The sequence below is a fragment of the Amyelois transitella genome, chromosome 5 (assembly GCF_032362555.1).
Source record: "Amyelois transitella isolate CPQ chromosome 5, ilAmyTran1.1, whole genome shotgun sequence".
Taxonomy (NCBI): Eukaryota; Metazoa; Arthropoda; class Insecta; order Lepidoptera; family Pyralidae; genus Amyelois; species Amyelois transitella.
The window spans coordinates 5592652-5706396 of record NC_083508.1 but is presented as its reverse complement, the minus strand read 5'-3'; the positions used below and the strand labels follow the sequence as shown (position 1 = coordinate 5706396).

At 34.0% G+C, this 113745-nt stretch overlaps 11 protein-coding genes across 14 annotated transcripts; 5 read left to right on the top strand and 6 right to left on the bottom strand.

The window, feature by feature from the left end:
- Positions 1-1247: 1247 nt before the first annotated feature.
- On the bottom strand, positions 1248-7469 carry LOC106139043 (RNA-binding protein cabeza). Its single transcript, XM_013340377.2, has 9 exons — positions 7296-7469; positions 7044-7214; positions 6542-6911; positions 5089-5120; positions 3540-3691; positions 3225-3444; positions 2932-3135; positions 1961-2183; positions 1248-1461 (listed from the first exon to the last, which is right to left on the bottom strand). Exons 1-9 carry the CDS (start codon positions 7303-7305, stop codon positions 1434-1436), a joined length of 1410 nt encoding a protein of 469 aa, XP_013195831.2. The 5' UTR covers positions 7306-7469; the 3' UTR covers positions 1248-1433.
- A 2676-nt stretch (positions 7470-10145) lies between these two features.
- LOC106139126 (polymerase delta-interacting protein 3) lies at positions 10146-17346 on the bottom strand. Of its 2 annotated transcripts, none has more exons than XM_013340503.2 (8): positions 17053-17346; positions 16520-16721; positions 16195-16321; positions 15513-15635; positions 13213-13393; positions 12187-12355; positions 11608-11792; positions 10146-10927 (listed from the first exon to the last, which is right to left on the bottom strand). In XM_013340503.2, the coding sequence occupies exons 1-8, from the start codon at positions 17115-17117 to the stop codon at positions 10831-10833; spliced, it is 1149 nt and encodes a 382-aa protein (XP_013195957.2). In that variant the 5' UTR covers positions 17118-17346; the 3' UTR covers positions 10146-10830. The 2 variants fall into 2 exon arrangements, with proteins under 2 accessions (XP_013195957.2, XP_013195959.2); XM_013340505.2 differs by having other exon boundaries at positions 15513-15626.
- Positions 17347-20823: 3477 nt separating this feature from the next.
- On the top strand, positions 20824-25934 carry LOC106139116 (nuclear cap-binding protein subunit 3). The gene is made up of 3 exons (XM_013340486.2): positions 20824-21016; positions 21212-21506; positions 23580-25934. The coding sequence occupies exons 1-3, from the start codon at positions 20915-20917 to the stop codon at positions 24581-24583; spliced, it is 1401 nt and encodes a 466-aa protein (XP_013195940.2). The 5' UTR covers positions 20824-20914; the 3' UTR covers positions 24584-25934.
- An 841-nt stretch (positions 25935-26775) lies between these two features.
- On the bottom strand, positions 26776-39365 carry LOC106139115 (MICAL-like protein 1). Of its 2 annotated transcripts, none has more exons than XM_060954864.1 (14): positions 38144-39365; positions 37651-37835; positions 37113-37180; positions 36648-36993; positions 35646-36370; positions 35098-35231; positions 34856-34936; positions 34373-34565; positions 34108-34252; positions 32528-32704; positions 30604-30718; positions 29620-29719; positions 29141-29279; positions 26776-28643 (listed from the first exon to the last, which is right to left on the bottom strand). In XM_060954864.1, exons 1-14 carry the CDS (start codon positions 38293-38295, stop codon positions 28459-28461), a joined length of 2745 nt encoding a protein of 914 aa, XP_060810847.1. In that variant the 5' UTR covers positions 38296-39365; the 3' UTR covers positions 26776-28458. The 2 variants fall into 2 exon arrangements, with proteins under 2 accessions (XP_060810847.1, XP_060810848.1); XM_060954865.1 differs by having other exon boundaries at positions 32534-32704.
- Positions 39366-39497: 132 nt separating this feature from the next.
- On the bottom strand, positions 39498-44746 carry LOC106139121 (uncharacterized). 2 transcript variants are annotated; one of them, XM_013340493.2, is made up of 8 exons: positions 44546-44744; positions 44277-44399; positions 43309-43431; positions 42909-43028; positions 42287-42349; positions 41591-41647; positions 40644-40808; positions 39498-39607 (listed from the first exon to the last, which is right to left on the bottom strand). In XM_013340493.2, the coding sequence occupies exons 1-8, from the start codon at positions 44659-44661 to the stop codon at positions 39589-39591; spliced, it is 786 nt and encodes a 261-aa protein (XP_013195947.2). In that variant the 5' UTR covers positions 44662-44744; the 3' UTR covers positions 39498-39588. The 2 variants fall into 2 exon arrangements, with proteins under 2 accessions (XP_013195947.2, XP_013195948.2); XM_013340494.2 differs by lacking the exon at positions 44277-44399 and having other exon boundaries at positions 44546-44746.
- A 1403-nt stretch (positions 44747-46149) lies between these two features.
- LOC106139105 (hornerin-like) lies at positions 46150-48756 on the top strand. The gene has a single exon (XM_013340475.2). The coding sequence runs from the start codon at positions 46515-46517 to the stop codon at positions 48072-48074; it is 1560 nt and encodes a 519-aa protein (XP_013195929.2). The 5' UTR covers positions 46150-46514; the 3' UTR covers positions 48075-48756.
- A 1706-nt stretch (positions 48757-50462) lies between these two features.
- LOC106139106 (G-protein coupled receptor 143) lies at positions 50463-54889 on the top strand. Its single transcript, XM_060954866.1, has 7 exons — positions 50463-51005; positions 51365-51476; positions 51965-52059; positions 52441-52619; positions 53249-53408; positions 54297-54464; positions 54546-54889. The coding sequence occupies exons 1-7, from the start codon at positions 50853-50855 to the stop codon at positions 54756-54758; spliced, it is 1080 nt and encodes a 359-aa protein (XP_060810849.1). The 5' UTR covers positions 50463-50852; the 3' UTR covers positions 54759-54889.
- A 377-nt stretch (positions 54890-55266) lies between these two features.
- Positions 55267-57394, bottom strand: LOC106139056 (A-kinase anchor protein 10, mitochondrial). The gene is made up of 3 exons (XM_013340395.2): positions 57197-57394; positions 56963-57073; positions 55267-56883 (listed from the first exon to the last, which is right to left on the bottom strand). Exons 1-3 carry the CDS (start codon positions 57219-57221, stop codon positions 55355-55357), a joined length of 1665 nt encoding a protein of 554 aa, XP_013195849.2. The 5' UTR covers positions 57222-57394; the 3' UTR covers positions 55267-55354.
- Positions 57395-59538: 2144 nt separating this feature from the next.
- LOC106139042 (uncharacterized) lies at positions 59539-61820 on the top strand. The gene is made up of 3 exons (XM_013340376.2): positions 59539-59775; positions 60704-61269; positions 61745-61820. The coding sequence occupies exons 1-3, from the start codon at positions 59617-59619 to the stop codon at positions 61818-61820; spliced, it is 801 nt and encodes a 266-aa protein (XP_013195830.2). The 5' UTR covers positions 59539-59616.
- Positions 61821-64058: 2238 nt separating this feature from the next.
- On the bottom strand, positions 64059-65358 carry LOC106139064 (malectin-A). The gene has a single exon (XM_013340403.2). The coding sequence runs from the start codon at positions 65123-65125 to the stop codon at positions 64334-64336; it is 792 nt and encodes a 263-aa protein (XP_013195857.1). The 5' UTR covers positions 65126-65358; the 3' UTR covers positions 64059-64333.
- A 16716-nt stretch (positions 65359-82074) lies between these two features.
- Positions 82075-105804, top strand: LOC106139051 (G-protein coupled receptor dmsr-1). Its single transcript, XM_013340389.2, has 4 exons — positions 82075-82376; positions 91630-92480; positions 93113-93305; positions 103531-105804. The coding sequence occupies exons 2-4, from the start codon at positions 91701-91703 to the stop codon at positions 103692-103694; spliced, it is 1137 nt and encodes a 378-aa protein (XP_013195843.2). The 5' UTR covers positions 82075-82376; positions 91630-91700; the 3' UTR covers positions 103695-105804.
- Positions 105805-113745: the final 7941 nt, after the last annotated feature.

Below are 113745 nucleotides of genomic sequence, written 5' to 3'. Positions count from 1 at the left end.
ATTTATATTAGTTTTTAAATTCATAGGTATATTTTAAATTAACATTTTGAATCATATTGTAAAAGTAAAAACATTGATTTTCAAAATAAATAGGTATTTTATTATATAAATTTCGGTATTTTATTTCAACGACAGCATCTCGAAAACTAGACGTGGTAGCATACATCTGTAAACAGATTTGCATACTGCTAACCAAAGCCATTAAAAATTGCATACTACTCTTTTTGCACCTGGAATAGGCTATTTGACTGTATTAAAAATATACATTTCTTTTATGTCATCAGTCATGTTATTTTTTTGGGGCGATTTGTATTAACGCGAGATAAAAATATTGCATTATTTTAACAAAATCCATCTCAGAAAATTAGGGTTTTTTATGCAGCTGTCACGTGACTAAAAACGAACGTGATTGGCTATTTCTATTATGACGTCAATTATCCATAAACAGACTGTGGATCGTACCGTTCCTTAGTGTTCGCTATTATTTTTCAAGATTTTATAAGTGTTAGATCGCTCAGGATTACTCAGATAACATAGGTATTTAATAATGGAAACCACTTCCGCGAAAGCTGACAGTCGAAACCTACCAAAAGTGGACGCAATAATGGTTGGCGTCTTCTTCAAAAACAATCCAGATTTCTATGCTGCCGAACTGAGGAATGTGAAAACATCAATGTAAGTATATCTTGGTGGTTACCACTGATCTTAGATCTTGATCTGAAACCACTTCTTGCGAATATTCAAATCCATCGGCATAGAAAAAAACAGTTTCGTAGGAGATTTTATTGTTGTATTAGTGCATTGAGGCACTGCACAACATTTATAGGAACTCATTTTAATAATTTTCACACATTTGACGTGGCACAAGTTTAATAAAACAAGAGAAAATATAAACTTTTCGGAACACCAACAAGCTTTGTATGATATTTACACGAAATTTACGTCACTGCATAAACAAAAGCATAAACAAATAAATACCCTAAGATAGTTTTTAGAACTTTGTCAAATAGCCTTTGCCGACCAGTGTTATCAACCATGTGCCGGCGCAAAAATCTTTTTGGTGTTTGTGTGTATGAAAGTGCCTTTTCCCCCTTTCAGACTTTCGAATAATGTAAGGTTCTCATGGTGAAAGAATTTTTGAAATTTGTTTAGTAGGTTTTAAGTAAATGTAAAATCTTTTCTTAAGTAGATACTCTAAGGAATTAACAGATTAAGGAAGACATTTTTGGTTTATGAAATTACAGAACAACTTTTACTCAGATATTTATTAAACCTCAGTCACTTAACATAAAATGCGTAGCCTAATTTATATTAGTATGAAACTTTACAGTTTTTGATTGAGAGACTATAAAAAGGAAATAAAATTTTCAAAACCATTTTATTAACCTTAAGTCAGTCATAGTTTCATTTGACTAAGGTAAAAGTTAAACTATTTAATATGGTCTCTGCCGGTCTCGGCCCCTGTAACAAAAAAATACTTATTAATTTCATGATGTAACTGTAAGATTGATCTTTGGTGTGGTGATATCTGTGGTAGACCGTAGTAACATTGTTACATATATAGCTCAGTACTAAATAAATAAGTCAAAAGATATTGTTTACTTATTCTCCTTTATTCTAAATAAAAATTAAAAAAACAATTATTATTTTTATTCAAGCACAAATTAACTCCACATTGATTACACGAAATTGTGGAATAGCCTTTACATTTGGGAAATTTACACCGAAGTGACCTTTCTTTTTATTTCTTTTCTAGTAGAGTGGTACTAGGGTTTTGTTGAACGCAATAGTCATTTATAAAGTTGCCAGCAACAACAAATTTAAAGTTTACAGTTTTTAAATACGTTTTTTTCTTCACTAAATGTTATGATTGAAATTTCCATCATCATGCAAAGAAGGGTTAAACAAAAAACCATCGACTGTTGTACTTCCGCGGTATATTATGGATATCAACGCTCACCCATCACTGCGCATAGCCCCGCCGCCGCTGCGATCGCCGCCGCCGCCGCCGCCGAACCCGCGCCTGTCTCCGCTGCGGTCGCCGCCACGATCGCCGCCGCGGTCGCCACGGCCGCCCCAGCCGCCGCCGCCACGACCCCCGCCTCCGCGACCCCCGCCGCGTCCGCCACCGCCGCCTCGGCCGCCACGGTCAGGCGGGCCGCCGCCGCCGCCACCACCACCACCTAAACAAAATTATAATTATTATAAATATAAGCACTCTTTTCTCTTTTCTCCCGTCGCCTCCAGGCGCTCAATAGGAGGAATTACTTCTCGTAACTAGTATTAGATGGAAAGTGATAGTGATACTGAAAGAAGAGTGAATGCCGGGAACATAGTTAATGGGGCGTTGCATGCCTTATTGAGCAGTCAGAAGTTGCTGAAAAAGGCTCGCTTAGCGGCTTGAAAATGAGAGCGCTTAGGAGTATGATGGTTGTAAAATTGAGTGACAGGATAAGGAACAGCGTGATAAGGAAATGTTGTAATGTAAAAGAAGATATAGTGACAGGAATAGAAAAGGGAATGCTTAGATGGTTTGGTCATGTCGAGAGGGTGAATGAAAGCAGGTTGACTAAGCAAATATAAAAAGGAAGTGTGAATGGAAATGTTGGTGTGGGAAGGCCCAGACGAACATACTTTCATCAAATCGTAGACGTTCTAGCAAAAGGTCTGGGCAAGAGTACCAGAAAGCGATGAGCTATCATGAAGAGAGTTATGGATGTGTATGCGGTGAAAGAAATATGCAGGGATCATGGCAAGTGGCAAGATGTAGTCTCTGCCTACCCCTCCGGGAAAAAGGCGTGATTTATGTAGGCATTGAACTAGTATTGAAGAGATAAAAACAATCAAAATACTGAATCATATTTAATGGCCAAAAAAACGTCTTCGCTCGGTCATTTTTTAATTATATTATGCATGGATAAACCCACTCACCGCCGCCAGGCTTCTCTTCATTGCATCTATTGCAGGCTTTTCTCCAAGAGAAGTTAGTGTTCCCACAGCTGGGGTTGGGGCAACGCCAATCACCCTCACGGTTGCCGGAGGGCGGTCCTCCTCCGCCTCCTCCCCCACCACCACCGCGACCGCCACCGCCGCCTCCTCCCCGACCGCCGCCGCCGCCGCGACCCCCGCGAAATCCTACCGAAATAAAACAAAATCAATGTGATTAAGTACAAACATGGTTGTAGATCAATATATCATCATATGCTATAAAATCATATCCTCACCTCCCCCGCCACCGCCTCCTTTACCTCCTCCCCACGTATTTTGCCGCTGCGCGAGGGAAACTTTGATAGTGGATCCATTGAAATCTTTCCCGTCAAACCACTGAATGGCAGAGCTGGCGGCATTAGAGTCCTCGTAGGTCACGGTAGCCTCTCCTTTGGGCTGACCCGTTGATTTATCTTTATACATCCAAACTTTTGGCCTTTGCGTCTTTTTGTCAGTCTAAAGAACAAAAAGAACAATTAAACATGGTGAAACTGCTTCTTCCATACATTTTAAGTTTATTACTAGTAATAAATATGGTGAGACTATTATACCTTGATAATACCGATGGACCCAAAGTGTTGGCACAACTCATCTTCAGTTGTACCTGGGTTCATTCCTTGAATGAAAATTGTATCTTCTTGTGTTACCATGTCACCCCCACCCCCGCCCCCACCACGATCTCCTCCATAACCGCCGCCGCCACCTAAACATATAACATAATTTAGAATAAAGTGAAATGAAAGATATAATGGGGATCTAGTTATAATGTCTGATTCAAGGGTTTTTTTTTGTTGTTTGTATATCGCACGCCTAATTTCAATTTCAATAGAAGAATAAAGAGCTTTCACTTTCATAGGTGTGCGACACAGAATTTTTAATAAATTACAATCTGAACTCTACCCTAAAATTTTCGGAAGTATATCTTTCGGCAATAAGACGAAATTCCGCCAGCTGGCAAGTAAAAGAAATACTGTGAGTATTTTTACTTAACAATTGTAGGGCAGAGTTTGTTTTGTGGAATATCTTAAATCAACCGATTTAAAGTTACATTACCGATAGTGTATATTTATAAGCGCAATAAGACTTTTTACACTTGAAAACGTAACGCTTTATTCTTTCTGAACCACATGTTACTAGAAACACTTCAATACCTTTGAATGTGACATGCTTAAATAAACCTTGTCTGTTGTAAACTTCATATTATGTGCTAATAAATTGCGTCAATTGAACCAATATATGCATCTGAAATATTGATGCAAATATATACCTTCTAGCTTGTGCATATAAGAATTAAACCCTATTTGATAGGGACTACCATACTCTCTTGTATAAATATTCTTTTATTCCTTGAGAGAATCGCGGCCAGAACACGCATCCAACTGTGATAAGTGTGTAAATAGTACCTCAATAGGACATAAATTGTTGCGACCTTACATATACATTTTTCCAATGACATTTAAACTCAAACCACAGGGCTGCCAAACCGATATACAGTGTTTCTGGTAAGTGTCTTTATTCAAGAAGTTTATAGTCATGAAGTTACATAATAAATTATGGAAAGCTTATATGTTTGGAAACAATTTCTCTGGTCACTACTTAAAATCATATGAACATCATGAGTACACGCAACCTGAGAATGAAAAGTAGACTAATACCAGTCACTCTGTATATTTATCTAATTGTCATATTAATTTACTGACAATCCTTTACCGACGACCACTTGACGGGACTGCTGACAACGGAAATGAACACGAACGAAACCTTAAATCTAACAATAAACCCTTGAAGTCTTATAAAAATAATAATAACCAGAAGTTCCCTTGTTGTCGATTTTCTTCATTTCTTTTCCAATATTAAAGTCCTGTCCTTGTAGTCTTCACAATTATCCTCTTGTAATACACAATAAATGGCAGGCCATTGCGATTTACCCATAATATAAATACCATTAAATATAAACCTCAACTGTTTTTAAATAAAATAATTAAACCTTTTGTCAACAGCCAACAAGTTTTGTGTCAAAGTACACCTAATTTTGGCAGCCCTTAAGTAAGTACAAATTAAAAATATGACAGCACCACTCGCTATTGCGAGGAGCTTTACCTTTATTAAAACCACCCCCCCTGCCGCCGCCACTAAAACAATAAGAACAGCGTTTAGTACACTGGGCAGGCTGGGGACACGACACAGTACGCAGCACGATGATTGTTTCACACCTAGGTACACTTTATTACAAAGTGACCTTATTCCAATGAGGATCCTTTTCTTTCTTTACCATAACTTTATACCTTGAAAATCTTAGAACAATATTGGTTGACAATTATTATTTAACATTTTCATACATATACATACATGCACGATTTATTAATTTATTAATATATAATAAAAACAATACAATGATTCAATTTTTATGATACTTGAAAATGTGCAAGTGAAACTGGGAATAAATATTCAGATATTTGTTATATTTGGTTTTCAAAAATGGAACCTGGTATGACATTTTTGAATTTACTACACATTTTCAAATATTTCCGAAAGACTGAAGTACTTGGTGTTCTTCTTTATTTTTTTCCGTTCTTACACCATTTCTCATTTAAATACCTGGGTGAGATATGAAAAACTGAGTATATGCATATATTGCATCATCGCATTTCTTTCATACCTATTTCTCAACAATAATATATTATTAATCACACTCCAGAATTTGTTCTAAAGATTTTGACCCTAAACATGTTTCAAAAAATCCAACTCTGGTCAGTAAAAACCTCCCTCTTTGTATATAGGTATAAAACATAGATAACTTGGAAGTGTTTTTAAATAATATTTAAAACATCCAGAGGAAATCAGATGAAACCTTCAATAGCCCTTGCCAAAATTTTAAATCATGCATCAATAGTTCTCCTAACATAAAAACAAACTGAAGACGACAAACGTAAAAAGGATGTTTCATCCCCAAAGCATAGTTAACCATTATGGTAAGTAGGTTTAAAAACAATTGTTATGATCTTTAAATATTACCCTAAAACAGCACATCAGGAGACTGAACTTTGAAAGCCTGATTCTTCCTAATAACTTGTCATTCCTGAATCAAGCAAACTGTAATTGATATTATTGTAATCATGGGGAAACATCATTGTTTCCTCTTAGTTACAATTTGATCAACTACAGTCTATGTGACTGATTTTTAACACTACCTGAAAAATATATCTATCACCAACACAATATTACATGAAATCATTTTCATTACACCTATACACTAAATAGCACCTTTTTTTAAGAAATATGTAACTTAATGTGTAATGTTTACATGTGTTATGTGCTGTATTGTAGGTAGGTAGTATCACAAGTCTTGTCCAGAAACCAATTATAATACCAAAGGAATATACCCAACAGTAAATTTTCCTCTCAAACACACAACAGTTGAATACTTTTTATAAATTAAGACTGGCTTTATATGTATTTGTATTACAAAAAATCAAAGGTGATCTCAATGATTATCACATTCAAGAATAAATATGTATAACTGTAAAAAACAAATTAAAAAATATGATCTCACCTGTATCCTCCATCTCTGTTCCCACCATCTCTATTGTAGCCACCTCGATCTCCCCCATAGGAGCCACCACGGTCACCTCCATAGTTAGAGCCTCCCCGGTCACCTCCATAGTTGGAACCTCCCCGGTCACTCCCATAGTTTGATCCTCCTCGATCACTGCCATAGTTGGATCCCCCACGATCACTGCCATAATCAGAACCTCCACGGCTGTTCCCACCATAGCCACTGCTACCACGGTCACCTCCACTGCTTACATTATAGTTGCTACTGCTGTCAGTACGTTCATAACCTCCCCCACTTCCATAATTGGAGCCATAATTCTGACTATAATTGTTTCCTGAAGACGGGGCGCTGCCATAGGAGCCATTTCCTAAGACAAAATAGTATGTTATAGGTAGCTTCAATGAACACATGAATATTAGCGATGATAAAATCTATCTTTTCGATTTCAATACTTATTTTCGTATGATTCATGAATGCAATACGTATCTAGAACACTTACCAGTACTCTGTTGATTCCATTCTTGTGCATTATTTTGGCCTGAATAATTACTTTGACCATAACTTCCTTGAGAAGACCCATAATTATTGTCTCCAGATGCTAACTGTGGAGGTGGCATTGAATACGGAGGCTGGGAGTAGCCGGCGCTGGCATAATCGCCAGAGGCGTAAGCTGAAAGAACACACACATGAATTGTTTGATTCTTTAGGTATTTAAAACATTTGATGGACAAATTAAGTAACCGAAACTTACGATCGCCCATAATTTTATTGCAGATGATATTACAATTCTTAACCCATAAATAGCGGGTTGGGTGTCAAACACGAAGACACGCTTTCCGAAATGGCGGAACGAAGATAGATTGGCTTTGGGAAATCAAGTGTCAAATCAATCAAAGAAATCTGCCAAGCCAAGCCACAAACGGAAGAAAACCAAAAACTAAACAAAAACCATAGTCAAAATCACGCATTGCAGCCAACCATGCAAAGTTGCCACAACTATGGTGTACACTGCATACCTATCCACTCGAGATGTTGAACAATAAGTTACAATATACAATGTCTATCGCGTCCGTATCGCGTCAACCGTTCTTTTTACTCGTCTACGACAGAAAGAGGGTAATGTGTTTCGAGTGCATTTTTCGTTTCTATGTATTTTGTTCAATTAAAAAAAAGCTAAGATATAAACGTTTTAATTTCATGTCAACATACTTCTATTATATTATTCATATATTTTTTGTTTTATCAATAGTTTTGAACTGTAGCGAGAGCGATGATTCGGCGCGACCGCGACCAAAGGGAAGATCTTCCCTCAGGCTAGGTGTTATGCCACGGTATCGTCGATGTTTTATCGGAGGTTGTATATCTCAATTCTATCATTAAGCCAAATCGCTAAACGTGGCCATACAGCCTTTTCAAGCCTGTTGGCTTTGTCTACCCCGCAAGGGATATAGACGTGACCATATTTATGTATTGTATATATGCTCCAATCCGTGAAATCTTTGCTTGCGCTATTTAGGCTTTTCGCTGTTTTTGATTGATACCGTCGCGTGATTTGTTGTTGTGACTTGTGGCGTAGAGATGTCACTACAGAACTAAGGGCACGTACATGCAGTGCAGCGTGGCGCCGACTTCGTTCGACCTAGGTCTGACCAACTGGATTAAATTTCGCCCGTCCGGAAAAATTCAATCCAGAAAAACTATTCCCGTAAGATTTGCAATGCGTTAATGTGCGTGATCGATGCCACGGGGTACACAGCTTCGACGCTCTGATAAAGTGCACTTTTTTTTTCTAATAAAGTCTACTATATCCGGAGACCGACTACTGCTGTTATTGAATGAGATTTCAATATAGGACCACTCTACGACTCGCTACTAAGGGACAGGCTATGAATTTAGGATTGTTTTTGTAGACAATGGACTAGCAACCTATTGAATTTTTATGAACGTCAAGATGACGGAGCCACCTCGCAAAACACAAATATTGTCGAACCAGCCCTTAGTACCTGGTTTGTACCTTTTAGTACCTATATCAAAAAAATTTGTACCTCAAAGAATTGAAAAATATCGATTGTGATATGTGGTTCCTCCATCTTGACGTCAAAATGGAGGAACCACCTTCGTTTCTTATAAAAATATAATGTATACCGTCGAGATGACCACACGGACACTTAGTACCAGATTAGTACCTCCCAAGATCTTATCGCTATAATCGTTTTTTAAAGCAGTTTTTTAAGAAAATAATTAACAAAAAGAAAATGACAAAAGTGCCTGTGATTAATTATAGCAAAATGTATTAAACGAAAACTTTACTTCAAAATAGTTCTAGGCGTTTAGGATATAGTACAAAAAAATATATTTATTAATTATTTAAAAGCATAATGCTAATGTTATGTTATTAAATTATACGAGGATACAAATTGTAGAACAGCCCATCAAATAAATTTAATCGACTTTGAGATAATTTTATTAAAATATAAGAAATAGTTTTATTTAAATATCAGAACTATTATTTATAACTTATTGAAATAAATTTAGTTATATACAACTCGTTTAAATAACATAACATTGGAATTGTGCTTTTAAATAATTAATAAATATAATTTTTTGTACTAAATCCTAAACGCCTAGAACTATTTTGAAGTAAAGTTTTCGTTTAATACATTTTGCTATAATTAATCACAGGCACTTTTGTCATTTTCTTTTTGTTAATTATTTTCTTAAAAAACTGCTTTAAAAAACGATTATAGCGATAAGATCTTGGGAGGTACTAATCTGGTACTAAGTGTCCGTGTGGTCATCTCGACGGTATACATTATATTTTTATAAGAAATAAGAAACGAAGGTGGTTCCTCCATTTTGACGTCAAGATGGAGGAACCACATATCACAATCGATATTTTTCAATTCTTTGAGGTACAAAATTTTTTGATATAGGTACCAAAAGGTACAAACCAGGTACTAAGGGCTGGTTCGACAATATTTGTGTTTTGCGAGGTGGTTCCGTCATCTTGACGTTCATGAATTTTTGCCTTTATTAACGTTATTAAATTTCCCAATTAAATACATATATTTACATACAGATGATCACGTATTTATCTTGAAAAGACTGCAAGGCATCAATTCTATTATTTTTAATTGGTTCTTAGCTGGACTACTCTTAAGTTTACTTTCGATCCATTCTGATATTTTTTACTAATAAATGATTGTTTTAGGTTGCAGTAAAGAGTTATTCATATCTTACTATGTGGCTGGTTTTGTTTTTAAAATATTAAGAATAAACAATTCGATTCTTATCAATATAGTCCGGACAAAAAAAGGCTCTGCCTACCAAGATGAAAAAATAATGTAGCGTGAGCGATGATTCAGCTCGACCGCCACCAAAGCGAAGATCTTCCGCCAGGTGTAGTATAGGTGTTATGCCTGAGGAACCGCGACTCCGACAGTGTTGAGTCGGAGGTTGTATTCATGCTCCAAACCGTGAAATCTTTGTAATCGCAATTTATACTCTTCGCTGCTATTGGCTGAGCGCGTATTCTTCGCTATGATTAACAGTTGGTGTGTGACATTATTGATGTCGCCACAAGATAAATAAAACACAAAAATTCAAATTTATGTATGTAATTAAACAAATGAATACTGTGCCTATTCCATACCTGTACCATAGTGAGAAACCGGCAAAAAAGAAGTCTGTGAATGAAAAATAGATGTACTAGGTATAGTGGCTTACAAAGAAAATTGGGAGCCGATTTTCGTAGTGATGCGACCTGTGATGTTATTAGTTATAAAGGTACCTTTAATAGTTCAATTCAAATCTCGTGACGTCGAATAATGCAGTCTTATGACGTCTTGGCATCAATTAGCAAACTAGGTCCACTTTGGTTATTAATGAATGAGGAAAAGTTATTGAATACTTTCTTAAATCAGTTCACGGGGCAAAACAAATGCTCTTACCAAACCTTTGTAAATACAGTCTAGTTAAAAAAAGTGACTATAATCCATAAAATATTGATTGCTAGGCGGCAATCATTATTTATATAAGTAACATGACTACAATCAAAAGAACTACAGTAATAATTTTGGTCAAACAAAATATAAAATCAAAATCAATGAGCCCACGAGTAACGTTACCACTAGCATTTTCAATTACAAGAATTGAAGATGGAAATAAAAAAAAATATCATGGCCCAGACTTTGACAAGTTTGACTTTAAGATGCTTTATTATTGGAAATAATTTATTGTTGATTAGGTACAATAAAAAATAACTTTTTTTATCCTGTTTCAAAAAGTTACAAATTACTAAATAGTACTTTGTGAAAAGTCGAAATGTCAGGTTCCACATTAGAATTGGTGCTGAATAATGCCGGTTTGGTACCGCTGTTGCTCCTGTAATCAAAAATTGTCGTAAGTTAGAAACCACACTTCGTAATCGGACTTCGGTTTCATTGACGGCCAAAAGGAGTTCAAAAAACAATAAACAAGGTTTTGTCTCGCATCTAGCTATTACGAACAGTTATGAAATAACTTTTGGACGGGGTAAGTTTGCTTTCAATTGTTTTTTTTTTCAAACTTACTATTTTTATTTATTATTAAGGGACATTTTAAATAATTGTCATATCTTTTAGTTTCACATTTGTTGACATCAAATAAATAACTAAAATCAAAATTACATAACGCTTTAGAAGCGCAGAAGAAGCGATAGCAAACTGCACGGCAGCATTTTCTTCAATAAAGTAAACTTCACAATATCTAAACTTAGAATAGAAATGTGGACGAGAGAATATTTCCTTATGATCTAAAGGTTATGATTAATTAATTCAATTGAAATTTAAATTATAAAAAACGTAATTTTATATGGAATGTCAAATTTAAATAAATTAATTGAATAGTTATGTCAAAATTATTACGGTCGGCTTGTCACAATTTCTCTATTCTTCTCATTGACTCATAAAGCTGGAACATGGCCTTAGTCTTAAAAAAATTGACATTTATAACCTTAGGGTTAACCTCAAGTTTTAATTAAGTTAAGGATAAAGTCGTGATAGTATGTGTATGTATAATATTACCTAGACATTGTTGAAGATGCGCGTGGAGTTACAAGGAGACAGTTCATAGGCTGCCCGTCCAATTGCCGGTTGTGATACAAGTCAACTGCTCTTTGGGCATCCTCTTGTGTTTTGTAGATAACTTCAGCTGTACCAGGCCGCACTAAGCGAAACTCTACCATACCTCCAACATCGCCAAAAAGTTCCTTAAAGAGGAGAAATTCTATAATTTTTTTAATTTAACACCGCCCCGGGCTTCCCTTTCGTGGGAATTGTGACATAAAGGTACCCTATGTGTTATTACAGAACATATTTAACCAGTGTAAGTTTCACCAAAATCTGTCTAGTAGAGTTACACATAATCCTTACAATTTTTTTCATTTATAATATTAGTAGGATTTCATGAATCACTTTATAAATCACAGAACAGGAACCAATGTCTCCCTAAATACTTATATATTTACGGAGAAATTACCACGATTGAGTTGGCCCCAATTTAGTTCGTCATTTGTTTTAAGCATACTGATTAAAAGAACCATCCAAAACATCCCTATAACGGAATAAGGAAACAGAGAATCCAGTGATAAACATGATAAATACCTCGATATCCCCACCAGTCACAGTATTTCCCAAATTACTGACAATAATTCTAAACTCTAAATTTGGTTTCTCCATTTTTTCTGATGTCTTCTCAGTCCTTAATGCGGCCATTGGTCGTTTTTTGAGGATAGACGGAGGCCGGGGAGGACTCTTTTCTTTTTCTGCAATTCTGTAATACAATTTTTATAAACATATATGAATTTTATAACATACATACATACAGTTAGAATAATGATTGTTATACCAAAATTAAGTCGTTCAGACAATGACTTGAGAGCGTTTTTATTTAAAATAATGACAAGTTGAAATAAGGTATGGTAGACACTGTATCTCTATCAACTCAAAAAATGTGGCCAAATCAAGATGCCATGACTCTTAGGTTCGGCGCAGACGGACCATCGCATCGTCACCGGTGGCGGTCGGGCGCTGCCGCTACATCTCTATTCTTTGTGTACAGCGGGTCAGAAGCACGGAACAGGCACTGCTGTTCGGCAGTGACCACTTTCAATTCTTGTTCTGCTACGCAGTCTTATGATATTGGCGTCTTGAGTTACCCGTAGCGACCACAAGCAGCGAGTCGTGGAAACTACTGTAAACGAGTGGCCGCCTCCGGCCACTCGTGTGCGCCGCGGTGTAATAAAATTTAGAATAAGTTGTATTAGATGCTTATCGTCGGTTACCGGTAGCGATGGTCGGTGACCCGTTTCGCAGTGAGACGCAGAACTTTAACTAAACTTGCGTACCAGTACTTTTGATTGCTTTTCGATGTTGAAGAAACTTCGTGAAGAAACGTTAAAAAACCTGCATTTGCAACTGCAACTGGATTTGTAACTACGATTAAAGCTACGATGGCTTTCCCTTAGGTTTGTGGAGTTCAGACGGGAGTCACTCAGGTCAGGCAGACCGTGGGCTCTACACCAGAAGTAGGATGCAACCAACCACAACAGACAGGATGATCATGGTGATAAAAACATTATTTTCTTTCCTCTCCCTTAGGTTCCACATAGGTTTTTAAACTTAACACACCTGTGTATTATGGAACTTCGACTTGCCCTGCCTTCACTATTATGAGCAATAATTTTAAGTTGAAGGCTAGCTTTCCTGTCTGATGACATATTAATGGACTCATATTCACCCATTGGATCATCAGTGATTTCTATATCATTTTCAACAGTCCTGACTATTGGCTTGAGTCTAGGCATTCTGTCTGAAATAATAAAACATTGGCATTGAATATCCATAAATCAATATTATAATGCAATGTAGTTCCCATACTCTTGATTAGGACCACTCGTCTCATTCTCATGGATGTCATTGAAGACGACTAAACATATCCCATAGTACTAATGAACTTGGGATTTTTATTTTGGGCGGTGGGCTAGCAACCTGTCCCTATTTAAATCTCAATTCAATGTTGAATGTTGCCTTGACTTTGCGAGATCTGTTGGCTCCGCCTTCCCCGAAAGGGATAAAGACGTGATTTTATGTATTTGAAATGTATTGGTTACATATAATGGTTATTGTTCTCTTAACCGATTCATTGTGTACCACACTTTTTAAGACTTTCCCACATGGCGGCTAACAAATCTTCTGTGACGCCCCCGTGCGTCAGCCGCCACCCATTGAAGTGACGCCTTTACGCGTCTACAGCCATGAGCGAACACATTTTGCTTCATGGTACGATTTTGGCTTGTTTACTCGTGATTACATTCAGTTGGCATCGAATGTCAAACGTGAGCGGCCTATTAAATTGTTTGGTGTGTTTTAAAGTGACTTCGCTACGAGATTTAGCTGGAATGGCTGGTAAGTGATTTATTTAGATTAGTTGTTTGAAACCTTTTTTGTATATTAAGTAGAGATTTCTGAAAAAAATATCTTAATATAGGTTATTGGATTTGTGTACACTGACAGATATATTGATCGGAATATATATATTTCATATACTTTCATATGCATAATTAAGTTTTAATATTTCTGGTATCCGAAAAAACCTAATACAGGTATATACCTACATATAAATAAGAATACATCTACTTGAGTATGTTCGTGTAGTTAACTTTAAATCCCGTACCTATTGTAAATTTAGACATTTGCAACACCAGAGGCCTTTAAGAAGGGGATACGCCAGGTCGTATCTAGTCGGAATACGATAAAGTATCTGTAGTCTGTAACTGGCGGATTCCATGCTGGCACCAAAAGAAATTCCAATATCGTTGTGGAAAGGTCTCACATTTTGTGGCGTCTCCTCTCTTTCTTTTTAATTTATTTTAAAGTTATATCGAAATTTAAATAACATGTGTAGGGGCACGTGGATGGCGATAACTTTATTTTAAAGCGCGTGTAAGTATATCAGCTATTCAAGCTGTTTCATTCTATTAATAATAAAAAAGGTTTGCAACTTCTGAAGTTTTGAAACTGCCACTATTTCCTAAAACTATTGATACGGACACAACCTACGTGACAAATAATAGCAGTTCCATTAGGTAGGACTTTAGAAATTGCCATTTCACAGAGTTTCGGATAAATTTATTTTGACGCCATTTGGCGTCAAACGCCATTGGTAAAAGAAATCAATGACGCTCAATGGCGTCATCCGCAATGAATCGGTTAAGGACTTATCCATTCTCATAACAAGAAAATAATAGTTTTTTCATAGTAACGAATTAACTCATAAATTTTGGATCAGTTTTGATGATATTTTCTACAGCAATAAATAAACTTTCAGGAGTAACATCAATATAAATGTGAAATATATGTTATGTTATATGCAATATCTATATCTATATGTACAAATTTTATAAAGCTGAAGAGTTTGTTTTTTTGAACACGCTAATCTCAGGAACTACTGGTTCAAATTAAAAAAATATTGTATATATTTCTGTTGAATAGACCATTTTTCGAGGAAGGCTTTAGGAGCGACAAAATAATGGAAAATGATAAAAAAACGGGGAAAATCATTCATCCTTGAGAGCTTCAATGATGCCCAAAATAACTATACCACGCGGACGAAGACGCGGGCACAGCTAGTGCATTATAAAATTTAACCAAAACTGAATAGTATATGTATAGTAAAGTAATGCCTAACGTTACAAATCGAGGATGACATCATTTGACACTAATTCCACTGTTAGCTGCAGTTGACTACAATGACAATTACCTCCCAAAAGTTGCTCTATTCACACTTATAATAATGAGAAAAGATTTGTACTTGATTTTCACGAAATTTAGCACTGATATGGAAGTAGCATAGGCTACTTTTTTTCTGAAATTTCCCACAGGGGTGAGGCCACGCACATGGTAAGAAATTTTTTACTTCAAATAGTTACCTGAATGCTTCGAACCAATGGAACGATTCTCCAAGAATCTTTTTGCGTTTAATTGCCTTCTCATGCTGATTTTGGTTGTGCTCAGTGGTTGTGATACAACCTGTCTCGATGAGTCTACAAACACTAAAGACATAAAAAATACAAATAAAGCTACTGATTTGTTGATGAAAATCTTTAGAGCTCAGTATTTTTGATTGTGCCCATGACAGATATGTAAGTAATCTATTAATTTTGTTTTTATAACAATTTCATCATTATCGATACAATTAAATAGGCTCTGTCGTCTCCACAAAAGTTATAGACATGATTATATGTATGTATGTTCTTATGACCAGATAACACTTTAATAAATGTATATGCATACTTATATAATTTAAAGAGTAAATATTTGTAGTTTATTTTAGGCAAAGGGCTAGCAACTCACCCTATCTGAATCTCATTTCCATCATTAAGCCATCCATCAAGTGGAACATGGCCTTTCAGTCACAATATTAAAAATATTGTTGGCTCAGTCTACCTAGTATAAGATTTGTAACAAAAATTGTTTAAAGAAGACAGACTAACCCTTGAAGAACAAAGTAGACTATGTTTTTTGGGAACGGAAGTAAAACCTCATGTAAAACCTAGTCATTACATTTGTAATTTATTTACACATATAAATAATAAACCAAATCATCCTTACCACGATCTCTACTCACTGTTGGATGATCTCTGCCAACTGTGGGACCAATGAGATGGGTCAACTTTCCCTTATTAATAAATTTGTTCTGCCTTTGATAAGTAATGCGCCCTTGGATTTGATTCATTCCCTGGAGATTTATGTAAAACAATTATGACATTGAAAACACATTAGTAACCAAACATGTTAACAATTGCTAAAGTAGTTTGTTGTCAGACAATATAATTAGAATCAGATGCCACTAGTAAATCACAATAAGACTGACTGAGAAGTCAGGTCAGCCATTATCACTATGTAGCATTCAATGGGAATCTTAAAAAATACAAACCCTCATTTTCCTTAATTGTTCCAATTTGAATCGAGCATCTCTCTGTTTTGCCAGTTCCTCCAGCTTTTCTCTTGCATCCACGATTTGTGTTCTTTTTTTTGATATTATTTTATTTCTAGCATCTGTGATTGCAAGCTTATGATGCCTTGTTTTATTAGAATTATTTGATTTTGCTGTATCCATATTCAAAGGTCTTTTATTTCTGAAACAATATGTTTTATAATAAATAAACAACCAAGACCATGGTTAACTGGACCACCAGACACCAGTATTGTGGTCAAACGGCGTGTCAATATCTCAATCACAATTCCATTCCAATCACTAGATGTCCAGCTGGTGATTCAAACTAAACATTTTTAGTTGTTTGACTATGTTTCCCACAGAATGGATGTCACCGGCACAAACTTAATATCTTCAGTAGGTAGTTAATTAATGCGAGAACTAAGCCATCACTGTCTACTTTGAGGGATACTCCAAACTTAATTTCAAACTGAAAGTAAGATACATAGAGTACTTAGAATCCTAATTCATACCTTGGCTTCTCCTTTTTCTTCTTTTGGATAATATCTTCCAAACTCATGTCGATGTAAGAAGACATTGTAAACAGTACCTGTCGTAGGTGAGGTTGAAATTACGGTTATATAAAATTCTTATAAATGACTAAGATCTGATGAACCTTTCTTCTCAAAAATATTTAAATTTTTTCTGTTTATAAGAAGGCCAAATGCTACAATAGCTAAATGATATCAATTCATTGAATCGTTTAGACAAGCAACAACCAAGAAAAGATGAGATGAAAAGAATGAATGGAATGGAAAGATATTTCGGCTTTTTGCTACTTAGTTGGCATTGGCATTTGACGACGTACCTAAAACGTCAACGAGACATAAGCTAGACATAGACAAGAAGAGAACAGAAAAAATCAGGCCCGGGTTCTGATGTGTGCGCAAAGCGCTAGTGTCGCACGTCGCTATTGACCACTTCCGCCGCCATATATTGTGCAGCTATGTCTGTGGCTCATAATAAATATGGCGATTCCAAGTCAACAACACCGGATTCACAAAAGTTTCGCAAATCTTCAAAAGATATATACCATGGCGTGCTTCTTGTAAGTAAAATACAGCATGCTACTATTGGCATGCTGTATTTTACTCCCCGTATGTATAATTTACTTCGTCATGTAATCACGTATATATCCCTTGCAGGGTAGACAGAGTCAACAGTCTCAAAAAGAAATACTGTAAGGCTGTATGACTCAATGATGGAATCGAGATTCAAATATATCGAGATACAAGAAGGATGTCGACACTTACAAAATCCATGGGAAAGATATGGAATGGGCCTTTTCTAAAGTGCCAGGAACCACATGGCTAGTAGTAACCAAATTACTTAAGTGACGAAGTGACAAAATATATGAAATTTAACTATCGGAATTAGGTAAATATAATTTTATAGATGTAAATTCAAGAGCTCAAGACATTTTAATGACCACAATTACGTCTTGCAAATTGGAACACTTTGGAAGCAAAAGTAGTAAATGTAAGAGAAACGCCCATGTTAGTACGACCATGTGTTGCGGACGCTTGCTGACTATCTGGAACAAGGAAAAAATGGCGGAAAGCGGACCATAGGCCAGGAAAACACGCAGGGGCGAGAGGGAGAAAGGTAGCTGTAGTAGATACATAGTTATGTTCATGTTTAAAGGCGTTACCTTGCATCCCATTTAGAAAATGTTATGTTTATGTACGATCGCGTTCATATCTGCAGTCATAGTTTTCAAATTCTTACGGGTTAAAATAGCGTGCACTGTGGTTCCACTAGATATACACACACATGCATATTTAAAAAGAATATATTCCTTTAAATTAATACGGTCTTTAATACCAATGATTACTAAGTAAAACAGTTTATTATTCTATGACATATAACATAACAAGACAGAAAGAGACGGTAATCAACGATGGCCGAACTGGCCCCGATAATTGTTGATCGAGATATCGTCGTCTCTCATTATTTGCATAAGATTTGCCTATAGAGGGAAGCCTGCGACTGCCAGACTTATGTCATTTCAATAAGGTTGAAAGTTTTTCTGCACACGACGTTAACATAGGTAGTGGTTCCTTTGAAAGTTATTGGGTAGCAATTTTATTACTTCGTGTGAGCAAGTGAGATCTAAGATATATTAGATAATCTCGCTTGCTCACACTCGCTTGTTCTAGTTACTAGCGTTACTTGGATTCCGAAGTTATTCAATGATTTTTTTTTGTCAATTTTAGTGTTACTGACAATTTTTAATGTTTCAAGGTGCCATTTGAACTAAGTAACTGACTAACTGATATCTAAGAATAACAATACCCGTGTCTTCAAACACGGAAATCAGCAAGAAATATTAAAGAAGAGGGAGGAAAATAAAACATTCAATAATTAAAATTAGTCAATTTTATTGAAACAGTTTACCTATAGTTTTATTTACATATTGATGATTATATAAAGCTATGCATATATAGTATATTACACTAATTGTATCATCCACTTATCTCCTGTTATTAAGGTTACAGCTTAATTATTCGTTTTCATAAAGAAAAGATATTGAAGCTGTCCTTAAAATACTATATAAGTAATTAGTACTTTTTATATAAATTGGTAGAACCTTTCACGCACTTTATGGACTCAATGCACAGGGCAGTTGTCTTGCACAAATGATATTGTTGGCATATCATCAATCGGATAAATACACCGCACAGTTGGTAACATGGTTTCTTCCAGCACTTGCACATAATGAGCAGCTGCAGCGCGTCCTGCTATCCACACCTGTTCCCCAGGTCCAGCAGCACTCATCCAGCCCCACATATTTACAGATATGTGTCCAGACTCCATATTTGGCACAATATTTTTTTCTTCATATCGAGTTGCATTTCTTCGCCATAAAAGAAGCCTACCGTGTTGTGATGACATAAACGAACTTTTCGTCCGTAAATATCGCTTTTTTCCCAGTCAAAATCCAAATACTGCCGAGCAAATTAAACAAAACGTTTTTGCTTATTTATTTCGGATAAATACGGCTTTCTTGCTGGCTGTCTGTGGTGCAGTCCCTCACGGTGCAAACTCGACGAACAGTAACCACTGATGTGTCGAATTGTTCCGCAAATATTCTGGTCGGTATGAAGCCATTATTTTCGTACTGTTCCACCATGGATCTCCGCTGTGTGGCGTGTCGCTGTGTTGATTAGCGGACGACTTTTTTTTTTCACTACCCTCTTCTTGATGGCGCGTTACCCAACGCTTCACCGCTTGTTGTTTATTGTGTTATTTATGTGAATGTGTGAGTGATAGCAGCGGTGCAAGCTATAAAGTTTTGCGAACTAGGACTGCAATTATGAACGCGACCGTACGTACATAAATAATGCAACTTTGTTTTATTTTAAGAAATTAATAAAATTAACGATCAATGAAAAACCCCAGCAGCATTTTTCGATATCTAGTAGGCATGTGCCTAATGTCGACAAGCGAGTGACATCATTTATCTTGCAAATCACTAGCGACAGATGCGACACCAGCGCTATGCGCATACAAAGAGACTAAAGGGAGAACCAATGAGCGTCTGTCTTGACATTATATATTCTATGCTCCAAAGATAACCACTATGCTACGTTTGTAACCACTACTATGTCTATTAAGTTTGTGACCACCTAACCTAGGGATGTGACATTGCTGATAAAAGATCGATTTTTATTAAATCGGACTTTTTATTAAGTATGAAAAATCGATTAATAAATAATCAATTTTTCTTAAGAAAATTATCGATATTATTATATTGATGAACGCCGTTTAAATTATATCAATAAATTTATTAATTTAAAATAAACAACAGAAGCAGTAAGTTCTTATAAAATCAACACAAAATTTTAAAACAAACAAGTTTGAAAAATGAAGTTCCAAAAACGAATAACGAATTACATATCGACCGAATGTCGGTAAAATACAGATCATCGACTATCCATCTAGTGAATGTTTGATTAAATGAAACATTTAAACCAACTGTTTTAAAAGCACAGAAAGAATGCACAGATGGTTTTAATGTAATATTATGGAGCTATGATAGTATTCTTTGGCAGTTCGCGTTCCGGGCTCCAAGCCAGAAGACCAAACGTAATGTCGGAGTACATTTATTGCATGATTATAAAAAATCGATTATTAATTTGAAAAAAATCACGTATTAAAATCGATTTTTACTTTAAAAAAATCGATTTTAATCAATTATTTCCATAATCGATAATTTTTTCACATTCCTAGTGACCACTTAGCTGGACCAATATCAAACAAGACTCAAGAGCATCAAAATAACACGCTGTTCTCAATCTAACGTGTTTTTTATCAGTCGTTATTAAATCTATTATGGATCAAGAACGAGAGGAAGGTGAAATGAGCGATGACACTGAAATGTTTGTCGATAATCTTGAAAAATCAATAGCTGAATCTAATGTTGATTGTACCGTGGTGAGTATGATATTCAATATCTCTTACTTTTACTTTTGATTCCTGGAAAAACCTCAATTCGCAGTACTGCCGTGGATTCATCTCAATTAGTATCTTTATGTTATATAAGAAATTGTTTTTGTTAATTATATGTAAATTGTAGATCTATTTCATAACCTTTTGTATACAAAGTCATGAATTTGTCATCTTTTGCAGTTGTACAAAGCAGAGAAGTCTGGCTTGATAGTGCAGAAACTGGAAAAGATAGATGCAGCCAAAATTGAGGAGAGAGCTAAAAGATTTGGTCTTAATTTGACTGGCAGCAGAGTGGTTACCCAAAGGCAAATTGATGAACTATATGCCAACTGTGGAATTGAAAGTGGCAATGAAAGGCATTTCCGTTTTGATACTATCCATTTGAGTGGAGTAAATGGATTGAGTACAAAGGATGTATTTGAATATTTAGAAGATTTTAAGCCAGTGTCCTTAGAGAAGTTGGATGAAAATTCATGTAAGTTTTGTTATTTAAATAATTTATCATAAGTTATTATAAAAGGGGGTTATTAGTTTAAGGAAAAACAGGGAGCAAATGTGAGTGTTTAGTCTCTAATTATATGATCATGGTGCCAGGGCTTGTAAACGTTATTTAAAAATAATGTTTTAATATGGTTTTAAATTGTTCAGTTTGCAAAATTTCCTTCGAATGAAAACGCAACTCAGTTAATCAAGGTCAGAGGATGGCACACAGCAACATGTATGAATATGTATATACCTACTCCTTAGAACTAGGACAACAAGTATTTTTTTTTCATTTCACCTTTCATAGTTGAACTGGCTATAGAAGAGGCTTATATGATAATGATCATATATGTAAGCATTTCCTATAGTCAGTTCTTCCTTCCCTTTCATTCCAGTTGGTGATGGTCTTTTGCCCGTGTCATCCAATCATGGCTTCTGTGGCTTCTGATGTCATCAGCCCATTTTGTGGTGGTCAGCCTTTTCGCGCGCGCGCCGCGGGTATCAGCTCTTGGTCTCCATTCAAGGACTAGGCTGCAAGGCCTGCTCCAACGGCTGGATTCCATCTGAGCAATGTGCTCAGCTCTTGTCCACTCAAACTCAACACCACTTATCATGGCTGTATTACGCACAACGTTGGTCACTTTCATTCTGCTGCAAATCCAATCAATGCCCTTCAGGCCGTGGAGTGTAATGCTGAACATCGTCCTCTATTGAGTCAAATGGCTTTTCATAGTCAATAAAAATGTGCATTAATGGTTTACTGTGTTTATTGCACTTGTTTTAAGAGTGTGAGTGGTCATTAGCGATTAATCATGACCAAAAATCTGCCATCACATGTTCTGTATAGACGAAACAGAAGGCTTTTTGGTCTGTAGTTGTCTAGCTTCTTAATGTCCCCTTTTTTTGTGTATAAGGGTTATGACAACATTGTTCCACGATGCTGCGACTTAGGTTTCTAGTATGCACTTAGTAAAGAGCATAGCCAAAGTCTCCAGTAGAAGTTTAGAATCTGCCTTGAACATCTCTTGTAGGACGCCATCTTCACCGAGACCGCGTCGATTCTTCATATGTCGAAGTGCAACCGCTATCTCCTTTGAAGGAACATCAGGTATATCCTCTGAGCCTACATTTTGGACTTTATCGTCTCCCGTGTCGTTCTTCGCCAGAATTCAGGTCAGGTCTAGTTTTGCTGGTGTAAAGTCTTTTCTAGAACTCTTTCGTAATATGATGTAATTAGTCTCTATTGATAACAACCTCATCTTTATCATCCAGCAGTTTAAAGTTTTCGACCTTGACTAACGTTACGGCTATTGTTTCTTTCAGTTGTCTTATCGATTATATTTCTCTTGTAGCACTCCAATTCTTTAGGAATATTTCTCCTAATAAGCTTGTGGAGGTGTTTTTCTCAGTGTTAGCAATTTTACCTTCGCTGCACATTTCTCGCTTTTGTTATTTTAGGCAAAGATAATATCACTCGTGTAGTTACCATAAAATGCAAGGACAAATTTTTGAAATGTTTTTTAATTAAAGTTTGTTTTCTGCCTTAGTGATTCACTCGTTGTTTCTATATAACTGAATACGTATGTAAATATTCCTTAGGTTATTTCTTTAGATATTTCTTTTTGATTTGAGTGAATTTAAGTTCTTGTAGACTGTTTTTTAAAGGACAAGTCCTTGGTGGGCGGGATGTTGAAATTTATGTAAACAATCGCTTCATTTCATGCTTTATGTCATTCAATTAAGCCCACACATTAAATAGTACCTACCAACCACTTTTCACATGTAGTACTGGCCAGTTGTAAAACGTTACATGTTTTGTTTTTCAAAATTACTACTCAATGTTTAAAGAAACAAATTGTTCTGTAGGTAAAAAGTTGATAACGTTTCGAATAAATGTACAGTTTTCCAAGCCCTGCATTGTGCATTTATAGTGGCATTGTCAGCTTTTGTTTCAAGAACAAGACTCACTCAAAATAGCATGATTCTGCTGAGTGTATCATCACTCGCGCTATCACTGAAATTAATAGATTAATTACTATTTTTAACCTGAACCTTTCCATTACAGGTAATGTTGTATGCCAGGATCATATATCAGCAGCATTAGCAATATTAGTCCATTCTAGAGAAATTAAAAATGAAGAAATAAAAGATATGCTTGCTAAAAAATCACCTCACCATTGGAGGGAAGGAGTTCCACATCCAAAGCAAGACTTCATTTTAATTAGATTTGCAACAAATGGTGATAAAAAAGTAACAAAACAAAAACCTGAAATCAAGCAGTCTGATATTTACTGTGATCAAACTATGGATTCTGTTTGTAAAAATCCCTGGGGTGACCTCTGTAAATCTTGGGGTGTATATGACCACCAAGAAATTTTCCACAGAAAATTGCCACCTAAGCATGCTTATGAAGATGATTCGGAAGAACATAGTGAAAGTATTCAAATAAAGAATAGGCAGCTCGCTATGCGACTTGGGAAACGAACACACAATGTTGAAGAATGTGAAAATAGTGATTCAGATTCAGAATGGAAGAGTAAATCTAAAACACCCAGAATGAGAATGCATGCTGACGACGAAGAATCCAAAATAAAAAAAAAACAACATGTACAACTCTCTAGAGAAGCATCAGAAGACAGGGAGACGTTTGCTCCTCTGTCTATTGAAGTGATAAATTGTCGTAGTAATTATGTGCCTCGGGAATCAACAATTTTATCAGATAAATTTAGGAACCAAGTAGCAAGTAAGAGACAGATGCAAAAAGAAAGTGTACAATCTAGGCTAGGGATTAAAGTCCCAGTTGCAGATGATAACTACAGTGAAGATTCTTCATCAGACAGTGTTGATCATAATATTATGAGCAGAGTACAAAAAGTAACTAGTAAAACAAGAAGTGAAAGTGTGTGGTCAAGATTAGAAACTAAGCAGAATAGTGGCGGTGCGAGGAGTGATTTGAGACAGATTTTGAAGTCAAAGAAGCACAAGTCCTCAGATGACTTAAGAGGCAGACTTGCCAAATCAAAACACTCGAACCTCAGAATCGAGATAGATAATACTTACGCTTCTTAATAGTATTTTATTTACTTTTTACTTAGATAGTATAATTATATTTAGTTAAGTATAGAGATCTATAATAGCTTAAGTTTCATCTCAAAAGTTGTTGCTTTAGTTATAAATACAAACATTTTTGACAATAAATAAGCAACTTACTAAGCATATTAAGTTTGTGAGAGAGTTTGTAGCTATAATTATTTTATATTCAGGAATAACATCTTTTTTTTTACTTTATCTTTTACAAACGTATCTATCTCATTATTATGTTGGCTTTTGGTATTACAATTTTTGTTGGTTTACATTTTGTGGAATAAAGTCGAAACAATAATATTGGCCTCACTAGGATAATAAGTAGGTAGGTATATTGATAGAATAATTGAAAATACTACAACATTTTTATTGTATAATTTTGAAAATCCTAAAAAAACTACAAATTACTAAATAATAAGATAATTAAAAACGTGATAAATGTATTAAATAAATAGCATGAAAATCTATTTATTCATAGTGATGTTTTGGCAATTATTATTGTACTTATTGGGTACAAGTGTGTCTATAAAAAATATTTAAAAATTAATAACAATAAAATTAGTGCAGGTAAAATGCAGTTGTTGTTGTATCATACATAAGTTATTGGTAAAAATTATCCGTAAATAACTTTTCAGAAAACCAATTTTTGCCGGGTCTTTCGTAAAATTGCGAAAACTCATCCCATGAAAGAAAAACCAAATTAAAATGGGTTGTAAATATGTGTGATAATGTGATATAGAGCACTTTATTTCACTGCACAATTAATACTATCAATAGTCAGTTCACACCGAGACAAGACGCGATATACACACACATTCACCCAAAATTTAACTTATTTTTTTTCATAAAGCAAATAGCTTTATGAAAAAAAAATGTGTCGTATTTCATATTTTTGTGTTTAAAAAGTTGTGTTCAAGTTAATGAGATAAATCATAAGTCGAGATGAAGTACGGAATAAAACGACAGTCGACGACTATCAAGTCATAGTATGTTTAATATAAATTTGTGCTGGTTTGTGTTAAGTGCACTTAATTAGTACATATATAATCATATTTTATAAATAATCATCAGTAAATCGACTTTTGGAAAAAAAAACTATGTTTAACATTTATTCATTAGTACATAATACAAAAACGTGTAAGTAAAATTAAATTCGAAAGACGAGAGTATTATTGTTTTTCTAAAATATAAGTATATTTAAATCGATAAGTACCTATATATTTTACAATTGATTTATTATAATGGCCGACGATCTTATAATTTACTGAAAATGTCTGTTACCTATATAGGTAACATTTTTTTATTAAGACTCCAAATAAAATAATATTTAACCACTGTAGTTCCTTTTTATTTGAAAGCTACATTAATATTGTATTTACTTGACTTTTTGCTATATAAATACTATAAATTACGCAATAAATGGTCAATATAGCTATAAAAAAGGTTTTTAGAGTATGACATACACACATGTAACATTATGTAATCACAAATAATAAGTCTTATGAGTCACCTCCGCCGTCTAATCTTCATAAGATGTAAATTCGCATTCAGTTCGAAAGGGTACTTACATTCGATTTCATTAAAAAATTTTACGTAGTAAAGGAATCATTATCATATTTTTTTTTAAATACATTTCTCAAATAATTTTATTGATAACAGCAAAAGTAATTCTTAAGACATTTTTAGTTTCTCATGTGCACTCACGACTATAGCGTATACATGTAGGTAGGTATGTATTTTCCAAGAAAAAGACATCAACTTTTATTTAGGTTACCCAAACAATAGATTTTTTTTGCTGAATTTCGTATTCATTAGTTATTTAATTGTTGTAATCAATCATAATCCTTGATATTATACTTATTATTAAAAACTGCGTTATATGAAAATTTTGGCGATTGGTGAAATAAGAACATACCCATTTTTCGACATACAGTTGTGATCATACAATTTTTAAAAACATTTTAATAAAGAAAATTGAAAACTGAATTCTTCAATTACCTTATAAAACTATTCATTCTAACATTAAACAAATTAAAAATAATAATAATGATCAATTAATACTCTGTTGAAGATCACGGTCGGCTACAATCTCTCTTTTGAAATCATAAAACTGAAATATCATAAGACTCTCGTGTAATTTATAGGATTAAACCAAACAAAATCTTTCTTAAGCTTAAAATAAAAAGTAAAGCCCAAAATACAAATAAAATAAGATTTTTTTATAATATATTTAAAATATATTTTACCTATCAATAAAAAATGGCGTATAAAATGTATTTGATCCGAAATTATAATTAAAAATATCTAGTTGTTCTGGATATCATCCATACTTAAATAGATATAGATAGATAAAACTCTTTATTGCACCATAAAAGTAAAACATACAAAACAGATAGAGATGGTACAAAGGCGGACTTATCGCTAATGCAATCTCTTCCAGTCAACCTTTGAGTGGAAGGAAACCAAACAGGAGATTAGCGTTGGCGCAGAGCAAGATAAATAAATGTTTAAACATAATATAATGCACGCAGAATATATATCTAATACATAAAAATATGCATAAATACACATAAATACATGTAGAGTAGAAAGATAATGAAACCTAACGAGATTTTTGAAACTATCAATAGTCTGGGCTTTCCTGATATCGACAGGGAGAGCATTCTATAGACTGACAGCTTGTACAGTAAAAGAGTGGAAGTAAAAATTGGTGTTGGATGTGCTACGCAGACTGCGGGTGGCGCCGGTGGCGCATAACACAATGGAATGAAAAATAGTATGACTAAAACAATAATGCGCAATGGTGGACTTAACCCTAAGAGGGATTTCTTCGAGTCAACCTCAAGGAGAGCGCTTTATTTATTACAGTGACGTGACAAACATCACTGCCATGCTTTTTTCGTTACACTTTAGCTAATGTAAAATTCTTAAAATATAAAAATAATCGCGAAATAAAATAAATCTATTAATAATAAATGGTTTCAGGCATGTATTAGCATAACATTGTGCATTTCTATTATCATGTATAAACAGCGTGCACATATTAATTTGTTATTTATTAAATGTAAATGACCCTTCTGTATACATTTTTTCTACATAAAATTTTCCAATAAACAACCATAATAAAATAACACTGAAAATAAAAATTAAAAAGGGTTTTAAGCGTAAAGAGATTATATTATACAATTATTTTATTCTTTTTGACATAAAATCAATAAAACTTCGCGTATATTCTAATCGCACTGATTAATCAAACCTGTCAGTAATACGACAAGGTTTGTACACTCATATATTATGTGAACAAAGTACGTGCTTTTGTAATGTTTACCATAAGATTTTAATGTAACGCAACAAGCGTGAGATTCATGTGGTACATTTAAAAAATATGATACTAAATTTTCTGGCACGTTTCCTTCATATTTTTATTATAAATACTAATTATAATTGCAGTCACTTAAGAAAGAGACACCTTTTAAAGGTTTTCAGAATAACATTAAAATAAACTTTTAACCAACCTGACATTATAATCTACACTCATTAAGAAATAATATTTTTATTAGTGGAATGTTTCAGTCTTTGTTAAGTACTTTCAGTACCACAACTCGCAGCCGATTAGCTTAATTTATACGTTTGATTAGATATTGGAGAGCAAAAAGAGAGACAGACAGAGGCAGACCTCCGGTGTAAATTATTTCTTTACGTGAATTTCAATAACTAACTAGTGAACAATATATTTTAAAACAAAATAAATTCTCTGATCAAACGATTAGGTTCTTCTCTCTCCATATAAATAAATTTTAGCGATATTAGCAAAAAAAAAGACTGAAGATAAAATCCATCATTTTCCATTTATGTCAAAGTCACTTAGGAGATTTTTTTTCTTTTTCCTCCTTTCGATCAGCGTCTTCCTTTTTCTTCGAAATTAATGTATGTTTTGCTTTCTTCAACTGTTTTTTTACTTTGTCTTTTACCTTACTCTTCTTTGGCGAAACAACAGCGTCTGCAGACTTTATTGATGAGCTGTTGGATTCACTATTTCTTTGTGCTGTAATTAAAGAGATGAATTGAAACTTTATAAATTACTCGATTGAACGCAATGCTTGAGATTTTTTTTTTATCGGTTAAGCCGCCTTTCTGCGTCTATTAGCTGAACTAACTCATCACCACGCGCATGATGGCCGCCAGTAGAGATAGACCCTAATTCTGTATCATAATGAAGCCATATTGCCGTGTGGTTCCCGGCACCAATACAAAAAAGAATAGGACCACTCCATCTCTTTCCCAAGGATGTCGTAAAAGGCGACTATGGGATAGGCTTGCAAACTTGAGATTATTTATTTTAGGCGATGGGCTAGCAACCTGTCACTATTTGAATCTCAATTCTATCATTTAGCCAAATAACTGAACGTGGCCTATCAGTCTTTTCAAGACTGTTGGCTCTGTCTAACCCGCAAGGGATATAGACGTGATAATATGTATGTATGTATGTATGAAGCCATACACAATAACTACCTACATACTAAGACATGGTACAATACAAACCTCTCTTGCTGGCGATAGAGGCAGCTATGGCGAGGTCTTCTTGTCGTTCGCGGCGCCTCTCTGCGTCGATCTGCTGTACTAACTCGTCTCTCAAGCGCACGATCTCCACCAGTCGCGATACCAATTGTTCCTCGCGAGCCTAAACAAAGTAAATATGTATTCGGTATTAAATGCAATCGGTATAAAAGTTCTTATATCGTGATAAAATATTTTTTTGAAGTCTGTATCATTCTGTACCATTCTACCAGTTACGTTACTACAGGAATATGAGAAAGACTATCAAAGACTCTTTCTTTGCTGTGGGTAAAGCTAGTATAAAAAATGCAATATTATTTCTGTAAGAGACAATCTTAAAATAAATAAATAAATGTATGAAGTCTTATCTATTAATTAGCACTTCAGTTTGGACAAAATTGGCAATCATTAAAAGTCCATTGGGGTATCGCATGGTATTAATCAAATAACGTAAATACAGATACCTTATCAGCATCGATACGATTAACAGCTGGCCGCGACTGTATCACTCTGATTTCGTGCTCGATATCGGCTTGTTCTTGTTCTAATCTTTGTTGTCGCCGTCTGAAAAGTCAACAAATCTAAACCAGATAAATCATACCGATTGAGCTAGCCCCAAAGTAAGTTCGAGCCTTACGTTATGGGATACTGACTTAACAATATTACATTGGGCAATGAATCATGAACATTAAACACCCAGGATAATGATAAAAAGTTAGTTTTTCAGCATGCCATGGGCGGGATTCAAACCCTGGGTTTTTTTTCTCAGAGACAAGCACACTACCGCTGCGCCTCAGGAGCTGTCAATAGCAAAATATTTTAACACTTGCGTTGACCTGAAATGTCGCGCCTAAATGCGCCTGGAACAAAGCCAGTACAAAAATATGACTATAGAAAGTAAATGGCTCGTACAGCGGAAACTGTTTTAAATTAAAAAATTAGATTTTTTAAACTTCTACCCGGGCCCGGCGATGCCGGCGGACACTTGTTCTCCAGATAGCCTGCAGGCTTCCGCAAAACGTGACCAGAAGGCTCTCTTGTATTTTGTCTGCTATGTCATGGACATAAAGGTTGTCACGAATGCAGGAGTTCTCACACGGTCTCTCTGTGAAACTCCGCACAGCTAGCGCAGCATTACCATAAAACTAATTTCCAATAAAATTACTTGAGTAGGACTATGAGTTAGGTCTCCTTACTTAAGTTGCAGAGGTCAGACGTACGGGGAACACGTTTAAAGATGCACTGCGGGTTTATCTCCAGAGAGTTGAGGATGTAACCAAGACTAAGTCCAGTAAAAAAGAAGGTCACGTTTTTTACTACATGCTTCGCTACATGACCAGCAGTAAGTAAGTAAGTAAATGATCTTCGTCACACAATATAAATAAATTTAAAGGCGTTCTTATTCTATTTGGGGAGTGGAATAGGATTTCATTAAACAAATGACTCACATATACATGAGTTCCGTCTGTTTTCTGAAGAGGTCGTTCTTCTCGTTGACCAATTCGCACAGTTGTATCACTAAATCTTCCACTTCCTCTTGAGGCACCGGAGCCGCGTCGTCGCCTGTCGTAAACAAAATTATTTCATCACTATTATTCAATTGTTGTCCGAGGTGTGATTTACGCGTGAAGAATTTATGATCGTTATTGTTACAAGGTGATATTGTAAAGCTTGTCCTTATTCTACATAGGCATTTGTCGCTTCTCAAACGTTCTTGAAGCAAAATATTTGTGCCAACATTGAAGTGAAGTAGATTCCATAATATTATGAGATAAAATAAAACCAATTATTCGAAAACACTGTCGGTTTTGATATTATATAAATTTCTAGAAAAACATTATTAAAGACTAATTTTTAATTGTACTATGTCCTCTACATTTATTTTTTAAATCAAAACATTTTATAAAAATCCTTACCACTAATTTTAGCCCGTCACCAGAGCCAGAGATGACCAAACCAAAATTAAATAACATAGAATACTAAAATTTTCGCGTGAGTTTTTACACGCGATTCAATTATGCGCATACAAACATATAGACATGAAATATCAATCAATAATCTTAAATTAGTTTTGGTGTAAAATTAGCCCTATGACAACCTCATATACGTCTACATTAATTCCCAAATATTCTACATTATTGACAAACGACTCTTACGACACACACAGTCGCTAATCTTTGTGTTTCTTTTAATTTTATTTTATTTTCCCATGGAAGTAATAAAATGCGACTAAGAGATAGGCCAATAAACTTCCAAGTGATGGGCTAGCAACCTGTAACTATTTAAATCTCAATTCCATCATGAAGCCATACAGCTGAACGTGACCTTTCAGTCTTTTCAAGACTGTGGGTTTTGTCTACCCCGCAAGGAATATGGACGTAACTATATGTATGTATGTAAGTCATCTTAAGCTTATTTTTTGTTATAGAAGTAAAATAACACTATCGAACTAGATCCATAGCCTCTAAAAAAATAAACATGCAGTGTTTACATTGCAATATTAAATTGTTGTTTAATACTGATTTTTGCTTCTAGATTTCTAAAATTGTACAAATACAAAACGATATAAATTTAATTATAATATGGTTTTCCGTTTATTTCTAGATTGTTAAAACATTGTGTTGGGCACAAGTCAAACAGGTTATGCTTGACTGGATTGCCACTGAGATAATGATCAGATATCATTGCAATCATCAGGCAAAAATCATTAAGATTATCACTACCTCTTATGATAATGATTGATATTAAATTAATAACTTCATGATTAACATATTTGTATCCTGACTATACAGTCACTTATACAAGTATATGTTTTGGCTGACGTAACGATCAACTCCCGATATAGTTCCAAGACAAAAGCAATTTGCGCGGATTATATCTTTATCCTAAATGTGAACCAATATGTATGATAAGCGGTGAAAACATGTGATTAAATACAAGGTGCGATTAAATGTAGTGCAAATATATTGAATTGAAATATTAATCCCTTGTATTGTTCCGTATATATTTTTTATTTATTTAATGCTTATAGCATTAAGTCCACTTATTGAGCATATGAGCTATAGTAGGCTGTTGACTGGTAAACTTCTAGCAACCCACGTTAGCTGGCCATGGCTTTGTCCTTGGTACATACAAAGCCTATAACGCCCGCAGATAATAAACCTTTTTAACGGTGAAATAATTTTCGTAGTCGGTTCAGTAACGTTTTCTGAAAAGAAGCCCTGCCAAACAAACAATGAATCAAAGGAACAAAGTTTAGCTCTTTATTATAATGTGAGTAAAGGTTACTATACAAATGTACTTTGTTATGAGAGAACTTAAAATAGTGTTAGTTACAGTGTATATATAGAATGTGCAGATAGGAATGTTTACCCTCACACTTATCCCGTATCATCTGTTCGATCAGCACGCCCTGCCTCTCCAAGCCCAACTGTTGCGTCTCCAACATGTCCAGTTGCACTTGAAGGTCTTCGGAGGACATCTGAAGCTTCACTTCCCTTCGTTCGGGCAGCGGCAAGCCAGGAGCTGGTCCTTTCGTTTTACGTGCACCTACATGGCAAATGTTATGAGTAAAAATGTGTTTTATAATTAGAGTACTCTCTTGAACTATCCTATAAAACTCATCTATTTTATAAGAACCCGCAACAAAATATGTTGGGTAATTTTAAAGATTTAAGCAAACATTTCCTATACTTATAGCTATGATCCCAGACAGAGTAAAGCGACTTCGTTTTGTTATGTAGTGAAAGTGAAGTGACACACGTAGCTAGTTAAACTGTCGTCAAGCGTCGTCTTTGTTGTTATATTCTTCATATAATAGATTTTTTTCTGGCCTTGCCTATTCCTGATCTTTATTAAGATGGAGGGAGCTAAAAGATAGGTAGATACATTCTTTAATGCACCATAAGAAAAAGAAAAACAAAAAATCACGGGTAATGAGGAACAAAGGCGGACTTATCGCTAACGAAATCTCCTCCAGTCAACCTTAGGGTGGGAGGAAACTAAAAAATAAAAAGGTACTCAAAAATAAATAAAAATACAAAGCATAAATATACCTAAACCTAATATAAATAACTTACAATATTTATCTCTACAAATTAAATATATAATTCAACCTACAAATATGTGTGTGAAGAAAGATAGTGAGACTTAACCAGATCTTTGAAACTGCTTATAGTCTGGGCTTTTCGTATGTAAACAGGAAGAGCATTCCACAGACGGATACAGACAGCTGCTCTTAACTTAAACACATTATATGAGTAATATTAAGTCGTCTTTTATGAATAGGCAAAAGAGAAGTTCTCTAATTCTCTGTCATAATTTGACTGATGATATTTTTGAAGCAGGTGCAAATTAATAATATATTTGTACAAATTCCCATCACCGGAGATTTTTTGTATCAACTTATATACTTGATAATATGACAACTGTTAAAATTTAAGGATGATTCATTTGTATCTTCATGATTATCAGATTAATGCGATAAAATGGTTATTATTAACCACTGTATTATTATCAAGTTATAAAGCACGCAATAACACCACTCAAAGAATCTGGTATTTCCAGTTTGTATTTTTCGTCGGTATTGTTAGCGAATACCTAAGACAATTGTTTGTTGGAAAGTATTATAGAATATGTAGAGTATTGCATCATTGACGCAGTACTTCTATTAGTCATCTTATAAAACAGGGGAAGATTTGGAGTGATCTTTTCTAAATTATCAGGAACAACAAAGGACACTGATATAAATCCAACCTGGAACACCAACTTAAAACAAAAAATGTTTCAATGAAAAAATTATTTCCTTCTGAATCGTTTTAAAAGAGAAAGAAGAAAATATTGACATTTTTATTTTTTCATTAGTTCATTCATTTATTTATTTATAGATAATTGTTGTTACAATGATTGGTTTTTGGAGGTGTTTTAGGTTTTAATGATAAGGTACTACTTACTTTCTATTGACGTATTTCGAGTGCCCGAAGTGTCCACACCTTTCTCCATAGACCCTTCGTAACCAGAGCCTGTAGACACACTGTCAGCGGGAGTAGGAGCTAATCTTTTTTTCTTCAGCAATGGTGTTGATTTACCAAAGGATTTCTGAAACAATTTTATAAGATAACTCAATCAGGTTTTAGGAAAACAAAGTAAAACTACACTGGCATAAAATTAGCTCATGGAGAAGTTATATTGCCACAATAAAGAAAGAAAGTGAAGAACCTGATCGGAATGCGCCGTAGAGTTGTAGGAGCTGAGCGAGGAGATGCTGGCGACGTCGTCGTTGGAGGCGGCGGGCGCCGCGCGCGGCTGCAGCGGCGCGGGCGGCGGCGGCGCGCGCTGTTTCTTCCGCCGCAAGCCGCTGCCAGGCAAGTTGGGAGTGCTTGTTGTCATCGCGGATTTGTACATTTTGCCGCTGCAGTTGAGTAATAGTACATATAATTTCACCTCTTTATTTTAAAGTTGATAAGTTAAAAATGTTGTATGTATGGAGGGGTGAGTGTACTCCTTTTTTTTTTCAAATGTTCCTTGCATACTACTTTAGCTTATGTTATTATTACATTTTTCATGCAAGCTTCTCGAATTAAGGTACTCTCGACAGGATTTTTCAACTTACGGTTAAAATACAAAGATTAGGTTGAAATTGATTGATTTCCGAGAAGGTTTGATATGAATTCGTTTAATTAAAAAAAATAAAGTAAGTACTTTTTGATGTGAGTATCTTCTTCGTCCGATGAAGGTTCTTCACCATCAGACCAAAATGGATTTACTGCAATAAGGCGTTTCCTGTAAACAATGATCAGAACAATGAAAGTATTTAGTTGTAGGTATGTGATGTACTTAAACATTACCACTTCAAAGGAAAAGTTTGCAAGTGGGTTATTGGCCTCGTCATAATCTTGCCTCTGTATGTTATCTTTATATACGTGTACTCTGATAATACCTACATAGGTGTACTAGATTCTTGCTGGGATTTCGTCGGAATAGGCGGGACATCGTCATCTTCTTCATCGGAGCTCCCAAAGGGATTGGTGCTTGCACTTTTAGGTGGCTCTTTTGGAGGCTTACTGGGTGGCTCCTCCTATAATATCAAAATAAGATATTATTTATTTATTCTTTATTGTAACAACTACAATTTGTAAAGTACAATAGGCAGACATCCCAGGGAATATTTGATGGATAAAAAAGTAACAGTAATATATGCGACGATTGTAGTCACGTAAATTTTACCAGTCAAAACATGAACTTGATTTGTAATACCTGACAGACAACAAGCCATCTCTTCTGTGAATAGCCATCAGGGCTGATTAAAAGATAAAAAAATATATATATTTAAATACTGAACAATTAGGCCAAATTTAAGAACTTTTGTTGAAAAAATATTATTTCTCATTATTATAATAAGATCCAGGCTGACAACTATATGCATAAGTAAAACTACTAAATTAAAACCCAGAACCCATAGTGATCTACAATTAATCATGAATATATTTACCTCGTCCTCATCATCAGAAAAAGGGTTTAAATGTTTGGGATAATTTTTGTCATTCAAGCTTTTGATTTTCATATCTTCTTTACCAATAGTGTGTTTAGATTTTTCAGGAGTGACATTCTTTTTTCTTCTTGGTGGAACACATATACTCATTCCTTCTGGTTGATTTGATTCAGCTGCTGCTATATCAGTCTGTTCTATATGTGTTGCAGCATTTCCTTGTGCTATCCTATTATCATCTGTGACATTACTTTCTTCTTTGAGTATACTATCAGTATTTTCTTTTACGATTTTGTCATGATTATCGTCACCATTCTCAGATTTATTACTACTACAGTCTTCTTTGTTTGATTTGTCATATCCTAATTGCTCACTATCTACTGTGCTATTTACATCCGAAACAACACTTGACAATTGAGTTTGCAGAAAATTAAACTTTTGAAGATTGCTCTTATATACTTTCTCTGGCATGTTAAGGTCAAAAGAGTTTTCAATTTTTAATTCTTTATTTGGGCTATTGTGATCAGAGGGCATATATGCTTCGTCAATTGTGTGTGACGTATTGTATGCATCAGTTGGTGCACTGCTATTACTTGTAATTGAAGTGGTTGTATCATTATGTTTATTATTTACATTAGTGGTGTGTGCATCTTTGAAAGATAGATTAGTCATTTTCTCTTCAATTGGTGAACCTTTTTCTGAGCTATTTTCAAACAAACTTATTTTGTCTGAAAGAAAAAAAAAAATGTTTTATAAAACCTGTTCAGCTCGGCATAATGAAATAATTATAATTTTTACATTTTTTAAAATAATTAATTTCAAAAGCTCTGCCTTGAGCTATGTATATTGAACAGTAGTATAGATATACTAGTGTTCAAATTTGTTTCTTTATTAATGAAAATAACGAAACAAATATGTAACAACAAAAGCAGTATAAATAGTAGAGGAAATTTAAAAATAATTTATAACATAAACTTAAAGATTGAAATAAGGCATTTCACTTACCTAATATAGACTGTGGCCGTGGTCTTATTTTTGGGCTAATTGGTTCATCTTTTAAAATATCATCATCCTTTTCAACAACATTGCTGTCAAATGCCAGCATACCCATTTGATCATTATTGTTAATATATTTAGATAAAATATTTTCATTTTTACAACTATCACAGGCAAATTCAGATCCTTCAGTCAACTCATAATTCTTAGGGTTTATATGGCCTGAGCACTTAGAACAGCGGAAGCATCTTCTGTGGTAGAGTTTGTGAGAAACGAGAAGGCGTTGTGCGAGGTAGACAGGAAGACCACATGCAGCACATTTATCAAGTCCTGTCTTGCCAAATTTTATTGGTGCCTACAAAGTATAGGAGAAAAGTCAAGAGAAGACAACATTCTGACAGTAGGATTAAGTAATGCAAACACAACAGAAACAATGGAGATGCCCAAAATTTAAGTAGTGATGTAAATACTTACAGTTGCAGATGGTTGGCTTGATGATGGTGAAGATAACTTTGTTTCACTATCAGAAGGCTTGGTGTTTACTGAAAAGTTTTCAGAGTAAATAAATTTAATTAAAAAAGCAGTGGACTTTTAATACCTACATAAGTATCTACTTATCAAAATTGAATACAGGTACCTAATTAAAAACCAGTAGTGATTTATATTGTCCTACAAAAATTGTGTAAAACAATCTTGAAATATTAAGCTGTTTGTTAATAAACAAGATTATTAGTAGATAAATTTTGAAAGATAAAAGATGACACTATATTACTTTTTTCTTAACTTAAAAAGTCAGTAGCTACGGTTAGTATTTCAATAAATTAATATCTAATGATTTTACAATTTACTGATTCTGTCATTTTATTAAAGTTTAAGCAATAAAAAAAGACTGCAATTAGCCAATTTATCATTTTCAGCTACATTCATATGCAAGAGCCCATTTTTACACTTAAAATATGTGATATCAATTTAAGTTATTCATATTTTTTACTTCAGCAAGTTAATTATTTACCTGTATGTGCAAGTCTTTGGTAGAACTGAGACAAGTAGGTCAAAATCGAGAGTCTGTCAGGAATTTCATTATCCACCATGTCCTCAGGATCTAACAGTGATGGGATTCCCAAATGTTTTTCAGCAATACTGTATGCCAGTTGGTTATTCTCATAAATATTTTCAGATTTTAATGCAGATAAGTCACTGAAATAGGTAAGGTAAATACAATTGTTCAGCTCATTTAATTCTGTGGAAAACAATTTGAGTACACTTTGTGGTTTTGTTTAAAATGAAGTGTCAATATGATTTTAGATTTGAGGTGGATTCCATTGGTAATCATATAATTAAGCTTATTAAGAATTACGAATATAATGTAGATCCATAATTATTAAGAATCTTTTCTGGAGGGGTAGGCAGAGACGACGTCTTTCCATTTGTTACGATACCAGTAAGTATACTTATTTCGCTTCGTCAACTCTCTCCATTAATAACTATTACGCTCTAAAACTTACATTAGATCTGGTCGGAAGTGGTGGACCAAAGCACAAAAAGCTATGCCATCTCGCCAAGAAGTCGTCATATTTTCAATGTGAACATTAGGACAATCTTTTACAAGTCGTTTACACCAGAGCTCTAAAGCTTTGGTACCCTTTCTCTCAGACATTTTGGTTATTTTTATTTCTTGAGCTCAGGAACATACAAAAGTAACATCATAACGAGATGTATGACTCACAACAAACTTGTTAAACTAATGTTTTTAGTGCCCATTACAGATTTAATTTGGAAAAAATGAAAAATAACCGTTTTGTTACACTTTTTAGGTATTAAATTAACTATTTAATTAAAATTGTTTTGGTTTACAAAAGTTTTATTAAATTCTTCTTTCTTTTCTTGGTTATTTTTGTTGGCATTTGATGTCAGCATTACAGTAGGTATCCGTATCCGTTTTCGTTGACATTGACAACTGTCGATTGTTTATACTAGTTTTACATTGTACAATGTATGGGCTAAAGCATGTTTGACTTATAGGTAATTCAATGAAAAGAAGGCTAAACAATTTTTAATGACCTTTATTTCCCGTTCCCCCGATGAAGCTAGTTCACGTATGTGAGTGTCTTTTCCTTATTGGGTATAACTTCACACTTTCACCTATTGAATCTCAATTTTATCATTAAGCTTAACAGCTGAACGCCTGTCAGTCTTTCAACTGTTGGCTCTGTCTACCCCGCAAGGGATATAGACGTGATTATATGTATGTATGTATGATTACAAAATTATTTTCTTAAGAGTATTTATCCTACTACTATTATAAAGGCGAAAGTTTGTATGGATGTTTGTTACTCTTTCACGCAAAAACTACTGAACCGATTACCATGAAATTTGGTATGTAGGTAGCTGAAGACCCAGAATAACACATAGGCTACTTTTTATCCCAGAGTTCCCGCGGGATTGATAGGGTTTCCATGCGGACGAAGTCGCGGGCGGCCTCTAGTCTAAAATATAAAAAAGATAAGATTCCACCCATTACACAGTTCCACCTGTAATAGGGTTATATTAAATAGATAAATATATATGGGACAAATTACACTAATTGAGTTAGCCTCGAAGTAAGTTTGAAATTTGTGTTACGAGATACTAACTCAACGATACTATATTTTATAATAAATACCTACACTTATATACCTAGATAAACATCCAAGTCCCAGGCCAATCAGAAAAAAGTTCTTTTCTCATCATGCACTGGCCGGGATTCGAACCCGACCTCCGATGTCACAAATAAGACTACCGCTGCGCCACAGAGGCCGGCTACGTATATTGTACGTCCATACATACTAATTGTATCTAAAGATTGAAAAATTAAACGAATTTAATTTCATATGGTTATTTATTATTTAAGTAATTATTTCTGTTCATCATTCATTCGAACTTGACGAATTTTGAAGAGAACCTTTTCTGTTTAACGTGTTTCAGGAGATCTGTAATAAAATAAAAGAAACTCGTTAGAAGTATTGATCAGCGGTGCTAGTATAGCACGCGCGACGACTTTTTTTAGCGAGTGATAAACTATCGCTGTCCCGTTTAACTTCGTAATACAAAGCGAAATAGCGATAGCTAGCGCGCGATAAAAACGGCGTTAAATACATCCATTTTATCTTCTGTCAGGCATTGAATCATCTTAATTTTTTGCCTTGAAGGAAAAAGGATGGTTATGATTTAGACAATGATATACCTATGTATGGATGGGAGTATGGATGTTCATCTCCCTACCTAATAACTTCTAAATTATTTATAATGAGGTGTCGTTAGAAGCTTCTTGATCGTAAACTTTTTATCGGCTACGGTGACGTCAGGTTAAATTGACTACAGCGCCTTCTAGGAACTTACTAAAACTAAAATCTTAATAGGGTCGTGTGGTTTACCAAATAAGATTTGTTAGCACATTTCAATTAGGTACATACCTACCTATATAAAAAAAATGTTTGTTCACTAGAACCTAATAAACTCTTAAAAATCTTTAAGACTATTAATACATACATACATATTGTCACGTCCTCATCCCCCGCGAGTAGACAGAGCCAACAGTCCCGAAAAGACCGATAGGCCACGTTCAGCTTTTGGCTTGATGATAGAATTGAGATTTAAAAAGTGATAGGTTGCCATCGCCTAAAAGAAGAATCCCAAGTTTATAAGCCTATCCCTTAGTCGCCTTTTACGACATCCATGGGAACAAGAAGTGGTCCTATTCTTTGTTTTTATTGGTGCCGAGAACCACACGGCAAGACCTTTGATTATTTGAGAAATTGGAACATTGAAACATTAAGAAATCCATCAAACTAAGCTTAGTACCACGACTTTTTACAACATAACGTATTTTTATATGTCATACTGATACTGATGTTTAAAGGTAGCCGAGGTTTTGATGTGTTTGTTATGATTTAAAAAAAATATCAAAGTAAGTATAGCTGCTTAGTAATGAATATTGATAAACGTATTCAAGAATTTCAAACTTACACTTTTACATCTAGTGCTCTCCAAACATCACGACATGCTCCATTGAACCAAACTTGGCCTTCTGGACAATTATTGGGAACCGTAATTACGTTTCTTCGTTGGTCTATACACAAGCCAGCTATCAATGCATAGCCTAATGGACATTCCAGTTTAAATGTTGGAAACCTAAAAAAACAAGGTCTATCTCAAGCATTAAAAATAATAAACTCTAGTAAATTTTGAAATAACCTATCCTTATTTTTATCTCTAATGGGGTAGGTTGGGCAAACAGTTTTGAAAGACTGAATGGTCACTGACATAATATATTACTTAATATCTTTGACTGAATGCTACATTCAGCAAGCAAGGTTTAATACTTAGAAGCATACAACAAGAAATACAAAAATATATTTTTTTTAATATTAGAATGGTTCTTAGATCAACAATATGATCTAAGGTACCTATAGAAAACATGGATATAGGATAAAAGTACCTAGGTAGGTGTTTATGGATACTGTGATTAACTAAAAGTAAAAACTATTATCACTATTGAAATAAGAATCACTTTAAGCATTGCCGACATTGGTCAAAGATGTTTGATAATTAGTTAAAATAAACAAAAATATTAGTTCCGTGTGGTTCCCGGCACCAATACAAAAAAGAATAGGACTATTCCATCTATTTCCCATGGATGTCGTAAAAGGCATCCAATAAAAACAAAGAATAGAACCACTCCTTCTTGTTCCCATGGATGTCGTAAAAGGCGATTAAGGGATAGGCCTACAAACTTCTTTATTAGGCGTTGGGCCAGCAACCTGTTACTATTTGAATATTAATTCTATCATTTAGCCAAATAGCTGAACGTGGCCATTCAGTCTTTTCAAGACTATTGGCTCTGTCTACTCCGCAAGGGATATAGACGTGACCATATGTATGTATGTATGTAAACAAAAATATTAGGTATCTACTTGATATCCAACGCAAAGTTCCATTCTTCACGGCACACCCCATTGACTAGTACATAGGGATGTGACATTGCTGATAAAAAATCGATTTTTATCTAATCGATTTATTTTTTAAGTATGAAAAATCGATTTATAAATAATCGATTTTTCTTAAAAAAATAATCGATTTTATTACATTGATAGATTTTTTTCCAAATTTTTCAATTAATGTCAAAATAAACGCTATATTCATTATATCAATAGATGTATTCATTAAAAATAAACAACAGAAACAGTAAGTTAACACAAATAAAAGTTTTTAACAATCAAGTTTGAAAAATGGAATTTCAGCAACGAATAATGAATAACAACCGAATGTCGGTAAAATACTGTTCATCGACTAACTCCATCTAGAGAATGTTTGATTAAATGAATGATCTTAACTGTTTTAAAAGCACAGAAAGAATGAACAGATGGCGTTAATGTAATATTATGGAGCTATGATAGTATTCTTTGGCAGTTCGCGTTCCGGGCTCCAAGCCAGAAGACAAAAACGTAATGTCGGAGTGCATTTATTGCATGATTGTAAAAATCGATTTTTAATCGATTATTAATTTTTAAAAAATCACTTATTAAAATCGATTTTTACTTTTAAAAAAATCGATTTTTAATCGATTTTTTCCATAATCGATTTTTTTTCACATTCCTACTAGTACATAGCCAGGCGGACAGTTGGGTGGTACGACGACTACATTTTTGTTGTCAGCATATTCACTGAAATGCCTTAAACAAAATTCGTACTGTTTAAATGTAATAAATTAACCAGTGGGGTATTATGGGTATATATAGGGGGTACGTAAAATCAACTCGGAGCCTTATGTTTATCCCTATATGTAGGTATTCCGACTTTAAATACATAATAAAATCTTAAATTCTGACATTTTATGGTGGCGGCCATCTTGAACCAATTTCCATCAAATGATCTTAAGAACACCCCCAACACGACAATTCTAGATCTCAACAAAAAATTAACAACATAAAAATCGGTTTAAAGTTCATTAGTTTGGGTGCTAATAAAATTAAGCGGATAGTTACTCTAAGGGGTGCTACGATATGTTATGACAGATAGACACACACAGCTAGTAAGAGAGACGAGATAGACGTCAGGCACGTCAATCTTATGAAACTGACGATTTTCGTCGGGTGATTTAAAGGCATACGACCAACTAGGTATATCTTGAATTCGGATATATCCGGCAAGTACTTGTACCTAAAAATATTATAACCCCCCTCTTTTTCCATTGGCGGTTAAAAAGGGAACATTAACGGATGAGAGACTTACGTCGTCTTGCTTTCTCTGTTCCATTCTTCACGGCACACCCCATTGACTAGCACATAGCCAGGCGGACAGTTAGGTGGTACGACGACTACGTTTTGGTTATCAACATATTCACTGAAATACCTAAAAAAAATGTAGTTTAATAAATAATTAGGTATATAAATGTATATAAATCTCTTGTGGTAGGTACATGTGTTCAGTATTTTGACGTTTGGATACTATTTACGTTAGTTCTTTAATATCTCATGTGTTTGCAAGGATAAGTGGATACAATTGTGGAGGCAGACTTTTATAGGCCAGTATAGTTTTATTTCTCCAACAAAGTGTGGAGCCTATTAAGATGATAAGTAGGAACTAAGTATTAAGATACCTAGTTTAAGTTAGGCATGTTATCCAGACTTACATTTGCGGCTTTATTCCTGCGCTCCATATGTCACGGCAAACCCCATTGACTAATGTTTGGCCAGGAGGACAGTTAGGTGGTACTACAACTACGTTGTGGCTCTCAGGATTCCCATTGACATACCTAAAATATATCTAATATATCAATATTAAGTTATTACATTTTCATAATTATTTTTACTTCCCTAACTTTTGAAGTGTACTCGTACCTATGTATAACATGAAAAATAAATAGAGAACCGCCTTCAATAGATATTTTCCTTTTTTGGAGTCGATTAAATTTCTAAAACCTTCTCCTAAGTGTTCAATTAAAAATAAAATATAAAAATTGTTGGTGGCAACACTTCCTTCCGCTTTGTAAATTCATTTGGTGTGCATCACTCACCTTGCTAAAATTATGAAATAAAAAATTATATTAGATTTAAGTTTTTATGTTCTTTCCCCGAACACTAAGTGTAAAAAACATTTTCCTGAAAACCGCATCAAAATCAGTTCAGCGAAACGCTATATAATCGCGGACAAATACCTATACAATGCATACAAACATCAGGTCAAATTGAAAGCTAACTTTTTTATTTGAAGGCGGTTAAAACACATTTTACTGTATTACTAGCTGTCCCGGCAAACGTTGTTTTGCCATATAAATAATTTTTAAGTAATTTCAAGTTAAAAAAAATAAGTTAAGGGTGGACAACCCTTAACACTTAGGGGTATGAAAAATAGATGTTACCTAGCCGATTCTTAGACCTAAATATTTCCTTAACGAGTAGCCTCTTTAGTTAAGAGAATTTACAGGGTATGCATGCAAAATTTGGTTAAAATCGGTAAAGCCGTTTCGGAGGAGTACTGAGACAAACATTGTGACACGAGAATTTTATATATAAAGAAGAAGAAGAAGATGTATCGCTTCAATTCATCTCCCTGTAAATTCTCTTAACTAAAGAGGCTACTCGTTAAGGAAATATTTACGTTTGGAAGTTGACTCTCGTCCTCCATATATCACGGCAAACCCCATTTACTAGAACTTGGCCCTCTGGACAGTTTGGTGGTACGGTTACAACGTTCTGCGTATCGGCATTATCTTTGTGCTTCCTGCGAATTCGAGGGTTATTATGGGCCTTTGTTTGGTTAAAACATAAAAAAGTGATCAACTTCACCAGACAATTATTAGTCGTTACGAAACTTAATAGGATAAACACTTGTTTATTGTGAACTTTAAAAATTAACAACACTGAAACCTTATTGAGGCTGCGATGGTATCAATAAATGAAGTGTCCAATGCTCCTCCTCTGTTGCCATTAGGTAATGCACTAGAATAAACTAACAATATTGATAATGATAAAATTAAAATCATTTTTGAGCCTCTTGGCTTGTATTGTTAGGAGTCTATGTCACCACGGATAGATTGCGACTGTACGGTCAATAAATTATCTCTGATAAATAATAATTAACATACCTATTTATGTGCGTATATGATTTTAATTGATAAAATATACTTAATTGATAAGATATATTTACCTATAGCTAATTAGCAGTGCTTGATTCTATTTATCGAGGATAAGATAAGTATTTAATTGAAAAGCTCTTTTCTTCGAATTTTCTCTTTACGATTATAATTTTGATATCATAAGTAGGTATACGTCCCTTTTATAATTATAAAACTAGACCCCATGGTAAAAAATGACAATCGTATCCTATTTGCATGATTTATTTTCCTCCCTTGTACCTATTTAAAAGGAAGTGACTGATGCTTTTGTGACGAGGGAAAACGTTGTGAGAAAATCTGCACATTCAGGCACCAGTATGTGTAACCTTGATCGAATATGAGTTAAGTTCCCCTGCAAAGGTTGCGGAGGTCAGATGGGTAGAGAACCCACTGTCCAGAAACCTGAGGAAGAACCGCGACAAGGCCAGGACGAAACATGTATGGCAATGTTTTAACAGTTCCCTGTGTCGTTTTTCAGAAAAATTTTATGTGGGTATAATATCGCAGTCTTTGAAAAACTACTTATGTCGTAAATGCACGTGACTGTACCTATTAAAAATGTGAACTATATAAAATTCGCATAACATACACATAGACTATATATACTAATAATTAGTGTGCGAAGACCCGTGTATAACTAAATCGAGTAGTTAGGTATGTAGCGATAGATCCAAAGCTTACTTGATAGAAGGTGAAGCGCAGTCAGAGTAAGAGAATAGGGAAATGGATATAGGATGAAATAAAAGAATTAAATTAATATTCAAGCGTATAGCAACAAACGGGCCAAGAAATACAATAAAAATTGACTCTTGTCAAACTGACATTTTTTCATTTTTCTTGTTCGCCGAATTTATGGCAGGACGAAAGAGTTCCGCGTATGAGTTTTTATACCTATCATACGTCATACGTTTTTATATTATAGGTTGTCCGTTTATTACTAAAATATAATTTTATTTATTATTTTATGTATTTACAATTAAAACTATTAAAATTAATAAATTGTGAAAATCCCTACAGGTACTATGTAGCTATTTTGCTTAGAGGTAGGTACTTGTCTAGTCTATCCCTCTACGGTCATGTTATTAAGAGGATATGCGATTATTCAATTGAAAGGTCCTCAGCAAGTACTTAGGTATGTCGTGAAGATGTTATTGTTTAAAACGTTATAAGTGACTTGTAGTTTCAAACAATTTTGACCTTTGAATTATTATAAAATAATAATTGAGTGTACAAAGATTGTAAATATTTTTAATTACATGAAAAAAATAACACCTTTACCTAAAACAAATGAAGAGGAAAATACTAAATTGGTAGCGAAAAACAACCTTGGTAAGTGTGTGGCAGTGATGTTTGTACCTAGGTAAAAAGCTTTGTTGTTACTTAGTAACCCTTACTGACGGCGTGTTTTCTAATAAGGTAGGTATACTTATGTTGCTTATCGACCGCACGAAAGTAGGTAGTTGGTTTAATTTTTGTCGAGGTCGGTCATTGTAATCCTATAGGTATATATAACAATGAATGTAGCCAGTACTTACGACGTTAGGTGCGCAGTGCGGGGTGGGCAACCAACAATCGACCTCATCATAACCACGCCATTCGAGAAGCTGATCTTTCCAGACGATTACGGCACAAAGGCGAGCTATTTCAATCACAAAGTTAAGTGTTAGTTGCTTCAGTCAGTGAAACTACGTTCGATGTGAAGTGAAAATATCTGAATAACTATGAATACAAAAATATTATTTTGGTCTGTATTTGTGCTGTGTGCCTTAATTTACGTAGAGGGCAGAAAAACATCAAAAAGTCGGTCATCCGGTTCGGGCCGCGGAACAAGTAGAAAAACTAGCAATCCACAACCGGCACCAACCTCGTTCAGTTATCCACAACCATCAGCTCAAAAGCCATCTTTATCTGGATGGCAACAAAAAACACAACCGGCTCAAAAAAGTTTGTCTACATGGCAACAGAAGACGCAAACTGGACAAAGTCATTCGTACCCTTCAAGTCAGACAGGGTTATCTGGAAGTAAGGCCAAACCTTCAGCACCAAATCAAGAGAGTATTCAGAGAAGTCAGGCTTCTCAACAGTCCCATAGTAATACCCAAGCCCAAGGTTCACATTCGTATCCGTCATCTAATGGTTTATCTGGTACTTCAGGAGCAGGATATCCACAAGGAAGTGGGCTTTCAGGTTCCGCTGCTTCGCGACCTGGCAACTCTGGTGCTGGATATCCTCAAAGTGGCAGTGTGTCAGGCTCTGGAGCAGTAAATTCACCTGGAGCAGGATATCCCCATGGCAGTGGCTTATCTGGGTCCAACGGCGCAGTTTCTGGAACAGGATACTCTTATGGTACTCAAGGGAATTCGTATGCAGGGGCAGCGCCACCTCCATATCCTGGCAATAACAAACCTTATAACGGTGCTAACTATCCTTCACAAAATTATGGGAATAATTATCATCATCCACCTCCGCCTTATCCAAATCATGGGTCAAATTATGGTGGGTATGGAGGACATGGTTTTTATAACCCAGGGCCTCAAAGTCCAGGCTACTTTGGTAATTATGGAAATAATGGGTTTGGAGGAGTAAGTCGTACAAGCAGCGCCTTAAAAGGTGTCGGAATTGCAGGTGCCGGTGTCGGCACATTATTGACGGGACTAGCATTATGGAATCTAGCTCGTTCCACCGGACATCACCACCATACAGTTATTTACGACAACAGAGGGCAACCGGTGGCTGTAGCGCCTGCAAACAATACGGAGCCTGTAGAAGATTCATTTTTAAAAGATTTGGTAAATTGTAGTCTTACAATTTCAAGTGACAATGTAACAGAAGTGTTAGCAATACCTTGTGCAATTGCTTCATCTTTTTCACCTGATGCCGATGTTAAGGAAGTCCAAACAAGTGACGGTAAGTCAGACAATACTAAATGTATCGTAACGGTTCTTACTAAGACCGGTAAAGAATATATGACAACAATTCCTTGTGCCACTCTCTTAAATACGGCAGCTGAGAATAATGTTACCGAGCCTCCAATATCAAGTATTGGAAAAGATGTTATTAACGGCACAATAGTTAGCCCTGATGGAACGTTGACTGCAAATCAACCCCCAGCTATGGCTTTCTCTAGCATTACGCCTGATATTAGTACTCCTTCTGCAATAAACTGTACTTCCGAACCTGGTGATGTTCGTGATCCAATTAACCCATGTTTTGCTGTAACAACCGATTTAACAGTAATGCCACTACAAACAACTGATAATCCTAAAGAAAGTAAACAGTAAATTTTCTTTACAATTGTAAAAGAAATGACGTGGGACAAGTGTGGAAAAATGTAGTTTTACTCTTACAACTCTAAGGTGTGGAAATTTGTAACACATTGTTTTATACTGGTTGTTACCTAGATTATTGTGTTTATTTTTTAATATCAAATGATTATCAACATATCGTTTTAGAAATTATATGTATGAATCTAATATCTAAGTACTCATTGTTTTTTTGCCCTTTTGATTGCGCCCATCTTAGTATATTATGTTTTAGGTAAGAAAGAAAACATTTTTTTACGTAAGTATTAATATAATAATATAAAACAAGTCAAGATAAGTTTAAAATACAAAAGTGGGAAGTAGATGTTTATTCTGATTTCGAAAAACTACTTGACTATTTTGATTGGTTATGTGTTTGTGTACCGATGTAAAATTGGGGATAGGTGCGTAATGTGTAAATGTATGATCAAACCTTACTTACAAACCTATATTGAAAAGTACCAAAAAATCTTTTGTTAAAATTATTATCTTTAAGTAAGTAAAGATAATATTTTTCTATATTTTATATTATTTTAATAAATGCAATCCCACCTAAGTACATATTTGTTTTATTTATTGACAATATAAATAAAAAATATTATTATTCCATTTAATTTTCCATGTCATTTGAGACTGGTCCTCCATTTCATTCATTGGCATACTATCCATATGTCCATACAGAGCCGGATTAACCTTAAGGCAGAGTAGGCAACTGCCTAGGGGCTTAGCATCGACAGGGGCCCCGCCCACTGCACTGCATTCCGAAAATATTTTTTTTTTAATTGAACGAAAATGATAATTAACAAAACTTTTCTTTCTTTTTCAACACCTGTAACACTTTATACATACAGAACCATCTAGTATCTAATATAAGAACTAATATAATCCTTCGAATCGCAACTAACTGGACTTCATGTACGTTGGGGGAATCCCCGATTTGTTGGGTGCGTTCTGTAAGCTTCCGTAGGGTGATAATAATTTGTAGCGTAATAGTTCCGAAACTTTCAAAATACCTATAACCTACGTATCTTTAATTACAATATGTGATATGAGTTCTGCGATTGCAAGGTAAATTTTAAAAGTTTATGTGTTCTCCGTATTTGAAGACTTACGATTTTCACATACACAAAACCAAAAGTATTTAAAACAAAAGTGTTCCCGCTATTTCGGCATTCATAGAAAGGATTATGAATTCTAAATGGTGTGAAGAAAGAAACAGAGCACATATATCTTTTATACCTACTAAAAATGAGCTTTTGATTTATAGTTATTTAAAAATTTACTGCGATAAACCTTCTGCCAGTTATATTGGAGAGAAAAAATTGTTAAAAAGTGCAAAAAAATATAGTTTTTGGCCAGTAAAAAATAAAAAATAAATTAGTAAAATGTAACTTAGGTAATGTTTTATTGTTCCCTACTAAAATACTATATTTATGTGCAAGGTACTATATTTTTAAAAGCTTTTCTTAAAAAATACTATATTTTGACACTAAAATGTTGGCAACCCTAGTAGAAGGCAAAAAAAATACATCACATGATTATCAGTCAGAATAGGTAAAGAAAAGGGGCCCGAAAATGGTAGTGCCTACAGGCCCATGACAGGGTTAATCCGGCTCTGTGTCCATATGTCTGTACATTGAAGATATTTAAGAAAAAAAAATTATAAGTGGTCTTTTTAGGGTCAATAGAAGCCAAAACAATTTTTTTTAGAAATTTGTCTGTCTGTCTGTCCGTCCGTCTGTCTGTATGTTTGTACGCGCATCACGCAAAATCTACCGAACGGATCTGAAAGAAATTCGGCACAGATATAGTTAGTAACCTGGATTAGAATATACTTTTTATCCTGAAATTCTATCCCAAGGGGATGAAATTGGGGGTGCAAGTTTGTATGGAACTTCGTCATTTTTGAATCGATATAAAAATATCACAGAAAAAAAATGACGCTGACAAAGTCATGGGTAACAACAGCTATAATTTATAAAGCTGAGGAGGCTACTCGCAAAAATAAATGATGCCCAAAATAACAATTCCACGCAGACGAAGTCGTGGGTACAGCTAGTTTAAATTATAAAGGAAGATGTGATTAAATAAACGTAAAGGAAATACCGACATTGTTATGAACTTTCGTTCGATCACTTTCAAAACCAAATTTCGAAATCCGTTTCTACACAAGATATTTTTTTCTTAATAAATATAAAATTATTATAAAAGAATAATATTTTTTTTTCGAAATTCGTTGAAACAACTGATCGTAAAATTGGAAGAGGCCTATTTGCACGTTCTTTAGATGATTAATTAGGCTGTAAAAGAAGAAGAATCGTAACATATTATTACATTTATACTATAAATGTTTAAAATATTTTTGATTTCCCGTCGTCCCAATTTGCATTCAATCATTTTAAAGAGTTTTTGTTAGTGTAATAAGACCCTTTTCGTTCGGATACTTTGCTTAGTTGAGGCTTGTGAGTCTTAATTTTGGCATTCCAGGCTACGGCTCATGTAATGACATTTCGACAATTATTTATATGACGCAAAGCATACAACGAACGAAGGGCCGACTTATTTTCCATGGTCGTGAAATTAAAAATACATTTCATTTGGCATAACGAAAAAAAAATATTGTTTATTTTCATATTTTGAACTGGTGTTTTTTTTGTGGTTGCAGTTGTCTAAAATATGTAATCTAAAACTTGATTTTTTTAAACTTTATTAAAACAATATCTTTATTTTTATTTGTGTAAGTAAAATAAGCTAAAAATGTCTGATCCGACGATTCAAACATTTTGCTGCCATCATACTGGAAATACGGAAGATATTGCAGTAAAAATTATGAATGAATTTAATACCGATTCTTACAACATTGTCTGTCTTGTTTCTTCTATTATTGGTATTTTTGGATCACTCTACCAGGTAATTAACTTGATTAGTAACTACATTACTTTTTAAATTAAAATTTAAATCTTTAAACACCAATCCAAGTAGGTATATCACATCACACATTTTTTAAAAGGCCTACGTAAATAATTTCTTATTTTATTAAATTCTAACTTTTGCCTGCAATTTTATCCGCGTGGTTTCTTTTTTCGCAATATGAAGTAGCTTTTGTTCTTTCTCCGGGTCAACTTAGTCTCTGTACCAAATTTCATCAAAATCGGTTCAGGGGCTTAGCTGTGAAAGCGTAACGAAAGGCAAGTGGAATGAGGTGGTCTCTGCAGCTCTCCGGGAAAGAGGCGTTTATGTATGTTTGTTAACTGAACATATAATTCCAGATTTATCCTCGAAACAAACAAAAAGAATTTCAAAGTGGGCCAACTTCAGCATCAACTCATGGCCAATGGATAATATTTTGGCTGGCTGTAGCAGATTTATTTGCTTCTTCTGGTAATCATCTATGAAAACAATATATTTTTTATTTCATTGTTTGTTTACTTTCATAGACTACTATATAGGTGTGTCTGTGACTTTGTTCACCATTAAAGTTTGTCTTTCATCCCCTCCTACTCCTTTTTTTAGCTCTGGTTTAAGATTCCTCACATTACTCTTGTACATTTTTACCTTACCAATATTCTTGTTTCTCAAGGTACCATGTTTGATATCAGTTTAAAATGAAAATTTTTATTATTCTCTATTTATGTTAGATGATTATAAAGCATAAAATTTCCAGACAGAAAAACCTTATGTTATTCCTAAGGGTTTATTCTATTTGTTTATCAAATATCATCAAAATCGGTTTAGTAGTTTTAAAGCTTATTTGTTACAAACATACAAAAATACATATCTTTTTATTATTAGTAACTATGGGTAACTATCAATATCAAAACATAGTTTTGTTGACACAAGAAAAAATTTAAATTATAAATTTGTTTCAGGTGTATTGATTCGTTCTTCGCTCTGGTTAAGATATAAAAACATAATGCCTATGCCAGATGATGATGTTAGTGTATTATTTTGCAGCTTAATATCTGTAAGTATTTGTTCTCTAATACATACATAAATTATGCATACATAACTCTCTTCATGCAAACTCAGCAGTTTCGGGTACTCTTGACCTGACATTTTGGCAGGATGTCTTTAATTTAATCAAGGTATGTTTGTCTAGGCCTTCCTACTCCTACCTTTCTGTTCACACTCTCCTTATCACTCTTAGATGTTCTCTAATTACATTTGAAAAAGGTTACATAAGTACATACTGTATGTCCATTAATTCAATTTAAAGTTTTGGACAAGGACACATTTTGTAGTTTGTACCAAGGCATAATGTAAATCAAATCTATAACCTAATTTTGAGAAGATTTCTTCTGGAGACCATTTTTGAGATAATACATGCACCAAACATTGATTTTAGGCATGGACTCAATACTTTTACACCGCTACTTGGTTTTGGACTCTTTTCTATGCAATCGACACCAGGCACACTATTCAAGGACGTGATTCACATCCTTTACTTTATCATTCCTTTGCATGGGGACTGCCTGCAGCAACAACAAGTTTTGGCCTATCAATATTATACATCCCAAATGCTACGTAAGTAAATTGTCTTTCTAACTGCCTTCAAAAAAGATGGTTCTCAGTTTATCCTGTATGTTTGTGTGTATGAATGTTTGTCCGCGATTATCTCGTGTTTCGCTGAACCGATTTTGATGCGGTTTTTAGGAAAGTGTTTGTTACACTTAGGAAAAATTTTTAGTAATTGAACAAACATAAAGTTATATAATTATAATTATTTTTATCTTTTAATACATTTAGAACTTGCTACTAGTGCACAGTGTGTATGAAGCCAACATTCAAATTTCATAGATCTTAAATCTATCTAACCTAGCTAATGAAATAACTGAATCATATGTATCTGCCATACGGGTGATCCAAGTTCAAATCCTACCACGGCCATGTGTCAGTGATTTTTTCAGAGAGATATATATGTAAGTAGCTATATATATATATATATCTCTCTCTGATGATATATATATATAATTTCATTGCTTACTGATGCATTCAGATGAGGGAAAACATTTTGAGTAAACTTGCACATCCAAGCAACTTAATGCGATATTTTGAGCTGTTGGGATACATAATATAGAAAAAAGGTAAATTTTTAGAACACTTGGAATTTTGAAATGAAATGATAAAAAACCTGCCTACTTTGTTTGTTTCAGTTGCCATAATTTGTCATCAGTATCAAGTGCTCTGTACAGAATCTTACCTAATTATTGTGCCACTTATGTACCAATAGCAATTGTGATGATAGTCAATCCTGTCATTTATATTTTAGCAAGTAAGGACATAGAAATGGCTGTAGCTTTTCCTCTCGCTCAGGTAAATAATTGCGATACATACATATAAATATATAAACTCCTCTCTCTCTGTGGCGCAGCGGTAAGTAGTGCTTGTCTGTGATCCTGTGTTCGAATCCCGGACAGGGCATGAAAAATGAAACTTTCTCTGATAGGCTTGGGTCTTGTATATTTATCTATAATAAGTATTTAATATACAATATAATATTGTTGAGTCAGTACCTCGTAGCACAAGTTTCGAACTTACTTCTTCTATCTATCTTTAATCACGTCTACATTTCTTGTGGATTAGATGGAGCCAACAGTGAAAGGCCACGTTCATCTGCTATGAATTCAAACAATAGAATTAAAATGCAAATAGTGACTCAGGTTGCAAGCCCATCGCCTTAAACAAGAATCCCAAGTATATAGCCTATCCCTTAGTCGTCTTTTACGACATCTATGTTAGAGATGGAGTAGTCCTTTTTTTTTTTTTTTGTGTCGGTAACCATACGGCACAATTATTGTAATTTTACAACTTATTTTGTAAAATAAAAATGACAAGTAACAATATCAATATTTTATGTCATAAATTGTGTCTTCTTAAAGTTAACATTTAAATGAATTTTTCAAGACCAATAAGTAGGTACCCGTAAAAATAGGTAGATATCTATACTAATATTATAAAGCTAAAGAGTTTGTTTGTTTGAACGCGCGTATCTCAGGAACTACTGGTTCGAATTGAAAAATTATTTTTGTATTGAATAGACCATTTATCGAGGAAGGCTTTAGGCTATATAACATCACGCTTCAACTTATTCACGTATCGCAAAAAAGTACTCCATATTTTATGGATATTCAGTTTAGAGCCAGCTTGATTCAGTGTGATTTGTCCTATAATATTATTTTCAAATTCACTTTCATTTTTCAGTTCACAAGCCGAGAAAGAAGGGTCATAGATACATTAAGACTGAAGTTTTTGCTTATAAACGTCGTATTCTATGTTTGCTGGTTACCAAATTTGATAAATGGTATCTTGATATGGACTATGTGGTTCAATATACCAGTGAAAGCGATTATAACTACATGGTATATAATGGTAAGTATTTTCCATGTAAGGTTCATTAAGAGTTAAAAAAATATTATATATAATTTACTTATATTTTTGTTTTGTTGACAGGCTCTACTGAATCCAATGCAAGCTTTGCTTAATGCATTAGTGTATAGAAAATGGAATTCAAACAACAAAATTTTTACGCGGTCTTCGTCTGTAAAAGAAAACATAAAGGATTTTAATTTTTTTCACGAGCAATCGCCTTTGCTTGGTTCGGAGCCCTCTCGTCTACAACTATCTCCTATACCACCTAGCATTAATACTTATGCAACATTGTGATACCGTTGCTAAAGTTACTAAAATATTGAAATCGTTACCACGATTTTTGTAAATATTAGTGTGCACGTTTGTGTGATATGTCAAAAATAATATTTATATGACTAGTAAAGACTTTATTTTTATAAATCATAGTTTTTGTGTTTGTTTTACATATCCAATTTCAAACATTGCTCACATACGATATTCTGCGATGTTTTAAAACATGATTGTGAATTTTCTGTCATTTACAGTGATGCAATAAAAAGTTATTGTATTGTATTGCATAATAATAGACTGGTGTGATGTGGTTCACGTAAAGTATCCCTTGATTCCGTCCATTCAATATTTATGTTCTGAACGTACTATAAGCCATACTTCCAACTTAGAAAAATGTCCAATTTTTTACAATACCATTTCATTTCCCCTCAGGCCCTCAGGTGCCTCTACATAAAGGGGTCTCAACCCCTGTGTGACTGCATTTCTACATGCACTTACATAACTCTTGCTTTTAAAATAAAAATACGGCGGATAATTTTATCGACGATTTTATATTTTAGAAGTATATATTACATTTATAGATCTTATACAAAATATATATTTATATATAAAACAAACTATCACATGCTGTCTGCAACTCCATCATGATCATTTTCCGGTGGGGCCATAGTTAAATCTGTGACATCTTTTACAATCATATGTGCGATTTGCCATGCCATTTCTTCTTCAACTTTGGATGAAGATGTTGGCACAAATTTACTTACCATTTTTTTAAGAACTGATTTGTCTTTCTTATCTGGATCAGGTTCAAATTTAGACTCAAATCTGCCTAAACTGTTTACTCTGCCTAGACTTAAACCATCTTGCTTTTTTCTTTGCCATAATGCATCAGCATTATAGAGTTGGTTTGAGTCTATTGTCATATCAGGTACAGAGTGATTACGCTTTTTTTTCCCAAACCCTGGATCCCCCATTGCCAACAATGTGTTTTGAGTACTAATGCTAAACTCACTGCTACAATCTGATTGTGATCTGTGACTGGAAGACCACATCTGATCTACTGAATGTATCATTTCTGAAAGATATTTGTAATATATTTCAGAATCTAAAAATGTTTTTACATATTTTGAAAGGGTCTTGAATACTATTTTATAAGGTAAGTCAAAGCAGGTTGCAAGTGGACCACCTTCTCGACATATTTCACTTTCTACTAGTAATCTAATGTCAGTGCTGAACCCAACTGGACTTGTTGCTTGAAGTGAAAAGTATTTATCATACAGAACAATGGCATCAGATTGTGCTTGTTCAGCGTTCACATTTCTGTCATTTTGCAAATTATTCCTGAAATGTGTTATTGCCATTAAAAATTCTAACAGAATTCTACAAGATTCTTGCTCCAAATATTCAGTAAAATAAAATAGAATTGTGTCATAATACAAAATGTCTTGGAGGTTAAGAGAGCCACTAGTCAATATATCAATTTGAGCTTTCATATAGTAAGGACTGTTCGTAAAATCACTAAAATAATTATTGTTTATTTGTTTAAATAAGATTTCTTGCACTGGAGCAAAGCAATCTTCCTTGATCATTCCATCTGGATTGCATATATTAGAAATAACCGATTTCCTTAATTCATCAGGTAAGTCAAGGTGGCATGGAGCTTCTAAAGCCACATACTTTTTAAATAAATCTATTGCCACGTCTGTTATGTTTGTGAGTCTCTGTTTTTTTTCACATTCCTGGCAACTTCTAATAGAATTAGCATATTCAGACAAGTTCAAGCATGAACTAGTTGAATTTTTTTCACTTCGTATCTTTATATTACTGTTACTACTAAACTGATTTTTATCATCATTTGGACTTTGTCTTAGAATTTCTTTTTTTTCTTGCAGTTCACATTTACACTGGTAGTCAAAACTTTTGGTTCTGATAATTTTTGAATGATTTTCTAGATTGCATATACTTGTAAAATTAATTGTGTTAGCCACCAAGCCTTTGAAATTATCCAGTTCCAACCAACATTTGATCAGTATATGCTTTCCAATGGATTCCATGTATTGGATAAAATGTTTTACAGCATGTTTCTCAATCAGAATATCATGTAAACTTAATGATAATTTCGTTTTTTCCTCAAATATATGCTTGTAATCTTAAACAAAAAATCAGTTAATAATTTCTACTAATACTCTCGACTAGAGTCATAAAAAAGGAATCGTATAATTAGCTACCTGCATTTTCCTCTTCTGATGGAGTATCTAATAGAGGCCTTATAATTTCGTTGCTAGTAGAGCTTGTACAAGCTTCCGGTGGTCGAACTGGGCATCCTGATTTACCTTTTGCTGAAAAAAAAAATCATACTTATATGTTTTATGTTTTTATTAGCAATGGCGTTATGTTTGTTAATTAGACTCATAACAAGTTCGCGATACTTTCGTGCAATGTTACAAGTTTCCACATCTTACCTGCACTTTTCCAAAACTTCATCATTTTCCGGCAATTGACAAACGATTAGGATTCATAAGAATGTTCGATATCATCAGAAGTAACCTCCGTGTATACCTCATAAGTGTGATTTGTAATCATAAATGTAAACAATAAATAAAAACAATATATTTCACTCACATTACAAAGTACATGTTTTTCATACTAGTGTAGTGTGTCAAACTGTCAACTCGAACAAATAGGAACAACGTCAAAAAACTCTTGACGAGGTTGACGTTGACACTTGGTTTTGAGTCTCAGTTACCCAAAGAAATCTGAGCAATTACCACAGATTATTCATCGCTGCCGAAAGAAATAACCTAAAAACCTATGTACATTACGGATTCAATTATACCCACCACAGACAGAATCTAGTTTTTTAAGGAGCTCTTGATTTTCTTACATGAATAAGTCGGCTTGAAAGATTTTATTATTATCTAAGTACTTATCTACGATCATATTTTCTGTTGTTAATGTGCGTGCAGTCCTATATAAACTTATATAGGACTGCACGCTAAATAAATCTACATTAGAAAAACCTGTATCCTTCGCAACTAGTTTATAACAGTAATCATCCCTTTGGAACTAAAATGTTATACAAAGAAGAAGCATCTTTTTATACCCAACGTTCCGCCTTCAATGTTATGTTGTTTGCTCGTTGTAGTAAATTAAATTTATAGATATAAATAGCGGTACAAACCGTTTGTCGGTGTCGGGATTCAAATTTTAATCACATCCTAGGTAGTACCTAAGAGTTCTCTTTATTGTACAAATTACAAATACTTAAATATGGATATATCACAAAGCAAGAAACATGATGTAGACCGAACGAACTGGAAAGAGAAAAGCAAGTGATTATATCTCCTTCGGAGAAAAATAGGAAAACGGACCCTAGACCCCGAAACATAGTGGCGGAGGGTGCAAGTAGGAGTGACCTGCAAGCAAGAGAAACAACGGGTTGTATAGCACTCCGACAGTTTCGGCAGAATTGAAAACTTGAATATTAAAGTTGGGCATTTTTGATACGTAGTTAGATACTTATTTTGAAATGGTAAGGAAATAATTTTGCAAGAATGCGGAATTTTAACGGATGCGTGTACCGTAGATATGTAGAATGCTGTATTTGTAACCTAACACAAACACACACACACATTATTCGCGTAACCGCCCTGCTGCGCCGGCTAATGAATTTCGATTAGGTCCTCATGCGAGTTAACATTTTTACTCTTCATACAAAGCGCACAAAACTGCTGGAGAAGTCTTCACTTTAAAAAAAAATATTTTTTTTTATTTTATTTTATTTGGAAAACATACAGTCATATATCTTGTACAAAATCTTACTTAGTTACTCTAGACCATTTAGGTACATGTTTTCGCATAAGTTAAAGGCAATAATAGCCTTCTGAATTAAAAAGGCACCTAAGTTAGTAAGAACATTTTTTTTATCGTTGTGATGTTCTTACGGTGACAGACAAATCGTCCTTGGTGTGCAGGTTTACTGACTATTTAACTAGGTAGGTACTTAAAATCCCAACTGGGTTTTTCAGTCAAGGGTCGCTCCGCGTCCGGTAATAACCTGTCTATACCAACGCTGGACCATATTAGTCGTAGGTGTTTCTATATTTTATCGCTTGGGGTTCATCGGCGGACGAGAAAAAAAAGGTATGAAAGGATGGATAAAGGCTTTTTGAACAATATCGTATCGGAATTTTGTGATGTGTAAGAAGATATAGTAACAGGTATAGAAAAGGAATGCTAAGATGGTTTGGTCATGTCGAGAGGATGAATGAAAGAAGGTTGACTAAACAAATATACAAAGGAAGTGTGAATGGAGTTGTAGTGGAATGGCCTAGACGAACGTATTAGATCAAATCAGACGTTCTAGCAAAAGGTGGATCAAGAGTACCTGAAACCGACGACCATGCAAGAGAGTTATGAATGTGGATGAAGAGAAAGAAGTATGCAGGGGTCGTGGCAAGTGGAAAGATGTGGTCTCTGCCTACCCCTACGGGAGAGAGCGTGATGTATTTATTTTATGTTCGTACAGACAATCGAGTGAGGGTTCTACGTCGCGGGCACACATTGTTTACCAGGTACCAAGTTTGAAAATACAAAACTTTGCGTGTACTGCGCTTGATTAAAACCCCATCACAGATTTAACGGTTATTCAGGCAAATTGTCCACGGTCCTTACGTAATCTTAGGACGCACTGCACTGACTGGAGGTCTGGGGCTATCGACCTGTCCGCGGTTACTTGAAATAACTGTTTAGTTGTTGGAAATAACTTGCTAGTATGAAGCGCGCAGGGCAGTCAGCAGATTAGTTGCGCAAACGCACGAGATCAGCACTCAGGAACAGAGTCCGGTTCCCGATTTTTGCGTATTCAGTCAAAAAATTTAACATGTATCCGAAACTCGTTTTTTTGTTTTGTTTATTATCAGTGGACGCAGCTCCTCATGTGTATGATCAGTCACAGACCGGAGAATTAAATGTACAGGTGGATTTAAAAGATCTTCAAATTTTCGCATTATTAAGTGGGAAGCATGAAGAGTATTATGAGGTGTGTATCATAGTTTTATTAGAACATTTCAAACATTCAACGTAGAATTTTATATTGTCATTTCTATATTATTGTCATACCTACCTATAAGAAGAGGTTTCATTGTGATTTATACAACAATCACAAACCTAGGTGTTCCGGGCATACAGCATACGGTTGCGATGACTTACCACCTAATTAGTATTACGGTGGGCCGTATGCCTGAATAGACGCGATAGTAAGTTTTTTTTTGTTTAATAAAATCTCTTTTAGTTAGCATAGTACTTATTAGTATTTTTTTTTAATTATACTTATTCGAAAGAAAACAAGATACACTATTGTTCCAGTGCCTTCTTCAATTTGTGAGACATGTTGTATATTCTTAGGATAGGACTAGTAGTTTGATATCTAATTCCACAAAATTTTACCTATCTTACATGCTAGATACCTATAGGTATTGAGACACAGAGGCGCTTCGTGTAAAAATCTTACTTATCCAATCTAGGATCAAAGTCAAGAGGTGCACCCTTTGCTTCTCTCGAGAGGTAAGGTAAGGATGCGCCATGAAGAATAACTTGTCGACATTTGTATCATTAGTTTCAAAGCACAGTTTTGTAAAAAACAACAGCTTTATTAGCCTTATTGGGTAGGTAATTTAATATAACATTTCGTCGGTTGAACTTGGGTTACATCTCATCTAATTAGTTAATGAGAAATCGAGTTTCGGTAAATCAATAGTCAAACTTTTATCCCCACATAGAAAGTTCAGAAGAGGTTTTAGTACGTACTTAAAGTGACTTACTTAATAGTAAGTACCTAGGTATCGAAAATAAAAATCAATCCAGGTAATGGTATGTAAGTATGCCCGTGTATACATTACAAGGTACTTATAAACTTTCATCCAATATTTATATAAGTTATAATAAGTCATCCAATTGGTATATTACAGGACATTGATTACGCCTACGACTACTCTGAAATGACCATCAAGCCTCAGACAGGTACGTCGAAGAAACCGTTGAATATAACCATGGGCACCGCGACCACGTCTGACAACGTAACTGTAGCAACTACCGTGATTGACTTTACTACAGAACCATTCAAGAATAATACTCAAGAAACTGAGACAACGACTTTTGCTACTAAAGATTCTTCTACCTCGACGGCAAAGAGTGACCCAATCTCCTCTCTAAATAAAATATCAGTAGAAACAAACGCAACAGCAGGGTTACATTTACGAAAAGAAGATGGGGTTAACTCGAGTTTCGATAGTTTGGAGACCATGGAAGCTGCAACGATAAATATAAACGTATCAGATCCTGTTACATTAAAACCGCAGGTTTTGATCAATAATATTACATCAACAAAAATTGAAATAGAGACCACTACAAAAAGCGAAAATGCTGTGGTATCAAACGTGACTACTCTCACAACATCTAACGCTAAATGTAAGAAAGGTTTTGTGCTGAATCAAAGAGGAGGTTGCGAGTTGAAGATACAGAGCATGTCAAACGCGTAAGTAGGTTTGTTTTATTAACCTGTAGTTCCCTAGCAAAATGCCAAAAACGCGTAGGTACCTATGCCCATATAGTCGTCGTGTTCGTCCGTATGTTCATCCATTTTGTTCGGGAACGTAGTGTTTTAACGCAAAATGCGTAGCTATATGGAAAATTAAAATTAGGTACTTAAGTACCTACTTAAGGTAGCATTCCAAAGTACATGAATTGTTAAATTATACAAATGGAAAATTATGATAAATACTTTAAAAAAAAAATAAATGAAAATTAACTACATAAATATTGATTGATTTCTTTAAAGGTTTTTTGATTAGGGTTTTAAAGATTAGGTATAATGATTGAGTTACCTACAAAGTTCATAATACCCACGGGATTTCAAAATAATGGTTTCTTTATTGGCCGGTTTATGTAACGCGATAGTAACATGATCGCTTAATCAAAGTTCTGAAATCAAATATTGAAAATTGTTACAGATTGCTGAAAATAGTGAAACTGTCACAAAAATTGAAATCTAGAAGACACAGAATAAATAACCGAGATTCTCCTTGATAAGTTGAATAAACAAATTATAATTTAAGCCATCTAAGCTAAGCAAGCAAGGACGTTCACTAAGGTAAAGCGGTAATTTGCGTCCAATGCCTATTTTTTTATTGTCATGTCCGTTTATATTGTATAAGACTGCATTTAAAATAAAGTAATATTATTTAAAGCGATATGGAATTTTCTTAAGAACTCATGTCTAATATTTCGATGAACTATGATTATATTTATTCTACTACTAGCTGTGCCCGCAGCTTCGTCCGCGTGGAATAGTTATTTTGGGCATCATTGAAGTCCTCAAGAGGAATAATTTTCCCCGTTTTTTGTTCATTACTTCTTCGCTCCTAAAAGTTGCAGCGTGATGTTATATAGCCTAAAGCCTTCCTCGATAAATGGTCTATTGAACATAAAAATAATTTTTCAATTCGAACCAGTAGTTCCTGAGATAAGCGCGTTCAAACAAACGAACAAACTCTTCAGCTCTATGATATTAGTAAAGACTAGGCTGCTTATCACTTGACCCTAATGCCTCCTGTTTGACGTCTGCAACCTTTAATGGGTAAAGTATTTACTTAAGATCATTGATCGAACATGGTTTTACACATGCAGTTGCCTAAAGGAGTAAGCTCACGATCTTTTCTCCCACTGTAAAATAATAGGTATAAAAATAAAAATTGTTAAAAACAGGTTAACATGATACATATCTCATTACTATGATTCTTTTCTTCCGTGAACTAATGGGAAACAAGGTTTCTAGCTCATCTATTTTTCACATGGATGTAGAAAAGACGACTATAAAAATGGGCACACTCATTAAGCGCAAGCTTCCTTTCCACCCTGTTCACAGTCACAGAGCGTGTCAGCTTCTTCTCTGTCCGTGCAAGTTGTTAAAGCTAGCGAAGGGAAATGCTAGGTAATCTATCTATCTACGTATAAAGATAGATTACCTAGCTATTTATCTATCTACTATCAGATAAACGTGTTCTTTCACTCTTTACGAAAGTGTTGACTTTGTGGCATATACATATGTATGCATATTGAATGCAATTATTTACGAAGCTTTTATTGGAATTAATATTGGAGTGGCGGGGAGGAGTTTGGGTTTCTCTGAAAATCTCCGTCGAGTTGCTGACGGCTCGGACACAAAATGATTCAATGACAATTCGGACACCATCAAATTATCCAAGCTGGGGTAGTAGTCAGATAAAAAGTTATAAATTCAAGGTGATCATGAGTAGTGCCGTGTGGTTCCCGGCACCAATACAAAAAAGAATAGGACCACTCCATCTCTTTCTCATGGATGTCGTAAAAGGCGACTTAGGGATAGGCTTACAAACTTGGGATCCTTTTTAAGGCGATGGGCTAGCAACCTGTCACTATTTGAATCTCAATTCTATCATTAAGCCAAATAGCTGAACGTGGCCATTCAGTCTTTTCAAGATTGTTGGCTCTGTCTACCCCGCAAGGGAAATAGACGTGACGATATGTATGTATGTATGTATGATCATGAGTAGTTCGTGCAATAAAACAGAAATAAGAAAAAATATTATAGGATTAGGATAGCTTTATATGACACTATCATCACTTTTTGCTAACAGCTTCTTACTAGCTATGTATACATTGTCACAGTAAAAAGTAGAACACATTAACCCATGAAGGCTTAATGTTCAAATCAATGTGGCTTTTCTGTCTTTTCGTGTCTGTTGGCTCTGTCTACCCCGTAAAATTAAAGGCGTGATTATATGTATGTATATCTGAAGAAAAGAATGGGAGAAAGTTTTATTAAAGCAATTTAAATGTAAAGTATATATGGCGACATCTATACACAAGTCACGAAAAACCGCAATCGCGTAAGTAAAGATTTCACGGATTGGAGCATATATACAACCTCCGACACAACATCGTCGGAGCCGCGGTTCGCCAGGCATAACACTGCCTAGCCTGGCGGAAGATCTTTTGGTGGCGGTCGAGCCTTATCATACTCCCGCTACATATACTATACTTATGTCATACTTTTTTTGCTGAGGACAGGAATAAATATTTTATCGAATTGCATCAATAGGTAAAATTTATGCTGTATATGTGACTTGCTGTGTTTAATAGTTATGTTCTACACGAAGACATTTTTGCGAAACTGTAGGCAAATATTGATATTCTTATTATTACTTCTTTCTTGTTTGATTGAGAACTACTTCAATGAACTTTTTACAAACATTTATTTAATTAAATAAAAAAGTTTATTTAGCTATAATTATTTATTTACAGCAACAAATTTAAGAGTGTCCTAAACAGAGTAGGTCTAATGTTCAAAATATGTATTTAATGAAGGACGGGTTTCAGTTATACCTAATTTTTAACTTTGTACTATTTGACAGTGGTAAATTATAAGGTTTATTTCAATTTATGCAAGATATTTATTATTAATCTACAGTAAAATTTGTCAAATTAAAAACCCACAATAAATAATATACTATTCAGCATACAAACACACATTTGCAAATCATGTTATGCAATCTCTCACATTATAGTTTACAAAGACAAAAAAGTAGAGGTATAAAAGCACCAATAGTAATAAATACTGGAATAAGAACGGACAAGTCATCCATAGAGTATGGATCAGGCTGCTTAGGTCCACTGGCTCTTCTAGACTTTGTGCTTTTTTCTTCTATTTCTTCTTTTTGTTCCTCCGTGTCGTTTTCTGGCCAAACCAAAGGTGGAAGTTTAGGCACTTCATCAATAGTACCTCTCATGACATACAAAGCATTAATTTTAGGATTATCTCTGTAACCTTTGATAAATTCCACCTTAATTTTACCTCCCCTGATGTCCGATTCTTCTTCATTATAATAAAGTTTTCCATTTTTAATAGAATATGGTATGTATTCATCATGAGCTACACCCCGGCCAACCTTATCATAAATATCTAAATCTGCAACAATGGTGTGATCTCCATTCAAGACTACGTCGAAAACTTTCATGTTAGGCGCATTGAAGTACACCTCACTAAATTTCAACACCAAAACATAATCCCCGTCATGATTTGCTGGAATGTCATAACCAAAGGTGCTATGGTGGTACCTTTCAGTTTGGTAGAGTATTTCGTCTTTGGGGTTGACACGTCCGATCATAACCAACTGTTTCCCATAATTTGATGCGGTGCCGATTCTTCCTTGCAATGGATCTTTTTCATAGTGAATTCCGTATATATCCGTATGAGCAGGACCTCCTGCATTAATAGCGTAAATAATTTCGCCTAAACCAGTTGTATTTTTAAATAAAAAAGTCAAGAAAAGTGCATAAATTACGAGAGCCATTTTATGCTGTTGCAGAGGTGCTGTTCACTATTTTCACGTTAAATAAAACATTGACTATAACCACAAAAGACCACTTGAGTCAATAAATTCGATTCTGTTTATAAGTTTTGTAAAATGCGGTGGTTAATATGAATTTTATTTAATAAAAACCGGCTAGCGAGTGAGCGAAATCAAATAATCAATTCGATGAAGCATCATCGCGTCACGACGATGTCCATGAGAACATCTGTCATTGTCAAGTGTCAACTATGTAATCAATTCTTCTGTCAAAATTTGTATTGCCAGTATCCTCGAGATGTAAGTTACAGTTTCCTCGTATATATTTACCAACAATAAAATAAAAAAAAGCCAATGATAACAAATGAATGACATGTCTGTCATAACATGTCATATACATTATCCTAAAATTATTTTCCTTTATTGTTCTGAATTTACAGCTAAAAGATAAAATTATAGTGAATTGAGCACAGCCAAGAATATATTATAAAATTTTCAATTGATTACCACCGAGGAAGCCCAATGAAAGAAATTTCCGAAGTCCGTACCGACATATTGATTATAACTATTGTCAGCTGCTATTTACCTGGATTTTGATTTGGATTGGATTTACCTTTGGAAATACAAAGTTTTATTAATAACTTACATATTATAGTGCTCACATAAATGTTGTTTCAAGGAAAAATACCTAGATCATGTATGCACGCCAGCAAGTTCAATGTCATCCAAGGATTTTCGATTTTCTATTTTTTCTGATGTACTCACAAACTTTCGCATTTACGCCTAATATTAGTAGGATTTAGTTTTCTTTTTTATTGAGTCTTTTTATACTTTGTAATTTTATTACCTCTTTCCTGAACTGCGCCTGCTGTCCCCCCATGCAGTGTTGTGTCTGTGCTAGAACTTTCACAACACTAAGAGGTTTACATATTCATCAGTCCCGCATCCATCAAGTACGTATTATCCAATCCACTCCATTACCTTATTCTGCCAATTGTAGCAACACACCCTCAGATAATACAGTTCCCCTACAGACCCTTCTATGCCAACTCAAACATAACACACCAATCATCAAACGAGTGCCCCGGGGTGCGAGAGCCCCCGTAGCCGACGCTCTATCGGAAATCATAAACACCTGCGTTAATTCAAATAATCTAGAGTCGTGGCAGAAACTTCTTACATTTTCATTTAAAATTTTACACGTTTCTGAAAACAATGACAATCTCACTCTTACGAGAAAAATAAAAAATAATATTGCCTCACAAAATCTTCCGTCAAATCAAAAGTTCAAGATCACCACAACATATAGTAATGATATCTCGAAAAAAGTTGAACAAAAAATACACGACGGGGATCTTAGAGGTGCTACCCGTCTGTTGTTTTCTAACGACAAAATTGCACCAGATACACCAGAGACCTCAGCTGCGCTTCTATCCAAACACCCCCCAGGTCCTTCCACTCCTCTGTTTGTAGACCCTCCAACAGATTCATCCGCTTGTCTTCATGCTTCTGAGAAAGACGTAAAAGAAGCCCTTGCCTCATTTCCCAAAGGATCGGCGTCTGGCCTTGACGGTATCTCCCCGCAGCATTTGATAGATTTGACCAGTTACGGCACTGGAGTAGCGGGTAATAATGTCCTAACAAGCATTACCAAACTAATTAATCTTATGCTGCTGGGAGATGTCTGTCAGGACGTGTCAGCGGTGATCTATGGGGCGAATCTTATTGCCCTGACCAAAAAGGACGGTGGTATACGCCCCATTGCTGTAGGGTCTACGTTCAGACGGTTAGCTGCTAAAGTGTGCGTTCGGCTCACTCGCCATAAATTACAAAATCTTTTTGAGCCTGTACAGGTTGGTTTCGGCACACGTGGAGGGTGTGAAGCTGCAGTGCATGCCGTGCGCACCTTTACTCATTCCAATATGTGCGAAGTTCTTTTAAAACTAGATGTCAAAAACGCCTTTGCATGATGATGGAAATTTCAATCATAACATTTAGTGAAGAAAAAAAGGTACTCAAAAAATGTAAACTTTAAATTTGTTGTTGCTGGCAACTTTATAAATGACTATTGCGTACAACAAAACCCTAGTACCAGTCTACTAGAAGAAGAATTACAATAAAAAATAAGAAAGGTCACTTCGGTGTAAATTTCCCAAATGTAAAGGCTATTCCACAATTTCGTGTAATCAATGTGGAGTTAATTTGTGCTTGAATAAATTAATAATTGTTTTTTAAATTATCATTTAGAATAAAGGAGAATAAGTTAACAATATATTTTGACTTATTTAGTACTGAGCTATATATGTAACAATGCATAATGATGTAAATTTTCATCACTGTTTTTTAAATAATTCAAATTCTTATTTATACTAGGATTTTTTTAAATATTTTTCCTTTAATCTAGAGCATTAATTACATCAACCTGATTTATTTTAAGAAAATAGGAAAAATCATGCAATGAAGGGTTAATTCGGTCAACAGGGATACCTTGCTGAATGAAATTAAATTGCATGTTCCGGAATTGTACAACTTTTTACTACAATGCTACCATACTCCTTCAAAATTAGTACACAAATATAATGAGATTGATTCGGCCACGGGTTGTCAGCAGGGTGATCCCCTCGGTCCAGCTATTTTCAGTTTGGCAATTAACTCAATAATTCACGGTTTAAATTCAAAATTAAACGTATGGTACCTTGATGACGGAACCCTAGGTGGAGACTTTAAAACAGTTTTGAAAGATTTAATTGATATAAAAAACAAGTTCTCTAATATTGGTCTGGAATTAAATTTTGATAAATGTGAATTATATATTTCTGAAACTTTAAATACATCTTTGGCATCTCAAATTATTCAAAATTTTAATAACATAGCCCCTAATATTAAAATTTTGACAAAAGATAGTCTCTACCTACTTGGTTCACCGATATTTGATGAGGCCATACCTTCCCTTCTTAGTAAATCAATTTCAAAATTCACTGACTATTCGGACCGCCTCACCAAAATTAGCAGTCACTCTGCGTTATTCGTTCTAAAATTCTGTTTATTCATACCAAAATTAACTTACCTGCTCCGTTGTTGCCCTATTTGGAAATACCCCATTTTGGTCCAACCTATTGATCAACTTTTAAAAAATAAAATTGAATTAATACTCAACATAAGTTTTGGCGAAGAGGCATGGACCCAAGCCTCCCTTCCAATTAGGAATGGAGGCTTAGGAATCCGAAAAATTTCTTGTGTAGCCCTGCCGGCTTTCTTGTCCTCTATCCACAGCACATCTAATCTTGTAGGTAATATTCTTAAGGTCCCTGCGACTACAAACTACGAGATTGCGTGCTTGGATGAGGCCACAAATGCCTGGCTAACCGGACCGAGTCCAAATCTTCCCTCCAAGCTACAAAGCCAAAGGGCCTGGGATTCCATTTCTTCTAATTTTATTTTCAGTTCTCTTTTAGAAAATTCCTTTAGCAGAGATAGGGCTAGACTATTAGCCGTGTCCAGACCAGAGTCCGGACATTGGCTTCATGCCTATCCATCTCCTGCTTTAGGAACTTTTCTAAATCCCCTAACTCTTCGCGTGGCTGTCGGTCTCAGAGTTGGGGCAGAAGTCTGTGTGGACCACAGCTGTGCCTCTTGTGGGGTTTCTGTTGATCGCCTAGGTCACCATGGTCTTGCCTGCTCCTCGGGTGCCGGCCGCCAATCCCGCCATGCTGCTCTCAATGACATCCTGAGACGGGCGCTTGTCAGCGCCGACGTCCCCGTGGCCCTTGAGCCCCAGATCGTGCGAGACGATGGCAAGCGCCCCGACGGGATGTCATTGATACCCTGGCGCATGGGTCGCGCGCTGGTCTGGGACGCCACTTGCGCAGATACGCTGGCGGCGTCCTACCTCCCTGCGACCAGTAAACAGGCTGGTGCGGCGGCGGACGCCCGGGAGCGCTTCAAGACCAATAAATACAGTTGTCTTGGCACCCAGTACGAGTTCGTACCGTTTGGTGTCGAGACACTTGGTCCTTGGGGCAAGGGCGCGCGGGAGCTCCACAAGGCGCTCAGCAAACGCCTGAGGGAGGCAACAGGAGACCCTCGCGCGGGCAGCTTTCTTGCGCAGCGTATTGCTATTGCAATACAGCGCGGGAATGCTGCCTGCGTGATGGGAACCCTTCCTAGGGGTCAAAATTTAAACAATAATGTTTTTGGCTTGTAATTTAGAATAGTTTTTTTTTATTATTATAAAATAATTAATATTAGTTTAAATTATTTAATTAGGTATATTTATTATTAGTACTTTTCTGATTAATTATAAACAATTGTATGTAATATTTATAAACAAATAAACTTATTTTAATATAAATAAAAAAAGCTGTAAATTTTTAAAAGAAACGTTTTATAGTTGTTGTTAACGTTTTGTTGTTGTTGTGAAACTTTACTAGTACTTACCTACTAATACTAACTTTGTAGTATCCCATGTATGTACCATTGTACGGAAAAGAAAAATCATTCATTAATATAATGTGCATTCATAAAATCGGAACACGATTGAGTTGAATATATTATTTGGAAAAATAGCAATAAATTTTCATTAGTCACATCTATTAACAGTTCCTAGACTTGCCGGATCAATTCTATTAATCAGCATTAATTTTAATTCCTTGCCTTCTTTATCTGTGCATCTGAATTATTTTCAAAGCTTTCCTTTCTAAGAGTTTTTGTACGTATATCTAGTTAAGAATTCGTTTAAATATAGTTTAGCCCTTGGAGAAGAATTTGGACTACCTACTTTTTGATACCAACATAATTTCTACGGGAACCAAAAATACAACGATTCTAATTAAATGCGAGCGGGGTAGGGGGCTTAGGCTACTAACACTATTAATTAAGCTGCTTCCGTTAGAATTTCGGGATAAAAAGTAACTGATGTGTCATTCCAGGTTATATTCTATATATCTCTTGTTAGTACGAAGTGGGATTAGGTATAGGTACCTAAATTACAACAAAAAGTGAAAAATAAAAATGTTTCTTCGCCCATACAAATTGATGGAATAGCTGATCGGTCTTACTATAAGAAAGAACATTTTGATTAACTCTTTTTGCTCTAGGCATGTTCTTAAGGAAACCCACAAAAGAAACTATGTAGCGATCGTGGCATGTGGAAAGATGTAGTCCCTGAAAACCCCTTCGGGAAAGAGGCGTGATTTTTGTAGGTAACTATGTACTTATATAATTAGTATAGCTTATCTTAGAAGGGCACATGAAGCTTGCAATAACGTCTTTAGCCATGCTCATAACATATTTATTTTGATAATCTCTGGTGTACCTAAGTTAGTGGACAACAAAATGTAGAGGACAGGCGAAATAGTTGCCTCATAATTACGAAATGCCGGATATGTCCGGCTTAATTCTGACGAATGGTAATTCGGAGAACAAAAGACGGTATCCCGGGATGTCGTGTGTACCTACAATTGTCATAATAAATTGAAATAAAAGTAGAGTTTCAGGTGATATGAAATAATAGGTGAATTACGGAAAGTAAAATACAAAAAAAGAAGGAAATAGAATATAATTGAAAATATTGCGATCTTTTTTATTTTTATCAATATTTTTTTTTACGAAATCCGCGACCATGTCATTTATAAAGTAGTTTAAATACTATTTTTTAACTTAAAAACTTTCCTCTATCGGGCTCGTGCGAAAGAGAAGTGGCTCTCATTATTGTTAATTTGTACTGAAATTATGCTTATTTTAGTGATATTTCGGCGAAATCTAACTTATCGGATGTAAATTAAAATGAAACTACTATTGTTTGGAACTCCGATATAAAGTTCCGGGCTAAGTTCTGGCCATATTCTGGCACAGGGGATGATAACATGGGATCGATTGCCAGTCAGCCATAGCACTCACTAACCTAGTTTACATTAATTACTTTACCATTCTAATACAAACGCTGCATATACTTAGACACATAGTGATATTAGATTAGATGAGCGAATTGGCAAATTAAGCCGATAATTTTGATTAATTTCAGGAATTAGGTAATTAGTAAAATTCTAATTTGCTTGTTGTACTTACTTAATTAGTAATTAAAGTTTGTTTCTAAGTGCCAAATATTTATTACACAAATGAATAAATACGAATATCTACTTACGTGGCGTAGGTATTATTTATACAATATTAAGAAAACTTTCGGAAGCTTTTCTCTCTTGGATCTTGAAGTACTTAGATCCACTAAATTTTTTATAACCGTACCTTAATTGTGAGGATTGTGTGTCCGCCCCAAAAAGTTCCTTATTACTATATTATTTCTTTTTGATATATAATTCTATATGTCATTTTGACTGTATTCTCATTTTAAAGTCTCGGGCGGTTCTCTAAAAGAAGTATAAAACTGATGTTTAAAATGCAATGACAAGTTTTGGCAAATACAAATGTTATAGCTACGTAATAAATAGTTCTGTTCTGACTAAACCTGGTCAGTTCATTAAAGTTAAAGAACCCCTTGGTAGTCCCCGTGCACTGCAATTTACATTCAGAGCGCAAAGGCAAGTAAATTTAGAAATCTTTTCACAAACGGAAGTCCATTATGCTAAGACCTTTAGTGCTAAGAATGTTCAGGATTCTCTTTCTTAGAGCTTCTTATGAAACGAAACTCTTAAAGACTGAACCTTTGCTTAATAGGTTTCGGCATTCAATAGGGTTTGCTTCCTGTTACCAACGCCACTCACCAAATAATACTGGAATTATAAGATGGGAGTAATACGAAACGATATAGGAAATATGCCAAAAAGAGTGGCACCCCACAACGAATATAAGTATCACGTGTTTTCGTGATTTGATTTTAATAATCAAACATTTAGTCTTAACGATCAACTTTATAGGTTGTTCTGGGATTTTATAGAAACGTCATTTATCTTGACCGATTCTTATAGAAAATCATCAAAGGCAGGTGAAGTAATAAAAATACGGAACCAGATACTGAATTAAAGTTTAAGACTGGTAAGGTAAAAGTATTTATATATTGTTCTACTTTTATTTTAACTAGCATTTTACCCTTGCCTTTGCTTAGGTTTCACCTGTCTTAAATTACTAAAAAGCATCTATGCTAAGTATTTGACAATTTAACACTTTTTAAATTCCGTTCAATAGTTAATAATATTAATGTTATATTAAATAACATTAATGTTAATGTTATGTTATGTTAATGTTATATATAAACAAATTATTAATTAATGTTAAAACAGTCATCCGTCGTCTCCTCTCAAACTTTCGCGTCTATAATATTAGGATAGAAAATTATGTAGGTATGTAATCAAGCCTTGCCGGGCTGGCTAGCTGTGAAGTTTAACCGCTCGCCGCACGCATACGTCAACTTGATTGCTTCTATCTTGGCTCACATCCCCCTTGGGTGGTGCCACCTTATTTCCTTCTTCCGATGCTGTTGATGTCAGGGGCTTTTAAACAGTTGTAGTATTGTAGCGCTCACATTTTGTAACTTACTCGACAGAAATAAGATATTGATTCTTAAACTTTAATTGTAAATGAACTGTTTTTAAAGAGAGTCCCCATTTCTATACAAATTTACTAAGTTTAGAAAATTGAAAAGTTGACGTTGTTAAGGAAAATGCTGCAGTGCAGTTTGTGAAAAAAATTACTTAAAACTAAGAGGCTTCCTCTTAGTTTTAAGTAATTTTTTTGACGTCAACTAATGTTGTATAATCAAAAGAAGTGACAATATTTGAGTGATGTTGAAATGTCCCTTAATAATAAATAAAAATTTTGAATTTTGAGTCATCCTAAAAAATTTATGTAATAACTTGAGATTAAAGATTTCATACAATCACAGACACAATCAAGGCTCCTTATAACGTAAGGTTTGCGACATCCGAAAGGGTAAATATGAAGATCTGGTATAGGTACATTTACATTTAAGACATTTTTGTTCTCATATTATGCAAATAAAAAAATTTAATTTATCTTTATCTATTACATTATTATATAAATACTTCTACCCTTCTTGTAGACTTTTCAGGAAAACTTTAAACTAAGTTTTTTAAAAGGTTAATACTAATAAAAAAGGGTCGGTTGGTTGAGGATTAAGAAGTGCTATATCGGGTTCGAGCTAGGAAAGGACCCAATGCTATTTTTGTCGGGTTGGGTGTAATTTCTACTACTTACCGATAAATAAGATTACGGAAAAGTGTCACTAAGATAGACGACAGTTACCTACTTTCCTTTTGCCGTTTCTCATTGTTGTTTAAATTTTAAATAAATCAATCTATATTTAAAAAAATATAATAAAACAGTAAGGAAAGAGTGACTCTACGGATCGTTAGTCGTTTCGGACCACCGCTTCTGCTACTGCGGTGTGTACTGTATTTGAAATAGGCTCTTGGGCTATTCAGATTGCGGTTCGAATCCCATGCGGTGTGAAACGAATACGGACCCCTACATTGATAATCAATACATATAAATTAACATTAAAAAAAAATTGTCTGTACATTGGGTATATTTAAAAATAATAATTTATTACGATGAAGAAATAGTAGACGAGCTCGAATTTGAAAAAAAAGTGGCTGTATGTTTGTTTGTACACGCTAATCTCCGGAACAGTAGTTCAGTAGAACGGATTTAAATGAAACTTTTTTTTGTTGTATAGCTCTTATGCCTGGCTACATATAGGGTATAATTTATTTTGGAATCTGGAACAGGTCGAACTTTAACAGTTAAGCTTAACTATAGGAAATATCGAAAACACGTTTTAACAAAAGTTGTTCAACCTGATGTGCAATTTCTGTTGGCGTGTAGGTATAAAGATCGAAGATCTGGAACACGTGATGCAGAACCATTATAGACCAGCTAAATATTCCGTACAATGGAAAAGACATCTTAACAAAGTTGTTCAACCTGATGAGCATTTTCTTTTGGCGAATAAAGAAGCTCTGTATCATGTGATGTGGAAGCCAAAGGGACCATCTATTCTGTTATATGTTCGGAAATTTGAGTAAATTTAATAATCCTTACCTTCGTATTTCCAATAACACGCAAACGGAGTTGCGGGCAACAGCTAGTGAAAAATAAATAAGTCAATCATGGGAAAGGCTAAAAAACTTGATATTCGATTCTTCTTTTAGGCAATAGGCTGGCAGCCTAAAATATCAATTTCTTCATGAAGCCATACAGCTGAACGTTGCCTTTCTTAAAAGGACTGCTCTGTTTTTTCAGAAAGGTATAAAGATGTAATTGTACGACGTATGTTTGATAATTATGGCGATGTAGGATTAGCCACCACTCTCCAAAACCACCGCTTTGGCTAAAGAAATAATTGACATTGGTACCTTTTCAATTCCGCAGTGTCCATTGATTTTACGATCATAATTGGGAAATAAGTTTATTATGGCTATAATTTATCTCTTAAACTAAATTAATTGGGCTTGATCTAGAAACATTAGGTAATGCATGTAGTAATGTAGGTATACTGTAATTTACTACATGCATTATGTACTTACAGACATATTTCTAAATATTTTTTTCATAATAGTTATTGATATTGGGTAGGTATAGGTACATAAAAAAATATATTAGTATGTAAGCGTAGATGTCTACATTGTCATTTTGCTAGTTGAAGTGCTTATTCTGACGAGCGGAATTGAATGATAACTCCCGAAATTCAGGTAGTTCAATTGAAATTCAGCAGTACAGTTACAAAACTACAGTTACACAGACTCATTCCTAACATTATCGAGTAGATTTCGAAACGAAAATGTCCGTTTTAATAAAAAGCAGACGCTCTACCTACGTAGAATCTATCTAAGTATATCTATGTATGTATGTGTATCGCAGATTTACGTATCTTGCAAAAAGTAATAGGATTTGCATGATAACAAGCCCCGTGTGCCCGAACGAGAAATTGCTGTTATGTTTAAATCTAAATTAAAAATCTCATACGTAGATCTACGTATTTATCACTTTTAATATATTATTTGGTAGGAATTTATTAACTTTTTCCGTTTTTCCAAAATCTTACAATTTTTATGAAAAAAAATTTAAAGTGTATAATTTAGTACTCGTATTATACCTATACAATATAGGTGCTAATAAACTCGTACTCGTAAACTCAAGTAAATAATACGTTTTGTATGTACAGAACTAATTTTATTTCATAAATTTTTAGTTACTCTCTGTACGGCAAAGATAATGATTTTTATGATTAGGGCTAAATTCATTAAAAAATTAAATCTGATTGCGCTAAAAAATACAAGAAATCGGATTTTTTAAACGAAATTTTGAATTCGAAAATAGACACGTTCGTTAAATACCACAGAGACGATACCCTTATAATATTCGTTGGCGTTCCGTAATGAAAGATCTGATAAAGTTCCTAAGGGAACGGTAATAGAGAGGGTAAAAATAAAAATAGAAATTCAGTTCAGAAACGTTACATAATAAATTGAATTTGCTTGAATTTTACTCTGGTCAGTAAAGATATCTTTAAAAATAAAACAGTATCGCAGGTGTGACGGGTCTCGGGGTGGACATATAAATGGGTGGCGTCTGTATTCCCGATTGAGTGCTCCAGTCGCCACGACGGATATTGAGCAACATATTTCACGTTTTACAGCGGCAGGAACCTGGGTGCGCGACTGGCGGGAGTCACTTGAAGAGAATTAACTTTATCTGATTTAAAGAACCTTTAAAAGGAAATTAGCTCATAAAATACTCGGCGAATTCTAACATACGTTACATTTTATTTTCACGATTTGGATCGGTGTTCGAGAGAGATTACCCTCATAAGCCTCACCTGATGACCGGACCATACAAATGTTATATACTGAATTAATTCACTGAAATAACAAACTGAATTGTGGGAAATCGTTACAAAACGAGGCTCGAATATTAAATGTGGCCCAATTTTATTGCCTTCATTTATCAAAACGTGACTGTCAAAGCTGCTCCGGTTATAAGTATGAAGTACTTACTTCACATTTTACGCCTGACGTAATTAACAAAATTATAATTTAAGGGCTTATGTTTAAGCAACTTATTTATTAATGTTACTTATAACTAATATTGTAATAAAACTGAATACAATATATAGTAATAGTACAGCAAAACGTTCAGTTACCCCGTGGCCGTATAATTTACAGTAGAGCTTAATTTAAATATTTTTTTATATTCATAAGTACATAAAACTCTTCAGTTACTGACTGATTGACACATAATGCACATCCCGAACCACTGGAATCAAAATTAAAATTTTTGTATTTAGATTTATGTGGTCTAGGGTGCACAAAGAAAGAATTTCAAGAAATTCTTGAGGATTTTCGTTTTACGCAGGCGGAGTCGTGGGCAAAGGCTAGTTTATATAGTATAAAGTCATATACAGTATATATTCATAATAAAAAAAAATATTTTAAATAACTACTTATGTATGTGTGTCATAGAATTAATAAAACCATGTAAGAACAGTGTTACAAAATATCTCAATATGAATCATTTTCCTTGTAAATGTATCATTGAATGCTATCTTTAAATTTCCATTCAGAATGAATTTGGGATTTCGTCTAATAGAAAAATAAATGCCCTGTGTTTTATTTGTCTCACCTCGGCTAATTGACAATATATAGTTATCGATACAACCTACCGGTTTAGTTCGCTGTCCACAGTCAACAAGACAATTCAATTTGACAAGCATTATAACCAAGAAATGGGCACATTGCGCATAATTAAAGGTAAGGTCTACGTTCAGCAGTTCAGCAGTATTACAATACACGTACTTCATTTTTAGATGAGGATGATCTTAATCATGATACGATATTATTTGGCGAGTTTACTCGTTGACAATGTTATTTCTATTAATTTACAGCACTTTAAATATCTATTCGAACCTAAGCACATCCTTGTTCCGAGCAGCTATCTCGAGAGTGCAGGAAGGCTCCATAAGAAGAAGAAGAAGCTTCTTTTAAAAGGTTGTAAATATGCCAACATTAAAAGGAACTTGTTTCTTTTGACGAAATTTTATGGACATATATTTTTCATGATGATAAATAAAAAAAAAATAATTCAAGGTCCTGACAAGGTTCAAGGTCGAATTTTAAAGATATTTTTGTAGTTATTTAATCAAAGAGGAAATTCTCTATAAATATTTGGGAAGATATTTCCTTGATCTTAACGAGTGGTAAAGCGCGGTAACAACAAAAGTTTAAGAAATATTTTGAGTTTACAATATTTCCGAAATCGGAGATTTGGCGAAGAATTGGGTTGGTATAAAGTTTCATACTTTCAGAATAAACTAAGTTTTGCCTGTTGGGTTTGCTATTCACTTATCATCTATTTATACTAAGTTATCATCGTCGTTATCATCTAAAGTTATACTGCTGATATTTGACTAAAATAAACTGATGAAATTGTGTAACAAGTATAATAATCAATTCGGTTCCCGACCGAGGCATAATTAAAAGCGTTCTTTTTCTAATTTGCATGATGTGGGATGTTTGTCTGAATATGTAGGTACATATTATCAAAATATAAAATACAGTAATTAGTGGTTGAATTAGAATCCTAGTCTCGATAACTTCGTTAGGAGCTAAATCAATCTTTGTGATTTATTACCTACTTATTTATTTCTAAATAAACGTCAAGTAAGTAATATAAAAATGTGTTTTATTAATGTCCGACAAAATATAAATAGAAATTTTTAAGGAATTGATACAATTATTCTGAACGTTTTCCTCAATATTATTGATTAAAAACATAACGTACGTTGACGTATCAAATACCCAATCATTTATTATTGTTATGGTAAATGTCCGAAGACTCAGGGCTGCGGTCACGTCGAAAGACAACAATATTAATTTATACAACACGCCTTTGTTTGTAAACAAACGAACCCACCTTGAATGGTTTTAATTGGTTAGTTTGTAAAGATATTCGGCGCCTAAACTTTAGAATATTCTTATATTGAAAGGCGAAGTTTTCGGTGGAGAATACTGAACCTGTCAGTTCTATTTGTGTCAAGAAAAGGCAAATTTAAAACTTTGTTATTTTCTGAACAATTATTAATTTTTTATAGTATATAATTCACGCTGCTGAGGAAAAGCGTCTCCATTTGGCTTTATAAACTTCAATAGGTTAAATATGAAAGATGGGTTTACGTTCGAGACTTGTGTTAGAGATACTAACTCAACGGTACTATATTTTATAAAAAATACTTGTATAATATATGTATATAAACATCCAAGACCCAGGCCAATCAGAAAATGTCAGAAAATCAGAAAAGCATTGCGGCAGCGGACGTAACTGGGAACCAGCAAAGATGAGATAGAGATTCATAAAGTAGATGCACTGTACCCTTAAGTACTTAGTATAATAGTACGTGGTAGTAGGGACATAGGTTATGTATTTGTGCTACGTCTTCGATTTGGGAACTAAATTTAACAGATGCAAGCTGATTCCTCATACATATTCAATAGATGTCGAAGTAAATGAGTTCCAGTGGAATTGGGAATCGGAATCGAGCGATCAAAGCAGACAACAAACTAAGTAGTTAGTAGCCATTTAGTAGCAGGGATTTTGTGTTTTCGAACTAGCTTCATATGGAGACAAAATAAGGTAGGTAAGTATTTAATATGGTTACATAGTAATTACTAGATTTCAAAGCAGCAATTCAATGAAAAAATCCAATGGAATTTTTATATCTAAATGATTCTCCTCGTGACTAAATTTGTGATTCCTATCAATACAAATACGAGTAGCATGTTCGATCGGTAAAGAAAATCTAATATCTAAGAAAATAAGAGGTAGGAATATAACGTTAACAAACAATAAAGTCATCCATCTACTTTATATAATAATTGCGAAAGTAACTATATGTCTGTCCGTCTGTCTGTAAGGCTTTCACACTAAAACCACTGAACCGATTTTGATTACACTTAGTACAGAGGTAGAGTTGACCCTGAGAAAGAATATAAGCACTTTATTGCGGGCAAAAGCTAGTAAAAATATTGGAAAAGATTTATATATAAAAAGCAATTTAAATTAACACCATGTTACCAGGTGGGCGTTCAGGGATTTCCTATAAATTTATATTATTCTTATTGATGCTAGTTGCAATTCCTCGAATTCAAAGCTTCGTTAGTCTAATTGCATTGCACGTTATCATTTTTATTACTTGTACCTTTTATAAAAAGTGTCATACTTTAGATGGGACTGTATTAAGATCTGTGTGTATATGCTCATTTTTAAACGAATCAGTTAATTTGTGATATTGATATCGATATTTATGGGCTTTATATCAGTAGGTTATGATGTAATCTTAAGGCACCGAGCCTACGCTACGGTTGAGTAATAATAAATAAATTTAGTTTTGAGTACACTCTAAGTCAATAATTCAATTTTTCTTCCTTTCATGAATTTATTTAAGTTTCTTGGTAATTAAATCAAATTACGCACCGCCCTTCATACTCATTCGAATTTTTCGGAAGAAATTCCTCTGTTACTCCCGAACATTGGTAGAAAAATACAAATCTCTATATAATATAAAAACTGAAGCATGGATTAATAAATTTACCACAATACGAAAATCAGAAATCACAATATACAAACAGACAAACACACTATGCCGGGGGATTTTCTCAATAGTCATTGTTGTTGCAGTCCGTGATGGAAGCTTCGTTAGCAATTCATTGCTCGTTATCACTGTTATAGATTGTCACGCTGTTTTCTCGTATACACTGCTAGCGTTTTAGGTGACCTGAATGCATTCTGTAAATATTGCCATACAGAAAATCATAGATTTTCAGTTATGTAGATATGTCACCGGAGATAAGTATGTAACTGAGGAGGCCGAAAACTGGACAAAGTGGAGAGATAAAAGCCGGCCCCGAAGCATTGCTGTGCAAGCAGAACCACGCAAAGATGATAGAGAGGAATGGTGTAAAGGGGTGCGCCGGTATGGTATCTATTTTACCTATAAAAATGCCATACTATTTATATGATAATGATGATATATTACATTACCTATTTTTGAAAGTTGATTATATTTTTTTCAATTTCTAAGGAGCCTCGGAACAGAATACATTTCCTAACATAAGTCAACTGTTTTCGGGTCAAGAATAGTTTTTACACTGCCGTCCAAATGGAATAGTATGTTTATGATAAATGTAAATAATCCGTATTTTTCAGTCACAGGCACGACGAAGCTCATATTCTCGAACGGTTCCTCGATGGTAGGTATAGTAAATAAATAGATTACTTTAAGCTATGATTTGAAAATAGGCGGTGATAGAGAGAGAAAAGGAAAGGCTGCCTAATGTAAAAATATCAGAAACTACATTTGAATCCGATACTTCGGGATATATGATATTCTTATGGGATATTCCCATAATAAATATAAGTAATGTTCTTCTCCTGAAGTGCCTCTGTGCTGGAATTTAAAAAAATCAGTTCCCTAGTTTTTGAGTTTATTCCTTCTGATCAAAATCTTCTATTTTAATAATACATGTATGTATGATGTCTATATATTTTATGTCCACAAATAAATGTTGTGTTGTTTGAAATGCATATGTGTATTTGAATGCTTTGTTATGCTACAGCTGTCCTAATAGTTTCGATATCTGAGAAAAGTATTTTCTTGATGGAGTAAGTACATATTGCGAGGAATGAGATACAAAATAAACAACATGTCAAACTGAGCAATTGTGATAAAAAGACTGGAGCAACCCGTATTACAAACGGGCACATTTCTTTGAGATCACGACTTTATTTTATCATAGAACTGGCTTTTAATTTTTTTATCAATGATCATTCGTTTTTGAGAAAATTGAACTTATCATGCCAAACTTTTTGGTCCTATCCTTGTGTCGTTGACCATCCTAGGGCAACGAGAAAAACATTAAGCTTTTTAATATGGAAATGGGTTTAGTTAGGTCGATCTAATCATTCAAGTTTTGGGTTACAAATTAACTTGAACATAGCTCGTTAGTCTGAGGACACTCTGGGAACAATTGATTTCATGGCAATACAATCACAGCATACCCCTTCTTCCAAATAGATCCATTCAAACTACAAGTACTTTTGGCTTCGAAAACATCTACAAGTAGGTCATACGATTTCAATTTACTAAATTGTTGAGGGTGTATAGAAATATATGTATAATTTCCTTTAGGACGTACTATAGAATTCCACATTGATATAACTATAGCAATTGGAATAATTTGTCTTTAATTACTCTTATTTCTATGGCTATAAGTATAATTCTACGTATTCACCAACGCGAAGTCTTCGTGTTCAAGTAATTATAACTAATCATAATGAATGACTTTTGACTTTTGGAATTGGATTTTCATAATTTAATTAAAATGTGTCTGAAAGTTAACGTGTGTGTCGATGCGTGTGTATTTAGCAATTCAGAAATAATGTTTTACAGATCTGAAGAGTTTGAAACGTGATTTTATAATTAATGATGTGTTATTTGAATAAAGCCATTGTTGGGGTTTACCAAAATTTCCTTAGATTTCTATAGTTACAAAATATTAAATCGGAAGTTTCAACAAACCAAGCAATGATGTAGAGAGCTAATAGAGAAGCTGACCACTATCTGTAAGTATAAAATTATTCTGGCATTTCTTTATTCGAGTTTATTGAGCTGTATTATCTTAGAAAACTAAGTACCAAGTACCACTATCTTCAAACGTACGTTATTCATTTCTTAAAGTTAACAGTAAACTAAGTCATTATTGTAGATATCTTTTTTTGTAATATCTACTTCATCACATCATCATTATCACAAATTATTGACTTTCCAGGAAATTTACATTCGTTTTACATATTGCAAAACCCGTTATCTATTTGACAGTTGATAGCTTACTTTAAAAATACGTGTTCTTGTTGTTCCTATGCCTTTAGGCAGGCAGGTAAGTTAGGATAAAATCCTATAAGTTATCGTCTGCACGCTTCGGGGCCTTTAGACTCAGCTCAGATCATCTGGCAGTCACGATGACGCCGGCAGGGCTGACGCACGCTCCGCGCTCCCATCCGAACTCTCTCCGCGTAAATTATTTCAGCTACCACACTTTACTGAAATTATAATGAAGAATTGTTCTCATGCATTTTGTTAACCCAGTGTCACGCGTCGCTTTAGATTAAATAATATTAGACGAGGTGGACAAAATTTTTTGTTTATTATTTTAAGATAGTTTGATGTGATTTAGACTTATAAAAGTGATGTTGAAAATGTTTTTAGGCAGGCTTTGGATTATCTTGAGTGAGTATAGTATTAATTACTTATTTTTTCTAATTAGTTTACATAATGAAGATTTTATCCTGCCACTTAAAAGTTAAAATATTATTAAAAAAATACAAAAATATGAAAATCCTTTTCGAAAATAATTGGACAATTTTTTATTGACGGTAAGAGCAAGACTAAGTACTTAATTACCTATTACTAAGTCTACACTCTATAATATTAAGTTTAACTGATCTGAGTATTGATCTTAACTTTGTATTCAGCTGGTATTATTCCACCAAACTATGTGGGAAGACCCTTTCCCTACCTATCCTTATTTCTTAGAAATAGGTCTCCATAGGCACAAATTACAAACTCAGTATTCAGTGTTATAGGCGTATTTTTCTTAAGTAATACGCCAATTTATTAAATGTGTGGAGAGAGACATTTTCAATTTTGCAATACTAACTGCTCCTTAGAGACTTGCAAATTAAACGTACCTACTTGCGTGAAAAACGATATAGCTTTTATTTTATTTTTAAGTAGATGAGATAACTTAATGGTACCTATACTAAAATGAGTAGTAAAATTTAGTTTCATGATTAATTAAACATTATAAAACTGTGGATAAATTGGAGTCCCATCTTATTTCTTATTATGAATGTTTTATAAAAACTGAACCATAAACTTGCTCCTCCCTCTTCCTGGCTTTAGTCCCGGTTGCATCCTCATCACTCTAGAGAGGTTAATATTCAAACTAATGTTCACATCTTAAAATAATCATTGGTACCTACATGGCCGGGGTGGGATTCCAACCTGTGCCTTTCAACGCCACACGCATTTTAACCGGGCACCGTACCGATTCGACCACTGACGCTCTAGACGTAAACTAGCATTTAATTTTATTAAACAAACTTTCGCATTTAAGTATCTATAATATTAGTAGGATGTAGGATACGGGACAAAAACACAAAAAATTGTAGCAGTTACAAAATATTTCCGTTTTCGTTGGGTCTTAAAAATTATTACTTAGTCGAGATTTTCTTTAAGTCTGAGCTTTTGTAACCAAATAAAATTTTTCACCACAATGCCTTTACGCTTGAGATTTGTCTATTGATTTGAAATTAAAATAGTCGAGACCGATGATTGTGACTTTTGTTAAAGCTATACTTGAATTACATTTTTTTACATGAATCAAGATGGGAGACACTTTCTTTGGTTTTTAATGGTTTAACACTATTGGTCAGATTTTGATTAGGTAAATGAAATTTTTCAGGTTATATCCTGGCAATTTTCATAGAAATTAAGGACTTTATAAGTCTAGTTTTAAATAATGATCTATTCATAATGAAGTTGTCCTTCTATTTAACAAAAGGTAAAGGTATAATATTCCCTACTATTTCAATTTAGTCTTCTCTCGCTTTTGCTATTCCTTGGGGCCTGGGGTACGTTTTAGACATTAAAGGTATGTTTCAACCTCGTCCGGTCTTCGGCGTCTTCAGCTTTAAGATATCATTATGCATATAATTTTTTGCAACATCAAGTCAGGGTGCATTCATCCTGCCCCTTCTACCTGGCTAGGCTAAAAGGGGCCATACATTTGTTCTCCACTTTTCCTACTTTTGGTCACTTACGTGTATCTGTTGGTAGGCAAATTACGTAACTTCATAAAATCAGACTTGTTTTTGTTTGGGAAGTAATAATTTGAGCAGGCTTTGAGCTTTGACCCTCCTCTATTTATTCAAAATTATTATGTAAGCGGCGAATGGGTCGTCGGCTCGAATTATAATGTGCCACGACATGATTACAAAGGTAAGCAAAGAACGTGCTGAACTTGAAAAATAACTAGCACTTGGGCTTAGGCCCAAGTTAGAAGTTAGCTTCTAACAAGCATTAATCAAGATAAAAACCACTCAGATTCCTTTGAAAAGAATCAATTTTCTTAAAAAAAAGTAGGCTAGGACATTTTCTGACGTCAAACCTTAGTTTCTACTGAATTAGTGTAAAAAAAGCTAGTTGCTGTTTTTTTTAAGGTTGGTCCATAATAGTAAAATTTATTATTATTACATTTTTTAAATACCTTTAAAATCAATTTTTTTTATTATTGTAAAAAATAAAAGAACGACCGCAATCGCTGTCCACCATATACGAGGTAAGACTATTTGTTATCTGTGCTCTGCAAATAAAACAAACATTTGACAATACATATAGGTAAACCTGGATATTCTTTCAAAGTTTGAAGATAAAATTATGATTTCTAATATTTTACATGAAAAATATGGTAATTATCGTTACTGCGTCGGTCAAGAATGCAAAAAAGAATCGATAAAGATACCAGGAAAGTTGTGGATTAAAGTGAAACAAATGCATACAAAACATGGTTATGATTTGATAAGGGGGGTCCTAAATTGTTATCGCCTGTAAATACATATGTATCTCTTATGTATTTATGCGCAGATCACTTTAATGTGTCACGTCTATATCTCTTGCAGGGTAGACAGATCAAACCAATAGGTAATCTACGCAATGTACATAAACTATACCTACTATATAGACATTTAGAAGAGTGTGAATATATTTTAATTTCCTAAGCTTCATACAATAGGAAATATTTATTATATTTTAGATATTCACTACGTCTCATGTAACCTATTTGGAAGGGCCCAGTGTATTTTTAACCACGACCTAAGAGTTGTGAGGCTACATATTAAACTATCAAATTTCAGTAAGTATACAAAAGATATAGAGAAATTTGTAGTTTGATTTGTAACAACTAAACCGAAAAACTCGTTAGACCTTTAGGATAGAACTAAGAATCCACCAAGAGAAATCAGGCTACATTTCATGGCAATTTTTATCCAAATCGAAACCCAGGGTAAAAATCTAATCAAATATATATCGGTTGTCATATTTTTAAAGTTGGCTGTGACTAGATTTATGACCTTGATGGAAGATGAATTATGCAAGAAGTTTGCTATTGTTAGCTCGTTACTATAACATAAAATATTTCATGACGTACGACATACATACATGCATGAAAGAACAAGTACAGACGCTTACGTATAAAACATGTCAAAACATTGTCAAAAATCTTGCTACTATACATTAGTGTAATATAACTTACAGTTAGTTATATTACCTAGCCTTACTTACCTAGCCTTCTGGGCACACTCCCGCAAGTTGATGCTATGCAGGGACTGTACAGTTTGTAAATTAAATTTTAGTTTGTAATCATCTATTTTTCTTTCTTTTTTATAAGTAGTTTTAACTTTAGTTTTAATTTGAGTTCATTTTGATTTAGATTTCTATTTATAATAAAAATGTAACTTATTTACCTATAATGATATATACAAATGCTGACAAGAATTACGAGGCCAAAATTTAAAATAAGGAAACACCTTCAATTATTTAATTGTTAACTTTTTATTGGTTATTGAGATTGCTCATTGATAAGTGCCTGTAATTACGCCAGCATTTGCAAACAGCGTTGCAAGCGCGCGCTTGTAATTTATCAGTGGTTTAGTTAAAAGAACATTGAACGAGAAAATTCGAACGACAAAATGAAATCTAAGTGTTTTAACAGTACATTTGAAAAAAAACATGTAAAATATAAAATAAACTCTATTCACATACATAATTCTTCTTCTTTCTTTTTGTTGTTCTATCTCTTTACAAACTATAAGTGCTAAAAATAAGTATATATAAATATGTATATGTCTAGAGGTAGTTCTGTAATAAAATAAAAAGTTCTATTTTACTTCATAAAATATTAAAAATTTCAACAGAAATGTATTTTCCAGTCGTGGAGTTTGTTTTCCTTATTTGTACAATTTACTGAGCCCTCCAATTCCACGAGATTTTACCTGGAAACATTGAAATAATAATTGAAAATATAACTGATTTGAACCTTTTAAATATTTGAAGTTTTGCTTTTCGGCACAAATCTTTTGGAGGCCTAGTATATTGCCAGGTTGTGTTATGGTTTCCAACACGGCACATCTTCTCCATATTTCTTTTGTAGCCTTTGGAAAAATTAAGGATAAGTGGATAACATATTATTATGTACATAAATCTTAATAAATATGTTACTTAAGTAAAAAAATATTGCGTGTCATAATGTTTGGCCTGTTTAACGGCGTACTAATAATAAATAGTTTGAAAATATCTATAAACAATACGAATCGTGCTGTGTGGTGCCGTAAGACCAGTTCAATGTGTCTGAATGTAGTTAGCTGCAAACGTGTTCGGAATACATTTAAGGTCTTTAGTTCGAGTGATTGTGACCTAGATCAGATTGCTATCGTATGCGCAACACATTGCCTGTTCTTCCATTCGTGGTGAATGCTCGTTTCGTGGTTCGAGTCTCCGCTAATGCGACTTTTGTTAGTTAAACCCTTTTGAAGCCAAAAACCTAATTTGGACCGAGCAACATTAAAAATGTACATGGAATGATTAAATATTATACAATTAATTTTATCATTGGATTATCTTCGAAGTACCTGGAAGAACAAAATTAAGTACTTTACAAACATATAAAGAAGAGGGTCAATCGATATCATAGACAGACAGGCACTATATTTAAATGGTTTATTCCACTTTGATCACCCAAGTGATATCACCTTGATGTAACTAATAATAGTATAAGCAATATTTAACTGCTTTATAAACTTTTAATTTTTATAATAATTCCAATTGCATTTTTATTTACTGCTATATAAAATACTACTTTTAACAAGAATTCTATGCGAATTGTACATTTGTATCGGAATTTCAAATATTTTACTATCGTACTGTTGTTTACAACTATGCACTTCAAAATATCTTTGAGAGCGGAAGCAATTACACGCACGGTTTAACTTTTATTTGAAATTCGGAATGAAGAAGATAGTCTGTGAAAACCATAATTCTATACTAAAATGCTTTGTATATTTGCACTTAATTCGTCACATTACAACGTAGTATCTATATCTATAGCACGATAAGTATCTACCTACTTACATATTTTCTAAACACAAATCTGAATAGATATGTTATATTTTCATAGGTATCGTGGATTTTGCGTATAGGACGAATGAGTATGCGAGATTTTGCTATGACCGACATGGAAAAAAAAACACACAGATGATGTATTTGTATACCTCCTTTATTATATTGTCATATTTTTATCTTACCTATGTTTCGAGAAACAACATCACTGAGTATATCTTCAAAAAAATAATCAATAATATACAGCTCATTTAAAAAAATGAAAATTGCCCAAATATGAAATTTAATTGTAACAACATCTAGCACTATTAATAAACTTGTGATTTGTTCTCTAAAACATGTGTTTTAGATACAAAAAAATAACATACAAAAAAAATTTTTACTCCATCGATTTGAAACCTCTCTCTTTACTACGTATCTGATGTTCGATGCAATAATCTTAATCTCACAATGTCACATTCGATTCAAGCTCGACTAGATCAGCTAGAATTGCCTGGTGTGACACAAATAGAACTCAATTTTTGTCGTGTTATATCAGCTTGAACTATTGCATTTGGAAATATCAGTTCACCGTAAGATCCTTAGGTATTTGTAAGATTCGATAGTTTAAATCGGTTTCAATTTCCAGTTGCATTTTTGGCTTTAACACTGGAAAACCTGGATTCTAGCCTAACCTAGATAATTTGATGAGGTCATTGGAATTTAGTATACAGAGTAAATGTCGTCTGACCTTTAAAACTTGAAAAACAGGCCAGCACCTGTCCTAGGATGTAAAGGGTATTTATTTATTTGTATTTCATAAAGTACATCGTCGTAGAGAAGTTTTAAAATGTAAAACAATATTCAAACCAGTGATTTTTTTTTATTTGCTTTGTTGTAATATTATGCATATGGCGTAGGGATTTGTTTAGATTTTAGTAAAGTACACTCAGAAGATTGTCATTTGCTTTTTTCTTTAGTCACCAATTACGTTAAACACACAAAGAGAAGTTAAAATTACAAGTGAAAGATTAACATATTTACAAATATTCATAGTATTATTGGGGAGCTTCGCGCTATATTTGGTGTATGAGTCTTTTGAGCCAAGAAGATGTTTATTTAGCATTCAGAACGTTAAACTTTAATGTTACTTTTCTATTCTCAATCATATAAAGGCAGACTTAATTACTACAACGCGATTGCGTGTTAAAAGATTTGTCATAATGAAGTAGCAATTAGGATCTATTTATATGGAAATACCGCATTCGTATCTATAGAAATCTGATTGCCTCATTATTTATATTTCTCTCTTGTGATTCGCTCTTACCCTAGCGTGTATATAGCATAGGGTCTAAGTTTTGGAGTACGGGGTCTACGGCAGATAATACAGAATTTGAAGTGTGTTTGACCTCAAGTTCAAGATTCAGTTCAGTTTTCAGTCCATTGTCTCTCTTATTTCTCAGTGAAGTAGTTTGTTTTTTTCTGGAAGCGAAGAAGCAATAATGCGTGCTGGCTGTTTTTCTTCCCGCACAGATAAGAAATCGGGGAACAGCTAGTAAGTATATAATCTACGAGAAAAGCTTTCTCAATTAGGATTCTTAGTGAAATAAGTTTTAGGTTAAGTTGGGCATATATTGTGTTTTGCCTTACATAATCTTGCTTAATGAGAGGTCCCTGAGGGAGATTTGCTTGCCAAGTTTCCGATTATCCAAAAGCCTTGAAAGTTTAAAGCATCCCTATAAACACAATGTTAAATATCAGTGATTGAAGGATTGAAGGAGAAGGTCGGTTGTCAAATCGGTAAGATGCCCGCCGATGCCGACGCCGATGCCGATTAAAATGATCCGCATAAAAGACACAGGTTCAAATATCACCTCGGCCATGTATCAATAACTATTTTCGAATTTTACATTAGTTTAAATAGTGACTAATGGATTTTACGGCAAGGAAAAACATCGTGAGAAAACCTGCATATTCAGGCAACTGGATGTGTAACCATGTTCGATGCAAAATGGGTTCGGTTCTCTTGCAAAGGTTCTGCAACCTCAGATCAGCCAGATGGGAGTCGCTTAATGTAAAAACTTAACTCACCCAATTTAGAATCATGGATCCCAATACATTCCCATTCGAGGCATTTTTGCATCAATACTTAAATAAAATACAGTTCTTTGGGATAAGTATATCATTTTTAATTTCTTTTTATTTTTCTTACGGTCATATTATTTTCCCTAGTTAGTTAAGAACTTTTTTGATGATGTAGCTTGTTAAAATTACGTATGTTAATCTATAAAGCTATGAATATTATCAGAATTTAATTAAAAAAGCTAGTTTGTAGAAATATCTGCTTTTTAAAGATATGTTTACGAAAACCTTAAACCAGCTTTGGTTGCATAGCGATAGAATTTTTTAAAATTAGATGATTATCCAAACATATAATAAAACTGTAACTGAACTTTGTCTGTACATTGAAGATATTTAAGAAAAAAAAATATAAGGGGTCTTTTTAGGGTCTTCGGTTTCTTCTTTTAGGCGACAGGTTAACGACCTGTCACTATTTGAATCTCAATTCCATCATTAAGCCAAACAGCTGAATGTGGCCTTTCAGTCTTTTTATACTGTTGGCTATGTCTACCCCGCAAGGGATATAGACGATATTATATGTATGTACTAGCTGTGCCCGCGACTACGTTCCGCGTGGAATAGTTATTTTGGGCATCATTCAAGGGTGAATAATTTTCCCCGTTTTTCTTCACATTTCCCATTATTTCTTCGCTCCTTATAGTTGCAGCGTGATGTCATATAGCCTAAAGCCTTCCTCGATAAATGGTCTATTCAATGCAAAAATATTTTTTTCAATTCGAACCAGTAGTTCCTGAGATTAACGCGTTCAAACAAAATCGGAAAAAAAGAAACGGATCGGAACGAAATTCGGCACAGATATAGTTAGTAACCTGGATTAGAATATAGGCTACTTTTTTATCCTGAAATTCTATCCCAAGGGATGAAATAGGGGGTGCAAGTTTGTATGGAACTTCGTCATTTTTAATTTTTAAATCGATATAAAAAGCTATTAATAATTATAATACATAGACTGATAGACAAAACTGTAGTCAAAATCTTAATATTATAAAGCTGAAGAGTTTGTTTGTTTGAACGCGCTAATCTCAGGAAGTGCTGGTTCGAATTGAAATATTCTTTTTGTGTTGAATAGACCAATTATCGAGGAAGGCTTTAGGCTATATAACATCACGCTGCAACTGTAAGGAGCGAAGAAATAATAGAAAATGTGAAAAAAAACACGGCGAAAATTATTCACCCTTTAGGGCTGCAATGATGCCCAAAATAACTATTCCACGCGGACGGAGTCGCGGGCACAGCTAGTTATAAATAAGTTGAAGATTCTTGTTCTCTATAAAGTATTTTATTAATATAATATAATAATATAAAATATATATATAATCTATAAATCCTATTTCACTTAAAATAAATTAAGTATTTGGTTCTATTAAAGTTATCAAAAGCATTGGTATGTTTTCATACAAGAAAAAGTACAGGAAAAGGTGGAGTGCATTAAAAATGATATCTTTTCTATTATATTATCTTTAATATTATTCTTTATTGTCATGATTCCTGTACATGTTCATATAACGTGTCATATGATTTCTCATCCCGTGATGAGAATAGTGCGAGTAAGTGGACATTTAGAGGACAATCAAATCAACAGATTGAATGAATTATATTCAGGTTGTAGTAAAGCAATTCAGGATTCACTAACAAACTTTGACTGCAAATGTCCTGAATAGCCAATCTATTTATTCTGGGGCATAGTCCAGAAACTAGTTAAATTTTCAGTTGCATTCACTTCAAAGGGACGGAATTTGCTTACTTTTTTACTCAGATCTTTTACGCAGGCAGTGGCAGTACGAGCTTAGGCTTACCGGGTCTTAGTTTGACCTTCTTAATTAAAAAAGTCTTCCATGTTTTATTTTGTTGGTCTGTATGTTTAACGAACTAAATATAACTATAGTGTTTGAGATTTTTTCTTGATTCAGTCATCTCAAAGTGGATGATTCTAGAAATTAGAAATACACTGGACATCCTACGTGAATCTAAATTTTCAAGTTCTTCTGCGAGCGTGCTGATAGAATTGCAACTGCATGTTTCAAATTCCACCATTGTAATAGTAATCAGCATGAGAGATAATCATTTACCATAAAAACCTCTCTCATTTGATAAACAAAGCCTACATCTAATGTAGAATATACAATAGAATAACATACCAATTGTAATATTAGTTTCCACTAATTTTTGTTTTCAATCATTTCAGATTCCAAAGAGAAAAGACCATGAAAACAAGTGGAGACTGATGAAAAATAAGTAGAGATTATATTGTCCAAGATGTCGAGTGACGTTACAAAGAATGTCGCATACTGCGTGCCTGGCGGGCAGGATTTCCAAAAAGTCTACGTTCAATTCCACGGCTACATATCACTCATCATCTGCTTACTCGGATCTGCTGCCAATTCCGTGAATATCGCCGTCCTCAGTCGAAAAGAAATGACTTCCTCCACCAATTCAATATTGACCGGTCTCGCCGTTGCCGACCTCTTAGTAATGATCGACTATATTCCCTTTGCTTTACATATTTACGTTAAAATCGGATCAGAACACAACCGAAACACCTACGGATGGGCCGTATTCGTTTACTTTCATTCTATATTCAGCCAAACCTTTCATACAATCTCTATATGGTTGACGATAACTCTCGCCGTCTGGAGATTCATTGCGATAAAGTTTCCACAAAAGAATAGAACATTGTGTAACAAAAGGAATACTAATATAGCTATAGCTGTAGCCTACGCAGTTTGTCCAATATTGTGTCTTCCTATATATTTTGCTATGAACATTCGGGAAACAGTATTACCCCAAAAAAGTGATAACATGACTATGAACGACACAGAAATAGCTAACATATCCCACCGGGAGCCGGCGTATGCGCTGCAAATGACGGATAATGAGGAGTTGTTGACTGCCATATTTTGGATATACAGTGTGTTTATAAAACTAATTCCGTGTGTAGTGTTATCGATTTTAAGTGTTTTATTAATTCTAAAAATGAAATCAAGTGATAGAAGAAGACAGAAGTTGCTAAAAAAATCAGCGATAACATCACACGAGGTAAATATGCTAAAATTATTTTATCTTAATTGACTGAAAGAAATGGCATGTACGAAGTAAGATCTTAACTTAAATGTCATATAAAATAAAAATTCTGGTTTATCTTGTCCTTCATCAAAAGAGCTAGATATAGTGCGACCACAACAGCAATTAAAAAAAGAATGTCACCGAGCGGATTTCCTGGCGCCCATTAAAAGGAAAGTTTAACTGCGCTACAAGATTTAAGTGACGTAGATAATACTTAGGAATTTGCTATGACAAAGACGTTTTTTTTAAATTGTTTGCAGTTAAATGTGGAAGCTAGAATACGGAATTTTGGCTCGATGATTCAACTAGTTGGATCGCGTTATCTATTGGGTAATGATATGGTAGACCAGAACAGAAGAAGATCCAGGCCCCTTGCAAAGGGTGACAATCAGAATTTAGTGAATCATCAATCTTCAAATTTATCCTCCATATTCCAATTCAATTCATCATTATTAGGAAGGAGATTGCGTGTTTTAAAAGTCCAAGACGTTGGTACATGCCCGCAGTAGAATTTTTAAACCAGAAGCTTTTTTGTTCAAATACCTTAACACTACCGGAACTCAATCCAGTTGAGACCTAAAATTTTTATTTTGTTTTGTTACGAGGGTGAGAAGACAAGGCTGAACGAAGACGGTCACGGCGGCGGCAGGCGCGGCGGCGGTGGTCGCACTGACCGCACTACCCGCATGTTGGTGGCGCTGCTTGGCTTGTTTTTGGCCACGGAGCTGCCCCAGGCTCTCTTCGGGCTGTTGACTGCGATCGCACCGCATCTGTTTGGCGTATGCTATTACTCTTTCGGTAAGATTCTTCTTGCTTACAAAACTCAAAAATACTCTTTCTCATCTTTGCATGTTTAAAAAAATGCACATTTTAAAATAATGCTTCAGAGATTGGGGTCTGCTTTCCAGTTATCAGAAACACAGGTTAAGGCGTGACATGTAAACAGGTATGTTTCACTGTGATCTGTGGTGTAGTTCAATAAAATTCTCATTCTTATATCTACTCCTACTGTCCCTTTACAGCAGAGCTTGACAACGCTCATTATATAATTTCGCTTCATCTAATATTTGCTGAGGCTCATTGGTACTTAAATATTGTTGCCTACACACATCTTAACGAGTACCACACAAATCCCTTTGTATTGTCTGTTCTACCACAGCATTATAAATTACTACACTCTGCCACAAATTGATCTAATAGATAATACAAATTGAACTGTAAATGTTGCTTGTTTTGTTAATTGGCATTCGCGTAAATGAACTTGTAGGTCGTTAATAATTTACTTATGGAATTTGAACTGAGTAAGCTTACCTTATACAGTTTTGCTGTTGAAAACACTAAAGATTTCTACAAATATAACTTTATATTGCTTTTGAATATCATTTAATCTCTGAACAAACGATGAAATGATTTTATATCGTAGATTTTGTCCACAGACAATAGTTTTCGTAAATGTTTACAGTGGTAACAATTTCTTTCAATACGTACAATCTCCTCCACCTTTTCCCTGTAGGATTTTACCTACAAGTTCCTCTCAAAATGTCATTCCTTGTTACCTACACTACAACACAAATGTACTGACTTATCGATGTTTCTGAAGCACGTATAACAAAGAATAACGGAAAGAACTAACATCCAATTTAAGTATGTGAAAAGTAGCTGTTGCCCGCAATTTCGTTTGTGTGTTATTGGAAAAACAAAGTTTAAGGTTATTAAATTTACTCAAATTTCCGTACATATTGCAAAGTAGTTGGCCCCTTTGGCGTCCACATCACATGATCTATATGTTCCATAATTTTGTTCAACTTTAATTGGTCATGTTCAGAAGCTTTGGTACCACAGAAAGACGCACACAAAATATAACCTGAGTTAAAAAGAAAACGTTATCTACGTTTTATCTTTCGAGTATAAAATATTTTATAATAACATGATATATTATATAAGATATTAGGTATATATATTATATTAGAGATTTTTAATATTATTTTCATCTAAGATAAATTTATATATGCAATATTAAAAATAATAAGAGTGTTGGCTTAGTACGTTTTATGAACTGAGAAATATGAATCGTTTACAGTTACGGCGATGGTTTTAATTATATCAGATGTTCCATTATGAGTAATTTTAACTTGTAATGAGTTTAAGGTGTTTTACGATTATGATGAAACCTCGGCGGGGGGAAAATTGTTGTTCGTCATTATGAAAATACGATTTTTATCACGAGCTCATGAAAATAGAATAGATCTATGCCTGTATTTATTGCTAATGATCCAATATAAATTATTTGCATTTCAATGCATTAATAACTTTTATTTAGTTATGCTAAGGTTTGACCTTCTTCTTATTACCTTATAGATCTTATACATATGAGTTACGAGTATACCTATGGTTAGATGATGTGAATACACAGCATTCTTGTCCTGATATATGTTACTGATTGTAACATTTTACGATGAAATATATTTTTATAAATATTATAGTTACAGATATTAAACGTGCAAGTAACATACATACCTTTATTTTATCTCGGGCGTTTTGAATCATGTTACGAGTAAGTACAATGATCCGTGATTACCGAGCGACTAGTATAATGTACTGATAGATGATATCTTTGACTTGATCAGAGGTAGAGTGGTATTGTTTGGTTTACTTTCAAGCACTGTATTGAGAAAACCATTTTATTTTCGTTCACTTTCTAGGTACATGTTTAAGATCAAAATATACTTTACAATATCTTGCTCATTATCAGCTTCTACCGTCTGCACTGCGGCTATTAAAATACGATTCGTAATTACCCCCTACAGATCCTGGTAGAAAATGACTTTTTTTTATTAAAGTCCCATATTAATTTTTCGATTTCGGGTTCGATTAAAAAATAAGAAAAATAAGCATTAAATGAATATTTATGTATTTATTAGTTCATAGAATAATAATTTAACTATTCACTCAGCTATCCAGATGAAAGTCTGTAATTTAGTCTAAATAGATTAAAATGCTAACTAACAAGTTAACTTGCGATACTTTCTTGTAAGTAATTAAGGGTAGTTCCGTTTTTAAACAAAGAAGCTCTTAATATTTTAAGTTAATAAAAATTAATGACTAAGTAAACTGTTCAAAGGAAATTTTATTTCAATAATCGAAGAAAATTTTCCTACTAAACTTCATATAAACTTGGGAATTTGTATTTAAAGCTGAAGCTGTAATTAATTCCATATTTTTAATTCCTAAGAGATGATTTTTTGTTTCCAAGTCGGGTTGAAATGCCCTCCAACCTTGATGTTCGAAGACTTTGATTAAGGGACTTGAATTATTTTTAATTCCACTTTATTTTGTTTCCTTCTTTTGTAAGTATTAAAAGAATATCTTCGTCAAAATGTACGATAATCCCTATATATAAATAATATTCAATAAGAAAATATAATAATCAACTAAGTCAATAAGAAATAGTTAAAAATAAATAGATTGTTATTCATAAGTATCTACTTACATTTTTATTTCCTAGTCGGGTCTCTTTGTATGGGCAAAAGAAACTTCCTCCCGTAGAACTAATAATAAAAATTCTCTGAATTATACACATCAGTTGCTGATTCTGATAAAATAAAACCTACCTTCTACTGAAAATTCTCTTTTGATCTCTTATTTTCCAAGTAAATAATACAATACACTTACAAGGAACTTGATACTTGCGTGCATTTTCATTTCCTAGTTCGAAATAATCATATACATACATATGGTATATCCAGGTCTGTATATATAGTCACGTCTATGTCCCTTGTGGGGTAGACAGACCCTTCGCGAAACGACTAACAGGCTTTATGATGGTTTTAAGATTTAAATAGTTATAGGTTGCTAGCCTATCGCCTACAAGGGGAATTCCAAGTTTATAAGTCTATCTCTAAGTCACCTTTTACGACATCCATGAGAAAGATACGGAGGATACTGGTTCTGTACTAAAGCGTCGGAAACTCCACGGTCATTAATAATCATATTGTAGCAAAATTAGCTTTGCACTCGTAACAAACTTGTTAGTATCATTTTTATCATGTTTCTTCTAATGAACCAAGTCTCCAATATGAAAAACCTAACCACAAGTAGATTTGTTTGTATGGTTTAATTGAATATCCCTTATGAATACCGGAGGGGCAGGCAAAGACTACATCTCTCCACTTGTTACGATCCCTGCATACTGCTTTTGCTTCATCCATATTAATTAGATATCTTTATACAAGCTCATCGGTTTTAAAACTTATCTTGCCTAAAACATAGGTTTTCTGTAAACTTCATTCTTCACTCCATCACTGTCAATAAGATGAAAGCATATTTAGTAAAGTACTTTGAGTGGTGGAAATAATACTCGTAAAATATTTATCAATGAAAATACTCGTATGTGTAAGTCCTTATAAATTCGCTAGTCATATTTTTTGATGTCGATGAAGTTAGATTTGATTCGATTGTTAGGTATAAAAATTCAATTAATTCGATAAACTATGTATATATGGAATTAACTGATATTTGACACACCTGACTCTTGCTTATAATAGTAAAAACTGATACTGTTACCAGTCAATCATTCAAACAGAAAATGGGGTCATATTTATTGGTAAACATAAAAATGTTTCATAATGTAGCGAGAGGAATACACAAGTATTTTGATATTAAAAGTAAGTTCTGCACTGTCTTCTATGTCAATATTCCTTTTTTCCTTGAGGCCTAAAAGGATCAGGTAAAGGTTTCATAGTAAAGGAAGAGTAGCGCAAGGATACACCCTTGCGCTATTTATATACGGTTTGCTGATATTCAACCTTATTTATTAACTTAGTAGTTATACCTACGTTACATCGTGTTTTGACGACAAAATGAATCGATTTGAGAGTTATTCGTCTGCGAATGGTATTGTAGTTTTGTCTTTTGGAGTCATTCTGTGATTTTAGTCTTACGATGATAAACAATTTATCTGATTCTTCTTTACATCACTTACTAACTTAGGTATAGCGGTATGTACCTATTTCCTGATGTTTTTCTATCTAGATATATGGCAAGCCCACTCACACTTGAGTTTTTTAATCTTTTGTGTATATCAGTGACTTCGTTTTTTGAGAAACTTGTTGATTGTATGTCAAAAATAAATAAATGATAAATAAATCTTTATCAAGTTTATGCTTTTAAAAATAAATACAACAAGAACATGAATAAACCCCTTAAAAATACACAATGCATGTTTACTATTGAAACAATGAATAAATACTTATCTTTAATGTATTGTCAGGGTCATAAAACGTTACCTGGCACAGTAGGTGGCATATTTTGAGGTCATGAAAAGCCCTGGTCACCGAAAACAAAAGATTTCAGTTTTTTGTAATCTCATCAGTGATTATATGACCAGTAGTGTTTTAGACTTCAACTAGTAAACAAGCTGTCATTTTTTTTGAGCGACAAATTGACATCTTATTAATTCTAAAATGCCCAAAAAAAAAGTAAAATTACTATTGAAAATCGAGTGAAAATTGATTTTTTACACGAACAAGGGCGATCCCAGAAAGAAATCGCCAAGTTGGTGAAATGTTCGCGTTGCGCTGTACAGTCTGCCATCAAACGGTTTGCCGAGACCGGTACCCATGACGACAAACCACGAGCAGGCCGAAAATGTGTGACTACGGATCGCGAAGATAGAAAATTGGTTCGAGAGTCACTGAAAAATAGGAAAAAAAACTTCATCCGCGCTTGCTGCTGCCTTGTCAGATAAAGCTGGAAAGTCAATAAGTTCGCGAACCGACAGAAGAAGACTCGGCGAAGCAGGCCTAAAAGTGTGCAAAGCCAGGAAGAAGCCTTGGCTGTCAGAAACTAATTAAAAGAAGCGCCCAGAAAAGCTTTACAGTACCAACATTTCACAGAGGAAGATTGGGCTAATGTGGTGTGGTCTGATGAATCTAACTTTAAGGTGAGTCAATTCTAGTAGTTTTCTTATAATTAAGAACGTTTCCTTTTTAGTTCCACTCTTATAATACAAATTATAATCAATTTCCTAATTGGTGTTGTTTTTTCCTCAACCAGGTTTTTGGGACACCGGGTGTGACCTTTGTGAGGCGACGTGTGGGTGAAGAATACCATGAAGATTGCGTCGTACCTACTGTCAAGCACGGCGGAGGTAGCATTATGATCTGGGGCTGCATGGCTGCCGATGGCGTTGGTGAAATGTTTGTTTGCGAATGTCGTATGAACAGTGAAAAGTGCATCCAAGTACTCGAAACGTCTCTAATGCCATCGCTAACAAGCATTTACGGTGACACCAACCTAGACGCTGTCATTTTTCAGCAAGACAACGCAACGTGTCATAAGTCAGGGACTGTGATGCGCTGGTTTCTTGAAAATAATATTGAGGTATTGGATTGGCCGGCGCAGTCTCCAGACCTCAACCCAATTGAGCATCTTTGGGGTATTTTAAAGCAGAGGATCAAGGAGCATAGTATTTCATAAAAAACTGCATTAAAAATGCATTAGTTCAAGAATGGAACAGTATTTCTAGTAATGAGTGTACAAAGTTAGTACGCAGCATGCCGGCTCGAATCAGTGCTGTAATAAAATCTAAAGGTGGACCTACTAGATTATAAGCTTTTCTTGTTTATATTAACCTAATTTTTAAGAAATAAATAAATATAGAAAATAAAAGTAGTTTTACTTCATTATTTTAATAAAAGTTGGGGGTGCCTAAGACTTTTGGCCAAGGCTGTAAGTAGCACCTTTTTACTACAATTTCTTTTTTCATTAGAAATTGTACGTATGTTCTTTTGTGTATTTAATAAATAAATAAACAGTCTTTTAAGCTAAATATTATTAGACGTCTCAAAAACAAAATTTGATTGTTTTATTGAGCTGATTGTTTCAAATTTATTTTCTTAACGGACATACGAGGCGATAGGTACAGCTATTGTTGAATTTTTTTTCAATATTCAAAAATGGTTCTGTCTAAAAATTTTCCTAAACATAAAGCTTTCAATAACAATAACTGTATTTCATTGTATTTTACTATGAAACAAGCAGTAATGATAATTCGTAAATTACTAACGAGACATTCCATATTTACGGAATAATGCATATCCATTAAATAGGTATATGTTCGTTTGCCGCTTCATGCAGAAAATAAATAACATGGTCCCAGTTTGCGAACCCACTGAGTCGCTAAATGACTTAATGATACCTTGACACGTTATTAACACAAGCCAACAATAAAATAATTAAAGGGTGTCTTATTCAAAGTCAAATACTTTCACACCAATTTATTATGGAGCTTACATGTAGATGAAATACTGATATACATTTAATAAGATTTTGCGACCAGTTATTGGTTGAGTGGGTAATAAAACTTTCTATCTCGGCCTGACTTTGAAGAAGCGGTTTGACCAAAACCATAACTCGCGACCGTTTCCTCACACCCATCGGAATTAGGGTCCGCCGGATTATTAGGCGCTTATTTTCCGTTTGAATTGCATATCGATTCCGCTCAATTTGAGAGTTGTGATTGGTTTCAGAGATTCAGATTAGCTCATCATCGCCTAGTTTTTATGTTATTTGTAAAAGAGTGAATAATGTCATTATACTAGTAAAGGTTAAATACAAGTTTGACCTCATGTGGGTTAGATGTTGACCTTAACAATTGCAACATATGACTATTAAGATTGACTGCAGCCTAGAACAGGTTTTTGCATTTATATTTTATAAATGCACTGCGTATAGGCTCACAGAAGGAGCAGTAAACTTATCCACAGAGATAGGTACATACATATGTAAATATTATCTTTGTCTATTCAATGTTATCGGGTTATCCAGTTTTTGCGATGATGTTGCTATCATATTGACAAGACGAATTGTAAGCGATAACTGGTCGATAACCTCTATTTGTTATTTATGCATAAAAGCATGTGATTCTGATGTACCTATCGTTAATCGATAAGAGAAAATAAAATCTAGATTCATCAGACATGCATTTGTTCTTCTTTTTTATCGCATTGAAAGTATTTTCGACTCTTTTAACGTTTTTTTTGGGATCATAGCATATGATATATACCTATACATACATACATTCATACATAAAATCACGCCTCTTTTCCGGAGGGGTAGGCAGAGACTACCTCTTTCCACTTGCCACGAACTCTGTATATTTCCTTCGCTTCATCCACATTCATAACTCTATAAGTATATATATCATATATCATAGCATATCCCAAAAAAACGTTTATTTATTAATTTATTTATTTATTTTCACAAACTTAACCTATCATTACAGATATACCTAATTCGATAGGATAGTATTCAAGTTATTCAATATACAATTATCAATTATATTCTGAGAATTATAATATTATTCTAATAATCACATAAGACATACAAAGTCGATATTGTGAATTCGCTCAGGGAACAGGAGAAAAGATCGATTCTTTCTTTAATATATATATTTCATATATCCTAGCAGACATAAAGCATAACTAATTATATTATATTGTTAATAGTATTATCCGAATATAATGCTCATTCCATTATATCATGTGAGATATCTGACCTCCAAGAGCTAGGTGCTTTTAATTAAACAGGATTTGGTTTCCATTAGTCAGTCATCATTTCACCAAGTATTTTTTGGGTTTAATATCGGGTGTCTCGGCACACTGTTATAAAAAAGATTTGTATGACTCATTATATTCTCGTTGTTATTTATTAAAACTCGTGTGGTTTCCGGCACTTAATAATAGCTCCATATCTTTCTAATGGATGTCGTAAAAGGCGACTAAAGGAAATAATAATATCTAAACATGGAATTGTTCTTGTAGGTATAGGCGATGGCATGGATGGATGGCATGGCCACCTGTCATTATTTTGAATCTCAATTCAATTAGTAAGCCATACGCAGTTGAATGTGCATGGCCTTTCCGTCAAAACAGAGGGATATAGACGAATAGACTAAGGGATATAGACGTGATCATATTATAATATGATCAGGGTGTTTTCCCGTGTTTACTATAGTATGTATTATTAAACACGGGAAAACACCCTTTAATCTGGAACACGCAAAATGTTTATTAAATTTGTTGTAACGTTAGACATCAGAGAGTCTTCTGAAGTACGACAATTTTAACTTACGCAAAGTATTGCATTACAAAGACTAACAAACATTGCTTGTGTTGTGTAATTATAAAGTTTTGTACCGTATAACTTCAATAAAAAGTTTTTTACTTAGTTATTTAATTTATTTATAATTTCGGTTGTTAATTTTCATGAAAGAGATTGCATAATATGTAGACTGCCTTCGTACATCACCTAAGTTAAATTGTATATTAATATGTCAATATGTTTTTATTATATTTTTAAAACAATAATAAGTAATGTTGAGGAAATCCAAATTGATTTAAGAAATGTTTTAGCTATATTATATTTGAGTATAATTGCTATTATTAAAAATAAAATGTTTAATTTTCATAAATAAACTTATATAACTATAGTACTACAGAACAATAATAACGATTAACAAACTTATAAAAAATCCATGAAAACTTACATGATAAGGCTTTGCAGGAGACTTCGCACAGATCAATTGGTTAAAGATTACGTAAAAACATGACAGAACGACTAAGTATTTAATAAAGTAGAGGAAATCTTAGATATATAATCCCTATTCTGTAGATGAATAGATGCCATCACTTCAACACGCGATATAAAGGGTCCTGCAGGAGAGGTCTGGGATATGTTGACTTGACACTTCTTTGTATTGTGTACAAGCGCCATGGTTTAGTGAAAGGTCCGGGAAAGAAAAACTTAAGTTTCGTTTTTATGATTTCTCTGTAGGCACGTAACAACTTTTTACGGTAATGTTAACCTCATATTATTTGGAAATTTTGCTGTTTACCATATTTTTTATATTAGACAAGAATATTTGAAATAATCAAATCCTAAAAAAATATTATATAATACAGGCAAAAGTATTCTCAAAGATTCTACATCTCTACATTGAAGTTGTAAGCGCGGTAAACATACGAGGACTGCAATAAATACCTACAACAACCTAAGGCATATGCATGTTTGGCTGAGTCCAAAATGAAATATTTTTTTAATATTTTTTAATTTTCCTAAGTATTAAGCTGGCCGGTTTATTAAGTAAACATTGGTCAGCAAGCCATATTTATGGTTTTTGAGCGATGTCTGTCATGAGCCCCCAAAATATCGCCGCCATTTTTCAGACTTACTGCTATGGTGCTAACAAGTTGACGCTCTAATGGAAAATATGATTTATGTTTTGGTATCCCGGAAGCAGCTGTCATCCTTTCATAGAAATTGATAGTAATATCTCCGTAATGACATATACGAGTATATGTATGTGGAAGGTGGTGTTGGGCTGGTAAAAGAGTCGTTGTATAGAATACCCCAATAAGAGTAAAATGAAAACAGAATTTTCAAACATTTAACCGAGGTCTTAACATAATCTTTTGGCTTAGAACATTAATAAAAACTGTAAATCAAAAATAATAATAAGTATTCAAGTTTCACATGATTTGTTTCTAATGTAGATATATATTCAATATAGAGAACAGATTCAAAATATATTTATAGTAAAAGCAATGGCAGCGAAAAAGAAGTGTTCGAAGACCACAAAATTAAATATTGAAGTGGAAGAAGGGTTAGACTGCAGATTTCAGCGGGGATGAAACAAATTATATATTATTATTCTTTATAATTTCAAGAATAATATAGCGTAAGAGACGCCAATCCCACGAAATCAAATTGGAAAAGATCTATCGTTTGTCAGCCTTCGACAAAGGCGTGTCACGCACGCCACCACGCTAATGTATTTTTCACTTTGGTGGACGTTTTTATTGTGCCCGCTATACAAATTGTATGATGTCAGGAATAACACCGTTTGATGTTGTAATAACAGTTTATTCTAAGTAGGTGTTACGTATTCAATGAAAACGAGTTATTGATATTATTTATATTTTTCAAAATATTACATAAAAAATTGGGATTAATTTGTTCACAGGGGAGGTGATGGACCTCATGGCACTGGTGGGATCCGCGGTGAACTTTGTGCTGTATTGTAGCATGAGCCGCCAGTTCAGGAGTACTTTCACCAGGTTGGCTCGTAAGGTGCTACCCGCGCCCATGCCGAGGAACGAAGAGGCTTCAGTGCCACTTAAAGCGTAGCGCTCACAACCAGCAACCACATCGGTTGCACAGCTCTGAGTTTCAAAAGTGATTTTGGTCCAGTGCTTTTACAGCGATGGGATTTGACGAGGCAAGCGACTACTTAAATGTGCTTCCTTTAGCAATTTATGCATTTACATTGATACTTAGATTTAGATAGGTAAAGCTACAATTTAGTTGTATACTACAAATACTTGATAAAACGTGTGTATCATCTTTTTGTTCCGCTCTATGTGGTGTCAGTAGCTACCTAATGTAAGATTTTTCTTTTTCTTAACATTTCGTTTACTATATTATATTATTCATCAAAACATCACCTTATCTCTCCCATATAATATGTACCCATAATATACATTTGTATCTGAGTTTATGTTATCATACATAACACAGATTTACAACTTACAACGCCTTGTGGGTAAGATACTTAGTGATGATTTATGAGATAAGAAATTCATTTAAACGACGTCAAGTTTCAGCTTGACAGGTATTTAAGGTAAAGAGCATACCACATTCTGTTTCAATGATGTTACCCGAAATTAAAAATTTTAGATTTCGCCACGTTTTGTCTCGAGTACGTACATATTATTTTTGTGAAATCATTCATCTTGCGTGCATGTCACGTCGCTGCCGTATTTTGTAAGCGTTGTTTTTACTTATTTTGGGCGCTTTCAGTGTTTCAACTGTGTGGGACTTTATGCAAAACCAAAATAGGGATGTTTGGGAAAAAAATACCACTATTGCTATACTCGCATTGACGACCAGAACTTGTGGTTGCTGGCTCATTGCTCAATATTGACAAAATTTGGTCTTATCCATTTGGATGATGTTATAAAGTTGATTGGGAAACTTAAATAAGGTCCCTAGAACTCTATTTGTAGACTGATTGCGACCACATTAGATAAAATTGAAGACGATTGTTCGATTTATGGTAATGTTATCAATTAAATGAATTAAAAGGTGCTTACTATATTATTATACAGTAAACGTTAAGTTAGCTTTTATTTTATAGATGATCAATTACGAACCAAATCGTTTAGCTTAGGTAGGTACATCGATGTTTAAAGTAATAATAAAAATAATAGATGTTTTTATGTAAATATTGTATTTATTAAAATAGATTTCTGTCAAGTTTGTGTATATTAAATTAGAAATTGGATATAACTAGATACCTATGTCTTGTGTCTGAATTTAATATGTATTGATATATACTGTATGCTGTATATTCGATGAGATCATAAATATGGATGACTTTTTCCTACTGGTCGATGTATTTCCACTGAATGTGCCAAGTCATCCACCTTTATAACGAAAATAAACAACAAAACGTAACGATGTTTACCAACATTTGGATGAATCGAATAAAGTTCTGGAATTGAAATATCTGATTGAACCATTGTACTCAAAGTTTAATTTAGTAAACTTGATTTATGTAATTGTCTTTATGAAAATCCGTAGAAGGCGGCTAAATTAATTCATAGTCTAAATTGACATTGATTAGAACAAGTGTCACGACATTGCGTATAATTTAATTAATTTTATTATAATTATTTACGTTGTACTTTATTTTAAACGTGTTGTAGAATCCATTTTAATCTAATAGTGATTTCGTGTAGTCTAAAAATATACTATGTTATATGGGTGGTAACAATTATGCGCATACTACTAACTCCAATAAGAAATAAGTAAATTTCTTATAGACATGCCGTAAACTAACTTAGTTTTGTTATTATTAAGCTAAACTCTATTCAGTTTAATAAGAACAAAGCCAGAATTACTGCTTATAACACCATCGAGAGATAACAAAATTAGTGGCGATATTGAGGGAACTTTCCCGAGTGAAACTGGGAATCCCGATGATGAGAAGGAAACTTTTACTATAGCGTCTCAAACTTGTATTACAGTGCATTAACGGCAAACTAGAAACTGCGAAGAAATACGTGAGGAGCAAATGTAAGTATTCAATTAATCAAGTAAGTAATTAGAGTAGACATATTCGGGGAAGTTTGAAATCATGTTGTCCTTAGTAGTCTTTGGGTCCATGTCCCAAAGCAACTACCTTAACTTCAACCTTAACAAGTGCACAACCGCCGCCCTCGTTAAAAAGAAAAGTTTAATTTCTACAGTTCCTAAGGAGCCTGTTATATGCCAAATTTAAAAAAGGATGTGCTGGTTGTACTAAAACAGAAACTTGGTTCATATTTGACTGCAAATAGATATTAATTAGTGTTTTGTTTTTACAAATTACTTCAATTCCGTTGTTACCTGCTAATAGATAAACCATTATTCACACACCATTTCATTCGGTACAATTTCCCTCATGACCTACATTGTCAATAAACAGTTAAAGCTTGTTTTTATATCAAACAAACAGTAATAGCGAACGGTTGAAGCATAACACTGCTATTCACATACAAAATAAACAAAGATTAACATAAATCATAAATTGCTCTCTGCACATTTTATGACAAATGAAAATAAAACAATGTACTTCAGAAAATATGTGCTGTATGAAAACACAATCTCGTTTATGTTACGGCGTTTTTATAATGAATGAAAATAAAATTTTTCCTTTAAGTTTTCAGTCTTCTTTATTAAGGTATTTCAAATTTTCTATTTTTATGTCCAAAGTATTTGCTGTGGAATTAGTATCTCAGTAGGTATAGTCCAAAAGTTATTTATATGAACTTTTAATTATGCGTATTGTAGGATTTTATATTGCATAAGTAAGAAAATCTTAAAAAAATAAACTTATTTGTATATTGTACGTGTATCCAAATGTCAGTGAAGGTGTATATGACACACACTCCGATATCCTTTTGTTATACAACTCACGTGCCGCCTCTACGTGCGAAACTTTAACAAAGCTACACCATTTCCGGAAAATTATTTATATGGAATAAAAAAATCGGCACAAACACTTGCGACTTTCTTTTATTTAAGGATTATATAATTCTAGAGGTCAATAGGCGCCAAAGGAACTGAGTGAAGTATCGTCCGGGGATTGTAATATACATAGATACCCGGGGCAGGCAAGATGCTGGGTCACGGAGAGTTTAATTCATCCCAAAGTAGATATCACCCAATATCGTATAAACTTCAGTTTGTTTTGTATTATATTGTAGGTTAATCCTGAGAAAATTTTGGACGAAAGTTCTAGACGAGTAAATTTTTTGTCATAACAAACATTTTCCTATAAAATCAAAAGCTTTCGTTATTTGTTGGTATTTCATCACACGCCCTCGATGGCAAGTGTTGATAAAATCAAAAGCTAACAAAACAGGAACCTTAATTAAACTGATAAATGTTGCGATAAATGAAGCTAAATTTGCGTTTTGATAACGTTAATTACGGAACTGACTAAAATGAGATAAAATAAAAATCCGGGTCTCTCCGTACAGTGCCACTGTTACATACTCGTATTAAACATGAATTTTTATGTTATAAAGGAAGCACACACAGCCAACAGCATATGAATCTATTTCTAATCTGTGGCCATATACGTCATCACAACTGTGCATGTGAATATAGTGGGTAGGAGCGGTAGAACAAAGGTATCGAAATTTCCGATGAAATTCGCATATCTCTCAAATATGAAGTATTGGGATTAAGTTGTCACATAAAACCGGTTTATTATTAGGCGGTTATTGCCTACAGGGCTAGCTCGTAAGCCTCAACAAATTTATTATATTTACTCATCAATATGAACAACTTTTTCGTGCGATTTGCATGAGTAAATTTTGATGATAAAAACTATCAGTGACTAAATTGAAAATGAATGAAGATAAAGGAGCATTTGTTAAAGTTTGTGTTGGTTATTGACTCAGCCCTACAATAAAATTTGTCGATGTACACTATCCATGCAAATATTCGTCTGCCTCCATATGTATTCTTTTTTGTTACATTTCTGATAAATGATCGAAGTAGTCATAAACCAAGTATTTCCTTCATTGTTAGGTATACAGTTTTCATTAGTCTCATAATTTGGCAGAAAATTTGTGTGAAAATGTTACTCGGACGCATTGTATGAACGTTATCTGTTTGATTCCATAGGAAATTAAAATTGTTCACGTTTGTGCAAAAAACAATATTTACGAATCACCACAAAACCATTAAAAAAGGGGCGCCGAAAAGAGCTTCCCTGTAAAAACAGCGAATTGACATTCTGTAGCGGCCAAATCGCTAAAACGCGTTGCTGATTCCGTACTGTTCCATAATTCATGGGCATCTACTCGGACGAGCTCTACCGATAGGTTAGGTTAATTGAAAAAACAGATGTTTGCATATTCCTTGTACTAAAGCGAACAGAATATATGAATTTCCAGATTTGTTTTTCTTAAATTCACAAAAAAATATATATTATAGTTATTATCTAGAAGGACACACAAAATAGTCTTTTTGTAGCCTTCAGGCAAAAGTGAAAATTGTCATTTGGTTGGTTTTGCGTCCTAAAGAAAATTAATATTCATAAGAATTCAGTCATTTAGACACGAGCACGATTCAGAATTAATTTGTCCAACAAGTACCTACCTACTTGTTATTTTGTGCCCTCGAAATTAAATTTCACCTAAATACTTCCTTAAGGTAGATTATAAGATATTTCCGCTTTTCTGTGGGTAATATATTCTATAATTTGCATTCGTTAGTGATTCATAAAAATATCACTTGTATATTAAATTTCAATTAATTACTGCGTTTTTGATTTTTGATAGTGTTAAAAATTAAATCAAACCGAAGGTGCTTTGAACAATATTTATATATAGATAATTTAGATAATCCTTTTAAACTCCTAACCTACTAATTCCTTTTTTTCTTTCTTTCCTGCTTATTAATTTGGTAAATAAAATATTCTTCATAAATGACGATTAACAGCACCTAAACATGAGTAGGTAAGTACTTAATGTATCATAGTAGTAAGTTTTGAGCTGTGAAATGTCTTGAGGCGTGTGCTATGTATGTAGCAAACTGCATTACCCACGGCTAGCCGGTTTGTCTGATATACATTATAACCTCATCTAGCTGCTAGTAAAATGAAGTTAGGTCTAGCATTATCAGATCGGACGTACAATTACAAATTTTGGATAGTTAAGGTAATTTATTAAGTATAATAACGATACCATATTCGAGCAATCAGAGATCTCTTTCAATATTAACGTAACATGTCTAGTCTATATACATATAAATAAACTTACTAAAAATAGAGACATCGATTAATAATTCGAGAAGCACAAAATCAAAAAGTTGACAAATATTTACAATGCAAAAAATGTATGGAACCCATTTTGAAAACTCCAGCAGAACGGTCCCCACCCCATTCACTTATACATAACGATGTTGTATGTTCAACTCTTATTACAGGATTACACCATGTTCCGCTAGACAAATGTGGGTAATTTATTATTCTTGCAGAGAGGTTAAAACAAAGTAGAACAATTCGCAACCAACAAGTCGAAATATAAACAACTTGAGTACGAACACTGCTTGCCCTCATAAAACTAAAAATGAAGTTAAATGGCTGTTCCTGCACAAAATTCAGAATTTCACACCCCTCTATTATTGTGCCCCTAGACAACATAAAGATCCTTCTAAGCCAAGTTTCTAGACCTGGCGGTTTGGGCTATGCTTTGGCTCTTCCGTTCCGTCTTTATATTTGTAGATTTTATTTTTTTTGTTTCATTCAACTGTTTAACAACGAAGTACAAATTTGCTAATTAAGTTTAATTCAGTATTTTTTATTGGGTAAGCTATTATTTGAAAGAACATCTGTATTTTAACCTCTCTCTCATCTCTGCGTGTTCCCGGTTGCACCCTCCACCAAGGTGCTTCGATGGCCGGGGTCCGCCTACCGATTTCTGTATTTGAATGTTTATTGAATTAAATAGCCAAGCTTTCTATGGATATAGCTTTAAATGTGTGGTCTATGTTGATAGTTTTTAGCTTAAAAATTGTCTATATTAATATGTACATATGTATCTATGAAACAGACGTATAGTGAAATGTTTTAGAAAAAAATATATGAGTAGATGAATGCACATTTAAAATCAACCTTGGATAATTGTTTATAATATTTTAAGTACTTGTATCATTTAAGAAACTTTCAATTGAATTTTATTATATCTATTCAAACACACAATTCTTAATGTCCTAGCATGTTGTTAAATCATTTGACAAAGAATGCTGCTGACAACGGCATGTTGAACCCCAATACAACTTATGTCAAGTTCTTTTTTTGGATTTATTTAGCTTTTTGTAAATAAGTATTAAGTAAAAGCAACACATAAGAGTGTACATAGGTATTATAAAACTATTTATAACATTAAAATGTTGTAATATATCACTATGTTCAATTATTTAAAATAAAACTTTATACGGAGAAATTAGTTTTATTTTTACTGGTATTTTGACCACTGTAAAGGACAAATGGATATTTTTACAAGCAATATCTTTTTATTTGATCTTTTAAAACAATTTCTTGCAGTGATAAGAAAAACAGTAAAACAGAAGAAGTTTCAGTAGGAATTTGAATAAAAAATCAGTTAAAAAACATTAATAAGTGGATGCCTAGGTCAAAGATATTTATATATATGTAATAACTAAGTATTTGTAAGTTATGTATGTACATATGTACCATTTAAGAAATAATCCTGCCGTTTTGTGCGTCATCTGGTTAGTAGGTACGACATAGAATTGCCGGTCCCTTACAGGTCGTTTTATCCGGATTCTAATGTATATCGGAAAAAGACATTAAGTGCTTTCAGCTGAAATGATAGGAAGCTCAATCGCCGTTTCTTTTTAAATAGATTTGTCTATAATGATAATATAAAGAATAACAATTGCTATGTTATTACAATTTAATTCGGCGAACAAAAAATAAATAAGAAAACATGATTTATTCATTTGTCTTATTTTACAAAGACAGACAAAGGAACTAAGCGGTATTATTACCTTGAGGCTTTAAGGGACTCTCCAACAGTAATATAATTAAATTTTGACTGTAAAAGTACTAGGTGCTTCAAAAATATTTTAATTTCTTAGAATGAATATTGTTCTTTGCTAGCCAAAAGAAAAGGAAGTCAAAAGTAAGTTTATTGAAGAAATTTTATTCATTTTATAGAGTTTTCAGAAGACTCTGTGTTCGATCGCTTCCATGCTAGCTGGCCAAGAAAAAACAGAGGTTGCGTCAGCTGCTTTTTCTTCCTACGCAGGTTGTAAAACACACTTTCACTTGGTTGACACTATCGCTGAATGTCAACTTCATAACTAAGGCATCCATGAGAAAATAATAAAGCATAAGCTTTTTATGTAAATATTCTCTAGAAATCTATAAAATATGAATGGTAGATTGCTGTTCGAAAGCGACCCTTTGGTTTGCAAGAGACATCACTCGAATAAGGCCCTGTGTTGTAATTTATTCCGGGTATTATATTTCCCGGATTTACGCACTTCGTGAATATCTCGTTCTTTGTGTTTTACGAGTACCCTTGTGCCTTTTAAAACATCCTAATGAAGCACTACGAGGATCGCCATGTTGTTCTGTTGTCCATCACGGAATTGAACTAACAGCGGAGTAAACAAAATCTATTCAAGTATAAATGATCCCAATGGATGTCATGTCATATTCTATTATTGATCACAAATTGAATGCTATTTGTAACGTGTTTCTATCCGGAGTTTGGTGATGGGCATGTCGTAATATATCAAAGGAATGGCAAGTCGATATGAATGGACAGTCTGGCTCGGAATTATTATCGGGATGCAGAAGCAGACAATACACGAAACGACGAAAATGTGTAATGGTTGCATATATGTACCTACGTCGGATTGACGTAATGAATACTGCCGAGACCGTGTTTGTTTGATGGTATTCATTGTCTTCACTATAAATACTTATAACATGTGTAGTTTAGCAATAATAGCTAATAACAATACAAACAGTAATAGTTATTATTTAGGTGCTTGTTTCGATGCGTGCGATGAACACCTTAGCTAAAATGCCAGCTGCAATGGTTATGAAAAAAAAAAACATGACAACTTAATATTTTAAAACGAAATTCAATTTATGCACTCACCTAAAGTATCCTTTATATTATAAAAATATTTGAACGTTTTTCCGTCAGTAATTATCTCTATACGCCATCGAAATATATTTTGAAATATTGTGGTGAGATCAATGCCGGGTATATGGCTAGATTCGTTGGAGTTTTATGCAAGAATGTATGAAATGCAAACAGCGCTCTTTGATCTGTGTGAAAGAAATGTGTATTTCATAAACAGTTCACCATTTAGATCAATCTTCACTTTACCGATTTCCTGTCAAATCATCTGAAAGCGAGTCGGGGAGAGGGGAGCGGTGGGCACAAGCAATGTTTAATGAAGCTGAAAGGATTTGGAATTAGATTTAAATATAGCAGTTTGAAATACAATCGGGACTTGATTATCGACAAATGAAGTGATTGACTCACATGATAAGAAGAGGAAGTCAACAGTAAAAACATTATCAATATGTTGACAGCATATAAAATATTACAGGTGCTTCACACCATGAAGTTATAAGAGAAAGTAGATGCCCTTTCCCTTATAACTTCATGGTGTGAAGCACCATTATACGTTTTATAAGTATACTTTGTAAAATAAATAAAGGGATCAACGCTAAAAATATAAAATGTTGTCCCATATTTAAAAAGTTGAATAAATAAGTTTTACCCCTGGTTATAATTTCAGATCACGTGAATGTAAATTGAGTGAAATCGTATGCTACATTTGATTTCACAGACCTGCACGCATGAACGTGTGAAAATGAACTACGTGTTCGTGAGTGCCAAATAAATTGACTTTTTCTATATCGGTGGGCGGCAAAAAATATTTGGATCGGCAGCTACCAGCCACTGTATAAATATCATGAGATGAGTTCACGTCTGCTGTTGGTGCTATACAATGATGTATATTGCTAAGTATAAATAATAATTATAAAGAATAAACTTGAGATTCTGCTTGTAGGCTGGTCTAACAAGCTGTCACTATTTAAATTTCAATTCCTTCACTGCCATACAGCTAAACGTGGCTTTCCAGGGTTTTTAAAACAGTATATTGCGAAAATAAAAAAAAATGATTTTAAATCCGATATACCGAAGCTTTTGTAGTGTATGTACCTACATAATATACTTATGTTAAATTATGAGTTATATAGTAATAAATAGTGATTATGACAAGGGAACAAAACGAGTGATAGGTACCAAAAATGCTTTCTGACTATAAATTGAAAAATACCTACATAGCTTTCATTGAAATAATTTTTTGTATTTTTTCAATGTTTTAAAACGTTCAAGGTTGATGAAGAGTGAAAAAATATAAGTAGTTTTACATCTTTAGACCTCTGCCGCTCTGAGAGTCAATCATATATTAAAAATTGCTAAACATTTTCTCAGCGTGAAAAGTATCACTTACCTAGATAAGTTATTATTACTAGCCAAAAGGCATTTGAAATCAACAGCTGAGCATGAAATTGTTTACGCTATGATGAGAGAGTAAGCCGAATAAAAATATACAGTTTGTGTAAAAACAAAAACTAAAATAAAATGGTAGCTTTCGTTGTAATACTTTATAGATGAACTATCACTTCTTGTTTATCTGGCCTATAAGATAAATAACAAAAAAGGAGTTACTAAAATTATTGCTGTTGATAAAACCTACTTTAGATACCTGTCACTATCTGAATCTCGATTCGATCATTAACCCATACAGTTGAACGTCTTTCAGTCTTTTCAAAACTGTTGGCTCTTTACCCTAATTATAACGAAATGTCGAATTATCTTAAATATCTCACTTTTATTATCCTAATTATCTAAGAACTATAAAATATAGTAATGTGATATTTTAGTAATTTACAAACACAATCACTGTGTATAAAGTTTCAGTTTAATCTAAATTTATTCAAGGTAAGGGCTTTGAGTTTAGTTTACTGCCAACTAACTCCTACCTTACTGATAAATCCGAAGCCCTTATTTGCTGAATATATTAATAATTAATATCCTTTGCGGGTAGACACCTGCTTCAA

Bases quoted from the DNA above. Each gene is read 5' to 3' on its own strand.
- LOC106139064 (XM_013340403.2), bottom strand. From the start codon at position 65,125: ATGGCTCTCGTAATTTATGCACTTTTCTTGACTTTTTTATTTAAAAAT.
- LOC106139056 (XM_013340395.2), bottom strand. From the start codon at position 57,221: ATGATGAAGTTTTGGAAAAGTGCAG. The intron at 57,074-57,196 runs GTAAGATGTGGA...TTTTTTTTTCAG, and splicing joins GAAGTTTTGGAAAAGTGCAG to CAAAAGGTAAATCAGGATGC. The intron at 56,884-56,962 runs GTAGCTAATTAT...TTTTTGTTTAAG, and splicing joins ATCAGAAGAGGAAAATGCAG to ATTACAAGCATATATTTGAG.
- LOC106139105 (XM_013340475.2), top strand. From the start codon at position 46,515: ATGAATACAAAAATATTATTTTGGTCTGTATTTGTGCTGTGTGCCTTA.
- LOC106139126 (XM_013340503.2), bottom strand. From the start codon at position 17,117: ATGTCTTCTTACATCGACATGAGTTTGGAAGATATTATCCAAAAGAAG. The intron at 13,394-15,512 runs GTAACTATTTGA...TTATTATTTCAG, and splicing joins CATTGGTTCGAAGCATTCAG to ACAGAATGCCTAGACTCAAG. The intron at 10,928-11,607 runs GTAATATTATAC...TTTTGATTACAG, and splicing joins GCATCTTCAACAATGTCTAG to GAGCAACAGCGGTACCAAAC.
- LOC106139051 (XM_013340389.2), top strand. From the start codon at position 91,701: ATGTCGAGTGACGTTACAAAGAATGTCGCATACTGCGTGCCTGGCGGG. The intron at 92,481-93,112 runs GTAAATATGCTA...TTTTGTTACGAG, and splicing joins CAGCGATAACATCACACGAG to GGTGAGAAGACAAGGCTGAA. The intron at 93,306-103,530 runs GTAAGATTCTTC...ATTTGTTCACAG, and splicing joins CGTATGCTATTACTCTTTCG to GGGAGGTGATGGACCTCATG.
- LOC106139042 (XM_013340376.2), top strand. From the start codon at position 59,617: ATGTATCCGAAACTCGTTTTTTTGTTTTGTTTATTATCAGTGGACGCA. The intron at 59,776-60,703 runs GTGTGTATCATA...GGTATATTACAG, and splicing joins AGCATGAAGAGTATTATGAG to GACATTGATTACGCCTACGA. The intron at 61,270-61,744 runs GTAAGTAGGTTT...AAATTGTTACAG, and splicing joins ATACAGAGCATGTCAAACGC to ATTGCTGAAAATAGTGAAAC.
- LOC106139121 (XM_013340493.2), bottom strand. From the start codon at position 44,661: ATGATTTTAATTTTATCATTATCAATATTGTTAGTTTATTCTAGTGCA. The intron at 43,029-43,308 runs GTAAGTCTGGAT...CATTTTTTTTAG, and splicing joins GCAGGAATAAAGCCGCAAAT to GTATTTCAGTGAATATGTTG. The intron at 40,809-41,590 runs GTAGATACCTAA...TTGTTTTTTTAG, and splicing joins AACTTTGCGTTGGATATCAA to GTTTCCAACATTTAAACTGG.
- LOC106139106 (XM_060954866.1), top strand. From the start codon at position 50,853: ATGTCTGATCCGACGATTCAAACATTTTGCTGCCATCATACTGGAAAT. The intron at 51,006-51,364 runs GTAATTAACTTG...ATATAATTCCAG, and splicing joins TTTTTGGATCACTCTACCAG to ATTTATCCTCGAAACAAACA. The intron at 51,477-51,964 runs GTAATCATCTAT...AATTTGTTTCAG, and splicing joins AGATTTATTTGCTTCTTCTG to GTGTATTGATTCGTTCTTCG.
- LOC106139115 (XM_060954864.1), bottom strand. From the start codon at position 38,295: ATGTCTGAGAGAAAGGGTACCAAAGCTTTAGAGCTCTGGTGTAAACGA. The intron at 37,181-37,650 runs GTAAATAATTAA...AAAACTTTTCAG, and splicing joins CCAAAGACTTGCACATACAG to TAAACACCAAGCCTTCTGAT. The intron at 34,566-34,855 runs GTACTTACTTTA...ACTCAACTGCAG, and splicing joins GAAGATACTCACATCAAAAA to CGGCAAAATGTACAAATCCG.
- LOC106139116 (XM_013340486.2), top strand. From the start codon at position 20,915: ATGGATCAAGAACGAGAGGAAGGTGAAATGAGCGATGACACTGAAATG. The intron at 21,017-21,211 runs GTGAGTATGATA...CATCTTTTGCAG, and splicing joins CTAATGTTGATTGTACCGTG to TTGTACAAAGCAGAGAAGTC. The intron at 21,507-23,579 runs GTAAGTTTTGTT...TTTCCATTACAG, and splicing joins GAAGTTGGATGAAAATTCAT to GTAATGTTGTATGCCAGGAT.
- LOC106139043 (XM_013340377.2), bottom strand. The intron at 5,121-6,541 runs GTGAGATCATAT...TTATTGTTTTAG, and splicing joins AACAGAGATGGAGGATACAG to TGGCGGCGGCAGGGGGGGTG. The intron at 2,184-2,931 runs GTGAGTGGGTTT...AATTTTGTTTAG, and splicing joins TGAAGAGAAGCCTGGCGGCG to GTGGTGGTGGTGGCGGCGGC.